Source organism: Carcharodon carcharias, chromosome 35, assembly GCF_017639515.1.
Source record: "Carcharodon carcharias isolate sCarCar2 chromosome 35, sCarCar2.pri, whole genome shotgun sequence".
Taxonomy (NCBI): domain Eukaryota; kingdom Metazoa; phylum Chordata; class Chondrichthyes; order Lamniformes; family Lamnidae; genus Carcharodon; species Carcharodon carcharias.
Genome location: NC_054501.1, coordinates 5,060,990 through 5,202,053, shown reverse-complemented (window position 1 = coordinate 5,202,053; position 141,064 = coordinate 5,060,990). Strand labels below are relative to the sequence as shown.

At 50.5% G+C, this 141,064-nt stretch overlaps 7 protein-coding genes and 2 pseudogenes across 7 annotated transcripts in view; 8 read left to right on the top strand and 1 right to left on the bottom strand.

The window, feature by feature from the left end:
* LOC121272778 overlaps positions 1-7,600 on the bottom strand; it is a 12,042-nt pseudogene extending 4,442 nt beyond the window's left edge.
* A 38,777-nt stretch (positions 7,601-46,377) lies between these two features.
* Positions 46,378-52,237, top strand: LOC121272776 (annotated as a pseudogene).
* A 624-nt stretch (positions 52,238-52,861) lies between these two features.
* LOC121272775 (serine/threonine-protein kinase pim-3-like) lies at positions 52,862-65,737 on the top strand. Its single transcript, XM_041179554.1, has 7 exons — positions 52,862-52,900; positions 59,443-59,536; positions 60,612-60,736; positions 61,500-61,550; positions 63,369-63,735; positions 64,465-64,641; positions 65,565-65,737. Exons 1-7 carry the CDS (start codon positions 52,862-52,864, stop codon positions 65,735-65,737), a joined length of 1,026 nt encoding a protein of 341 aa, XP_041035488.1.
* Positions 65,738-69,459: 3,722 nt separating this feature from the next.
* On the top strand, positions 69,460-77,229 carry LOC121272774 (serine/threonine-protein kinase pim-3-like). The gene is made up of 6 exons (XM_041179553.1): positions 69,460-69,546; positions 71,513-71,606; positions 72,869-72,993; positions 73,728-73,778; positions 75,971-76,337; positions 77,057-77,229. Exons 1-6 carry the CDS (start codon positions 69,460-69,462, stop codon positions 77,227-77,229), a joined length of 897 nt encoding a protein of 298 aa, XP_041035487.1.
* Positions 77,230-77,279: 50 nt separating this feature from the next.
* On the top strand, positions 77,280-92,683 carry LOC121272773 (serine/threonine-protein kinase pim-1-like). The gene is made up of 8 exons (XM_041179552.1): positions 77,280-77,439; positions 86,935-87,059; positions 87,806-87,851; positions 89,531-89,905; positions 90,599-90,775; positions 91,701-91,792; positions 92,069-92,083; positions 92,627-92,683. Exons 1-8 carry the CDS (start codon positions 77,280-77,282, stop codon positions 92,681-92,683), a joined length of 1,047 nt encoding a protein of 348 aa, XP_041035486.1.
* Positions 92,684-95,597: 2,914 nt separating this feature from the next.
* On the top strand, positions 95,598-103,997 carry LOC121272772 (serine/threonine-protein kinase pim-3-like). Its single transcript, XM_041179551.1, has 7 exons — positions 95,598-95,684; positions 97,640-97,733; positions 98,955-99,079; positions 99,804-99,854; positions 101,696-102,062; positions 102,723-102,899; positions 103,825-103,997. Exons 1-7 carry the CDS (start codon positions 95,598-95,600, stop codon positions 103,995-103,997), a joined length of 1,074 nt encoding a protein of 357 aa, XP_041035485.1.
* Positions 103,998-112,930: 8,933 nt separating this feature from the next.
* LOC121272771 (serine/threonine-protein kinase pim-3-like) lies at positions 112,931-122,568 on the top strand. The gene is made up of 7 exons (XM_041179550.1): positions 112,931-113,010; positions 116,978-117,069; positions 117,912-118,036; positions 119,159-119,209; positions 120,268-120,634; positions 121,297-121,473; positions 122,396-122,568. Exons 1-7 carry the CDS (start codon positions 112,931-112,933, stop codon positions 122,566-122,568), a joined length of 1,065 nt encoding a protein of 354 aa, XP_041035484.1.
* Positions 122,569-123,640: 1,072 nt separating this feature from the next.
* On the top strand, positions 123,641-131,294 carry LOC121272770 (serine/threonine-protein kinase pim-3-like). Its single transcript, XM_041179549.1, has 7 exons — positions 123,641-123,748; positions 125,168-125,261; positions 126,221-126,345; positions 127,422-127,472; positions 129,011-129,377; positions 130,039-130,215; positions 131,122-131,294. The coding sequence occupies exons 1-7, from the start codon at positions 123,641-123,643 to the stop codon at positions 131,292-131,294; spliced, it is 1,095 nt and encodes a 364-aa protein (XP_041035483.1).
* A 6,561-nt stretch (positions 131,295-137,855) lies between these two features.
* The window catches only part of LOC121272769 (serine/threonine-protein kinase pim-3-like), a 7,068-nt gene continuing 3,859 nt past the window's right edge, over positions 137,856-141,064 (top strand). The window contains exons 1-3 of the mRNA XM_041179548.1: positions 137,856-137,903; positions 139,264-139,357; positions 140,253-140,377. Coding sequence (XP_041035482.1) covers positions 137,856-137,903; positions 139,264-139,357; positions 140,253-140,377 — 267 coding nt within the window. The remainder of the gene's footprint in view (positions 137,904-139,263; positions 139,358-140,252; positions 140,378-141,064) is intronic.

The following is a 141,064-nucleotide window of genomic DNA, read 5'->3' as shown; positions in this document are numbered from 1 at the left end:
CAAGATAGTCTGTTAAAAATTGCATCGGGGGGAAGAAATGAATGTGAGAAAGAGAGAGAGAGAGACTGCAGAAGGTTATGGAGTAGAGGGATCTGGGTGTCCTGGTACATGAATCTCAACAAGTTGGTACGCAGATGCTATGAGTGATTAGGAAGCCAAATGGAAAGTTGTCCTTTATTGCGAGGGGGGGATGGAGTATAAAAGTGGGGAACTCTTGCTACAACTGGACAGGGCGTTGGTGAGGCCGCTCCTGGGGCACTGTGGACAGTTCTGGTCTCCTTACTTAAGGAGGGACAGACTCGCATTGGAAGCCGTACAGAGAAGGTTCACTCAGCTGATTCCTGGGATGAAGAGGGTTTGTCTGATGGGGAAAGGTTGAGCAGGTGGGGGCCTCTACCCATTGGAGTTTAGAAGAATGAGAGGTGATCTTATTGAAACATATCCGATTCTGAGGGAAGGGGTTTGACAGGGTGGATGCTGAGGGGATGTTTCCCCCCCTCAAGGGGGGGATTCTAGAATGAGGGGAGGGGGCACAGTTTCAGAATGAGGGGTCTCGTATTGAAGATGGACATGATAAGTAATTTTTTCTCTCAGAGGGTGGTCAGTCTGTGGAATTCTCTCCCCGCCCTCCCCCTGAGAGAAGTGGGGGTTGGGTCACGGAATATATTCAAGGCCTAGTGAAACAGATTTCTGATCGACGAGGGGAGTTGAGGGTTATGAGGGGGACGGACAGGGAAGTGGAGTTGTGGAGCAATCGGATCAGATGTAATCGTGTTGAATGGGGGAGGAGGATCGAGGGGCTGAATGGTCTCCTCCTGACGCTGTATCTTGAGATCTTAAAAAAGGAGACAGTGAAGGATGTTTTTTAAAAAATAAATCCCCTCTCTCCACCCCATCTGCCACTTACCCTTGGAGATGCTGCAGGGCAGCTGGATCTCTCCAGCCAGGATTTCCACATCTTGCTTGAAGGGGATATCACCACAGACCATGTCGCAGAGCAAGACCCCGAGGGACCAGGCGGTAGCGGAGAGGGCATGGTAGCGCCCTTCGCTGATGTACTCTGGTGGGTTGAACACTCTGGTGCCTGAGCATTTCCATCAGAAAGAGAAGGAAATAGAAAGAGAGAGAGGGACAAGATTAAAACCAGACAACATTCACTGTGAGACTATTTACCCCACCCAGCATTGCTTTGGCGTTTAATGCCCTGATGCCCCCAAATTACCCACGCCTGATGCTCGCCCCCTGCCTTATACCCCCAGCCCAGTGCTAGTACTGAGAAAGCACTGCACTGTCGGAGGGTCAGTACCGAGGGAGCACCGCACTGTCGGAGGGTCAGTACTGAGGGAGCACTGCACTGTCGAACGGTCAGTACTGAGGGAGCGCCGCACTGTCGGAGGGTCAGTGCTGAGGGAGCGCCGCACTGTCGGAGGGTCAGTGCTGAGGGAGAGTCACATTGACGGAGAGTCAGTTCTGAGCCGCACTGTGGGAGGAAATTGGTGCCCGCACAACAATCTGGGATCCCTTGTGGCAGAAAGAGAAAGGGGGAGCCGCTGTGCCCCCAGCTGCTTCCGGGATGTCCCCAGGGAGTGGCCGGGCTGAGATAGGGCACTCACCACTGACATCTGTGTAGGCGGTGTCACGCAGCAGGGCTGCCGAGCCGAAGTCGATGAGCTTGAGCTCGCCGGTGCGCAGGTCGACCAGAAGGTTCTCGCTTTTGACATCCCGGTGCGTGACCCCACAGGCATGGCAGTGCCGCAGTACCTCCACCGCCTGGCGGAAGAAGGAGCAGGAGCGCTCCTCGCACAGCCGGCCCTGCTCGGTGATGAGGTCGAAGAGTTCCTTGGCTCTGGGCGGGTGCTCCATCTCCAGCAGGAAGTCGTCCGGCCTGGAGAACCAGTCCAGCAGGCGAATCACACCTCGGTGCTTCGGCAAAGACACCTTCCTCATCAGGATGATCTCCAGGGGCACACGGCGGTCATTCTGCAAACAGAGGGCACAAGGATGGCAGAATTCAGAACATGGACAGCAGGCAACAAGTTCACAAAGAGTGGGTGACAAGGAGTTGGGTGTGGGAGGTGGCTGGTTTGGGGGAGATGGAGTTGGGTGTGTGTAGGGTGTGGGAAGAGGCTGATTTGGAGGGAACACAAGTTGAGAATGATGTTCTAGCTAAAAAAAAGTCCCTTGTGGGGCGACCCCCGGTGGTGAGTTCACCTTTAACAATTTTCTATTGCGATGTGTCAGTTTCCTGCGTATTTCCCTCTAAACTGATGTCACGGATGGAAAGCAAAGTAACCATTATCTCAAAGGCAATGAGATATAGGGTTGTAATAAATATATCACAGAATGAAGATTGAAATGAAAGCCTTCGTCATTTTTCACTGAATTGCAAACAAGAACCAGCTCCTCTGCACAAACACACTCACACTCACTCTCACACCCACCCGCCAATATACACACACTCAGACACACTCTCTCACACTCAGACACACACTTGCACACAGTAAGAAACACGCGCACAAACACTCACATTCAGGGTTATTTTTACAAACTCACACACTCGCACATTCAGAGTTACTTGTACACACTCAGACACACTTGCACACATACTCACATTCAGAGTTACTCGCACAGACACTCAGACACACTCGAACATTCAGACTTGCTCACACTCAGGTACACTCGCACACTCGCACATTCAGAGTTACTCCCACACACACTCAGACACACACACACACTCTCACATATGCTCACACTCAGACACACTCGCACACACTCTCACATATGCTCACACTCAGACACAATAGCACACACTCACATATTCTCACACTCAGACACTTGCACACATTCTCACACTTGCCCACACACACACTTGCACACTCACATGCACACTTTGCACACACTCAGATGCACACTCGCACACACTCAGACAGAGACACGTTCAGAAGTCTTATTTAATAAATTTGAAACTCACCAGACGACCCCAATCCGCCACTTTCTTCCTGGGCACGTGTTTAACAGCCACCTGTGACAGAAACAGGATCTCAATTCATTCAAACCAGCTGACTTTAAACACTACATCGATATTGATATATTTTAAGTAAAGCTTCATGCTGAGTTAACACACACCTTGTCTCCCTCCCCCCTATAGAAACATCAGCAACAACTGCAGGTGTAAACATTGATTCCTGGGGATTATTTTGGATCTTCATCCCCCCGCGACCCCCGGAATGTTGTAATGTGCTCGCGTTTTATAATTTATTGCACTAAAAACGGAAGCTTCTAGATGGCAGTGTGTCTCTGTGTATGCCTGTGTGTGTGTTTGTGTGTGTGCGTGTTTGGCTGTGCATGATTGTAAGGATCTCTGTGTGAGTGAGTGAATGTGTCCATGTGTCTGTTTGTGTGCATGTTTGTGTGAGTGAGTGTCTGTGTGAATGTTTTTGCCTGTGTGTGTCTCTGATTGTGTTTGCGTGTGTTTGTGTTTCTGAGTGTGTGTTTGTGTGTGTCTGTGTGTGTCTCTGTGTGTGTCTGGGTGTGTGTGTGTTTGTTTGTGTCTGAGTGTGTGTGTGTCTATATATCGATGTGCTTATTTCATTAATGCCCTCCCTTTCCCCTCCTCTCTCACCGGAGCTCCATCGGAGATCCTCACAGCCGAGTAAACAGTTCCGAAGCCGCCGCTGCCCAGTTTATTGCCCACACTGTACAGATGTTTGAAGCTTTCTCTCTACTTCCTCTTCTTTACTGCAGGACCTGAGGCAGAGAGAGAGAAAGAGAGAATTACACTCCATCCAATGATCCCAGCCTTAGTTTAACAAAATTATGACAATCAAACATCACATCAGACTGAAATGGTTCTTAGTGACAAATAATCCCGACCCTTCCCAGCCCATTAAACTCAAGCGAGAGTTAATGAGTTGGCCCACTGCCTCTCTCGCTCACTCACAGGTGTTTCTGTCACCCCTTCTCTCCGTCTCTTGCTAACATCTTTTTTGTGCGTGTCTGTGTCTCTCTTTCTGTTTCTCACTGCTGTCTTGCTCTCTCTCGTTCTGTTTCTCTAGCTCTCTCTCTCTGACTCTCTCTGTCTCTCTTTCTTTCTCTCTCTCTCTGTCTTTCTCACTCTCTGTCTCTCTTTTTCATTCTTTCTCTCGCTTTCCCTCTTTCTCTCCGACTTACTCTGCAATCGGCCGCCTCCAGTCCGTTCACCGGCGCATTGTGTGCACCCTTTTAAAGGGAATTTTTGGGTTGGGGAGGTGGTCGGGTCTCCCTCTTCAAGGGGGTGCCAATATGTTGGATTCCTCTTCCATCTCCCTGTCTGTTCCGTTAGAGGAATTGGTTCCCACTGAAACTTGCTCTTGTGTTGAAATGAATATGTTAGTACCAACGACCCACCGAACCGAACCTCCATCTCCCTCTGCATCCGTCTCTGCCCCCTCCGCCGCAGTCCAACTCTGCCTGTCTCTCTCTCTCTCTCTCTCTCTCTCAGTTTCTGTCTCTGCATCCCACTGGCTCTCAAGAACTCCTGCTCAATCCCCTTCTCCCCAAACACCAACTTCTGGGGAGCGGATTGGGGCGGGGGTTGGGGTGGGGTGGAGGGGGATGTTAAAGACCCTGCGCGGACACTCGGGGAACTCACGTTGTTATAAAAAACTTCATACCTGGGTGCGATTCCTCGGCCGGTGTCTGACTGCACACAGTCCCGGACTTGGTATACAGCATGGCTCTGCGGGGGACGCTGCTCTTAAGATTCCTCTGGGCAGAGAAAGATAGTCTCGTAATCGTTTACAAAATGTTTCTTTTTAAAGCAAGAATTTTGTCCTTCAAGGGGTTCACAGGCAGAGCAGAAGTTGAGTCTTTTGCCCCTTTCCCTGGTTGCTGTTGGTTACAAGGCGGTGTGTCAATTTCACCTCGAATGTATCAGTGTTCCAGAGAAGGCTGGAAATCCACAACCAAAACCCCCAAAAATACCTGGAACAACTCAGCAGGTCTGGCAGCATCTGCGGGGAGGGGCACAGTTCACCTTTCGAGTCCCTGTGACTCTTGACCAGAACTAAGGGAAAGCAGGAGAGGGGTGAAATATAAACTGGTTTAAGGGGCAGGGGGAGGGGACAATTAGAGCTGCATCGAGGGTCAGTGAAAGGTGGGGGGAGACAAAAGATGTCACAGACAAAAGGAGAAAGAGGTGTTGATGGTGGTGAAACTGGCGAAGAAATGTGCTAATGGGGACATTAAGGGTAGAAAGCAGATAGACCAATGGATGGAAACACATTTAAAAATAATTGGGATAGGTGGGAATAGAAAAATATTTATAAATTATTGGAAAAGAGGGGGTGGGGATGGAGGAGAGAGTTTGTGATCTAAAATTGTTGAACTCAGTATTCAGTCTGAAAGGCTGTAAAATACCTAGTCGGTAGATAAGGTGCTGTTCCTCCAGTTTGCGTTGAGAAATAAAACAATTGATGTTGCTCTCACTCTTTCTCTCTCGCTCTCTCTCTGACTCTCTGTCCTTCTATCTCTCTCTCTATTTCTGCATCTCTTTCTTTTTATCTCTCTTTTCCAGTGTCTCAGGTGGACATAAAAGATCTCCTGGCCCCTATTGGAAGGAAAGCGGGCTGGCGGGGGTTGGGGTGGGGGTTGGGGGGAAGAGTTCTCCCTGGTGTCCTGGGCCCGAAACTTATCCTTCAGCCAACACCACGAAAAGGCACAGATGACCTGCGTCATTGTGTGACATCAGCTGCTCGTGGGATCTTCCTCTGCACAAAATAGCGATCCCTTTCCCTACAAGAGTGACCCCACCTGCAATGGTGCTTCATTTTCTGCGAGGCTCTTGGAGGTTTCTGCTGGTCGGCAAAGGCGCTATATAAAGGCAAATCTTTCTTTCGCTACGGTCTGTATTCCCTTGTCTCTCTCTCTCTCTCTCTTCGATGAGGGCGGAATTGGATAAAAATTGTGCAGGGTTATGGGGGAGTGGAAGTGCTGGTGGGGTCGGTGGGTGAAGAGTGTTGGTCTAAATGGACAGCTCTTTCAAAGAGCCAGCACATGTATAATGGGCTGAATGGCCTCCTCTTGTGATGCGTCATTCTGTGATTGTACGAATGCCTCCGCCTTCAAAGGCTCCGCACCCCCCTCCTCCACCCCCGTTCAACCTGCTCACCCCCCTACATTAGTTTATGAAACTGAACCTGCCTGACTGCTGTTGAGCGTCTGTTAGGTCGTCGAGGTTTTGTTGACCAGCAGGTGGCAGCATTTGCCACAATTTCATATTGGGCCATCCACAGGAGGAGGCCATTCAGCCCTTCGAGGCTCAAGGGTTTGAAAAGGCCTCCTCTTGTTCCTGTTTAAAAGGCTTGAGACAGAGGCTGAATGGGCCTCCTCCTGTTCCTCTGGAACAGTCTCGGGAGATGGGGCTGAATGGCCTCCTGCTGTTCCTGTGTAACAGGCTTCAGAGAGTGGGCTGAATGGGCCTCATCCTGTTCCTGTGTAACAGTCTCGAGGGAGGGGCTGAATGGCCTCCTCCTGTTCCTGTTTGCAGAGACTTGTACACACTCACACACTCACACACACACAATATACCACTGATTGAGACGAAGTATAATTTTATTGAGTACACACAAAACATCATAAATACGCAGGTAGTTTCTATGGCATCAGCTCGATGGGCCGAATGGCCTGCTATGCTGTAACGATTGTCGGTTCGCTAACCGACACCATGATTTAAAGACAGTCTCGTGCCGCGATTCACAAGAGGGTTTCACGTTGAACCACAAACATGATATCAGCGGCACCCTCTACAGCCTGGACACAATACACGAGTATTTACAGACCAGGGTGGGCCCAGCTGCTTCCAGAATTTCCCCAGAAGCTCATCAAATCTCGGGCGTCCCCTGGTGCTCTCTCGAAGGCACTAGCATGGCCAACTCCTCTCCGGTGCCATCCCCAGCCCCATCAACACCCCCTCAGCTATTTGCCCACAGCGTGCTTCACAATGCGATTGAACTACTGCGTTGCTTTCCCCTTAAATCCACATTTCTTCCCTTATCAGTGTGCATGAGGATGTGGGGGGTGTGGGGGTGGGTGTGGGAGTGAGAGAGGAATCTCTCAATGCCCCAGGCAACAGCCCCTCCAGAAAAGTCCCTGGTCTGTAAAGCTCGCAAGTGACCTTAAGGGGAGAATGGAGAGAGATTGTGGCTGCACATTGAAATCAGTGTTGGAGGGACAGTACGGATGGAACGCTGCACTGTCGGAGGGTCAGTGCTGAGAGAGTAGGTTTGTAGTTTGGGAGGCCATTCAGCCCATCTCAAGCCTGTTAAACAGGAACAGGAGGATGCCATTCTGCCCCTCGAGCCTTCCTCGATTCAACTAGATTACAGCTGGTCTGCATCTTAACTCCATCTGCTGCCCTCGGTTCTGTAATCCTCAATCCCCCCCTTACCAGAACAATCTCCCAATCTCAGGTTGGAAATTTACAATTGCCCTCCCCCCCATCTCAGCCTCGACAGGCTTATCGGGGGGAGGGAGTTCTCCATTTCCACTCCACTTTGTGTCAAGTGCTTCCTGACATCACCCTTGACCGCCTGGCTCCAACTTTGATGGTCAGTCGCCTCATTCTGGGCTCTCCCACCCCCTCCAAACCCATCATCTTAAACCCCTCGATCAGAACACCCCTTAATCTTCGATACTCGAGGGAATACAAGCTCGGCCTGTGGGACCCGTCATCAGAACTTAACCCTCTCAGACCCAGGTCGTTCTGGTGATTCTGCGCTGCAATCCTGAAGTACTCTCTCTCTCTCTCACTCTGTCTCTTTCTCTCTCTGTCTCTCTCTTACTGTCTCTCTCTATCTCTCTCTGTTTCTGGCTCTCTGTGTCTCTCTCACTCTGCCTCTCTCTCTCGCTGTCTCTCTCTTACTTTCTCTCCACATCTCTATCTCTATCTCTTTCTCTCTCTATTTCACGCTGTCTCTCTCTGTCTCTCTTTTTGTTTCTCTCTCTGTTTCTCTCTCTGTATCTCTCTGTCTCTGGCTCTCTGCCTCTCTCTCTCTCTCTGTTTATCTCTTGCTCTCTCAGTGTCGATCTCTCTCTGTATTTCACTGTCTATCTCTCTCTATCTCTCTCTCACTATCTTCTCTCTTTTTCTCTGCCTCTCTCTCTCCCTATGTCTCTCACTCTCCCTCTTTCTCTCTCTTTCTGTCTCTCCCTTTATCTCTCTTACTGTTGCTCTCTCTGACTCTCTGACTTTCTCTCTTGCTCTGTCTCTCTCTGTGTCTCTCTGTCCTTCTATCTCTCTCTCTCTATATCTGGGTCTCTTTCTTCCTGTCTCTCTTTTCCTGTGACTCTTTCTCTTTGTCTTTCTCGGTCCCTCTCTCTATCTCTCTCTCTCACTTTCTGTATCTTTCTCTGTCTGACTCTCTCTTATTCTCTGTTTGCCTCACTCTCCCCTTTTCTCTCCCATGCTCTCTTTCACTCTGCCTGTCTCACTCTGTCTGTCTCACTTTCTGTCTCTGTCTCTCTGTCTCTCTATCTCTCTCTCTCCCTTTCCTCTGGCCTCCATTATACTCCCCACTCTATAAGTATTTGCGATGCCATGACATACAAGGGTATGGGCCTAGTGCTGGAAAATGGGATTAGAATAGTTCGGTACTTGTTTGACTGACACAGACTAGATGGGTCGAAGGGCCTTTTTCTGTGCTGTAGACCTCTATGACTCTATGACACATAATTTGCCTCTCCATCGCCCTCTCTCAACCCAACACCAAACTTTACCTCAACTCTCTCATCACATCCCTCTCTCTCTCTCTCTCTCTCTCTCCATCCTTCAGGATGAGACATTAAACCTGAGGCCTGCGTCCATCCCCTCAGGTGGACATAAAAGATCCCCCAGCCCCTATTGGAAGGAAAGTGGGCTGGTGGGGGTGGGTGGGGGTTGGGGGAAAGAGTTCTCCCCGGTGTCCTGGGCCCGAAACGTATCCTTCAGCCAACACCACGAAAAGGAACAGACGACCTGGGTCATCGAGTGACATCAGCTGCTCGTGGGATCTTCCTCTGCGCAAAATGGTGATCCCTTTCCCTACAAGAGTGACCCCACTTGCAAAGTTGCTTCATTGGCTGCGAGGCACATGGAGGTGTCTGCTGGTGGTGAAAGGTGCTATATAAACACACATCATTCTTTCGCTACGGTCAGTCTTTCCTTGTCTCTATCTCTCTCTCTTCATTAAGGGGGGGGGGGAATTGGATAAATACTGGAAGGGGAAAAAGTTGCAGGGTTATGGGGGATGAAAGAGCCGGTGGGATCATGGGGAAGAGTGTGGGGCTAATTGGACAGCTCTTCCAAAGAGCCAGCACATGCATGATGGGCAGAATGGCCTCCTCTTGAGCTGTGTCATTCTGTGATTGTACGAACGCCTCCGCCTTCAAAGGCTCCGCCTCCCCCTCCCCCACCCCCATGAGGTTTTGAAACCGAACCTGCCCGACTGCTGTTAAGCCTCTGTCAGGTCGTCGAGGTTTTGTTGACCAGCAGGTGGCAGCATTTGCCACAATTTCATATTGGGCCATCCACAGGAGGAGGCCATTCAGCCCTTCGAGGTCTCTCTCTCTCTCTCTCTATCTCTGTGTCTCTCTGTCCTTCTATCTCTCTCTGTCTCACTGTCTATGTGTCTCTCTCTTTTTTTCTCTCTTTTCCTGTGTCTCTATCTCTCTCTCTTTCTCGGTCCCTCTCTCTATCTCTCTCTCTCACTTTCTGTCTGTTTGTCTGTCTTACTCTCTCTCTGTCTCTCACTCTCTTTCTCTGTTTGCCTCACTCTCTCTTTCTCTCTATCTCACTCTCCCCAACCCCGTTCAACCTGCCCAGTCCCCAACATGAGCTTTTGAAACTGAACCTGCCTGACTGCTGTTTAGCCTCTTTCAGGTCGTCGAGGTTTTGTTGACCAGCAGGTGGCAGCGTTTGCCACAATTTCATAATGGGCCATCCACAGGAGGAGGCCATTCAGCCCTTCGAGGCTCAAGGGCCTGAATGAGCCTCCTCCTCTTCCTCTGTAACAGTCTCGAGAGGGGGGCTGATTGGCCTCCTCCTGTTTCTGTTTGCACATACACACACAATATACCACTGACTGAAACAATGTTTCATTTTATTGAGTAATCACAAAACAGCATAAATAGGCAGGGAGGTTCTCTGGCATCAGCCCAATGGGCCGAATGGCCTGTTATGCTGTAACGAATGTCGGTTTGCTAACCGACACCATGATTTAAAGACAGTCTCGTGCCACGATTCACAAGAGGGTTTCACGTTGAACCACGAACATGATATCAGCGGCACCCTCTACAGCCTGGACACAATACACGAGTATTTACAGACCAGGGTGGGCCCAGCTGCTTCCAGAATTTCCCCAGAACCTCACCCAACCTTGGGCCTCCCCTGGCGCTCTCCCGGAGGCACTGGCATGGCCAAAGCTTCTCCAGTGCCAATCGCCCCACCCCCAACCCCACCAACTCCCCCTCAACTATTTGCCCACAGCGTGCGTCACAATGCGATCGAACGACTGTCTGTTGCTTTCGTCTTAAATCCACGTTTCTTCCCTTATCAGTGTGCATGAGGATGTGGGGGGATGGGGGATGGGGGTGGGGATGGGATTGAGTGAGGAATCTCTCAATGCCCCACCCAACACCCCCTCCAGAAAAGTGCCAGGTCTGTAAAGCTTGCAACTGGCCTTAAGGGGAGAATGGAGAGAGATTGCGGCTGCTCATGGAAATCAATGTCGGATAGTCAGTACTGAGGGAGAACCTTTGTAGTCTCGGAGGCCATTCAACCCCTCTCAAGCAATTTAGACAGGAATGGGTGGAGGCCATTCTGCCCCTCGAGCCTTCCTCGATTCAACTAGATCACAGCTGATCTGCATCTTAACTCCATCTGCTGCCCTCGGTTCTGTAATCCTCAATCCCCCCCTTACCCAGAAAAATCTCCCAATCTCAGGTTGGAAATTTACAATTGCCCTCCCACCCATCTCAGCCTCGACAGGCTTATCGGGGGTAGGGAGTTCTCCATTTCCACTCCACTTTGTGTCAAGTGCTTCCTGACATCTCCCCTGACTGCCTGGCTCCAACTTTGATGTTCTGCCCCCTAATTCTTGGCTCTCCCACCCCCTCCAAACCCATCATCTTAAACCCCTCGATCAGAACACCCCTTAATCTTCGATACTCGAGGGAATACAAGCTCGGCCTGTGGGACCCGTCACCAGAATTTAATCCTCTCAGACCCAAGTCGTTCTGGGGTTTCTGCGGTGCAATCCTGAAGTACTCTCTCTCTCTGTCTCTCTCTCTCTGCCTATCTCTCCATCTTTCACTGTCTATCTCTCTCATCTCTATCTCGCTATCTCTATCTCTCCCTCTCTGTGTCTCTCTCGGTCCCTCTTTCTCTCTCTCTCTGTCTCTCTCTATAACAATCTCTCTGTTTCTCCCTCTATCTCTCTTTCTGTTGCTCTCTCTGACTCTCTGACTCTCTCTCTCTGTGTCTCTCTCTCTCTGTCTCTCTCTGTCCTTCTATCTCTCTCTCTATCTCTGTGTCTCTCTCTTTTTGTCTCTCTTTTCCTGTGTCTCTATCTCTCTCTCTTTCTCGGTCTCTCTCTCTGTCTCTGTGTCTCTCTGTCCTTCTATCTCTCTCTCTCTCACTATCTCTGTGTCTCTCTCTTTTTGTCTCTCTTTTCCTGTGTCTCTATCTCTCTCTCTTTCTCGGTCCCTCTCTCTATCTCTCTCTCTCACTTTCTTTCTGTTTGTCTGTCTTACTCTCTCTCTCTCTCACTCTCTTTCTCTGTTTGCCTCACTCTCTCTTTCTCTCTATCTCACTCTCCCCATCCCCGATCACCTGCCCACTCCCCAACATGAGCTTTTGAAACTGAACCTGCCTGACTGCTGTTGAGCCTCTGTCAGGTATCCGAGATTTTGGTGACCAGCAGGTGGCAGCGTTTGCCACAATTTCAGATTGGGCCATCCACAGGAGGAGGCCATTCAGCCTTTGGAGTGTCAAGGTCCTGACTGAGCCTCGTCTTGTCCCTGTGTAACAGTCTTGAGAGAGGGGCTGAATGGCCTCTTCCTTTTCCTGTTTGCAGAGACGTGTACACACCCACACACAATATACCACTGACTGAAACAATGTTTAATTTTATTGAGTACACACAAAACATCATAAATACGCAGGTAGTTTCTCTGGCTTAAGCTGGATGGGCTGAATGCCTTGTTATGCTGTAACGACTGTCGGTTCGCTAAGAGATACCGTGATTTGTAGATAGTCTCGTGTCGCGATTCACAAGAGGGTTTCACGTTGAACCACGAACATGATATCAGCGACACCCTCTACAGCCTGGACACAATACACGAGTATTTACAGACCAGGGTGGGCCCAGCTGCTTCCAGAATTTCCCCAGAACCTCACCCAACCTCAGGCCTCCCCTGGCGCTCTCCCGAAGCCACTGGCATGGTCAATGCCTCTCCGCTGCCAATCCCCCACCCCAAACCCCACCAACTCCCCCTCAGCTATTTGCCCACATCGTGCATTGTAAAGCGATCGAACGACTGTGGATTGCTTTCCCCTTAAATCCATTCTTCTTCCCTTATCAGTGTGCATGAGGATGTTTGGCGGGGGGGGAGCGGTGGTGGGGGTGGGATTCAGTGAGGAATCTCTCAATGCCCCGCCCAACACCCCCTCCAGAGAAGTGCCAGGTCTGTAAAGCTCACAAGTGACCTTAAGGGGAGAATGGAGAGAGATTGCGGCTGCTCATGGAAATCACTGTCGGAGGGTCAGTACTGAGGGAGAACCTTTGTAGTCTGGGAGGCCATTCAGCCCCTCTCAAGTCTGTTAGACAGGAACAGGAGGAGGCCATTCTGCCCCTCGACCCTGCCTCGATTCAACTAGATCACGGCTGATCTGAATCTTAACTTCATCTGCTGCCCTCAGTTCTGTGGTCCTCAATCACCCCCTTACCCAGAAAAATCTCCCAATCTCAGGTTGGAAATTTACAATTGCCTCCCCCCCATCTCAGCCTCGACAGGCTTATCGGGAGGAGGAAGTTCCCCATTTCCACTCCACTTTGTGTCAAGTGCTTCCTGTCATCACCCCTGACTGCCTGGCTCCAACTTTGATTTTCTGCCCCCTCATTCTGGGCTCTCCCACCCACTCCAAAGCCATCATCTTAAACCCCTCGATCAGAACACCCCTTAATCTTCGTTCATCGAAGGAATACAAGCTCGCCCTGTGGGACCCGTCATCGGAATTTAAACCTGTCAGACCCAGGTCGTTCTGGTGATTCTGCGCTGCAATCCAGAGGGGGTTTCTCTCACTGTCTCCCTCTCTCTCTGTCTCTCTGTAATTGTCTCTCACTCTCTCTGTCTCTCTCTCTCTGTCTCTCTCTCTCTGTCTATTTCTTTGTTGTTCTCTCTCTGTCTCTTGCTCTCTGACTCTCTCTCTCTCTCTCTGTCCCTCACTCTCTCTCTGTCTCGCTCTCTATCGCTCTCACTGTCTCTCCCTCTATGTCTCTTTCTGTTGCTCTCTCTGAATCTCTGACTCTCTCTCTCTGTGTCTCTCTGTCCTTCTATCTCTCTCTCTATCACCGCATCTCTCTCTTTATGTCTCTCTTTTCCTGTGTCGCTTTCTCTCTGTCTTTCTCGGTCCCTCTCTCTCTCTCTCTCACTTTCTGTCTCTTTGCCTGTCTCACTCTCTCTCTTTCTCTCATTCTCTTTCTCTGTTTGCCTAACTCTCCCTTTCTCTCTCTCTTGCTTTCTTTCTCTCACTCTGCCTGTCTCACTCTCTGTCTCTGCATCTCTCTCTCTCCCTTTCCTCTGGCCTCCATTATACTCCCCACTCTATAAGAATTTGCGATGCCATGACATACAATGGTATGGGCCTAGTGCTGGGAAATGGGATTAGAATAGTTCGGTACTTGTTTGTCCGACACAGACTGGATGGGCCGAAGGGCCTTTTTCTGTGCTGTAGACCTCTTTGACTCTATGACACATCACTTGCCTCTCCATCGCCCTCTCTCAACCCAACACAAACCTTTGCCTCAACTCTCTCATCACATCCCTCTCATTCTCTCTCTCTCTCCATCCTTCAGGATGAGGCATTAAACTTGAGGCCTGCGTCCACCCCCACAGGTGGACATAAAAGATCCACCAGCCCCTATTGGAAGGAAAGTGGGCTGGCGGGGGTGGGTGGGGGTTGTGGGGAAGAGTTCTCCCCGGTGTCCTGGGCCCGAAACGTATCCTTCAGCCAACACCACGAAAAGGTACAGATGACCTGGGTCATCGTGTGACATCAGCTGCTCGTGGGATCTTCCTCTGCGCAAAATGGCGATCTCTTTCCCTACAAGAGTGACCCCACCTGCAAAGGTGCTTCATTGTCTGCGAGGCACTTGGAGATGTCTGCTGGTGGTGAAAGGCGCTATATAAATGCACGTCTTTCTTTCGCTACGGTCAGTCTTTCTTTGCCTCTCTCTCTCTCTCTCTTCGATAAGGGGGGGATTTGGATAAATACTGGAAGGGGGAAAATGTGCAGGGTTATGGGGGGAGGGGAAGAGCCAGTGGGGTCGGGGGTGTAAGAGTGTGGGGCTAATTGGACAGCTCTTTCAAAGAGCCAGCACATGCATGATGGGCTGAATGGCCTCCTCTTGAGCTGTGCCATTCTATGATTGTATGAATGCCTCCGCATTCAAAGGCTCCAACACCCCAACCCCACCCCCGTTCAACCTGCCCACCCCCCAACATGAGCTTTTGAAACCGAACCTGCCTGACTGCTGTTGAGCCTCTGTCAGATTGTCGAGGCTTTGTGGACCAGCAGGTGGCAGCGTTTGACACAATTTCATATTGGGCCGTCCACAGGAGGAGGCCATTCAGCCCTTCGATGCTCAAGGGCTTGAATGAGCCTCCTCCTGTTCCTGTGTAACAGGCTCGAGATTGGGTGAACGGCCTCTTCCTGTTCCTGTGTAACCGATTCGAGGGGCTGAATGGCCTCCTCCTGTTCCTGTTTGCAGAGACGTGTACACACACACACACACAATATACCACTGACTGAAACAATGTTTAATTTTACTGAGTACACACAAAACAACTTAAATACGCAGGTAGTTTCTCTGGCATCAGCTCGATGGGCCGAATGGCCTGCTATGCTGTAACGACTGTCAGTTCGCTAACTGACACTGCGATTTAAAGACAGTCTCGTGCCGTGGTTCACAAGAGGGTTTAACGTTGAACCACGAACATGATATCAGCGGCACCCTCTACAGCCTGGACACAATACACGAGTATTTACAGACCAGGGTGGGCCCAGCTGCTTCCAGAATTTCCCCAGAACCTCACCCAACTTCGGGCGTCCCCTGGTGCGCTCCCGAAGGCACTGGCATGGTCAACGCCTCTCCGGGGCCATTCCCCACCCCCAACCCCACCAATCCCCCTCAGCTATTTGCCCACAGCGTGCATCACAATGCGATCGAACGACTGTGCGTTGCTTTCCCCTTAAATCCACACTTCTTCCCTTATCAGTGTGCATGAGGATGTGGGGGGCGTGGGGATCGGAGTGAGGGAGGAATCTCTCAATGCCCCACCCAACACCCCCTCCAGAAAAGTGCCAGGTCTGTAAAACTCGCAAGTGGCCTTAAGGGGAGAATGGAGAGAGATTGTGGCTGCTCATGGAAATCACTGTTGGAGGGTCAGTGCTGAGAGAGTGCAGCACTGTTACCGGATTCATACTGAGGGTTCGTCGAACTGTCGGAGGGTCAGTACTAAGGGAGAACCTTTGTAGTCTGGGAGGCCATTGAGCCCCTCTCAAGCCTGTTAGACGGGAACATGATGAGGCCAATCTGCCCCTCAAGCCTTCCTCGATTCAACCAGATCACGGCTGATCTGCATCTTAACTCCATCTGTTGCCCTCGGTTCTGTAATCCTCAATCCCCCCCTTACCCAGAAAAATCTCCCAAACTCAGGTTGGAAATTTACAATTGCCCTCCCCCCATCTCAGTCTCTCTGTCGGGGGGAGGGAGTTCACCATTTCCACTCCACTTTTGTCTAGTGCTTCCTGACATCACCCCTGACCACCTGGTTCCAACTTTGATGTTCTGCCCTATCATTCTGGGCTCTCCCGCCCCCTCCATACCCATCATCTTAAACCCCTCGATCAGAACACACCTTAATCTTCGATACTCGAGGGAATACAAGCTTGGCCTGTAGGACTCATCATCGGAATAAAACCCTCTCAGGCCCAGGTCGTTCTGGTGATTCTGCGCTGCAATCCTGAAGGGCTCTCTCTCTCTGTCTCTCTCTCACCGTCTCTCTCTATCTATCTCTCCTTCTTTCTGTTTGCCTCATTCTCCCTTTCACTCTCTTTTTCTCTATTTCTCTCACTCTCAATAAGTCTGTCTGTCTCACTCTCTGTCTCTGTATCTCTCTCTCTCCCTTTCCTCTGGCCTCCATTATACACCCCACTCTATAAGTATTAGCGATGCCATGACATACAAGGGTATGGGCCTAGTGCTGGAAAATGGGATTAGAATAGTTCGGTACTTGTTTGACCGACACAGACTGGATGGGTCGAAGGGCCTTTTTCTGTGCTGTAGACTTCTTTGACTCTGACACATCACTTGCTTCTCCATCGCCCTCTCTCAACCAAACACCAACCTTTGCCTCAACTCTCTCATCACATCCCTCTCTCTCTCTCTCTCTCTCTCCATCCTACAGGTGGACAGAAAAGATCCCCCAGCCCCTATTGGAAGGAAAGTGGGCTGGCGGGGGTTGGGGTGGGGGTTGGGGTGAAGAGTTCTCCCCGGTGTCCTGGGCCCGAAACGTATCCCTCAGCCAACACCACGAAAAGGAACAAATGACCTGGGTCATCGTGTGACATCGGCTGCTCGTGGGATCTTCCTCTGCGCAAAATTGCGATCCCTTTCCCTACAAGAGTGACCCCACCTGCAAAGGTGCTTCATTGGCTACGAGACACTTGGAGGTGTTTGCTGGTCGGGAAAGGCGCTATATAAAGGCAAGTCTTTCTTTCGCTACGGTCAGTCTTTCCTTGTCTCTCTCTCTCTCTCTCTCTTCGATAAGGGGGGAATTGGATAAATACTGGAAGAGCAAAAAGTTGCAGGGTTATGGGGGAGTGGAAGTGCCGGTGGGGTTGGTGGGGGAAGAGTGTGGGGCTAATTGGACAGCTCTTTCAAAGAGCCAGCACATGCATGATGGGCTGAATGGCCTCCTCTTGAGCTGTGTCATTCTGTGATTGTACGAACGCCTCTGCCTTCAAAGGCTCTGCCTCCCCCTCCCCCACCCCCGTTCAACCTGCTACCCCCCAACATGAGCGTTTGAATCCGAACCTGCCTGACTGCTGTTAAGCCTCTGTCAGGTCGTCGAGGTTTTGTTGAGCAGCAGGTGGCAGCGTTTGCCACAATTTCATATTGGGCCATCCACAGGAGGAGGCCATTCAGCCCTTCGAGGCTCAAGGGTCTGAATGACGCTTATCTTCTTACTCTATAACAGGCTTCAGAGGGGCTGAATGAGCCGCCTCTTCTTCCTGTGTTACTGACTCGAGAGGGGCTGAATGAGCCTCCTCCTGTTCCTGTGCAACAGTCTTGAGAGGGGGGCTGAATTGCCCTCCACCTGCTCCTTTGTAATAGGCTCGAGAGGGACTGAATGGGGCACCTCCTGTGCCTGTGTAACTGGCTCGACATGCTGTGAATGGCCTCCTCCTGTTCCTGTGTAATTGGCTTGAGAGAGGGGCTGAATGGCCTCCTCCAGTTCCTGTGTAACAGGTTCGAGGGGCTGAATGGCCTCCTCATGTACCTGTGTAACAGGCTTGAGAGAGGGGCTGAATGGCCTCCTCCTGTTCCTGTTTGCAGAGACGTGTACACACACACAATATACCACTGAATGAACCAATGTTTAATTTTATTGAGTACTCACAAAACATCATAAATAAGCAGGTAGTTTCTCTGGCATCTCTCGATGGGCTGAATGGCCTGCTATGCTGTAACGACTGTCAGTTCAATCACCGACACCACGATTTAAAGACAGTCTCATGCCGCGATTCACAAGAGGGTTTCACGTTGAAACCACGAACATGATATCAGCAGCACCCTCTACAGCCTGGGCACAATACACGAGTATTTACAGACCAGGGTGGGCCCAGCTGCTTCCAGAATTTCCCCAGAACCTCACCCAACCTTGGGCCTCCCCTGGTGCTCTCCGAAAGGCACTGGCATGGCCAACGCCTCTCAGGTGCCATCCCCCACCCCCAACCCCACCAACTCCCTCTCAGCTATTTGCCCACAGCGTGCGTCACAATGTTGTCTTGGAGGCCATTCAGCCCCTCTCAAGCCTGTTAGACAGGAACAGGAGGAGGCCATTCTGCCCCTCGAGCCTTCCTCGATTCAACCAGATCACGGCTGATCTGCTTCTTAACTCCATCTGCTGCCCTCGGTTCTGTAATCCTCAATCCCCCTCTTACCAAGAAAAATCTCCCAATCTCAGATTGGAAATTTACAATTGCCCTCCCCCCCACCTGAGCCTCAACAGTCTTATCGGGGGGAGGGGGTTCCCCATTTCCACTCCACTTTGTGTCAAGTGCTTCCTGACATCACCCCTGACCGCCTGGCTCCAACTTGGATGTTCTGCCCCCTCATTCTGGGCTTTCCCACCCCCTCCAAACCCATCATCTTAAACCCCTCGGTCAGAACACCCCTTAATCTACGATGTTCGAGGGAATACAAGCTCGGCCTGTGGGACCCGTCATCGGAATTTAACCCTCTCAGGCCCAGGTCGTTCTGGTGATTCTGCGCTGCAATCCTGAAGTGCTCTCTCTCTCTCTGTCTCTCTCTCTCTCTGTGCCTCTCTCTATCTCTCTCTCTCTCTGTGTCTACTTTTCTGTCGCTCTCTCTCTGTCTCTGTCTCTCTGACTCTCTCTCTTTCTCTCTCTCTGTCTATCTCTCTCTCTCTATCTTTCACTCTGTCTATATCTCTCTCTGTCTCTCCCTCTATCTCTCTTTCTATTGCTCTCTCTGACTCCCTCTATCTCTCAGTGTCTCTCTGTCTTTCTATCTCTCTCTATCTCTGCGTCTCTCTCTTTTTGTCTCTCTTTACCTGTATCTCTTTCTCTCTGTCTTTCTCGCTCCCTCTATCTATCTCTCTCTCTCCCTTTCCTCTGGCCTCCATTATACACCCCACTCTATAAGTATTTGCGATGCCATGACATACAAGGGTATGGGCCTAGTGCTGGAAAATGGGATTAGAATAGTTTGGTACTTGTCTGACCAGCACAGACTGGATGGGTCGAAGGGCCTTTTTTTGTGCTGTAGACCTCTATGACTCTGTGAAACATCACTTGCCTCTCCATCGCCATCTCTCAACCCAACACCAACCTTTGCCTCAACTCTCTCATCACATCCCTCTCTCTCTCTCTCTCTCCTTCAGGATGAGACATTAAACCTGAGGCTTAATCCCCTCGGGTGGACATAAAAGATCTCCTGGCCCCTATTGGAAGGAAAGCGGGTTGGTGGGGGTGGGCGGGGGTTGTGGGGAAGAGTTCTCCCCGGTGTCCTGGGCCCGAAACGTATCCCTCAGCCAACACCGCGAACAGGAACAGATGACCTGGGTCATCGTGTGATATCGGCTGCTCGTGGGATCTTCCTCTGCGCAAAATGGAAATCCCTTTCCCTATTAGAGTGACCCCACCTGCAAAGTTGCATCATTGGCTGCGAGGCACATGGAGGTGTCTGCTGGTGGTGAAAAGCGCTATATAAACAACGGTCGTTCTTTCGATACCGTCAATCTTTCCTTGTCTCTCACTCTCTCTCTCTCTCTTCGATAAGGGGGGAATTGGATAAATACTGGAAGGGGAAAAACGTGCAGGGTTATGTGGGGTGAAAGAGCCAGTGGGGTCTGGGGGAAGAGTGTGGGGCTAATTGGACAGCTCTTCCAAAGAGCCAGCACATGCATGACGGGCTGAATGGCCTCCTCTTGGGCTGTGTCATTCTGTGATTGTACGAACGCCTCCGCCTTCAAAGGCTCCACCTCCCGCTCCCCCACCTCTGTTCAACTTGCTCACCCCCCAACATGAGCTTTTGAAACCGACTGCTGTTGAGCCTCTGTCAGGTCGTCGAGGTTTTGTTGACCAGCAGGTGGCAGCATTTGCCACAATTTCAGATTGGGCCATCCACAGGAGGAGGCCATTCAGCCCTTCGAGGCTCAAAGGCCTGAATGAGCCTCCTCCTGTTCCTGTGTAACAGTCTCGAGAGAGGGGCTGAATGGCCTCCTCCTGTTCCTGTTTGCAGAGACGTGTACACACACACACACACACACACACACACACACACAATATACCACTGACTGAAACAATGTTTAATGTTATTGAGTATACACAAAAAAACATAAATATGCAGGTAGTTTCTCTGGCATCAGCTGGATGGGCCGAATGGCCAGCTATGCTGTAACGACTGTCGGTTCGCTAATCGACACCGTGATTTAAAGACAGTCTCGTGCCGCAATTCACAAGAGGGTTTCACATTGAACCACGAACATGATATCAGTGCCACCCTCTATGGCTTGGACACAATACACGAGTATTTACAGACCAGGTTGGGCCCAGCTGCTTCCAGAATTTCCCAAGAACCTCACCCAACCTCGGGCCTCCCCTGGCGCTCTCCCGAAGGCACTGGCATGGTCAACACCTCTCTGGTGTCATCCCCCCACCCCCAACCTCACCAACTCCCCCTCAGCTATTGGCCCACAGAGTGCATCACAATGAGATTGAACGACTGTGCGTTGCTTTCGCCTTAAATCCACCCATCTTCCCTTATCAGTGTGCATGAGGATGTGGGGGCATGGGGGTGGGAGTGAGGGAGGAATCTCTCAATGCCCCACCCAACACCCTCTCCAGAAAAGTGCCAGGTCTGTAAAGCTCGCAAGTGGCCTTAAGGGGAGAATGGAGAGAGATTGTGTCTGCTCATGGAAATCACTGTTGGAGGGTCAGTGCTGAGGGAGAACCTTTGTAATCTGGGAGGCCATTCAGCCCGTCTCAAGTCTGTTAGACAGGAGGAGGCAATTCTGCCCCTCGTGCCTTCCTCGATTCAACCAGATCACGGCTGATCTGCATCTTAACTCCATCTGCTGCCCTCGGTTCTGTAATCCTCAATTCCCCCCTTAACCAGAAAAATCTCCCAATCTCAGGTTGGAAATTTACAATTGCCCTCCCCCCCATCTCAGCCTCAACAGGCTTATCGAGGGGAGGGAGCTCCCCATTTCCACTCCACTTTGTGTCAAGTGCTTCCTGACATCTCCCCTGGCCGCCTGGCTCCAACTTTGATGATCTGCCCCCTCATTCTGGGCTCTACCGCCCCCTCCAAACCCATCATCTTAAACCCCTCGATCAGAACAGCCCTTAATCTTCGATACTCGAGGGAATACAAGCTCGGCCTGTGGGATCCGACATCGGAATTTAACCCTGTCAGACCCAGGTCATTCTGGTGATTCTGCGCTGCAATCCTGAAGTGCTCTCTCTCTGCCTCTCTCTCACGCTCTGTGTCTCTCTCTATCTCTCTCTTTCTCTCTCTCTGTATCTCTGTCTCTCTCTGTCTCTGTCTCTCTCTGTATCTCTGTCTCTCTCTGTCTCTGTCTCTCTCTGTATCTCTGTCTCTCTCTGTCTATCACTTTCTCTATCTATCTCTCTCTCTATCTGACGCTCTCTCTCTCTGTCTCTCTCCCTCTCTATCTCTCTCTGTGTCTCTCTCTATCTCTCTGCCTTTCCCTCTATTTCTCATTCTGTTGCTCTCTCTGACTCTGACTCTCTCTCTCTCTGTCTCTCTCTCTCTCTGACTCTCTGTCCTTCTATCTATCTCTCTATCTCTGCGTCTTTTTTTGTCTTTCTTTTCCTGTGTCTCTTTCTCTCTGTCTCTTTCTCAGTTCCTCTCTCTCTCTCTCATTCTGTTTCTCTTTGTCTGTCTCAGTCTCTCTCTCTCTCTCTCTCTGTGTCTCTCTCTGTCCCTCTTTCTCTCTCAGTCTCTCCCTCTATCTCTCTTTCTGTTGCTTTCTCTGACTCTGACTTTCTCTCTTGCTCTGTCTCTATCTCTGTGTCTCTCTGTCCTTCTATCTCTCTCTCTATATCTTGGTCTCTCTCTTTCTGTCTCTCTTTTCCTGTGACTCTCTCTCTTTTTCTTTCTCGGTCCCTCTATCTATCGCTCTCTCTCACTTTCTGTATCTTTCTCTGTCTGACTCTCTCTCATTCTCTGTTTGCCTCACTCTCCCTTTTTCTCTCTCTCACTTTCTTTCCCTCTGCCTGTCTCTGTCTCTGTCTCTCTGTCTCTCTATCTCTCTCTCTCCCTTTCCTCTGGCCTCCATTATACACCCCACTCTATAAGTATTTGCGATGCCATGACATTCAAGGGTATGGGCCTAGTGCTGGATAATGGGATTAGAATAGTTTGGTACTTGTTTGACCGACACAGACTGGATGGGCTGAAGGGCCTTTTTCTGAGCAGTAGACCTCTATGACTCTATGATACATCACTTGCTTCTCCATCACCCTATCTCAACCCAACACCAACCTTTGCCTCAACTCTCTCATCACATCCCTCTCTCTCTCTCTCTCTCTCCATCCTTCAGGATGAGACATTAAACCTGCGTCCACCCCCTCAGGTGGACATAAAATATCCCCCAGCCCCTATTGGAAGGAAAGCGGGCTGGTGGGGGTGGGTGGGGGTTGGGGGGAAGAGTTCTCCCCGGTGTCCTGGGCCCGAAACGTATCCCTCAGCCAACACCACGAAAAGGCATAGATGACCTGGGTCATCGTGTGACATCGGCTGCTCGTGGGATCTTCCTCTGCGCAAAATGGTGATCTCTTTCCCTACAAGAGTGACCCCACCTGCAAAGGTGCTTCATAGGCTGCAAGGCACTTGGAGGTTTCTGCTGGTGGTGAAAGACGCTATATAAACGTACGTCGTTCTTTTGCTACAGTCAGTGTTTCCTTGTCTCTCTCTCTCTCACTCTCTTTGATAAGGGGGGAATTGGATAAATACTGGAAGGGGAAAAACGTGCAGGGTTATGGGGGGTGGGGTGGGGAAGAGCCGGTGGTGTTGGAGTGAAGAGTGTGGAGCTAATTGGACAGCTCTTCCAAAGAGCCAGCACAAGCATGATGGGCTGAATGGCCTCCTCTTGAGCTGTGTCATTCTGTGATTGTACGAACACCTCCGCATTCAAAGGCTCCACCCCGCTCCCCCACCCACCCCCGTTCGACCTGCCCACCCCCCAACATGAGTTTATGAAACTGAACCTGCCCGACTGCTGTTGAGCCTCTGTCAGGTCGTCGAGGTTTTGTTGACCAGCAGGTGGCAGCGTTTGCCACAATTTCATATTGGGCCATCCACAGGAGGAGGCCATTCAGCCCTTCGAGGCTCAAGGGCCTGAATGAGCCTCCTGCTATTCCTATGCAACAGGCTCTCCCACCCCCTCCAAACCCATCATCTTAAACCCCTCGATCAGAACACCCCTTAATCTTCGATACTCGAGGGAATACAAGCTCGGCCTGTGCGACCCGTCATCACAATTTAACCCTCTCAGATCCAGGTCGTTCTGCTGATTCTGCACTGCAATCCTGAAGGGCTCTCTCTCCCTGTCTCCCTCTCTGTCTCTCTCTCTCTGTTTCACTCTCTCCATCTCTCTCTCACTCTCTGTTTCTCACTCTATCTCTCTCTCTCTGGATCTCTGTCTCTCTCTGTCTATCGCTCTGTCTCTGCCTTTCTCTGTATCTCTCTGTCTATCTCTTTCTCTCTCTCTCCATCTATCTCTCTCTCTCTCTATCTGTCGCTCTCTCTCTGTGCCTTTCTCTCTGTCTCTGTCTCTCTCCCTCCCTATCTTTCTCTCTCTGTCTCTCTCTCCCTAACTCTCTCTCACTCTCTCTGTCTCTCTCTCTCTCTGTATCTCTGTCTCTCTCTTTCTCTCTCTGTATCTCTGTCTCTCTCTGTCTATCACTTTCTCTCTCTATCTATCTCTCTCTCTCTCTCTATCTGACACTCTCTCTCTCTGTCTCTCTCCCTCTCTATCTCTCTCTCTGTCTCTCTCTATCTCTCTGTCTTTCCCTCTATCTCTCATTCTGTTGCTCTCTCTGACTCTGACTCTCTCTCTATCTGTCTCTCTCTCTCTGACTCTCCGTCCTTCTATCTCTCTTTCTATCTCGGCGTCTCTTTCTTTTTGTCTTTCTTTTCCTGTGTCTCTTTCTTTCTGTCTCTTTCTTGGTTCCTCTCTCTCTCTCTTTCTGTGTCTCTCTGTCTGTCTCAGTCTCTCTCTATCTCTCTCTGTGTCTCTCTCTGTCCCTCTTTCTCTCTCTGTCTCTCCCTCTATCTCTCTTTCTGTTGCTCTCTCTGACATTGACTTTCTCTCTTGCTCTGTCTCTCTCTCTGTGTCTCTCTGTCCTTCTATCTCTCTCACTATATCTGGGTCTCTCTCTTTCTGTCTCTCTTTTCCTGTGACTCTTTCTCTTTGTCTTTCTCGGTCCCTCTATCTATCGCTCTCTCTCACTTTCTGTATCTTTCTCTGTCTGACTCTCTCTCATTTGCTGTTTGTCTCACTCTCCCATTTTCTCTCTCTCGCTCAATTTCACTCTGCTGTCTCTGTCTCAGTCTCTCTGTCTCTCTCCCCCTTTCCTCTGGCCTCCATTATACACCCCACTCTATAAGTATTTGCGATGCTGGAAAATAGGATTAGAATAGTTCGGTACTTGTTTGACCTACACAGACTGGATGGGCAGAAGGGCCTTTTTCTGAGCAGTAGACCTCTATGACTCTATGACACATCACTTGCCTCTCCATCGCCCGCTCTCACCACTACACCAACCTTTACCTCAACTCTCTCATCAGATCTCTCACTCTCTTTCTCTCTCCATCCTTCAGGATGAGACATTAAACCTGAGTGTGGGGCTAACTGGACAGCTCTTCCAAAGAGCCAGCACATACATGATAGGCTGAATGGCCTCCACTTGAGCTGTGTCATTCTGTGATTGTACGAAGACCTCCGCATTCAAAGGCTCCGCCCCCCCCTCCCCCATTCAACCTGCCCACCTCCCAACATGAGCTTTTGAAACTGCACCTGCCAATCTGCTGTTGAGCCTCTGTCAGGTCGGCGAGGTTTTGTTGACCAGCAGGTGGCAGCGTTTGTCATAATTTCATATGGGGCCATCCACAGGAGGAGGCCATTCAGCCCTTCGAGGCTCAAGGGCCTGAATGGCCTCTTCCTGTTCCTGTTTGCAGAGACGTGTACACATACAAACACACAATATACCAATGACTGAAACAAAGTTTAATTTTATTGAGTACACACAAAACATCATAAATACGCAGGTAGTTTCTCTGGCATCAGCTCGATGGGCCGAATGGCCTGTTATGCCGTAACGACTGTCGGTTCGCTAACCGACACCACGATTTAAAGACAGTCTCGTGTCGCGATTCACAAGAGGGTTTCACGTTGAACCACGAACATGATATCAGCGGCACCTTCTACAGCCTGGACACAATACACAAGTATTTACAGACCAGGGTGGGCCCAGCTGCTTCCAGAATTTGCCCACAACCTCACCCAACCTCGGGCCTCCCCTGGTGCTCTCCCGAAGGCACTGGCATGGTCAACGCCTCTCCGCTGCTATCCCCCCACCCTCAACCTCACCAACTCCCCCTCAGCTATTTGCCCATAGCGTGCATCACAATGCGATCGAACGACTGTGCGTTGCTTTCCCCTTAAATCCACACTTCTTCCCTTATCAGTGTGCATGAGGATGTGGGGGGTGTGGGGGTGGGAATGATGGAGGAATCTCTCAATGCCCCACCCAACACCCCCTCCAGAAAAGTGCCAGGTCTGTAAAGCTCGCAAGTGGCCTTAAGGGGAGAATGGAGAGAGATTGCGGCTGCTCATGGAAATCACTGTCGGTGGGTCAGTACTGAGAGAGTGCAGCACTGTCGGTGGGTCAGCGCTGAGGGAGAACCTTTGTAGTTTGGGAGGCCATTCAGCCCCTCTCAAGCCTGTTAGACAGGAACAGGAGGAGGCCATTCTGCCCCTCGAGTCTTCCTCAATTCAACCAGATCACGGCTGATCTGCATCTTCTCTCCATCTGCTGCCCTCGGTTCTGTAATCCTCAATCCCACCCCCCCACTTACCCAAAAAATCTCCCAATCTCATGTTGGAAAAAATTTACAATTGCCCTCCCCCCATCTCAGCCTCGACAGGCTTATCGAGGGGAGGGAGTTCCCCATTTCCACTCCACTTTGTGTCAAGTGCTTCCTGACATCACCCTGACTACCTGGCCCCCACTTGATGTTCTGCCCCCTCAATGTGGGCTCTCCCGCCCCCTCCAAACCATCATCTTAAATCCTCGGTCAGAACACCCCTTAATCTTCGATACTCGAGGGAATACAAGCTCGGCCTGTGGGACCCGTCATCCGAATTTAACCCTCTCAGACCCAGGTCGTTCTGGTGATTCTGCGCTGCAATCCTGAAGTGCTCTCTCTCTCTGTCTCTCTCTATCTCTATCTCTATCTCTCTCTATCTCTGTCTCTCTATCCCTGTCTCTCTCTCTCTGTCTCTCTCTCTGTCGCTCTGTCTCTCTTTCTCTGGCTCTCTGCCTCTCTCTCTGTCTATCACTCTCTATCTTTCACTCTCTATCTCTCTCTATCTCTCTCTCACTATCTCTCTCTCTCTCTGTGTCTCTCTCTCTGTCTCACTCTCTCTCCGTTTGCCTCACTCTACCTTTTTCTCTCTCTAGCTCTCTTCCTCTCACTCTGCCTGTCTCTGTCTCTGTCTCTCTGTCTCTATCTCTCACTCTCCCTTTCCTCTGGCCTCCATTATACTCCCAACTCTATAAGTATTTGCAATGCCATGACATACAAGGGTATGGGCCTAGTGCTGGAAAATGGGATTAGAATAGTTCGGTACTTGTTTGACTGACACAGACTGGATGGGCCGAAGGGCCTTTTTCTGTGCTGTAGACCTCTATGACTCTATGATACATCACTTGCCTCTCCATCGCCCTCTCTGAACCCAACACAAACCTTTACCTCAACTCTCTCATCACATCCCTCTCTCTCTCTCTCTCTCTCTCCATCCTTCAGGATGAGACATTAAACCTGAGGCCTGCGTCCACCCCCTCAGGTGGACATAAAAGATCCCCCAGCCCCTATTGGAAGGAAAGTGGGCTGGCGGGGGTTGGGGTGGGGGTTGTGGGGAAGAGTTCTCCCCGGTGTCCTGGGCCCGAAACGTATCCCTCAGCCAACACCACGAAAAGGAACAGATGACCTGGGTCATCGTGTGACATCAGCTGCTCGTGGGATCTTCCTCTGCGCAAAATGGCGGTCTCTTTCCCTACAAGAGTGACCCCATGAAGAGTTCTTCATTGGCTGCAAGGCACCTGGAGGTGTCTGCTGGTCGGGAAAGGCGCTATATAAAAGCACATCTTTACTTCGCTATGGTCAGTCTTTCCTTGGCTCTTTCTCTCTCTCTCTCTCGCTCTCTTTCCAAATCACACTCTGTCCATCCACCCCCTCTGAGCCCCGTCTCTCTCTCTCTCTCTCTCCCTCCACCTCCTCCTCCACCCTGGCCCCTCGCCACCTTCCAACCGATGCTGACCCCCTCCTTCCCCCAATCGCCTGTGGGGGAGACGAGGGGAATTTAATTTTGTTTTGGACGTGGTGAGTTGTTATGATCTGGAAGTCGCTGCCCGAAAGGGCGGGGGAAGCAGATTCATGTTTGATATGGGGGCAATTGGATAAATACTGGAGGGGGAAAATGCGCAGTGTCCACACCCACGTCTCCAAACTGCTTCCATTACCACCTCCCCAACAAGTGTCCACGTAGAGCCACCCAATCAGCCTCCATTCCCACCATCCCAAACAGTGTCCAGAAAGAGCCAGTGGGGTCGGTGGGGGAAGAGTGTGGGGCTAATTGGACAGCTCTATCAAAGAGCCAGCACATGCATGATGGACTGAATGGCCTCCTCTTGAGCTGTGTCATTCTGTGATTCTACGAACGCCTCCGCATTCAAAGGCTCCACCCCCACCCCCACCCCCGTTCAACCTGCCCACGCCCCAACATGATCTTTTGAAACCGAACCCGCCCGAATGCTGTTGAGACTCTGTCAAGGTCTTCGAGGATTTGTTGACCAGCAGGTGGCAGCATTTGCCACAATTTCATATTGGGCCATCCACAGGAGGAGGCCATTCAGCCCTTCGAGGCCTAAGGGCTTGAATGAGCCTCCTCCTGTTCCTGTGCAACAGGCTCGAGGGGCTGAATGGCCTCCTCCTGTTCCTGTTTGCAGAGACGTGTGCACACACACACACAATGTACCCCTGACTGAAACAATGTTTAATTTTATTGAGTACACACAAAACATCATAAATACGCAGGTAGTTTCTCTGGCATCAGCTCGATGGGCTGAATGGTCTGCTATGCTGTAATGACTGTCGGTTCGCTAACCGAAACCGCGATTTAAAGACAGTCTCATGCCGCGATTCACAAGAGAGTTTCACGTTGAACAACGAACATGATATCAGTGGCACCCTCTACAGCCTGGACACAATACACGAGTATTTACAGATCAGGGTGGGCCCAGCTGCTTCCAGAATTTCCCCAGAACCTCACCCAAACTTGGGCCTCCCGAAGGCACTGGCATGGCCAACACCTCTCCGGTGCCATCCCCCACCCCCAACACTACCAATTCCCCCTCAGCTATTTGCCCACAGCGTGCGTCACAATGCGATCGAACGACAGTGCGTTGCTTTCCCCTTACATCCACCCTTCTTCCCTTATCAGTGTGCATGAGGATGTGGGGGTTTGGGGGTGGGAGTGGGTGAGGAATCTCTCAATGCCCCACCCAACACCCCCGCCAGAAAAGTGCCAGGTCTGTAAAGCTCGCAAGTGGCCTTAAGGGGAGAATGGAGAGAGATTGCGGCTGCTCATGGAAATCACTGTTGGAGGGTCAGTGCTGAGAGAGTGCAGCACTGTCGGAGGGTCAGTGCTGAGAGAGCGCTGCACTGTCGGATGCTCAATACTGAGGGAATGCCGCACTGTCAGATAGTCAGTTCTGAGGGAGAACATTTGTAGTCCGGGAGGCCATTCAGCCCCTCTCAACCCTGTTAGACAGGAACAGGAGGAGGCCATTCTGCACCTCGAGTTTCCCTCGATTCAACCAGATCACGGCTGATCTGCATCTTAAATCCATCTGCTGCCCTCGGTTCTGTAATCCTCATCCCCCCCTTACCCAGAAAAATCTCCCAATCTCAGGTTGGAAATTTACAATTGCCCTCCCCCCCATCTCAGCCTCGACAGGCTTATCGGGGGGAGGGAGTTCCCCATTTCCACTCCACTTTGTGTCAAGTGCTTCCTGACATACCCCTGACCGCCTGGCTCCAACTTTGATTTTCTGCCCCCTCATTCTGGGCTCTCCCGCCCCCTCCAAACCCATCATCTTAAACCCCTCGATCAGAACACCCCTTAATCTTCGATACTCAAGGGAATACAAGCTCGGCCTGTGGGACCCGATATCAGAATTCTGGTGATTCTGCGCTGCAATCCTGGAGTACTCTCTCTCTCTGTCTCTCTGCTGTCTCTCTCTCTCTCTCTGTCAGTCTCTCTGTCTCTCTCTTTCTCACAGTCTCTCTCTCGCTGTCTCTCTGTCTCTGTCTATCTCTCTCTCTATCTCTCTCTCTGTCTCTCTGTCTCTGTCTCTCTGTCTATCTCTCTCTCAGTCTCTCTCTCTATCTCTCTCTGTCTCTGTCTCTCTACCTCTCTTTCGCTCTCTCTGTCTCTCCGTCTCTCTCCCTCTCTATCTCTCGCTGTCTCTCTCTGTCCCTCTCTATCTCTCGCTGTCTCATCTGTCCCTCTCTCTCTCTCTTTGTCTCTCTCCCTCTCTATCTCTCTTTCTTTCTCTGTTGCTCTCTCTGTCTCTCTCTCTGTGTCTAACTCTCTCTGTCGCTCTCGCTGTCTCTGTCTCTCTCCCTCTCTATCTGTTGCTGTCTCTCTCTGTCCCTCTCTCTCTGTCTCTGTCTCTCTCCATCCCTATGTCTCTCTCTCTGTCTTTCTCTCCATCTCCCTCTCTGTCTCTCCCTCTATCTCTCATTCTGTTGCTCTCTCTGACTCCCTGACTCCCTCTGTCTCTCACTCTCTCTCTGTGTCTCTCTGTCCTTCTATCTCTCTCTCTATCTCTGAACCTCTTCCTTTTTGTCTCTCTTTTCCTGTGTCTCTTTCTTTTTGTCTCTTTCACGGTCCCTGTATCTCTCTCTTTCTGTCTCTCTGTCTGTTTCACTCTCTCTCTCTCTCTCTCTCTCCTTCTGGATGAGACATTAAACCTGAGGCCTCCGTCCACCCCCTCAGGTGGACATAAGAGATACCCTGGCCCCTATTGGAAGGAAAGTGGGCTGGCGGGGGTTGGGGTGGGGGTTGGGTGAAGAGTTCTCCCCGGTGTCCTGGGCCCAAAATGTATCCCTCAGCCAACACCACGAACGGGAACAGATGACCTGGGTTATCGTGTGAAATCGGCTGCTCGTGGGATCTTCCTCTGCTGCAAAATGGCGATCCCTTTCCCTACAAGAGTGACCCCACCTGCAAAGGTGCTTCATTGGCTGTGAGGCACTTGGAGGTGTCTGCTGGTCGGGAAAGACGCTATATAAACGCACGTCTTTCTTTCGCTACGGTCAGTCTTTCCTTGTCTCTCTCTCTGTCTCTATCTCTCGCTCTTTGATAAGGGGTGAATTGGATAAATACTGGAAGGGGAAGAATGTGCAGGGTTATGTGGTGGGGGGAATGAGCTGGTGGGGTCAGGGGGTAAGAGTGTGGGGCTAATTGGACAGCTCTTTCAATGAACCAGCACATGCATAATGGGCTGAATGGCCTCATCTTGAGCTGTGTCATTCTGTGATTGTACAAACGCCTCCGCCTTCAAAGGCTCCGTCTCACCCTCCCCCACACCCGTTCAACCTGCCCACCCCTCAACATGAGCTTTTGAATCCGAACCTACCTAATGCTGTTGAGACTCTGACAGGTCGTCGAGGTTTTGTTGACCAGCAGGTGGCAGCGTTTGCCACAATTTCATATTGGGCCATCCACAGGAGGACAAAACAAAAACAGAATTACCTGGAAAAACTCAGCAGGTCTGGCAGCATCGGCGGAGAAGAAAAGAGTTGATGTTTCAAGTCCTCATGACCCTTTGACAGAACTAAGTAGAAATAGGAAAGGAGTGAAAAACAAGATGGTTTAAGGTGTGTGTGTGTGTTTTGGGGGGGGGGGGCGGTGGTGGAGTTGGGTTGGCAAAGAGAAGTGGAGGGGGGTGGTGTGGTTGTAGGGACAAACAAGCAGTGATAGGAGCAGATCATCAAAAGATGTCCCAGACAACAGAACAAAAGAACACAGAGGTGTTGAAGTTGGTGATATTATCTAAACGAATGTGCTAATTAAGAATGGATGGTAGGGCACTCAAGGTATAGCTCTAGTGGGGATGGGGAGAGCATAAAAGATTTAAAAATATTTAAAAATAATGGAAATAGGTGGGAAAAAGAAAAACCTATATAATTTATTGGAAAAAAACAAAAGGAAGGGGGAAGAAACAGAAAGGGGGTGGGGATGGAGGAGGGGGGGAGTCAAGACCTAAAGTTGTTGAATTCAATATTCAGTCCGGAAGGCTGTAAAGTGCCTAGTCAGAAGATGAGGTGTTGTTCCTCCAGTTTGCGTTGGGCTTCACTGGAACAATGCAGCAAGCCAAGGACAGACATGTGGGCAAGAGAGCAGGGTGGAGTGTTACAATGGCAAGTGACAGGGAGGTTTGGGTCATTCTTGCGGACAGACCGCAGGTGTTCTGCAAAGCGGTCGCCCAGTTTACGTTTGGTCTCTCCAATGTAGAGGAGACCACATTGGGAGCAACGAATGCAGTAGATTAAGTTGGGGGAAATGCAAGTGAAATGTTGCTTCACTTGAAAGGAGTGTTTGGGCCCTTGGACGGTGAGGAGAGAGGAAGTGAAGGTGCAGGTGTTACATCTTTTGCATGGGCATGGGGTGGTGCCAAAGGAGGGGGTTGAGGAGTAGGGGGTGATGGAGGAGTGGACCAGGGTGTCCCAGAGGGAACGATCCCTACGGAATGCCAATAGGTGGGGTGAAGGGAAGATGTGTTTCGTGGTGGCATCATGCTGGAGTTGGCGGAAATGGCGGAGGAGATCCTTTGAATGCGGAGGCTGGTGGGGTGATAAGTGAGGACAAGGGGGACCCTATCATGTTTCTGGGAGGGAGGAGAAGGTGTGAGGGCGGATGCACAGGAGATGGGCCAGACACGGTTGAGGGCCCTGTCAACGACCATGGGTGGAAAACCTCGGTTAAGGAAGAAGGAGGACATGTCAGAGGAACTGTTTTTGAAGGTAGCATCATCAGAACAGATGCGACGGAGGCGAAGGAACTGAGAGAATGGGATGGAGTCCTTACAGGAAGCGGGGTGTGAGGAGCTGTAGTCAAGGTAGCTGTGGGAGTCGGTAGGCTTGTAATGGATATTGGTGGACAGTCTATCACCAGAGATTGAGACAGCAAGGTCAAGGAAGGGAAGGGAAGTGTCAGAGATGGACCACGTGAAAGTGATGGAGGGGTGGAGATTGGAAGCAAAATTAATAAATTTTTCCAAGTCCTGACGAGAGCATGAAGCAGCACTGAAGTAATCATCGATGTACCGGAGAAAGAGTTGTGGAAGGGGGCCGGAGTAGGACTGGAACAAGGAATGTTCCACATACCCCATAAAGAGACAGGCATAGCTGGGGCCCATGCGGGTACCCATAGCCACACCTTTTATTTGGAGGAAGTGAGAGGAGTTGAAGGAGAAATTGTTCAGTGTGAGAACAAGTTCAGCCAGACGGAGGAGAGTAGTGGTGGATGGGGATTGTTCGGGCCTCTGTTTGAGGAAGAAGCTAAGGGCCCTCAGACCATCCTGGTGGGGGATGGAGGTGTAGAGGGATTGGACGTCCATGGTGAAGAGGAAGCGGTTGGGGCCAGTGAACTGGAAATTGTTGATGTGACGTAAGGTGTCAGAGGAATCACGGATGTAGGTGGGAAGGGACTGGACAAGGGGAGAGAGAAGGGAGTCAAGATAACGAGAAATGAGTTCCGTGGGGCAGGAGCAAGCTGAGACGATCGGTCTACCAGGACAGTTCTGTTTGTGGATTTTGGGTAGGAGGTAGAAGCGGGCCGTCTGAGGTTGGGCGACTATCAGGTTGGAAGCTGTGGGAGGAAGATCCCCAGACGAGATGAGGTCAGTGACAGTCCTGGAAACAATGGCTTGATGTTCAGTGGTGGGGTCATGGTCCAGGGAGAGGTAGGAGGAAGTGTCTGTGAGTTGACGCTCAGCCTCCGCGAGGTAGAGGTCAGTGCGCCAGACAACAACAGCACCACCCTTGTCAGCAGGTTTGATGACCATGTCAGGGTTGGACCTGAGAGAACGGAGTGCAGTAAGTTCAGCGAGAGAGAGATTAGAATGGGTGAGAGGAGCAGAGAAATTGAGACGACTAATGTCGCGCCGACAGTTCTCAATGAAAAGATCAAGAGAAGGTAAGAATCCAGAGGGAGGGGTCCAGGTGGAGGGAGAATATTGGAGGTGGGTGAAAGGATCCGTTGAACTGGGAGAGGACTCCTGCCCAAAGAAGTGAGCCCGGAGACGAAGATGGCGGAAGAAGAGTTCAGCATCATGCTGAGCCCGAAATTCATTGAGAAGGGTATGAAACTAAGTCCTTTGCTGAGCACTGAACGTTCAGCATCAGAGAGGGGAAGGTCAGGGGGTATAGTGAATACACGGCTGGGGCTGGGATTGGAAGAAAGGGTGGGGACGGAGGGACAGGCAGGGGTGGAGGGTCCTAGATGGGTGTTGGTGTCGATGAGTTGTTGGAGCTGGCGTTCCTTAGCACTTGAGAGAAAGAGAAAAAGTTTCTTGTTGAGGCGTTGGATGAGCTGAAGAATAAAATGAAACTGGGGGCACGCGCAGCTTTGAAAAAGGGTACGGCGGTGCTGCTGGAGGGAGAGGTCGAGTGTGTTCATATGGCGGCGCATGGCACTGAGAGTGGATTTCAGAATGTGACGGGAACAGCAGTCCGAGAAACGTTTTATGTCCCAGAGATACCTGTAATCCTGGGTGGGTTCGAAACATGAGGGGTGGAATTTCAGTTGAAATCCATGTGGGGTAAGTCGGAGACGGAGACAGTCACTGAGAAAGGAGATATGGCTGTGAAAGCGGGTTTTAGTAAACACCTTGTCAAACACTAGGAGAGAAATGGAAAGCAATGAAGGTGAACAAGGCAACAGAGAAATCCGGAAATCTTGTCGCAGAGAGGAACAGAACTTCTTCAAGGAGGTAGGCATTTCTTGAAGAGCAGTGGCAGTCAATTAAACACAGAGAAAAAAACAAAAAAACTACGGATGCTGGAAATCCAAAACAAAAACAGAATTACCTGGAAAAACTCAGCAGGTCTGGCAGCATCGGCGGAGAAGAAAAGAGTTGACGTTTCGAGTCCTCATGACCCTTCGACAGAACTTGAGTTCGAGTCCAGGAAAGAGCTGAAATATAAGCTGGTTTAAGGTGTGTGTGTGGGGGGCGGAGAGATAGAGAGACAGAGAGGTGGAGGGGGTTGGTGTGGTTGTAGCGACAAACAAGCAGTGATAGAAGCAGATCATCAAAAGATGTCAACAACAATAGTACAATAGAACACATAGGTGTTAAAGTTAAAGTTGGTGATATTATCTAAACGAATGTGCTAATTAAGAATGGATGGTAGGGCACTCAAGGTATAGCTCTAGTGGGTTTTTTTTTATATCATGGAAATAGGTGGGAAAAGGAAAATCTTTATAATTTATTGGGAAAAAAAAAGAAGGGGGAAACAGAAAGGGGGTGGGGATGGGGGAGGGGACTCACGACCTAAAGTTGTTGAATTCAATATTCAGTCCGGAAGGCTGTAAAGTCCCTAGTCGGAAGATGAGGTGTTGTTCCTCCAGTTTGCGTTGGGCTTCACTGGAACAATGCAGCAAGCCAAGGACAGACATGTGGGCAAGAGAGCAGGGTGGAGTGTTAAAATGGCAAGCGACAGGGAGGTTTGGGTCATTCTTGCGGACAGACCGCAGGTGTTCTGCAAAGCGGTCGCCCAGTTTACGTTTGGTCTCTCCAATGTAGAGGAGACCACATTGGGAGCAACGAATGCAGTAGACTAAGTTGGGGGAAATGCAAGTGAAATGCTGCTTCACTTGAAAGGAGTGTTTGGGTCCTTGGACGGTGAGGAGAGAGGAAGTGAAGGGGCAGGTGTTGCATCTTTTGCGTGGGCAAGGGGTTGTGCCATAGGAGGGGGTTGAGGAGTAGGGGGTGATGGAGGAGTGGACCAGGGTGTCCCGGAGGGAGCGATCCCTACGGAATGCCGATAAGGGGGGTGAAGGGAAGATGTGTTTGGTAGTGGCATCATGCTGGAGTTGGCGGAAATGGCGGAGGATGATCCTTTGAATGCGGAGGCTGGTGGGGTGATAAGTGAGGACAAGGGGGACCCTATCATGTTTCTGGGAGGGAGGAGAAGGAGTGAGGGCGGATGCGCGGGAGATGGGCCGGACACGGTTGAGGGCCCTGTCAACGACCGAGTTCTATTGTACTATTGTTGTTGACATCTTTTGATGATCTGCTTCTATCACTGCTTGTTTGTCGCTACAACCACACCAACCCCCTCCACCTCTCTGTCTCTCTATCTCTCCGCCCCCCACACACACACCTTAAACCAGCTTATATTTCAGCTCTTTCCTGGACTCGAACTCAAGTTCTGTCGAAGGGTCATGAGGACTCGAAACGTCAACTCTTTTCTTCTCCGCCGATGCTGCCAGACCTGCTGAGTTTTTCCAGGTAATTCTGTTTTTGTTTTGGATTTCCAGCATCCGCAGTTTTTTTGTTTTTTTCTCTGTGTTTAATTGACTGCCACTGCTCTTCAAGAAATGCCTACCTCCTTGAAGAAGTTCTGTTCCTCTCTGCGACAAGATTTCCGGATTTCTCTGTTGCCTTGTTCACCTTCATTGCTTTCCATTTCTCTCGTAGTGTTTGACAAGGTGTTTACTAAAACCCGCTTTCACAGCCATATCTCCTTTCTCAGTGACTGTCTCCGTCTCCGACTTACCCCACATGGATTTCAACTGAAATTCCACCCCTCATGTTTCGAACCCACCCAGGATTACAGGTATCTCCGGGACATAAAACGTTTCTCGGACTGCTGTTCCCGTCACATTCTGAGATCCACACTCAGTGCCATGCGCCGCCATATGAACACACTCGACCTCTCCCTCCAGCAGCACCACCGTACCCTTTTTCAAAGCTGCGCGTGCCCCCAGTTTCATTTTATCCTTCGGCTCATCCGACGCCTCAACAAGAAACTTTTTCTCTTTCTCTCAAGTGCTAAGGAACGCCAGCTCCAACAACTCATCGACACCAACACCCATCTAGGACCCTCCACCCCTGCCTGTCCCTCCGTCCCCACCCCATCTTCCAATCCCAACCCCAGCCGTGTATTCACTATACCCCTGACCTTCCCCTCTCTGATGCTGAACGTTCAGTGCTCAGCAAAGGACTTAGTTTCATACCCTTACGCCCTCACCTCAATGAATTTCGGGCTCGGCATGATACTGAACTCTTCTTCCGCCGTCTTCGTCTCCGGGCTCACTTCTTTGGGCAGGAGTCCTCTCCCAGTTCAATGGATCCTTTTACCCATCTTCAATATTCTCCCTCCACCTGGACCCCTCCCTCTGGATTCTTACCTTCTCTCGATCTTTTCATTGAGAACTGTCGGCGCGACATTAGTCGTCTCAATTTCTCTGCTCCTCTCACCCATTCTAACCTGTCTCTCTCTGAACTTACTGCACTCCATTCTCTCAGGTCCAACCCTGACATTGTCATCAAACCCGCTGACAAGGGTGGTGCTGTTGTTGTCTGGCGCACTGACCTCTACCACGCGGAGGCTGAGCGTCAACTCGCAGACACTTCCTCCTACCTCTCCCTGGACCATGACCCCACCACTGAACATCAAGCCATTGTTTCCAGGACTGTCACTGACCTCATCTCCTCTGGGGATCTCCCTCCCACAGCTTCCAACCTGATAGTTGCCCAACCTCGGACGGCCCGCTTCTATCTCCTACCCAAAATCCACAAACAGAACTGCCCCGGTAGACCGATCGTCTCAGCCTGCTCCTGCCCCACAGAACTCATTTCTCGTTATCTTGACTCCCTTCTCTCTCCCCTTGTCCAGTCCCTTCCCACCTACATCCGTGATTCCTCTGACACCTTACGTCACATCAACAATTTCCAGTTCCCTGGCCCCTACCGCTTCCTCTTCACCATGGACGTCCAATCCCTCTACACCTCCATCCCCCACCAGGATGGTCTGAGGGCCCTTAGCTTCTTCCTCGAACAGAGGCCCGAACAATCCCCATCCACCACTACTCTCCTCCGTCTGGCTGAACTTGTTCTCACGCTGAACAATTTCTCCTTCAACTCCTCTCACTTCCTCCAAATAAAAGGTGTGGCTATGGGTACCCGCATGGGCCCCAGCTATGCCTGTCTCTTTATGGGGTATGTGGAACATTCCTTGTTGCAGTCCTACTCCGGCCCCCTTCCACAACTCTTTCTCCGGTACATCGATGATTATTTCGGTGCTGCTTCATGCTCTCGTCAGGACTTGGAAAAATTTATTAATTTTGCTTCCAATCTCCACCCCTCCATCATTTTCACGTGGTCCATCTCTGACACTTCCCTTCCCTTCCTTGACCTCTCTGTCTCAATCTCTGGTGATAGACTGTCCACCAATATCCATTACAAACCCACCGACACCCACAGCTATCTCGACTACAGCTCCTCACACCCCACTTCCTGTAAGGACTCCATCCCATTCTCTCAGTTCCTTCGCCTCCGTCGCATCTGTTCCGATGATGCTACATTCAAAAACAGTTCCTCTGACATGTCCTCCTTCTTCCTTAACCGAGGTTTTCCACCCACGGTCGTTGACAGGGCCCTCAACCGTGTCCGGCCCATCTCCCGCGCATCCGCCCTCACTCCTTCTCCTCCCTCCCAGAAACATGATAGGGTCCCCCTTGTCCTCACTTATCACCCCACCAGCCTCCGCATTCAAAGGATCATCCTCCGCCATTTCCGCCAACTCCAGCATGATGCCACTACCAAACACATCTTCCCTTCACCCCCCTTATCGGCATTCCGTAGGGATCGCTCCCTCCGGGACACCCTGGTCCACTCCTCCATCACCCCCTACTCCTCAACCCCCTCCTATGGCACAACCCCTTGCCCACGCAAAAGATGCAACACCTGCCCCTTCACTTCCTCTCTCCTCACCGTCCAAGGACCCAAACACTCCTTTCAAGTGAAGCAGCATTTCACTTGCATTTCCCCCAACTTAGTCTACTGCATTCGTTGCTCCCAATGTGGTCTCCTCTACATTGGAGAGACCAAACGTAAACTGGGCGACCGCTTTGCAGAACACCTGCGGTCTGTCCGCAAGAATGACCCAAACCTCCCTGTCGCTTGCCATTTTAACACTCCACCCTGCTCTCTTGCCCACATGTCTGTCCTTGGCTTGCTGCATTGTTCCAGTGAAGCCCAACGCAAACTGGAGGAACAACACCTCATCTTCCGACTAGGGACTTTACAGCCTTCCGGACTGAATATTGAATTCAACAACTTTAGGTCGTGAGTCCCCTCCCCCATCCCCACCCCCTTTCTGTTTCCCCCTTCTTTTTTTTTCCCAATAAATTATAAAGATTTTCCTTTTCCCACCTATTTCCATGATATAAAAAAAAACCCACTAGAGCTATACCTTGAGTGCCCTACCATCCATTCTTAATTAGCACATTCGTTTAGATAATATCACCAACTTTAACTTTAACACCTATGTGTTCTATTGTACTATTGTTGTTGACATCTTTTGATGATCTGCTTCTATCACTGCTTGTTTGTCGCTACAACCACACCAACCCCCTCCACCTCTCTGTCTCTCTATCTCTCCGCCCCCCACACACACACCTTAAACCAGCTTATATTTCAGCTCTTTCCTGGACTCGAACTCAAGTTCTGTCGAAGGTCATGAGGACTCGAAACGTCAACTCTTTTCTTCTCCGCCGATGCTGCCAGACCTGCTGAGTTTTTCCAGGTAATTCTGTTTTTGTTTTGGATTTCCAGCATCCGCAGTTTTTTTGTTTTTTTGTTTTTTTTTTAAACAGAAGCAGACAGTGTTAAACAGAGGCAAACAGAGTTAAACAGAGTTAAACAGAGGCAAACAGAGTTAAACAGAGTTAAACAGAGGCATACAGAGGCAAACAGTGTGAAACAGGTGAAAACAGAGTTAAACAGAGTTAAAATTTGGAAACAGAGTTAAACAGAGGCAAACAGAGTTAAACAGAGTTAAATAGATGCAAACAGTGTCATACAGAGTTAGATAGATGCAAACAGAATGAAACAGAGGCAAACAGTGGTAGACAGATTGAAACATATTTAAACAGAGGCAAATAGAGGGAAACAGTCTTAAACAGATTTAAAAATAGGCAAACAGTTAAACAGAGGCAAACAGAGGCAGAGTGAAACAGAGGAAAACAGAGTTAAACAGAGTTAAAAATAGGCAAACAGAGTTAAACAGAAGCAGACAGTGTTAAACAGAGGCAAACAGAGTTAAACAGAGGCAAACAGAGGCAAACAGAGTTAAACAGGGGAAAACAGAGTTAAACAGAGTTAAAAATACGGAAACAGAGTTAAACAGAGTTAACCAGAGGCAGACATTGTTAAACCGAGGCAAACAGAGTTAAACATAGTTAAACAGAGGCAAACAGATTTAAAGAGAGGCAAGCAGAGTTACACAGAGGCTAACAGAGTTAACCTGAGTTATTCATAGGGAAACAGAGTTGAACTCAGTTAAACAGAGGCAGACAGAGTGAAGCAGATTTAAACAAGGGCAAGCAGAGGCAAACAGAGTAAAACAGTTTTAAACAGAGTTAAACAGAGGCAAACAGAGTTAAACAGAGGCAAACAGGGGCAAACAGAGTTAAACAGAGATGAACATAGGCAAACAGAGTTAAAAAGAGCCAAACAGAGGTAAACAGAGGAAACCACAGTTAAACAGATTTAAAGAGAGGCAAACAGAGTTAAACCGAGTTAAACAAAGATAAACAGAGGCAAACAGAGGACAACAGATTAAACAGAGGCAAACAGAGTTAAAAAGAGCCAAACAGAGGTAAACAGAGGCAACCAGAGTTGAACAGATTTATACAGATTTAAAGAGAGGTGAACAAAGTTAAACAGAGTAAAACAGAGGCAATCAGATTTACACAGAGTTAAAGAGAGGCAAACAGAGTTAAAGAGAGGCAAACAGATGTATACGTAGGCAAAGAGATTTAAACAGAGGCAAACAGAGGCAAACAGAGTTAGACAGAGACAAACAGAGTTAAACAAAGGGAAACAAAGTTAGACAGAGGCAAACAGAATTAATCAGAGACAAACAGAGTTAAACAGTTTTAAACATAGGCAAACAGAGTTAAACAGAGCCAGACAGAGTTAAACAGAGTTAAATAGAGGCAAACAGATTGAAACAGAGGCAAACAGAGGCAAACAGAGGCAAACACTGGCAAACAGAGCTAGACAGAGTTAAACAGAGGGAAACAGAGTTAAAAAGACGATAACGGAGTTAGACAGAGGCAAACAGAGTTAAACAGAGGCAAACAGGGGCAAACAGAGTTAAACAGAGATGAACATAGGCAAAAAGAGTTAAACAGAGCCAGACAGAGTTAAACAGAGTTAAATAGAGGCAAACAGATTGAAACAGAGGCAAACAGAGGCAAACACTGGCAAACAGAGCTAGACAGAGTTAAACAGAGGGAAACAGAGTTAAAAAGATGATAACGGAGTTAAACAGAGGCAAAAAGAGTTAAACAGAGCCAAACAGAGTCAAACAGAGGCAAAAAGATTTAAACAGAGTTAGAGAGAGGCAAACAGAGTTAAACAGAGTTAAACAGAGGCAAACAGAGTAAAACAGAGTGAAACAGAGGCAAACAGACTTAACCAGAGGCAAACAGCATTAAACAGAATTAAACCAAGGCAAACAGAGTTAAACAGAGGCAAACAGAGTTAAACAGAGGCAAACAATGTTCAACAGTGTTAAACGGAGTTAAACAGAGTTAAACAGAGGCAAAGAGAGGCAATTAGAGTTAAACAGAGTTAAACAGAGGCAAACGGAGTTAATCAGAGGCAAACAGAGTTAAACAGAGGCAAATTGAGGGAAACAGAGTTAAAAAGATTTAAAAATAGGCAAACAGTTAAACAGAGGCAAACAGAGTGAAACAGAGGAAAACAGAGTTAAACAGAGTTAAAAATACGGAAACAGAGTAAACAGAGGCAAACAGAGTTAATCAGAGTTAAACAGACGCAAACAGAGGCCAACAGAGTTAAACAGATTTAAAAATAGACAAACAGTTAAACAGAGGCAAACAGAGTTAAACAGAGTTAAACAGAGGCAAACAGAGTTAAACCGAGTTAAACATAGGCAAACAAGTTAAACAGAGGCAGAGTTAAACAGTGACAAGAGAGTTTAACAGAGTTAAACATAGGGAGGCAGAGTTAAACAGATTTAAACAGAGGCAGACAGAGTTAAGCAGAGGCAAACAGAGTTAAACAGAGGCAAACAGAGTTAAACAAAGGCAAACAGATTTAAACAGAGGCAAACAGAGTTCAAAAGAGTTAAGCAGAGTTAAGCACAGTTAAACAGAGGCAAATAGAGGCAAACAGAGTTAAACAGTTTTAAAAATAGGCAAACAGTTAAACAGAGGCAAACAGAGTTAAACACTGGAAAACAGAGTTAAACAGAGTTAAACAGAGGGAAACAGTGTTAAACAGAGTTAAAAAGAGGCAAACAGAGTTAATCAGAGGCAACCAGAGTTAAACAGAGGCAAACAGAGTTAAACAGAGGCAAACAGAGTTAAACAGAGTTAAACAGAGGCAAACAGAGTTAAACAGAGTTAAACAGAGGGAAACAGTGTTAAACAGAGTTAATCAGAGGCAACCAGAGTTAAACAGAGACAAACAGAGTTAAACAGAGGCAAAAAGAGGCAAACAGACTTAAACAGAGGCAAACAGAGTTGAACAGAATTAAACAGAGGCAGACAGAGTTAAACAGAGTTAAACAGAGGCAGACAGAGTTAAACAGAGGCAAACAGAGTTAAACAGAGGCAAGTTGAGTTAAACAGTGGTAAATAGAGTTATACAGATTTAAACAGAGTTAAACAGAGGCAAACAGAGTTAAACAGAGTTAAGCAGAGGGTAACAGAGTGAAACAGAGTTAAACAGAGGCAAACAGCAGTAAACAGAGTTAAACAGGGTTAGGCAGAGGCAAACAGAGGCAAACAGAGTTAAACAGAGGCAAACAGAGTTAAACAGATTTAAACAGTGTTAAAAAGAGGCAAACAGAGTTCAAAAGAGTTAAGCAGAGTTAAGCACAGTTAAACAGAGGCAAATAGAGGCAAACAGAGTTAAACAGTTTTAAAAATAGGCAAACAGTTAAACAGAGGCAAACAGAGTTAAACACTGGAAAACAGAGTTAAACAGAGTTAAACAGAGGGAAACAGTGTTAAACAGAGTTAATCAGAGGCAACCAGAGTTAATCAGAGGCAACCAGAGTTAAACAGAGGCAAACAGAGTTAAACAGAGGCAAACAGAGTTAAACAGAGTTAAACAGAGGGAAACAGTGTTAAACAGAGTTAATCAGAGGCAACCAGAGTTAAACAGAGACAAACAGAGTTAAACAGAGGCAAAAAGAGGCAAACAGACTTAAACAGAGGCAAACAGAGTTGAACAGAGATAAACACAGGGAAACAGAGTTAAACAGAGTTAAACAGAGGCAGACAGAGTTAAACAGAGGCAAACAGAGTTAAACAGAGGCAAGTTGAGTTAAACAGTGGTAAATAGAGTTATACAGATTTAAACAGAGTTAAACAGAGGCAAACAGAGTTAAACAGAGTTAAGCAGAGGGTAACAGAGTGAAACAGAGTTAAACAGAGGCAAACAGCAGTAAACAGAGTTAAACAGGGTTAGGCAGAGGCAAACAGAGGCAAACAGAGTTAAACAGAGGCAAACAGAGTTAAACAGATTTAAACAGTGTTAAAAAGAGGCAAACAGAGGCAAAAAGAGTTAAACAGAGTTAAACAGAGGCAAACAGAGTTAAACAGAGGCAAAAAAAGTTAAACAGATGCTAACAGACTTAAACAGAGGCAAACAGAGTTAAACAGATTTAAAAATAGGCTAACAGAGATAAACAGAGGCAAACAGTGGCAAACAGATTTATACAGAGGCAGGCAGAGTTAAACAGAGGCAAACAGAGCCAAAAAGATTTAAACAGAGGCAATCAGAGGCAAACAGAGTTAAACAGAGGGAAACAGAGTTAAACAGAGTTAACCAGAGGCAGAGAGACTTCAACAGAGACAAAGAGTGCCAAACAGAATTAAACAGAGTTAAACAGAGGCAAACTGAGATAAACACAGCCAAACAGAGTTAAACAGAGTTAAATAGAAGCAAACAGAGGCAAACAGAGCCACACACACACACACAATATACCACTGACTGAAACAATACTTAATTTTATTGAGTACACACAAAACGTCATAAATTCGCAGGTAGTTTCCCTGGCATCAGCTGATGGGCCGAATGGCCTGTTACGCTGTAACAACTGTCGGTTCGCGAACCGACACTGCGATTTAAAGACAGTTTCATGCCGCGATTCACAAGAGGGTTTCACTTTGAACCACGAACATGATATCAGCGGCACTCTCTACTGCCTGTGCACAATACACGAGTACTTACAGACCAGGGTGGGGCCAGCTGCTTCCAGAATTTCCCCAGAACCTCACCCAACCTCGGGCCTCCCCTGGCGCTCTCCTGAAGTCACTGGCATGGCCAACGCCACTCTGGTGCCAACCCATACCCTCAACCCCACCAAATCCCCCTCAGCTATTTGCCCACAGCATGCGTCACAATGTGATCAAACTACGGTGCATTGCTTTCCCCTTAAATCCATGCTTCTTCCCTTATCAGTGTGCATGAGGTTGCGGGGTTGAGGGGGTGGGAGTGAGGGAGGAATCTCTCAATGCCCCACCCAACACCCCCTCCAGAAAAGTGCCAGGTCTGTAAAGCTCGCAAGTGGCCTTAAGGGGAGAACGGAGAGAGATTGCGGCTGCTCATGGAAATCACTGTTGGAGGGTCAGCACTGAGGGAGCGCCGCACTGTCGGAGGGTCAGTGATGAGCCGCACTCTCGGAGGGTCAGTGCTGAGCCGCACTGTCAGAGTGTCAGTGCTGAGGGAGCGCCGCACTGTCGGAGGGTAACTGCTGAGGGAGTGCTGCGCTTTTGGAGGGACAGTGCTGAGGGACCATCCCACTGTTGGAGGGTCAGTGCTGACGGAGCGCCATGCTGTCGGAGTGTCAGTTCTGAGGGAGCTCCGCACTGTCGGAGGGTCAGTGCTGAGGGAGTGCAGCACTGTCGGGGGGTCTGTGATGAGGAAGTGCAGCACTGGAGGATACTCAGTTCTGAGGGAGAACCTTTGTAGCCTGGGAGGCCATTCAGCCCATCTCAAGCCTGTTAGACAGGAACAGGAGGAGGCCATTCTGTCCCTCGAGCCTTCCTCGATTCAACCAGATCACGGCTGATCTGCATCTTAACTCCATCTGCTGCCCTCGGTTCTGTAATCCTCAATCCCCCACGTACACAGAAAAATCTCCCAATCTCAGGTTGGAAATTTACAATTGCCCTCCCCCCCATCTCAGCCTCAACAGGCTTATCGGGTGGAGGGAGTTCCCCATTTCGACTCCACTTTGTGTCAAGTGCTTCCTGACATTACCCCTGACCACCTGGCTCCAACATTGATGTTCTGCACCCTCATTCTAGGCTCTCCCGCAGCCTTCAAACCCATCATCTTAAACCCCTCAATCAGAACACCCCTTAATCTTCAATACTCGAGGGAATACAAGCTCGGCCTGTGGGACCTGTCATCGGAATTTAACCCTGTCAGACCCAGGTCGTTCTGGTGATTCTGCGCTGCAATCCTGAAGTGCTCTCTCCCTCTCTCTGTCTCTCTCTCTCTGTCTTTGTCTCTCTCTCTATCTCTCTCTATATATATCTGTCGCTCTCTGTCCTTTTTTCTCTGTCTCTGTCTCTCTCCCTCCCTAATTCTCTCTCTCTCTCTCTCTTTGTCTCTCCATCTCTCTGTCTTTCCCTCTATCTCTCATTCTGTTGCTCTCTCTTACTCTGACACTCTCTCGCACTCTCTCTCTGTCTCTCTCTCTGTGTCTCTCTGTCCTTCTATCTCTCTCTCTATATCTGCATCTCTTTCTTTTTATCTCTCTTTCCCTTTGTCTCCTTCTCTCTGTCTCTTTCTCGGTTCCTCTCTCTATCTCTTTCTCTCTCTTTCTGTCTCTCTCTGTCTGTCTCAGTCTCTCCATTTCTCTCTCTCTTTCTCTCAATCTCTTTCTCTGTTTGGCTCACTCTCCCTTTCTCTCTCTCTCACTCTCTTTCTCTCTCTCTGTCTCACTCTGTCTGTCTCTGTTTCTGTCTCTTTCTCTCTATCTCTCTCTCTTTCGCTTTCCTCTGGCCTCCATTATACACCCCACTCTATAAGTATTTGCGATGCCATGACATACAAGGGTATGGGCCTAGTGCTGGAAAATGGGATTAGAATAGTTCGGTACTTGTTTGACCGACACAGGCTGGATGGGCTGAAGGGCCTTTTTCTGTCCTGTAGACCTCTATGACTCTATGATACATCACTTGCCTTTCCATCACCCTCTCTCAACCCAACACCAACCTTTGCCTCAACTTTCTCATCACATCCCTCTCATTCTCTCTCTCTCTCCATCCTTCAGGATCAGACATTAAACCTGAGGCCTGCGTCCACCCCCTCAGGTGGACATAAAAGATCCCCCAGCCCCTATTGGAAGGAAAGCGGGCTGGCGGGGGTTGGGGTGGGGTTGCGGGGGCGGGGGGGGGGGGGTGTGGGGAAGAGTTCTCCCCGGTGTCCTGGGCCTGAAATGAGTCTGAAATGTATCCCTCGGCCAACACCACGACGCCACCTGCAAAGGTTCTTCATTGGTTGTGGATTTCCAGCCTTCGCTGGAACACTGATACATTCGAGGTGAAATTGACACACCGCCTTGTAACCAACAGCAACCAGGGAAAGGGGGAAAAGACTCAACTTCTGCTCTGCCTGTGAACCCCTTGAAGGACAAAATTCTTCCTTTAAAAAGAAACATTTTGTAAACGATTCTGAGACTATCTTTCTCTGCCCAGAGGAATCTTAAGAGCAGCGTCCCCCGCAGAGCCATGCTGTATACCAAGTCCAGGACTGTGTGCAGTCAGACACCGGCCGAGGAATCGCACCCAGGTATGAAGTTTTATTTAACAACGTGAGTTCCCCGAGTGTCCGCGCAGTGTCTTTACCCCACCTCCCCCCCCCCCCCGCTTCCCAGAAGTTGGTGTTTGGGGAGAAGGGGAGTGAGCAGGAATTCTCGAGAGCCAGTGGGATGCAGAGACAGAAACTCAGAGAGAGAGAGACAGGCACAGAGTTGGACTGGGGCGGAGGGGGCAGAGACGGATTCAGAGGGAGAGGGAGGTTCGGTTCGATGGGTCTTTGGTAATAACATATTCATTTCAACACAAGAGCAAGTTTCAGTGGGAAACCATTCGTCTAACAGAACAGACAGGGAGATGGAAGAGGAATCCAACATATTGGGATCCCCCCTTGAAGAGGGAGTCCCGACCACCTCCCCAACCCAAAAATTCCCTTAAAAAGGGTGCACACAATACGCCGGTGTACGGACTGGAGGCGACCGATTGCAGAGTAAATCGGAGAGGATGAGGGAAAGTGAGAAAAAGAATGAAAAAGAGAGACAGAGAGAGAAAGTGAGAGAGAGAGAGAGCCAGAGAAAGATAGAGACAGAGAGAAAGAAAGAGAGAGAGACAGAGAGAGCGAGAGCGACAGGGAGAGAGCTAGAGAAACAGAACGAGAGAAAGAGCAAGACAGCAGTGAGACACAGAAAGAGAGACACAGACACGCACAAAAAAGATGTTAGAGAGAGACGGGGAGAGAAGGTGTGACAGAAACACATGTGAGAGAGAGAGAGGCAATGGGCAAACTCATTCATTCTCGCTTGAGTTTAATGGGCTGGGAAGGGTCGGGATTATTTGTCACTAAGAACCATTTCAGTCTGATGTGATGTTTGATTGTCTGTCATAATTTTGTTAAACTAAGGCTGGGATCATTGGATGGAGTGTAATTCTCTCTCTTTCTCTCCCTGCCTCAGCTCCTGCAGTGAAAAAGAGGAAGAAGAGAGAAAGCTTCAAGGATCTGTACAGTGTGGGCAATAAACTGGGCAGCGGCGGCTTCGGAACTGTTTACTCGGCTGTGAGGATCTCCGATGGAGCTCCGGTGAGAGAGGAGGGGAAAGGGAGGGCATTAATGAAATAAGCACATCGATATATAGACACACACACACTCAGACACAAACACACACACACACACCCAGACACACACAGAGACACACTCAGATACACACAAACACACACTCAGACACACACAAGCACACACGCAGACAGACACACACCCCCAGACACACACAGAGACACACTCAGACACACACAAACACACACTCAGACACAAACACACACACACACACAGACACACACAGAGACACACTCAGACACACACAAACACACACTCAGGCACAAACACACACACACACCCAGACACACACAGAGACACACTCAGACACACACAAACACACACTCAGGCACAAACACACACACACACCCAGACACACACAGAGACACACTCAGACACACACAAACACACACTCAGACGCAAACACACACACACACACCCAGACACACATAGAGACACACTCAGACACACACAAACACACACTCAGACACAAACACACACACACACACCCAGACACACACAGAGACACACTCAGACACACACAAACACACACTCAGGCACAAACACACACACACTCCCAGACACACACAGAGACACAAACAGACACACAAAAACACACACTCAGACACAAACACATGCACACTCAGACACACACAAACACACACTCAGACACACACACACACACTCAGACACACACAAACACACACTCAGACACACACAAACACACACACACACACACCCAGACACACACAAACACACACTCAGACACACACAGAGACACACTCAGACACACACAAACACACACTCAGACACACAAACACACGCGCACACACTCAGAGACACACACAGGCAAAAACATTCACACAGACACTCACACAAACATGCACACAAACAGACACATAGACACATTCACTCACTCACACAGAGATCCTCACAGTCATGCACAGCCAAACACGCACACACACAAACACACTCAGACACACACACACTCACACACACAGAGACACACTGCTATCTAGGAGCTTCCCTTTTTAGTGCAATAAATTATAAAACGCGAGCACAACATTACAACATTCCGGGGGTCGCGGGGGGAGTGAAGATCCAAAATAATTCCCAGGAATCAATGTTTACACCTGCAGGTGTTGCTCATGTTTCTATAGGGGGGAGGGAGACAAGGTGTGTGTTAACTCAGCATGAAACTTTACTTAAAATATATCAATATCGATGTAGTGTTTAAAGTCAGCTGGTTTGAATGAATTGGGATCCTGTTTCTGTGACAGGTGGCGGTTAAACACGTGCCCAGGAAGAAAGTGGAGGATTGGGGTCATCTGGTGAGTTTCAAATTTATTAAATAAGACTTGTAAACCTGTCTCTGTCTGAGTGTGTGCGAGTGTGCATCTGAGTGTGTGCAAAGTGCGCAAGTGAGTGTGCAAGTGTGTGAGTGTGTGCAAGTGTGAGAATGTGTGCAAGTGTCTGAGTGTGAGCATATGTGAGAGTGTGAGCGAAGGTGTCTGAGTGTGAGCATATGTGAAAGTGTGTGTGTGTCGGAGTGTGTGTGCGAGTAACTCTGAATGTGAGAGTGTGCGAGTTTGCCTGAGAGTGTGCAAGTAACTTTGAATGTGCGAGTGTGTCTGAGTGTGTGTGCGAGTAACTCTGAATGTGACAGTGTGCGAGTGTACCTGAGTGTGAGCAAGTAACTCAAAATGTGTGAGTGTGTCTGAGTGTGTGTGCGAGTAACTCTGAATGTGCGAGTGTGTCTGAGTGTGTACAAATAATTCTGAATGTGAGTGTGTGTGCGAGTGTTTCTGAGTGTGTGCAAGTGTGTGTCTGAGCGTGAGAGAGTGTGTCTGAGTGTGTGTATATTGGAGGGTGGGAGTGAGAGTGAGTGTGAGTGTGTTTGTGCAGAGGAGCTGGTTCTTGTTTGCAATTCAGTGAAAAATGACGAAGGCTTTTTTTTCAATCTTCGTTCTGTGATATATTTATTACAACCCTAGATCTCTTTGCCTTTGAGATAATGTTTACTTTGCTTTCCCTCCGTGACATCAGTTTAGAGGGAAAAAACCAGGAAACTGACACGTCGCAACAGAAAATTGTTAAAGGTGAGCTCGCCACCAGGGGTCGCACCACAAGGGACTTTTTTTTAGATAGAACGTCATTCTCAACTTGTGTTCCCCCCAAATCAGCCTCTTCCCACACCCTACCCTCCCCCAACTCCATCTAGCCAAAACCAGCCTCTTCCCAACCCCTACCCACCCCCAACTCCATCTAGCCAAAACCAGCCTCTTCCCACCCCCTACCCATCCCCAACTTCAACTCCCCTAAACCAGCCTCTTCACACCCCCAACTCCATCTCCCCCAAACCAGCCACCTCCCACCCCCAACTCCTTGTCACCCACTCTTTGTGAACTTGTTGCCTGCTGTCCATGTTCTGAATTCTGCCATCCTTGTGCCCTCTGTTTGCAGAATGACCGCCGCGTGCCACTGGAGATCATCCTGATGTGGAAGGTGTCTTTGCCGGAGCACCGAGGTGTGATTCGCCTGCTGGACTGGTTCTTCAGGCCGGACGACTTCCTGCTGGTGATAGAGCGCCCGCCCAGAGCCAAGGACCTCTTCGACCTCATCACCGAGCAGGGCCGGCTTTGCGAGGAGCGCTCCTGCTGCTTCTTCCGCCAGGTGGTGGAGACACTGCGGCACTGCCATGCCTGTGGTGTCGCGCACCGGGACGTCAAGAGCGAGAACCTTCTGGTCGACCTGCGCACCGGCGAGCTCAAGCTCATCGACTTCGGCTCGGCAGCCCTGCTGCGCGACACCGCCTACACCGATGTCAGTGGTGAGTGCCCTATCTCAGCCCGGCCACTCACTGGGGGCATCCTGGAAGCAGCTGGGGGCACAGCGGCTCCCCATTTCTCTTTCTGCCACCAGGGATCCCAGATTGTTGTGCGGGCATCAATTCCCTCCCACAGTGCGGCTCAGAACTGACCCTCCAACAGTGCGGGGCTCCCTCAGTACTGACCCTCCGACAGTGCGACTCTCCCTCAGCACTGACCCTCCAACAGTGCGGCGCTCCCTCAGTACTGACTGTTCGACAGTGCGCCGCTCCCTCAGCACTGTCCCTCCAACAGTGCTCCGCTCCCTCAGCACTGACCGTTCGACTGTGCGGCGCTCCCTCAGTACTGAGCCTCCGACAATGCGGCGACCCCTCGGCACTGACCCTCCGACAGTGCGGCACTCCCTCAGCACTGACCCTCCGACAGTGCGGCACTCCCTCAGTACTGACCATCCGACAGTGCAGTGCTCCCTCGGTACTAGCACTGGGCTGGGGGTATAAGGCAGGGGCCAAGCATCAGGTGTGGGTAATTTGGGGGCATCGGGGCGTTAAACCCCAAAGCAATGCTGGGTGGGGTAAATAGTCTCACAGTGAATGTTGTCTGGTTTTAATCTTGTCCCTCTCTCTCTCTCTATTTCCCTCTCTTTCTGATGGAAATGCTCAGGCACCAGAGTGTTCAACCGACCAGAGTACATCAGCGAAGGGCGCTACCATGCCCTCTCCGCTACAGCCTGGTCCCTCGGGGTCTTGCTCTACATCATGGTCTGTGGTGATATCCCCTTCGAGTGAGACGTGGAAATCCTGGCTGGCGAGATCCAGCTACCCTGCAGCATCTCCAAGGGTAAGTGGCAGATGGGGTGGAGAGAGGGGATTTATTTTTGGAAAAACATCCTTCACTGTCTCCTTTCCTAAGATCTCAAGACACAGGGGCAGGAGGAGGCCATTCAGCCCCCCAATCCTGCTCCCCATTCAATACGATCGCGTCTGATCCGATTGCTCCACAACTCCACTTCCCTGTCCGTCCCCCTCATAACCCTCGACTCCCCTCGACGATCAGAAATCTGTCTCACTCGGCCTTGAATATATTCAGTGACCCGGCCCCCACTGCTCTCAGGGGGAGAGGGGGAGAGAATTCCACAGACTGACCACCCTCTGAGACAAGAAATTCCTCCTCATCTCCGTCTTCAATACAAGAGCCCTCATTCTGAAACTGTGCCCCCTCCCATCATTCTAGATTCCCCCCCTTGAGGAGGGGAAACATCCGCTCAGCATCCACCCTGTCAAACCACCTCCCCTCAGAATCTGATATGTTTCAATAAGATCACCTCTCATTCTTCTAAACTCCAAAGGGTAGAGGCCCCAACCTGCTCAACCTTTCCCCATCAGACAAACCCCCTTCGTCCCAGGAATCAGCCGAGTGAACCTTCTCTGACCAGCTTCCAATGTGAGTCTGTCCCTCCTTAAGTAAGGAGACCAGAACTGTCCACAGAGCCCCAGGAGCAGCCTCAGCAATGCACTGTCCAGTTGTAGCAAGACATCCCCACTTTTATACTCCATCCCACCCCCCCTCGCAATAAAGGACAACTTTCAATTTGGCTTCCTAATCACTCGCTGCATCTGCGTACCAACTTTTTGAGATTCATGTACCAGGACACCCAGATCCCTCTGCTCCACCGCCTTCTGCAGTCTCTCTCTCTCTTTCTCACATTCATTTCTTCCCTGCGATGCAATTTTTAACGGACTATCTTGTGCTTCCCCCTGCAGAGTGCGAGGAGCTGATACGATGGTGCCTCTCCATGCAACCCTCCGAACGGCCCACCCTCGACCAGATACTGTGCCACCCGTGGGTGCAGTGGAGACATCACCAGACTGAAAGCCGTGGGCCTCTGGAGCCCGGGGGGAGACTCCGAGTATAGCACCAGCCAGGAGAGACAGTAGGGAGCAGACAGACCGGACATGAACACACTCTGTTACTCGTCACCGTGTGGATGGAGGAGGAACTTTCAGGACTGATGGGGACCTCGTCTGATCGCTCTGTCAGCAGTGGCTGGCTGGTCAGTGAACATTGGCCCCAGGGCCGGAGTGAACTCGAACTGCACACCCCTTGTTCGTCTCCCTTGTTCAACCTGAAAGACGGCGCCTCTGACAGTGCAGCACTCCCTCAGCACTGACCCTCCAACAGTGCGGTTCTCCCTCAGCACTGACCCTCCAACAGTGTGGTTCTCCCTCAGCACAGACCCTCTGACAGTACGGCTCAGCCAAAATCTCTCTCCATTCTCACCTTAAAGCCACCTGCGAGCTTTACAGACCTGGCACTTTTCTAGAGGGGGTGTTGGGTGGGGCATTGAGAGATTCCTCCCTCACTCCCCTCCCAACCCCCACCCCACATTCTCATGCACACTGATAAGGGAAGAAGCGTGGATTTAAGGGGAAAGTAATGCACCGTCGTTTGATTGCTTTGTGATGCATGATGTGGGCGAATAGCTGAGGGGTAGTTGGTGGGGTTGGGAGTGGGGGATGGCACCTGAGAGGTGTTGACCATGCCAGTGCCTTCGGGAGAGTACCAGGGGAGGCCCAAGGTTGGGTGAGGTACTGGGGAAATTCTGGAAGAAGCTGGGCCCACCCTGGTCTGTAAATACTTGTGTGTTGTGTCCAGGCTGTAGAGGGTGCCGCTGATATCATGTTCGTGGTTCAACGTGAAACCCTTTTGTGAATCACGGCATGAGACTGTCTTTAAATCGCGGTGTCGCTTAGCGAACCAACAGTCGTTACAGCATAGCAGGCCATTCGGCCCATCGAGCTGATGCCAGAGAAATTACCTGCGTATTTATGATATTTTGTGTGTACTCAATAAAATTAAACATTGTTTCAGTCAGTGGTATATTGTGTGTGTGTGTGTGTGTGTGTGTGTGTGTGTACACGTCTCTGCAAACAGGAACAGGAGGAGGCCATTCAGCCCCTCTCTCAATACTGTTACACAGGAACAAGAGGCTCATTCAGGCCCTTGAGCCTCGAAGGGCTGAATGGCCTCCTCCTGTAGATGTCCCAATCTGAAATTGTGGCATACGCTGCCACCTGCTGGTCAACAAAACCTCGACGACCTAACAGAGGCTCAACAGCAGTCAGCCAGGTTCAGTTTTATAAACTCATGTTGGGGGGTGAGCAGGTTGAACGGGGGTGGAGGAGGGGGTGCGGATCCTTTGAAGGCGGAGGCATTCGTACAATCACAGAATGACGCATCTCAAGAGGAGGCCATTCAGCCAATTATACATGTGCTGGCTCTTTGAAAGAGCTGTCCAGTTAGCCCACACTCTTCACTCACCGACCCCACCAGCACTTCCACTCCCCCATAACCCTGCATGTTTTTGGCCTTCCAGTATTTATCCAATTCCCCCCTTATCGAAGAGAGCGAGAGAGAGAGAGAGAGAAGGGAATACAGACCGTAGTGAAAGAAAGACGTGCCTTTATATAGCGCCTTTCCCGACCAGCAGACACCTCCATCAGCCTCGCAGCAAATGAAGCACCTTTGCAGGTGGGGTTACTCTTACACGGAAAGGTATCGCTATTTTGCGCAGAGGAAGATCCCACGAGCAGCTGATGTCACACAGTGACCCAGGTCATCTGTTCCTTTTCATGGTGTTGGCTGAGGGATACGTTTCAGGCCCAGGACACCGGGGACAAATCTTCCCCCCAACCCCCATCCACCCCCACCAGTCCGCTTTCCTTCCAGTAGGGGCCAGGGGATCTTTTATGTCCACCTGAAGGATGGAGAGAGAGAGAGAGAGAGAGGGATGTGATGGAAGAGTTGAGGCAAAGGTTGGTGTTGGGTTGAGAGATGGCGATGGAGAGGCAAGTGATGTGTCATCGAGTCATAGAGGTCTACAGCACAGGAAAAGGCCCTTCGGCCCATCCAGTCTGTGTTGGTCAAACAAGTACCGAACTATTCTAATCCCATTTTCCAGCACTAGGCCCATACCCTTGTATGTCATGGCATCGCAAATACTTATAGAGTGGGGTGTATAATGGAGGCCAGAGGAAAGGGAAAGAGAGATAGAGACAGAGAGTGAGACAGACAGACTTATTGAGACTGAGAGAAAGAGAGAAAAAGAGAGACAAAGGGAGAATGAGGCAAACAGAAAGAGAGAGAGAGAGAGAGATAGAGAGAGACAGAGAGAGAGAGACAGAGAGAGAGAGCCCTTCAGGATTGCAGCGCAGAATCACCAGAACGACCTGGATCTGAGAGGGTTAAATTCCGATGATGGGTCCCACAGGCCGAGCTTGTATTCCCTCGAGTATCAAAGATTAAGGGGTGTTCTGATCGAGGGGTTTAAGATGATGGGTTTGGAGGGGGCGGGAGAGCCCAGAATGAGGGGGCAGAACATCAAAGTTGGAACCAGGCGGTCAGGGGAGATGTCAGGAAGCACTTGACACAAAGTGGAGTGGAAATGGGGAACTCCCTCCCCCTGATAAGCCTGTCGAGGCTGAGATGGGGGTGAGGGCAATTGTAAATTTCCAACCTGAGATTGGGAGATTTTTCTGGGTAAGGTGGGGATTGAGGATTACGGAACCGAGGGCAGCAGATGGAGTTAGGATGCAGATCAGCCGTGACCTAGTTGAATCGAGGAAGGCTCGAGGGGCAGAATGGCCTCCTCCTGTTTTTGTCTAACAGGCTTGAGAGGGGCTGAATGGCCTCCCAGTCTACAAAGGTTCTCCCTCAGTACTGACCCTCTGACAGTGATTTCAATGAGCAGCCACAATCTATTTCCATTCTCCCCTTAAGGCCAGTTGCAAGCTTTACAAACCTGGCACTTTTCTGGAGGGGGTGTTGGGTGGGGCATTGAGAGATTCCTCCCTCAATCCCATCCCCACCCACATCCCCCATCCCCCCACATCCTCATGCACACTGATAAGGGAAGAAACGTGGATTTAATACGAAAGCGACAGACAGTCGTTCGATCACATAGTGACGCACGCTGTGGGCAAATAGTTGAGGAGGAGTTGGTGGGGCGATTGGCACTGGAGAAGCTTTGGCCATGCCAGTGCCTTTGGGAGAGTGCCAGGGGAGGCCCGAGGTTGGGTGAGGTTGTGGGGAAATTCTGGAAGCAGCTGGGCCCACCCTGGTCTGTAAATACTCGTGTATTGTGTCCATGCCGTAGAGGGTGCTGCTGATATCATGTTCGTGGTACAACGTGAAACCCTCTTGTGAATCGCGGCACGAGACTGTCTTTAAATCGCGGTGTCGGTTAGCGAACCGACAGTCGTTAGAGAATAACAGGCCATTCGGCCCATCGAGCTGATGCCAGAGAAGCTACCTGCGTATTTGTGATATTTTGTGTGTATTCAATAAAATTAAACGTTGTTTCAGTCAGGGGTATATTGTGTGTGTGTGTGTGTGTGTACACGTCTCTGCGAACAGGAACAGGAAGAGTACATTCAGCCCCTCTCTCAAGACTGTTACACAGGAACAGGAGGAGGCTCATTCAGGCCCTTGACACTCGAAGGGATGAATGGCCTCCTCCTGTGGATGGCCCAATCTGAAATTGTGGCAAACACTGCCACCTGCTGGTCAACAAAACCTCGACGACCTGAAAGAGGCTGAACAGGAATCAGTCAGGTTCAGTTTCAAAAGCTCATGTTGGGGATTTGGCAGGTTGAACATGGGTGGGGAGTGTGAGATAGAGAGAAAGGGAGAGTGAGGGAAACAGAGAAAGAAAGTGAGAGAAAGAGAGAGAGTAAGACAGACAAACAGAAAGAAAGTGAGAGAGAGATAGAGAGAGGGACCGAAAAAGAGAGAGAGATAGAGACACAGGAAAAGAGAGACAAAAAGAGAGAGGCACAGAGATAGAGAGAGAGATAGAGGAATAGAGAGACACAGAGAGAGAGACACAGAGAGAGAGAGAGTCAGAGAGTGAGAGAGAGCAATAGAAAGAGAGATAGAGGGAAAGGCAGAGAGATTGCTATAGAGAGAGACAGAGAGAGAGAGAAAGAGGGACCGAGAGAGACACAGAGAGGGAGAGATAAAAAGAGAGCGATAGTGAGAGAGAGATAGAGAGAGATAGACTGTGAAAGATAGAGAGAGAGACAGAGAGAGAGAGACAGAGAGAGAGAACCCTTCAGGATTGCACCGCAGAAACACCAGAACGAACTGGTCTGAGAGGGTTAAATTCCGATGACGGGTCCCACAGGCCGAGCTTGTATTCCCTCGAGTATCGAAGATTAAGGGGTGTTCTGATCGAGGGGGTTTAAGATGATGGGTTTGGAGGGGGCGGAAGAGCCGAGAATGAGGGGGCAGAACTCCAAAGTTGGAGGCAGGCGGTCAAGGGAGATTTCAGGAAGCACTTGACACAAAGTTGGGTGGAAATGGGGAACTCCCTCCCCCCGATAAGCCTGTTGAGGCTGAGATGGGGGGGAGGGCAAATGTAAATTTCCAACCTGAGATTGGGAGGTTTTTCTGGTTAAGGGGGGGATTGAGGATTACAGAACCAAGGGCAGCAGATGGAGTTAAGATGCAAATCAGCCGTGATCTAGTTGAATCGAGGAAGGCTCGAGGGGCAGAATGGCCTCCACCCGTTCCTGTCTAACAGGCTTGAGAAGGGCTGAATGGCCTCCGAGACTACAAAGGTTCTCCCTCAGTACTGACCCTCCAACAGTGATTTCCATGAGCAGCCGCAATCTCTCTCCATTCTCCCCTTAAGGCCAGTTGCGAGCTTTACAGACCTGGCACTTTACTGGAGCGGGTGTTGGGTGGGGCATTGAGAGATTCCTCCCTCAATCCCATCCCCACCCCCATCCCCCATCCCCCCACATCCTCATGCACACTGATAAGGGAAGAAACGTGGATTTAAGACGAAAGCAACAGACAGTCGTTCGATCGCATTGTGACGCACGCTGTGGGCAAATAGCTGAGGGGGAGTTGGTTTGGGTTGGGGGCGGGGCGATCGGCACTGGAGAAGCTTTGGCCATGCCAGTGCCTTTGGGAGAGCGCCAGGGGAGGCCCGAGGTTGGGTGAGGTTGAGGGGAAATTCTGGAAGCAGCTGGGCCCACCCTGGTCTGTAAATACTCGTGTAATGTGTCCAGGCTGTAGAGGGTGCCGCTGATATCATGTTCGTGGTTCAACGTGAAACCCTCTTATGAATCGCGGCACGAGACTGTCTTTAAATCGTGGTGTTGGTTAGCGAAACGACAGTCGTTACAGCATAGCAGGCCATTCGGCCCATCGAGCTGATGCCAGAGAAACTACCTGCATATTTATGATGTTTTGTGTGTACTCAATTAAACTTTGTTTCAATCAGTGGTATATTGTGTGTGTGTGTGTGTGTGTGTGTACATATCTCTACAAACAGGAACAGGAGGAGGCCATTCAGCCCCTCTCTCGAGACTGTTACACAGGAACAGGATGAGGCCCATTCAGCCCACTCTCTCAAGCCTGTTACACAGGAACAGCAGGAGGTCATTCAGCCCCATCTCCCGAGATGTTCCACAGGAAAAGGAGGAGGCCCATTCAGCCTCTGTCTCAAGCCTTTTAAACAGGAACAAGAGGAGGCCTTTTCAGCCCTTGAGCCTCGAAGGGCTGAATGGCCTCCTCCTGTGGATGGCCCAATATGAAATTGTGGCAAATGCTGCCACCTGCTGGTCAACAAAACCTCGACGACCGAACAGAGGCTCAACAGCAGTCAGGCACGTTCAGTTTTATAATCTCATGTTGGGGGGTGGGCAGGTTGAACGGGGGTGGAGGAAGGGGGTGCTGAGCCTTTGAAGGCAGAGGGATTCGTACAATCACAGAATGACGCATCTCAAGAGGAGGCCATTCAGCCCATTATACATGTGCTGGCTCCTTGAAAGAGCTGTCCATTTAGCCCCACATTCTTCACCCACCGACCCCACCAGCACTTCCACTCCCCCATCACCCTGCACGCTTTTGCCCTTCCAGTATTTATCCAATTCCCTCCTTATCGAAGAGAACGAGAGAGAGAGAGAGAGAAGGGAATACAGACCGTAGCGAAAGAAAGACTTGCCTTTATATAGCGCCTTTCCAGACCAGCAGAAAACTCCAAGAGCCTCGCAGAAAATGAAGCACCATTGCAGATGGGGTCCCTCTTGTAGGGAAAGGGATCGCTAATTTGTGCAGAGGAAGATCCCACGAGCAGCTGATGTCACACAATGACCCAGGTCATCTGTGCCTTTTCATGGTGTTGGCTGAAGGATAAGTTTCGGGCCCAGGACACCGGGGAGAACTCTTGCCCCCAACCCCAACCCCAACCCCCGCCAGCCCGCTTTCCTTCCAATAGGGGCCAGGAGATCTTTTATGTCCACCTGAGACACTGGAAAAGAGAGATAAAAAGAAAGAGATGCAGAAATAGAGAAAGAGATAGAAGGACAGAGAATCAGATAGAGAGAAAGAGTGAGAGCAACATCAATTGTTTTATTTCTCAACGCAAACTGGAGGAACAGCACCTTATCTACAGACTATGTATTTTACAGCCTTTCAGACTGAATATTGAGTTCAACAATTTTAGATCACAAACTCTCTTCTCCATCCCCACCCCCTCTTTTCTAATAATTTATAAATATCTTTCTATTCCCACCTATTCCAATTATTTTTAAATGTGTTTCCATCCATTGGTCTATCTGCTTTCTACCCTTAATGTCCCCATTAGCACATTTCTTCGCCAATTTCACCACCATCAACACCTCTTTCTCCTTTTGCCTGTGACATCTTTTGTCTCCCCCCACCTTTCACTGACCCTCGATCCAGCTCTAATTGTCCCCTCCCTCCTGTCCCTTAAACCAGTTTATATTTCACCCCACTTCTGCTTTCCCTTAGTTCTGGTCAAGAGTCACAGGGACTCGAAAGGTGAACTGTGCCCCTCCCAGCAGATGCTGCCAGACCTGCTGAGTTTTCCAGGTATTTTTTGGGGGTTTTGGTTGTGGATTTCCAGCCTTCGCTGGAACACTGATACATTCGAGGTGAAATTGACACACCGCCTTGTAACCAACAGCAACCAGGGAAAGGGGGAAAAGACTCAACTTCTGCTCTGCCTGTGAACCGCTTGAAGGACAAAATTCTTCCTTTAAAAAAAACATATTGTAAACGATTACGAGACTGTCTTTCTCTGCCCAGAAGAATCTTAAGAGCAGCGTCCCCCGCAGAGCCATGCTGTATACCAAGGCCGGGACTGTGTGCAGTCAGACACGGGCCGAGGAATCGCACCCAGGTATGAAGTTTTTTTTAGGAACGTGAGTTCCCCGAGTGTCCGCGCAGTGTCTTTACCCCACCTCCCACCGCCCCCGCCTCCCCCCACCACCCCCCCACCCACCCCCCCCCCACCTCCCCCGCTCCCCAGAAGTTGGTATTTGGGGAGAAGGGGAGTGAGCAGGAATTCTCGAGAGCCAGTGGGATGCAGGGACAGAAACTGAGAGAGAGTGAGAGACAGGCACAGAGATGGACTGGGGCGGAGGGGGCAGAGACGGAAACAGAGGGAGTGGGAGGTTCGGTTCGATGGGTCTTTGGTACTAACATATTCATTTCAACACAAGAGCAAGTTTCAGTGGGAACCAATTCGTCTAACGGAACAGACAGGGAGATGGAAGAGGAATCCAACATATTGGGATCCCCCCTTGAAGAGGGAGCCCCGACCACGTCCCCAACCCAAAAATTCCCTTTAAAAGGGTGCACACAATGCGCCGGTGAACGGACTGGAGGCGACCGATGGCAGAATAAGTCGAAGAGGGAGAGGAAAGGGAGAGAAAGAATGAAAAGAGAGGCAGAGAGAGAGAGAGAGAAAGAGAGACAGAGAGACAGAGAGAGAGAGACACAGAGAGAGAGACGCACAGAAAGAAAAAAAGAGAGACTGATAGAGAAATTGAGAGAGACAGAGAGACAGAGAGAGAGCTAGAGAAACAGAACGAGAGAGCGGGACAGCAGTGAGACACAGAAAGAGAGACACAGACACACACAAAAAAGATGTTAGAGAGAGACGGAGAGAGAATGGGTGACAGAAACACGTGAGTGAAAGAGAGAGGCAATGGGCAAACTCATTAATTTTCGCTTGAGTTTAGTGGGCTGGGAAGGGTCGGGAGTATTTGTCACTAAGAGCCATTTCAGTCTGATGTGATGTTTGTGTGTCTGTGTCTCTCTTTCTGTGTCTCACTGCTGTCTCGCTCTCTCGTTCTGTTTCTCTAGCTCTCTCTCTGTCTCTCTCTGTCTTTCTTTCTCTCTATCTATCTCTCTTTCTTTCTCTCTGTCTCTCTCTCTTTCTTTCTCTCTCTCTTTCTCTCTCTCTGCCTCAGGTCCTGCAGTGAAGAAGAGGAAGAAGAGAGAAAGCTTCAAGGATCTGTACAGTGTGGGCAATAAACTGGGCAGCGGCGGCTTCGGAACTGTTTACTCGGCTGTGAGGATCTCCGATGGAGCTCCGGTGAGAGAGGGGAAAGGGAGGGCATTAATGAAATAAGCACATCGATATATAGACACACACACACTCAGACACAAACACACACACACACACACTCAGACACACACAAACACACACTCAAACACACACAAACACACACACACACACTCAGAGACACACACACAAACACAGACACACGCACCCAGACACACACAGAGACACACTCTGACACACACAAACACACACGCAGACACACAAACACACGCACACACACACAAACACACACTCAGACACACACAAACACACACTCAGACACACAAACACATGCATACACACTCAGAGACACACACACACAAAAACATTCACACAGATACTCAATCACACAAACATGCACACAAACAGACACATACACACTCACTCAATCACACAGAGATCCTCACAGTCATGCACAGCCAAACACGCACACACACAAACACACACTCAGACACACACACACAGGCATACACAGAGACACACTGCCATCTAGAAGCTTCCGTTTTTAGTGCAATAAATTATAAAATGCGAGCACAACATTACAACATTCCGGGGGTCACGGGGGGAATGAAGATCCAAAATAATTCCCAGGAATCAATGTTTACACCTGCAGGTGTTGCTGATGTTTCTATAGGGGGGAGGGAGACAAGGTGTGTGTTAACTCAGTATGAAACTTTACTTAAAATATATCAATATCGCTATAGTGTTTAAAGTCAGCTGGTTTGAATGAATTGGGATCCTGTTTCTGTCACAGGTGGCGGTTAAACACGTGCCCAGGAAGAAAGTGGTGAATTGGGGTCATCTGGTGAGTTTAAAATTTATTAAATAAGACTTGTGAACGTGTCTCTGTCTGACTGTGTGCGATTGCGCATCTTAAGTGTGCAAAGTGTGCGGGTGAGTGTACGAGTGTGTGAAAGTGTGAGAATGTGTGCAAGTGTGTCTGAGTGTGAGAATATGTGAGTGTGTGTCTGAGTGTGTGTGCGAGTAACTCTAACTGTGACAGTGTGCAAGTGTTTCTGAGTGTGTGCAAGTAACTCTGAATGTGCGAATGTGTCTGAGTATGTGTGAATAACTCTGAATGTGAGAGTGTGTCTGATTGTGTGTGCGAGTGTGTCTGAGTGTGTACAAGAAACTCTGTGTGAGTTCTTAGTGTGTGCGAACAAATCTGAATGTGAGTGTGTGTACGAGTGCTTCTGAGTGTGTGTGAGTAAGTATGAATGTGAGAGTGTGCAAGTGTGTCTGAATGTGTGCAAGTGACTCTGAATGTGCGAGTCTGTCTGAGTGTGTGTGAATAACTCTGAATGTGAGATTGTGTACCAGTGCGTCTGAGTGTGTGTGTAAGTCTGAATGTGAGAGTGTGCGAGTGTACCTGAGTGTGAGGAAGTAACTCTGAATGTGCGAGTGTGTCTGAGTGTATGTGCGAGTAACTCTGAATGTGAGTGTGTGTACGAGTGCGTCTGAGTGTGTACAAGTAACTCTGAATGTGCAAGTGTGTCAGAGTGTGTTTGCAAGTTACTCTGAATGGGAGAGTGTGTACGAGTGTGTCTGAGTGTATGTGTGAGTAAGTCAAAATGTGAGAGTGTGCGTGTGTACCTGAGTGTGAGCAAGTAACTCTGAATGTGCGAGTGGGACTGATTGTGTGCATGTAACTCTGAATGTGCGAGTGTGTCTGAGTGTGTACAAATAACTCTGAATGTGCGAGTGTGTGTGCGAGTGTGTCTGAGTGAGTGCAAGTGTGTGTCTGAGTGTGAGAGAGTGTGTCTGAGTGTGTGTATATTGGAGGGCGGGAGTGAGAGTGAGTGTGAGTGTGTTTGTGTAGAGGAGCTGGTTCTTGTTTGCAATTCAGTGAAAAATGACAAAGGCTTTCTTTTCAATCTTCATTCTGTGATATATTTATTACAACCCTAGATCTCATTGCCTTTGAGATAATGGTTACTTCGCTGTCCCTCCGTGACATCAGTTTAGAGGGAAAAACCCAGGAATCTGACACATCGCAACAGAAAATTGTTAAAGGTGAGCTCGCCACCAGGGGTCGCCCCACAAGGGAGTTTGTTTTAGATAGAACATCATTCTCAACTTGTGTTCCCCCCAAACCAGCCTCTTCCCACCCCCTGCCCACCCCCAACTCCATCTCCCCCCAAACCAGCCTCTTCCCACCCCCTACCCACCCCCAACTCCATCTCCCCCCCCACCCCCAACTCCATCTCCCCCAAACCAGCCTCTTCCCAGACCGTACACACCCACAACTCCATCTCCCCCAAACCAGCCTCTTCACACCCCCAACTCCATCTTCCACAAACCAGCCTCTTCCCACCCCCAACTCCATCTCCCCCAAACCAGCCTCTTCTCACACCCAACTCCATCTTCAACAAACCAGCCTCTTCCCACCCCCAACTCCATCTCCCCCAAACCAGCCTCTTCTCACCCCCATCTCCATCTTCCACAAAGCAGCCTCTGCCCACACCCAACTCCATCTCCCCCAAACCAGCCTCTTCACACCCCCAACTCCATCTCCCCAAACCAGCCACCTCCCACCCCCAACTCCTTGTCACCCACTCTTTGTGAACTTGTTGCCTGCTGTCCATGTTCTGAATTCTGCCATCCTTGTGCCCTCTGTTTGCAGAATGACCGCCATGTGCCCCTGGAGATCATCCTGATGAGGAAGGTGTCTTTGCCGGAGCACCGAGGTGTGATTCGCCTGCTGGACTGCTTCTCCAGGCCGGACGACTTCCTGCTGGTGATGGAGCGCCCGCCCAGAGCCAAGGACCTCTTCGACCTCATCACCGAGCAGGGCCCGCTGTGCGAGGAGCGCTTCTGCTCCTTCTTCCGCCAGGTGGTGGAGGCACTGCGGATCTGCCATGCCTGTGGGGTCGCGCACCGGGACGTCAAGAGCGAGAACCTTCTGGTCGACCTGCGCACCGGCGAGCTCAAGCTCATCGACTTCGGCTCGGCAGCCCTGCTGCGCGACACCGCCTACACCGATGTCAGTGGTGAGTGCCCTATCTCAGCCCGGCCACTCCCTGGGGGCATCCCGGAAGCAGCTGGGGGCACAGTGGCTCCCCCTTTCTCTTTCTGCCACCAGGGATCCCAGATTGTTGCGCGGGCACCAATTCCCTCCAACAGTGCGGCTCAGAACTGACTCTCCGGCAGTGTGACTCTCCCTCAGCACTGTCCCTCCAACAGTGCGGAGCTCCCTCAGCATTGAACGATGAAAAGTGCGGCGCTCCCTCAATTCTGACCCTCCAAAAGTGCGGCGCTCCCTCAGCACTGACCCTCCGACAGTGCGGCGCTCCCACAATACAGACCCTCCGACAGTGCGGCGCTCCCTCGGCACTGACCATCCAACAATGCGGACCTCCCTCAGCACTGACGCTCCGACAGTGCGGCGCTCCCTCAGCACTGACCGTTCGACAGTGCGGCGCTCCCTCAGTACTGACCCTCCAAATGTGCGGTGCTCCCTCAGTGCTGACCCACCGACAGTGCGGCACTCCCTCGGCACTGACCCTCCGACAGTGCAGTGCTCCCTCGGTACTAGCACTGGGCTGGGGGTATAAGGCAGGGGGCGAGCATCAGGTGTGGGTAATTTGGGGGCATCGGGGCATTAAACCCCAAAGCAACGCTGGGTGGGGTAAATAGTCTCACAGTGAATGTTGTCTGGTTTTAATCTTGTCCCTCTCTCTCTCTCTCTATTTCCCTCTCTTTCTGATGGAAATGCTCAGGCACCAGAGTGTTCAACCCACCAGAGTACATCAGCGAAGGGCGCTACCATGCCCTCTCCGCTACCGCCTCGTCCCTCGGGGTCTTGCTCTGCAACATGGTCTGTGGTGATATCCCCTTCAAGGAAGATGTGGAAATCCTGGCTGGCGAGATCCAGCTGCCCTGCAGCATCTCCAAGGGTAAGTGGCAGATGGGGTGGAGAGAGGGAATTTATTTTTTAAAAAACATCCTTCACTGTCTCCTTTCCTAAGATCTCAAGAAACAGCGGCAGGAGGAGGCCATTCAGACCCTCGATCCTGCTCCCCCATTCAATACAATGGCATCTGATCCGATTGCTCCACAACTCCACTTCCCTGTCCGTCCCCCTCATAACCCTCGACTCCCCTCATCGATCAGAAATCTGTCTCACTTGGCCTTGAATATTTTCAGTGACCCGGCCCCCACTGCTCTCAGGGGGAGTTGGCGGAGAGAATTTCACAGACTGACCACCCTCTGAGACAAGAAATTCCTCCTCATCTCCGTCTTCAATGGGAGAGCCCTCATTCTGAAACTGTGCCCCCTCCCCTCATTCTAGATTCCCCCCCTTGAGGGGGGGAAACAACCCCTCAGCATCCACCCTGTCAAACCGCCTCCCCTCAGAATCGGACATGTTTCAATAAGATCACCTCTCATTCTTCTAAACTCCAATGGGTAGAGGCCCCAACCTGCTCAACCTTTCCCCATCAGACAAACCCCCTTCTTCCCAGGAATCAGCCGAGTGAACCTTCTCTGAACGGCATCCAATGCGAGGCTGTCCCTCCTTAAGTAAGGAGACCAGAAGTGACCACAGTGCCCCAGGAGAGGCCTCACCAACGCCCTGTCCGGTTGTAGCAAGACTTCCCCACTTTTATACTCCATCCCACCCCCTCGCAATAAAGGACAACTTTCCATTTGGCTTCCTAATCACTCGCTGCATCTGCGTACCAACTTTTTGAGATTCATGTACCAGGACACCCAGATCCCTCTGCTCCACCGCCTTCTGCAGTCTCTCTCTCTCTTTCTCACATTCATTTCTTCCCTGCGATGCAATTTTTAACGGACTATCTTGTCCTTCCCCCTGCAGAGTGCGAGGAGCTGATACGATGGTGCCTCTCCATGCAACTCTCCGAAAGGCCCACCCTCGACCAGATACTGTGCCACCCGTGGGTGCAGCGGGACATCACCAGACCGAAAGCCATGGGCCTCTGGAGCCCGGAGGAAGACTCCGAGTGTAGCACCAGCCAGGAGAGACAGTAGGAAGCAAACAGACCGGACATGAACACACTCTGTTACTCGTCACCGTATGCAAGGAGGAGGAACTTTAAGGACTGATGGGGACCTCGCCTGATCGCTCTGTCAGCAGTGGCTGGCTGGTCAGTGAATATTGGCCCCAGGGCCGGAGCGAACTCGAACTGCACATCCTGTGTTCGTCTCCCTTTTTCATCGTTAAAGACGCCGCCTCCGACAGTGCGGCTCTCCCTCAGCACTGACCCTCCTACAGTGTGGTGCTCCCTCAGCACAGACCCTCATACAGCGCGGCTCAGCCCTGACCCTCCGACAATGCAGAGCTCCTTCAGGATTGACCCTCCAACAGTGATTTCCATGAGCAGCCACATTCTCTCTCCATTCTTGCCTTAAAGCCACCTGCGAGCTTTACAGACCTGGCACTTTTCTAGAGGGGGTGTTGGGATGGGGCATGGAGAGATTCCTCCCTCACTCCCCTCCCAACCCTCACCCCACATCCTCATGCACACTGATAACGGAAGAAGCGTGGATTTAAGGGGAAAGTAATGCACAGTCGTTCGATTGCTTTGTGATGCACGATGTGGGCCAATAGCTGAGGGGTAGTTGGTGGGGTTGGGTGTGGGGGGGTTGGCACCTGAGAGGCGTTGACCATGCCAGTGCCTTTGGGAGAGCGCCAGGGGAGGCCCGAGTTTCAGTGAGGTTCTGGGGAAATTCTGGAAGCAGCTGGGCCCACCCTGGTCTGTAAATACTCGTGTATTGTGCTCAGGCTGTAGAGGGTGCCGCTGATATCATGCTCGTGGTTCAACGTGAAACTCTCTTGTGAATCGCGGCACGAGACTGTCCTTAAATCGTGGTGTTAAAACTAGCTGCTTATTTGTGATGTTTTGTGTGAACTCAATAAAATTAAACATTGTTTCAGTCAGTGGTATATTCTGTGTGTACATGTCTCTGCAAGCAGGTACAGCAAGAGGCCATTCAGAACCTCCCTCGAGCCTGTTACACAGGAACAGGAGGAGGCCATTCAGTCCCTCTCGAAAATGTTACACAGGAACAAGAGGAGGCCATTCATCCCCTCTCTCAAACTTACACAGGAACAGGAGTAGGCCATTCAGCCCCTCTTGAGTCAGTAACACAGGAAGAAGAGGAAGCTCATTCAGCCACTCTGAAGCCTGTTACAGAGGAACAGGAGGAGGCCTTTTGAGGCCCTTGACCCTCAAAGGAGCTGAATGGCCTCCTGTGGATGGCCCAGTATGAAATTATGGCAAACGCCGCTCCCTGCTGGTCAACAAAACAGTGACGACCTGATAGAGACTCAACAGCAATCGGGCAGGTTCGGTTTCAAAAGCCCATGTTGTGGAGGTGGGCAGGTTGAACGGGGGTGGGGGAGGGAGAAGTGGAGGCGTTCGTACACAGAACCAAACAGTTTAAGAGGAGGCCATTCAGCCGTTCATGCATGTGCAGGCTTTTAGAAAGAGCTGTCCAATTAACCCCACACTCTTTCCCCCCGACCCCACCGGCTCTTTCTCTCCCCCATAACCCTACACAATTTTCCCCTTCCAGTATTTATCCAATTCCCCCCATTATTGAAGGGAGAGAGAGAGAGAGAGAGACAAGGAAAGACTGACCGTAGCGAAAGAAAGACGTGCGTTTATATAGCGCCTTTCACCACCAGCAGACACCTCCAAGTGCCTCGCAGCCAATGAAGCACCTTTGCAGGTGGGGTCACTCTCGTAGGGAAAGAGACTGCCATTTTGCGCAGAGGAAGATCCCACGAGCAGCCGATGTCACACGATGACCCAGGTCATCTGTTCCTTTTCGTGGCGTTGGCTGAGGGATACATTTCGGGCCCAGGACACCAGGGAGAACTCTTCCCCCCAACCCCCACCCAACCCCACCAGCCCACTTTTCTTCCAATAGGGGCTGGGGGATCTTTTATGTCCACCTGTCGGGCTGGACGCAGGACTCAGGTTTAATGTCTCATCCTGAAGGATGGAGAGAGAGAGAGAGAGAGAGGGATGTGATGAGAGAGTTGAGGCAAAGGTTTGTGATGGGTTCAGAGAGTGCGATGGAGAGGCAAGTGATGTGTCATAGAGTCATAGAGATCCACAGCACAGAAAAAGGCCCTTCGGCCCATCCAGTCTGTGTCAGTCAAACAAGTACCGAACTATTCTAATCCCATTTTCCAGCACTAGGCCCATACCCTTGTATGTCATGGCATCGCAAGTACTTATAGAGTGGGGTGTATAATGGAGGCCAGAGGAAAGTGGGAGAGAGAGATAGAGAGACAGAGAGACAGAGACAGAGACAGGCAGAGTGAGAGGAAGAGAGTGAGAGAGATAGAAAGGTAGAGTGAGGCAAACAGAGAAAGAGAGTGAGAGAAAGAGAGAGAGTGAGACAGACAAAGGGACAGAAAGTGAGAGAGAAAGATAGAGAGAGGGACCGAGAAAGTCAAAGAGCAGAGACACAGGAAAAGAGAGACAAAGAGAGAGAGATGCAGAGATAGAGAGAGGGATAGAAGGACAGAGAGACACAGAGAGAGAGGCAGAGAGAGAGAGAGTCAGAGAGAGCAACAGAAAGAGAGATAGAGGGAGAGACAGATATATATATATATATAGAGAGAGAGAGAGAGAGACACACAGAGAGAGACACAGAGAGAGAGAGAGAGAGATAGTGAGAGAGAGAGATAGAGAATGAAAGATAGAGGGAGATAAACAGAGAGAGATAGAGATACACAGAGAGACCGAGAGGGAGAGACTCAGAGAGACAGAGATGGAGAGAGAGCGACAGAGAAATAGACAGGGAGAGAGATAGAAATAGACAGAGAGAGAGAGACAGAGAGAGAGAGAAAGAGAGAGAGAGCACTTCAGGATTGCAGCGCAGAATCACCAGAACGACCTGGGTCTGAGAGGGTTAAATTCCGATGACGGGTCCCATAGTCCGAGCTTGTATTCCCTCGAGTATTGAAGATTAAGGGGTGCTCTGATCGAGGCGTTTAAGATGATGGCTTTGGAGGGGGTGGGAGAGCCCAGAATGAGGGGGCAGAACATCAAAGTTGGAGCCAGGCGGCCAGGGGGGATGTCAGGAAGCACTTGACACAAAGTAGAGTGGAAATGGGGAACTCCATCCCCACAATAAGCCTGTCGAGGTTGAGATGGGGGGGGGGGAGTGAAATTGTAAATTTCCAACCTGAGATTGGGAGATTTTTCTGGTTAAGTGGGGGATTGAGGATTACAGAACTGAGGGCAGCAGATGGAGTTAAGATGCAGATCAGCTGTGATCTAGTTGAATCGAGGAAGGCTCGAGGGGCAGAATGGCCTCCTCCTGTTCCTGTCTGACAGGCATGAGAGGGGCTGAATGGCCTCCCAGGTTACAAAGGCATTCCCTCATAACTGACTATCCGACAGTGCTGCACTCCCTCAGTACTGACCCTCCAACAGTGAGTTCCATGAGCAGCCCCAATCTCTCTCCATTCTCCCCTTAAGGCCACTTGCGAGCTTTACATACCAGGAACTTTTCTGGCGGGGGTGTTGGGTGGGGCATTAAGAGATTCCTCCCTCACTCCCACCCCAAAGCCCCCCACATCCTCATGCACACTGATAAGGGAAGAAGCGTGGATTTAAGGTGAAAGCAACGCACAGTCGTTCGATCGCATTGTGATGCACGCTGTGGGCAAATAGCTGAGGGGGAGTTGGTGGGGTAGGGTGTGGGGGGATGGCACTGGAGAAGCTTTGGCCATGCCAGTGCCTTCAGGAGAGCACCAGGAGAGGCCCGAGGTGGGGATACGTTCTGGGGAAATTCTGGAAGCAGCTGGGCCCACCCTGGTCTGTAAATACTCGTGTATTGTGTCCAGGCTGTAGAGGTCGCCGCTGATATTATGTTCGTGGTTCAACGTGAAACCCTCTTGTGAATCGCGGCACGAAAATGTCTTTAAATCGCGGTGTCGGTTAGCGAACCAACAGTCGTTAGAGAATAACAGGCCATTCGGCCCATCGAGCAGATGCCAGAGAAACTACCTGCTTATTTATGATGTTTTGTGCGTACTCAATAAAATTAAACATTGTTTCAGTCAGGGGTATATTGTGTGTGTGTGTGTGTTTACATGTATCTGCAATCAAGAACAGGAGGAGGCCATTCAGCCCCTCTCTCGAGACTGTTACACAGGAACAGGATGAGGCCCATTCAGCCTCTGTCTCGAGCCTTTTAAACAGGAACAAGAGGAGGCTTATGCAAGCCCTTGAGCCTCGAAGGGCTGAATGGCCTTCTCCTGTGGATGACCCAGTATGAAATTGTGGCAAATGCTGCCACCTGCTGGTCAACAAAACCTCGACGACCTGACAGAGGCTCAACAGCAGTCAGGCAGGTTCAGTTTCATAAACTCATGTTGGGGGGTGGGCAGGTTGAACGGGGGTGGAGGAGGGGGTGCGGGGCCTTTGAAGGCGGAGGCATTCGTACAATCACAGAATGACGCATCACAAGAGGAGGCCATTCAGCCCATTATACATGTGCTGGCTCTTTGAAAGATCTGTCCATTTAGCCCCACACTCTTCATCCACCGACCCCACCAGCACTTCCACTCCCCCATAACCCTGCACGGTTTTGCCCTTCCGGTATTTATCCAATTCCCCACTTATCGAAGAGAACGAGAGAGAGAGAGACAAGGGAATACAGACCGTAGCGAAAGAAAGACGTGCCTTTATATAGCGCCTTTCCCGAACAGCAGAAACCTCCAAGAGCCTCGCAGAAAATGAAACACCTTTGCAGGTGGGGTCACTCTTACAGGGAAAGGGATCGCCATTTTGTGCAGAGGAAGATCCCACGAGCAGCTGATGTCACACAATGACCCAGGTCATCTGTGCCTTTTCGTGGTGTTGCCTGAGGGATACGGTTCGGGCCCCGGGACACCAGGGAGAACTCTTCCCCCCAACCCCCACCCCAACCTCCGCCAGCCCGCTTTCCTTCCATTAGGGGCCAGGAGATCTTTTATGTCCACCTGAGACACTGAAAAGGAGAGATAAGATAAAAAGAAAGAGATGCAGAAATAGAGAGATAGAAGGACAGACAGTCAGAGAGAGAGAGAGAAAGAGTGAGAGCAACATCAATTGTTTTATTTCTCAACGCAAACTGGAGGAACAGCACCTTATCTACCGACTAGGTATTTTACAGCCTTTCAGACTGAATATTGAGTTCAACAATTTTAGATCACAAACTCTCTCCTCCATCCCCACCCCCTCTTTTCCAATAATTTATAAATATTTTTCTATTCCTACCTATTCCCAGTATTTTTAAATGTGTTTCCATCCACTGGTCTATCTGCTTTCTACCCTTAATGTCCCCATTAGCACATTTCTTCGCCAATTTCACCACCATCAACACCTCTTTCTCCTTTTGTCTCCCCCCACCTATCACTGACCCTCGATCCAGCTCTAATTGTCCCCTCCGCCTGCCCCTTAAGCCAGTTTATATTTCACCCCTCTTCTGCTTTCCCTTAGTTCTGTTCAAGAGTCACAGGGACTCGAAAGGTGAACTGTGCCCCTCCCCGCAGATGCTGCCAGACCTGCTGAGTTTTTCCAGGTATTTTTTGGGGTTTTGGTTGTGGATTTCCAGCCTTCGCTGGAACACTGAGACATACGAGGTGAAATTGACACACCGCCTTGTAACCAACAGCAACCAGGGAAAGGGGGAAAAGACTCAACTTCTGCTCTGCCTGTGAACCCCTTGAAGGACAAAATTCTTCCTTCAAAAAGAAACATTTTGTAAACGATTACGAGACTATCTTTCTCTGCCCAGAGGAATCTTAAGAGCAGCGTCCCCCGCAGAGCCATGCTGTATACCAAGTCCGGGACTGTGTGCAGTCAGACACCGGCCGAGGAATCGCACCCAGGTATGAAGTTTTATTTAACAACGTGAGTTCCCCGAGTGTCCGCGCAGTGTCTTTACCCCACCTCCCACTCCCCCACCTCCCCACCCGCCCCCACCACCCCCCACCCCCGCCCCCACCCAACCCCCACCCCCGCTTCCCAGAAGTTGGTGTTTGGGGAAGAGGGGAGTGAGCAGGAATTCTCGAGAGCAAGTGGGATGCAGAGACAGAAACTGAGAGAGAGAGAGAGAGAGAGAGAGAGACAGGCACAGAGATGGACTGGGGCGGAGGGAGCAGAGACGGATACAGAGGGAGAGGGAGGTTCGGTTCGATGGGTCTTTGGTACTAACATATTCATTTCAACACAAGAGCAAGTTTCAGTGGGAACCAATTCGTCTAACGGAACAGACAGGGAGATGGAAGAGGAATCCAACATATTGGCATTCCCCTTGAAGGGGGAGCCACGACCACCTCCCCACCCCAAAAATTCCCTTTAAAAGGGTGCACACAATGCGCCGGTGAACAGACTGGAGGCGACCGATTGCAGATTAAGTCGAAGAGGGAGAGGAAAGGGAGAGAAAGAATGAAAAGAGAGGCAGAGAGAGAGAGAGAGAGAGAGAAAGAGAGAGAGAGAGACAGAGAGACACAGAGTGAGAGAGACACAGAGAGAAAAAAAGAGAGACTGAGAGATAGAGAGAGACTGAGAGACAGAGAGAGAGACAGAGAGAGAAATTGAGAGAGATAGAAAGAAAGAGAGACAGAGAGAGAGCTAGAGAAACAGTACGAGAGAGAGAGCAAGACAGCAGTGAGACACAGAAAGAGAGACACAGACACGCACAAAAAAGATGTTAGAGAGACGGAGAGAGAATGGGTGACAGAAACACATATGAGTGAGAGAGAAGCAATGGGCAAACTCATTAATTTTAGTTTGAGTTTAGTGGGCTGGAAAGGGTCGGGAGTAATTGTCACTAAGAGCCATTTCAGTCTGATGTGATGTTTGTGTGTCTGTGTCTCTCTTTCTGTGTCTCACTGCTGTCTCGCTCTCTCGTTCTGTTTCTCTAGCTCTCTCTCTGTCTCTCTCTGTCTCTCTGTCTTTCTCTCTGTCTTTCTCTCAGTCTCTCTCTCTCTTTGTTTCTCTCTGTATCTCTCTGTCTCTCTCTCTGTCTCTCTCTCTTTCTCCCTCTCTCTTTCTCTCTGTCTGTCATAATTTTGTTAAACTAAGGCTGATATCATTGGATGGAGTGTAATTCTCTCTCTCTCTCTCTCTCTTTCTCTCTCTGCCTCAGGTCCTGCAGTGAAAAAGAGGAAGAAGAGAGAAAACTTCAAGGATCTGTACAGTGTGGGCAATAAACTGGGCAGCGGCAGCTTCGGAACTGTTTACTCGGCTGTGAGGATCTCCGATGGAGCTCCGGTGAGAGAGGAGGGGAAAGGGAGGGCACTAATGAAATAAGCACATCGATATATAGACACACACACACTCAGACACAAACACACACACACACACACTCAGACAAACACAAACACACACTCAGACACACACAAACACACACACACACACCCAGACACACACAGAGACAAATTCTGACACACACAAACACACACGCAGACACACAAACACACGCACACACACACAAACACACACTCAGACACACACAAACACACACTCAGACACACAAACACATGCACACACACTCAGAGACACACGCACACAAAAACATTCACACAGATACTCAATCACACAAACATGCACACAAACAGACACATAGACACACTCACTCACTCACACAGAGATCCTCACAGTCATGCACAGCCAAACACGCACACACACAAACACACACTCAGACACACACACACAGGCATACACAGAGACACAATGCCATCTAGAAGCTTCCGTTTTTAGTGCAATAAATTATGAAATGCGAGCACAACATTACAACATTCCGGGGGTCACGGGGGGAGTGAAGATCCAAAATAATTCCCAGGAATCAATGTTTACACCTGCAGGTGTTGCTGATGTTTCTATAGGGGGGAGGGAGACAAGGTGTGTGTTAACTCAGCATGAAACTTTACTTAAAATATATCAATATCGCTGTAGTGTTTAAAGTCAGCTGGTTTGAATGAATTGGGATCCTGTTTCTGTCACAGGTGGCGGTTAAACACGTGCCCAGGAAGAAAGTGGTGAATTGGGGTCATCTGGTGAGTTTAAAATTTATTAAATAAGACTTGTGAATGTGTCTCTATCTGACTGTGTGCGAGTGTGCATCTGAGAGTGTGCAAAGTGTGCGGGTGAGTGTGCGAGTGTGTGAAAGTGTGAGAATGTGTGCAAGTGTGTCTGAGTGTGAGAATATGTGAGTGTGTGCAAGTGTGTCTGAGTGTGAGAATATGTGAGAGTGTGTCTGAGTGTGTGTGCGACTAACTCTAACTGTGACAGTGTGCAAGTGTTTCCGAGTGTGTACAAGTAACTCTGAATGTGCGAGTGTGTCTGAGTATGTGTGAATAACTCTGAATGTGAGAGTGTGTCTGATTGTGTGTGCGAGTGTGTCTGAGTGTGTACAAGAAACTCTGTGTGAGTTTTTCTGAGTGTGTGCGAACAAATCTGAATGTGAGTGTGTGTACGAGTGCTTCTGAGTGTGTGTGAGTAAGTATGAATGTGAGAGTGTGCAAGTGTGTCTGAATGTGTGCAAGTGACTCTGAATGTGCGAGTCTGTCTGAGTGTGTGTGAATAACTCTGAATGTGAGATTGTGTACCAGTGCGTCTGAGTGTGTGTGTAAGTCTGAATGTGAGAGTGTGCGAGTGTACCTGAGTGTGAGGAAGTAACTCTGAATGTGCGAGTGTGTCTGAGAGTATGTGCGAGTAACTCTGAATGTGAGTGTGTGTACGAGTGCGTCTGAGTGTGTACAAGTAACTCTGAATGTGCAAGTGTGTCAGAGTGTGTTTGCAAGTTACTCTGAATGGGAGAGTGTGTACGAGTGTGTCTGAGTGTATGTGTGAGTAAGTCAAAATGTGAGAGTGTGCGTGTGTACCTGAGTGTGAGCAAGTAACTCTGAATGTGCGAGTGGGACTGATTGTGTGCATGTAACTCTGAATGTGCGAGTGTGTCTGAGTGTGTGCCCGAGAATCTCGGAATGTGTTTGTCAGTGCAAGTGTGTCTGAGTGTGTACAAATAACTCTGAATGTATGAGTGTGTGTGCGAGTGTGTCTGAGTGCATGCAAGTGTGTGTCTGAGTGTGAGAGAGTGTGTCTGAGTGTGTGTATATTGGAGGGCGGGAGTGAGAGTGAGTGTGAGTGTGTTTGTGCAGAGGAGCTGGTTCTTGTTTGCAATTCAGTGAAAAATGACGAAGGCTTTCTTTTCAATCTTCATTCTGTGATATATTTATTACAACCCTAGATCTCATTGCCTTTGAGATAATGGTTACTTTGCTGTCCCTCCGTGACATCAGATAGAGGTAAAAACCCAGGAAACTGACACATCGCAACAGAAAATTGTTAAAGGTGAGCTTGCCACCAGGGGTCGCCCCACAAGGGAGTTTGTTTTAGATAGAACATCATTCTCAACTTGTGTTCCCCCCAAACCAGCCTCTTCCCACCCCCTGCCCACCCCCAACTCCATCTCCCCCCAAACCAGCCTCTTCCCACCCCCTACCCACCCCCAACTCCATCTCCCCCCACACCCCCAACTCCATCTCCCCAAAACCAGCCTCTTCCCAGACCGTACACACCCACAACTCCATCTCCCCCAAACCAGCCTCTTCACACCCCCAACTCCATCTTCCACAAACCAGCCTCTTCCCACCCCCAACTCCATCTCCCCCGAACCAGCCTCTTCTCACCCCCAACTCAATCTTCCACAAACCAGCCTCTTCCCACCCCCAACTCCATCTCCCCTAAACCAGCCTCTTCCCACCCCCAACTCCATCTCCCCCCAAACCAGCGTCTTCCCACACCCAACTCCATATCCCCCAAACCAGCATCTTCTCCCCCCCAACTCCATCTCCCCCAAACCAGCCTCTTCCCACCCCCTAACCTCCCCCAACTCCATCTCCCCTAAACCAGCCTCTTCCCACCCCCAACTCCATCTCCCCCCAAACCAGCGTCTTCCCACACCCAACTCCATATCCCCCAAACCAGCATCTTCTCCGCCCCAACTCCATCTCCCCCAAACCAGCCTCTTCCCACCCCCTAACCTCCCCCAACTCCATCTCCCCCCAAACCAGCCTCTTCCCACCCCCAACTCTATCTCCCCCCAAACCAGCCTCTTCACACCCCCAACTCCATCTCCCCAAACCAGCCACCTCCCACCCCCAACTCCTTGTCACCCACTCTTTGTGAAATGGTTGCCTGCTGTCCATGTTCTGAATTCTGCCATCCTTGTGCCCTTTGTTTGCAGAATGACCGCCGCGTGCACCTGGAGATCATCCTGATGAGGAAGGTGTCTTTGCCGGAGCACCGAGGTGTGATTCGCCTGCTGGACTGCTTCTCCAGGCCGGACGACTTCCTGCTGGTGATGGAGCGCCCGCCCATAGCCAAGGATCTCTTCGACCTCATCGGCGAGCAGGGCCCGCTGGGCGAGGAGCGCTCCTGCTCCTTCTTCCGCCAGGCGGTGGAGGCACTGCGGCACTGCCATGCCTGTGGGGTCGCGCACCGGGGCGTCAAGAGCGAGAACCTTCTGGTCGACCTGCGCACTGGCGAGCTCAAGCTCATCGACTTCGGCTCGGCAGCCCTGCTGCGTGACACCGCCTACACCGAAGTCAGTGGTGAGTGGCCTCTCTCAGCCCGGCCAATCCCTGGGGGCATCCCGGAAGCAGCTGGGGGCACAGCCTCTCCCCCTTTCTCTTTCTGCCACCAGGGATCCCAGATTGATGCGCGGGCACCAATTCCCTCCCACAGTGCGGCTCAGAACTGACTCTCCGGCAGTGTGACTCTCCCTCAGCACTGTCCCTCCAACAGTGAGGAGCTCCCTCAGCATTGACCGATGAAAAGTGCGGCGCTCCCTCAATTCTGACACTCCAAAAGTGCGACGCTCCCTCAGCACTGACCCTCCGACAGTGCGGCGCTCCCGCAATACTGACCATCCGACAGTGCGGCGCTCCCTCGGCACTGACCATCCGACAATGCGGAGCTCCCTCAGCACTGACCGTTCGACAGTGCGGCGCTATGCGAGTCTGTCCCTCCTTAAGTAAGGAGACCAGAACTGTCCACAGTGCCCAGGAGAGGCCTCACCAACGCCCTGTCCAGTTGTAGCAAGACTTCCCCACTTTTATACTCCATCCACCCCCCTCGCAATAAAGGACAACTTTCCATTTGGCTTCCTAATCACTCGCTTCATCTGCGTACCAACTTTTTGAGATTCATGTACCAGGACACCCAGATCCCTCTGCTCCACCGCCTTCTGCAGTCTCTCTCTCTCTTTCTCACATTCATTTCTTCCCTGCGATGCAATTTTTAACGGACTATCTTGTGCTTCCCCCTGCAGAGTGCGAGGAGCTGATGCGATGGTGCCTCTCCATGCAACCCTCCAAATGGCCCACCCTCGACCAGATACTGTGCCACCCGTGGGTGCAGTGGGACATCACCAGACCGAAAGCCGTGGGACTCTGGAGCCCGGAGGAAGACTCCGAGTGTAGCACCAGCCAGGAGAGACAGTAGGGAGCAAACAGACCGGGCATGAACACACTCTGTTACTCGTCACCGTGAGAATGGAGGAGGAACTTTCAGGACTGATGGGGACCTCGTCTGATCGCTCTGTCAGCAGTGGCTGGCTGGTCAGTGAACATTGGCCCCTGGGCCGGAGAGAACTCAAACTGCACAATCTGTGTTCATCGCCCTTGTTCATCCTGAAAGACGGCGCCTCCGACAGTATGGCTCACCCTCTGCACTGACCCACCGACCGTGTGGCTCTCCCTCAGCACTGACCGTCCTACAGTGTGGTGCTCCCTCAGCACTGACCCTCCAACAGTCTGGTTCTCCCTCAGCACAGATCCTCCGACAGTGCGGCTCTCCCTCAGCACTGACCCTCCAACAGTGATTTCCATGAGCAGCCACGATATCTCTCCATTCTCGCCTTAAAGACACCTGCGAGCTTTACAGATCTGGCACTTTTCTAGAGGGGGTGTGGGATGGGGTATTGAGAGATTCCTCCCTCACTCCCCTCCCAACCCCCACCCCACATTCTCATGCACACTGAGAAGGGAAGAAGCATGGATTTAAGGGGAAAGTAACGCACAGTCGTTCGATTGCTTTGTGATGCATGATGTGGGCGAATAGCTGAGGGGTAGTTGGTGGGGTTGAGTGTGGGGGATGGCACCTGAGAGGCGTTGGCCATGCTAGTGCCTTTGGGAGAGCGCCAGGGGAGGCCTGATGTTGGGTGAGGTTCTGATGAAATTCTGGAAGCAGCTGGGCCCACCCTGGTCTGTAAATACTCGTGTATTGTGCCCAGGCTGTAGAGGGTGCAGCTGATATCATGTTCGTGGTTCAACGTGAAACCCTCTTGTAAATCGCGGCACGAGACTGCCTTTAAATCGCGCTGTCGAAACTAGCTGCGTATTTATGATGTTTTGTGTGTATTCAATAAAATTAAACATTGTTTCAGTCAGTGGTATATTGTGTGTGTACATGTCTCTGCAAACAGGAACAGGAAGAGGCCATTCAGACCCTCCCTCGAGCCTGTTACACAGGAACAGGAGGAGGCCATTCAGTCCCTCTCGAGTATGTTACACAGGAACAAGAGGAGGCAATTCATCCCCTCTCTCGAACTTACACAGGAACAGGAGAAGGCCATTCTTCCAATCTCGAGTCAGTAACACAGGACGAAGAGGAGGCTCATTCAGCCCCTCTGAAGCCTGTTACAGAGGAACTGGAGGAGGCCTTTTCAGGCCGTTGACCCTCGAAGGGGCTGAATGGCCTCCTGTGGATGGCCCAATATGAAATTATGGCAAACGCTGCTCCCTGCTGGTCAACAAAACAGCAACGACCTGACAGAGGCTCAACAGCAGTCAGGCAGGTTCGTTTTCAAAAGCTCATGTTGGGGAGGTGGGCAGGTTGAACGCGGGTGGGGGAGGGAGAGGTGGAGGCGTTCGTACACAGAACCACACTGCATAAGAGGAGGCCATTCAGCCGTTCATGCATGTGCTGGCTTTTTGAAAGAGCTGTCCAATGAGCCCCACACTCTTCCCCCTCGACCCCACTGGCTCTTTCTCTCCCCCATAACCCTGCACGTTTTTCCCCTTCCAGTATTTATCCAATTCCCCCCTTATCGAAGGGAGAGAGAGATAGAGACAAGGAAAGACTGACCGTAGCGAAAGAAAGACGTGCGTTTATATAGCGCCTTTCACCACCAGCAGACACCTCCAAGTGCCTCGCAGCCAATGAAGCACCTTTGCAGGTGGGGTCACTCTTGTAGGGAAAGAGATGGCCATTTTGCGCAGAGGAAGATCCCACGAGCAGCCGATGTCACACGATGACCCAGGTCATCTGTTCCTTTTCGTGCTGTTGGCTGAGGGATACGTTTCGGGCCCAGGACACCGGGGAGAACTCTTCCCCCCAACCCCCACCCACCCCCACCAACCCGCTTTCCTTCCAATAGGGGCTGGGGGATATTTTATGTCCAACTGAGGGGATGGACGCAGGTTTAATGTCTCATCCTGAAGGATGGAGAGAGGGAGAGAGAGAGAGGGATGTGATGAGAGAGTTGAGGCAAAGGTTTGTGTTGGGTTGAGAGAGGGGTTATGGAGAGGCAATTGATGTGTCACAGAGTCATAGAGGTCTACAGCACAGAAAAAGGCCCTTCGGCCCATCCAGTCTGTGTCGGTCAAACAAGTACCGAACTATTCTAATCCCATTTTCCAGCACTAGGCCCATACCCTTGTATGTCATGGCATCGCAAATACTTATAGAGTGGGGTGTATAATGGAGGCCAGAGGAAAGGGAGAGAGAGAGATAGAGAGACAGAGACAGAGAGTGAGACAGATAGTGTGAGACAGGGTGAGAGAAATAGAGCAAGAGAGAGAGAAATGTAAAGTGAGCCAAACAGAGAAAGCGAGATGAGAGAGACAGAGAGAGAAAGAAAGAGACTGAGACAGACAGATAGAGACAGAAAGGGAGAGAGAGATAGAGAGAGGAATCGAGAAAGAGACAGAGAGAAAGAGTCACAGGAAATGAAAGTCAAAAAGAAAGAGACGCAGAGATAGAGAGAGAGATAGAAGGACAGAGAGACAGAGAGAGAGAGTGCGAGAGAGAGAGGGAGAGTCAGAGTCAGAGAGAGCAACAGAATGAGAGATAGAGGGAAAGACAGAGAGAGAGAGAGAGAAAGGGACAGAGAGAGAGCGACAGATAGAGAGAGAGAGAAAGAGATAGACAGAGAGAGACAGAGATACAGAGAAAGAGACAGAGAGACACAGAGAGTGAGAGAGAGATAGAGCGAGAGAGACAGAGAGAGAGAGCCCTTCAGGATTGCAGCGCAGAATCACCAGAATGACCTGGGTCTGAGAGGGTTAAATTCCGATGACGGGTCCCACAGGCTGAGCTTGTATTCCCTCGAGTATCGAAGATTAAGGGGTGTTCTGATTGAGGGGTTTAAAATGATGGGTTTGGAAGTGGTGGGAGAGCCCAGAATGAGGGGGCAGAAAATCGAAGTTGGAGCCAGGCGGTCAGGGGTGATGTCAGGAAGCACTTGACACAAAGTGGAGTGGAAATGGAGAACTCCCTCCCCCCGCTAAGCATGTCGAGGCTGAGATGGGGGTGAGGGCGATTTTAAATTTCCAACCTGAGATTGGGAGATTTTTCTGGGTAAGGGGGGGATTGAGCATTACAGAACCGAGGGCAGCAGATGGAGTTAAGATGCAGATCAGCCGTGATCTGGTTGAATCGAGGAAGGCTCGAGGGGCAGAATGGCCTCCTCCTGTTCCTGTCTAACAGGCTTGAGATGGGCTGAATGGCCTCCCAGATTACAAAGGTTCACCCTCAGCACTGACTCTCCGACAGTGCTGCACTCCCTCAGTACTGACCCTCCGACAGTGATTACCATGAGCAGCCGCAATCTCTCTCCATTCTCCCCTTAAGGCCACTTGTGAGCTTTACAGACCTGGCACTTTTCTGGAGGGGGTGTTGGGTGGGGCAATGAGAGATTCCTCCCCCACTCCCACCCACACGTCCCCCACATCCTCATACATACTGGTAGGGCAAGAAGCGTGGATTTATGGTGAAAGCAACGCACAGTCGTTCAATCGCACTGTGATTCACGCTGTGGGCAAATAGCTGAGGGGGAGTTGGTGAGGTTGAGGATGGAGAGATGGCACCGGGGAGGCATTAAACATGCCAGTGCCTTCCGAAGTGCGACAGGGGAGGCCCGAGGTTGGGTGAGGTTCTGGGGAAATTCTGGAAGCAGCTGGTCCCACCCTGGTCTGTAAATACTCGTGTATTGTGTCCAGGCTGTAGAGGGTGCCGCTGATATCATGTTCGTGGTTCAACGTGAAACCCTCTTGTGAATCGCGGCACGAGACTGTCATTAAATCGCGGTGTTGGTTAGCGAACCGACAGTCGTCACAGCATAGCAGGCCATTCGGCCCATCGAGCTGATGCCAGAGAAACTACCTGTGTATTTATGATGTTTTGTGCGTACTCAATAAAATTAAACATTGGTTCAGTAAGTGATATATTGTGTGTGTGTGTGTGTGTATACATGTCTCTGCAAACATGAATGGGAGGTGGCATTTCAGCCCCTTGAGCCTATTGCCCAGGAATAGGAGGCTCATTCAGGCCCTTGAGCCTCGAACGGCTGAATGGCCTCCTCCTGTTGATGGCCCAATATGAAATTGTGGCAAACGTTGCCACCTGCTGGTCAACAAAATCTCGACGTCCTGACAGAGGCTCAACAGCAGTCAGGCAGGTTCGGTTTCAAAAGCTCATGTTGGGGGGTGGGCAGGTTGAACGGGGGTGGGGGAGGGGAAGGCGGAGCCTTTGAAGGTGGAGGCGTTCGTACAATCACAGAATGACACAGCTCAAGAGGAGGCCATTCAGCCCATCATGCATGTGCTGGCTCTTTGAAAGAGCTGTCCAATTAGCACCATACTCTCCAACCCCGACTCCATCGTCTCTTCCCCGCTCCCCGCACCACCCCCCCCCCCATAACGCTGCACGCTTTTCCCCTTCCAGTATTTATCCAATTCCCCCTTACCGAAGAGAGAGAGAGAGAGAGAGAGGGATGTGATGAGAGAGTTGAGGCAAAGGCTGGTGTTGGGTTGAGAGAGGGCAATGTATAGGCAAGTGTTGTATCATAGAGTCATAGAGGTCCACAGCACAGAAAAAGGCCCTTTGGCCCATCCAGTCTGTGTTGGTCAAACACGTACCGAACGATTCCAATTCCATTTTCCAGCACTAGGCCCATACCCTTGTATGTCATGGCATCGCAAATACTTATAGAGTGGGGTGTATAATGGAGGCCAGAGCAAAGGGAGAGATAGAGAGATAGAGAGTGAGACAGACAGAGTGAGACAAAGTGAGAGAAAGAGAGCGAGAGGGAGATAAAGGGAGAGTGAGGCAAAAAGAGAACGAGAATGAGAGAGACAGAGGGACAGGAAGAGAGAGAAAGAAGGACCGTGAAAGAGACAAAATGAAAGAGACACAGGAAAAGAGAGACAAAAAGAAAGAGATGCAGAGATAGAGAGATAGAAGGACAGAGAGACACAGAGAGAGAGTGAAAGAGAGAGGGAGTCAGGGAGTCAGAGACAGCAACAGAATGAGAGATTGGGGGAGAGACAGAGAGAGAGAAAGATAGAGAGAAAGAAAGAGAGAGAGAGACATAGGGAGGGAGAGAGACAGAGACAGAGCGAGAGTGACAGAGAGAGACAGCGAGAGATAGAGAGGGAGAGAGATAGAGAGAGACAGAGAGAGTTAGACAGAGAGAGATAGAGAGAGAGATAGAGAGAGAGACAGAGAGAGAGAGAGAGACAAGAGAGAGATGACATCGAGAGAGACAGAGAGAGAGAGAGACAGTGAAAGATAGAGAGATAGACAGAGAGAGAGAGAGAGAGAGTGAGAGCACTTCAGGATTGCAGCGCAGAATCACAAGAACGACCTGGGTGTGAGAGGGTTAAATTCCGATGACGGGTCCCACAGGCCAAGCTTGTATTCCCTCGAGTATCAAAGATTAAGGGGTGTTCTGATCGAGGGGTTTAAGATGATGGGTTTGGAGGGGGTGGGAGAGCCCAGAATGTGGTGGCAGAACATCAATTTTGGAGCCAGGCGGTCAGGGGTGATGTCAGGAAGCACTTGAAACAAACTGGAGTGGAAATGGAGAACTCCCTCCCCTCGATAAGCCTGTCGAGGCTGAGATGGGGGTGAGGGCAAATGTCAATTTCCAACCTGATATTGGGAGATTTTTCTGGGTAAAGAGGGGATTGAGGATTACAGAACCGAGGGCAGCAGAAGGAGTTAAGATGCAGACCGGCTGTGATCTAGTTGAATCGAGGAAGGCTCGGGGGCAAAATGGCCTCCTCCTGTTCCTGTCCAACAGGCTTGATATGTGCTGAATGGCCTCCCAGACTACAACCCTTCTCTCTCAGCACTGACCCTCCGACAGTGCAGCGCTCCTTCAGTACTGACCCTCCAACAGTGATTTCCATGAGCAGCCACAATCTCTCTACATTCTCTCCTTAAGGCCACTTGTGAGCTTTACAGACCAGGCACTTTTCTGGAGGGTCTGTTGGCTGGGGCATTGAGAGATTCCTCTCTCACTCCCACACCCACACCCACACCTTCCACATCCTCATGCACACTGATAAGGGAAGAAACATAGCTTTAAGGAGAAAGCAACGCACAGTCGTTCAATCGCATTGTGACGCATGCTGTGGGCAAATACCTGAGGGGGCTTTGATGGGGTTGGGGGTTTGGGATGGCACCGGAGAGGCGTTGGCCATGCCAGTGCCTTCGGGAGAGCGCCAGGGGAGGCCCGAGATTTGGTGAGGCTCTGGGGAAATGCTGGAAGAAGCTGGGCCCACCCTGGTCTGCAAATACTCGTGTATTGTGCCCAGGCTGTAGAGGGTGCCGCTGATATCATGTTCGTGGTTCAACGTGAAACCCTCTTGTGAATCGCGGCATGAGACTGTCTTTAAATCACAGTGTCGGTTAGCGAACCGACAGTCATTAGAGCATAACAGGCCTTTCGGCCCATCGAGCTATGCCAGAGAAACCACCTGCATATTTATGATGTTTTGTGTGTACTCAATAAAATTAAACTTTGTTTCAATCAGTGGTATATTGTGTGTGTGTGTACATGTCTCTGCAAACAGGAACAGGAGGAGGCCATTCAGCCCCTCTCTCGAGACTGTTACACAGGAACAGGATGAGGCCCATTCAGCCCACTCTCTCAAGCCTGTTACACAGGAACAGCAGGAGGCCATTCAGCCCCATCTCCCGAGACCTCCACAGGAACAGGAGGAGGCCCATTCAGCCTCTGTCTCGAGCCTTTTAAACAGGAACAAGAGGAGGCCTTTTCAAGCCCTTGAGCCTCGAAGGGCTGAATGGCCTTCTCCTGTGGATGGCCCAATATATAATTGTGGCAACAGCTGCCACCTGCTGGTCAACAAAACCTCGACGACCTGACAGTGGCTCAACAGCAGTCAGGCAGGTTCAGCTACATAAACTCATGTTGGGGGGTGGGCAGGTTGAACGGGGGTGGAGGAGGGGGGTGCGGAGCCTTTGACGGCGGAGGCATTCGAACAATCACAGAATGACGCATCTCAAGAGGAGGCCATTCAGCCCATTGAACATGTGCTGGTTCTTTGAAAGAGCTTTCCAGTTAGCCCCACACTCTTCACTCACCGACCCCACCGGCACTTCCACTCCCCCATAACCCTGCACGTTTTTGCCCTTCCAGTATTTATCCAATTCCCCCCTTATCGAAGAGAACGAGAGAGAGAGAGAGAGAGAGAGACAAGGGAATACAGACCGTAGTGAAAGAAAGACTTGCCTTTATATAGCGCCTTTGCCGACCAGCAGGAACCTCCAAGAACCTCGCAGCAAATGAAGCACCTTTGCAGGTGGGGTCACTCTTGTAGGGAAAGGGATCGCCATTGTGCGCAGAGGAAGATCCCACGATCAGCTGATGTCACTCGATGACCCAGGTCATCTGTTCCTTTTCGTGGTGTTGTCTGAGGGATAAGTTTTGGGCCCAGGACACCAGGGAGAACTCTTCACCCAACCCCCACCCCAACCCCCGCCAGCCCGCTTTACTTCCAATAGGGGCCAGGAGATCTTTTATGTCCACCTGAGACACTGGAAAAGAGAGATAAAAAGAAAGAGACGCAGAGATAGAGAGAGAGATAGAAGGACAGAGAGTCAGAGAGAAGAAAGAGTGAGAGCAACATCAATTGTTTTATTTCTCAACGCAAACTGGAGGAACAGCACCTTATCTACCGTATAGGTATTTTACAGCCTTTCAGACTGAATATTGAGTTCAACAATTTTAGATCACAAACTCTCTCCTCCTCTTTTCCAATAATTTATAAATATTTTTCTATTCCCACCTATTCCCAATATTTTTAAATGTGTTTCCATCCATTGGTCTACCTGTCCATTCTACGTGTTGCTTTCTACCCTTAATGTCCCCATTAGCACATTTCTTCGCCAATTTCACCACCATCAACACCTCTTTCTCCTTTTGTCTGTGACATCTTTTGTCTCCCCCCACCTATCACTGACCATCGATCCAGCTCTAACTGTCCCCTCCCCCTGCCCCTTAAACCAGTTTATATTGCAACCCTCTTCTGCTTTCCCTTAGTCACAGGGACTCGAAAGGTGAACCGTCCCCTTCCCCGCAGATGCTGCCAGACCTGCTGAGTTTTTCCAGGTATTTTTGGGGGTTTTGGTTGTGGATTTCCAGCCTTCGCTGGAACACTGATACATTCGAGGTGAAATTGACACACCGCCTTGTAACCAACAGCAACCAGGGAAAGGGGCAAAAGACTCAACTTCTGCTCTGCCTGTGAACCCCTTGAAGGACAAAATTCTTCCTTTAAAAAGAAACATTTTGTAAACGATTACGAGACTATCTTTCTCTGCCCAGAGGAATCTTAAGAGCAGCGTCCCCCGCAGAGCCATGCTGTATACCAAGTCCGGGACTGTGTGCAGTCACACACCGGCCGAGGAATCGCACCCAGGTATGAAGTTTTATTTAACAACGTGAGTTCCCCGAGTGTCCGCGCAATGTCTTTACCCCACCTCCCAACCCCCCGCTCCCCAGAAGTTGGTGTTTGGGGAGAAGGGGAGTGAGCAGGAGTTCTCGAGAGCCAGTGGGATGCAGAGACAGAAACTGAGAGAGAGAGACAGGCACAGAGTTGGACTGGGGCGGAGGGGGCAGAGACGGATGCAGAGGGAGAGGGAGCTTCGGTTCGATGGTTCTTTGGTAATAACATATTCATTTCAACACAAGAGCAAGTTTCAGTGGGAACCAATTCGTCTAACGGAACAGACAGGGAGATGGAAGAGGAATCCAACATACTGGGCTCCCCCCTTGAAGAGGGAGCCCCGACCACCTCCCCAACCCGAAAATTCCTTTAAAAGGGGTGCACACAATGCGCCGGTGAACGGACTGGAGGCGGCCGATTGCAGGTTAAGTCGAAGAGGGAGAGGGAAAGGGAGAGAAAGAATGAAAAGAGAGACAGAGAGAGAGAGAAAGGGAGAGAGGGAGAAAGAGAGAGAGAGAGACACGGAGAGAGAGAGACACAGAGAGAAAGAAAGAGAGAGAGAGAGAGAGAGACAGAGAGAAGGAAAGAGAGACACAGAGAGAGCTAGAGAAACAGAACGAGAGAGCGAGAAAGCAGTGAGACACAGAAAGAGAGACACAGACACACACAAAAATATGTTAGACAGAGACGGAGAGAGAATGGGTGACAGAAACACATGTGAGTGAGAGACAGAGGCAATGGGCAAACTCATTAATTCTCGCTTGAGTTTAGTGGGCTGGGAAAGGTCGGGAGTATTTGTCACTAAGAACCATTTCAGCCTGATGTGATGTTTGTGTGTCTGTGTCTCTCATTCCGTGTCTCACTGCTGTCTCGCTCTCTCACTCGTCCTGTTTCTAAAGCTCTCTCTCTGTCTCTCTCTGTCTCTCTTTCTTTCTCTCTGTCTCTCTTTCTTTCTCTCTGTCTCTCTCTTTCTTTCTCTCTGTCTTTCTCTCAGTCTCTCTCTCTCTTTCTTTCTCTCTGTCTCTCTGTCTCTCTCTGTCTCTCTTTCTCTGTCTCACTCTCTCTCTCTTTCTCTCTCTCTCTCATTCTCTCTGTCTGTCATAATTTTGTTAAACTAAGGCTAGGATCATTGGATGGAGTGTAATTCTCTCTCTTTCTCTCTCTGCCTCAGGTCCTGCAGTGAAAAAGAGGAAGAAGAGAGAAAACTTCAAGGATCTGTACAGTGTGGGCAATAAACTGGGCAGCGGCAGCTTCGGAACTGTTTACTCGGCTGTGAGGATCTCCGATGGAGCTCCGGTGAGAGAGGAGGGAAAAGGGAGGGCATTAATGAAATAAGCACATCGATATATAGACACACACACACTCAGACACAAACACACACACACACACACACACGCACACACACACAGAGACACACTCAGACACACACAAACACACTCAGAGACACATAAACACACACACACATTCAGACACAAACAAACACGCACACACACCCAGACACATACAGAGACACACACAGACACACACAAACACACACTCGGACACACACAAACACAAACACACACTCAGACAAACAAACACATGCACACACACTCAGAGACACACACACAGAAATACAATCACACAGACACTCACAAAAACATGCACACAAACAGACACATAGACACATTCACTCACTCACACAGAGATCCTCACAGTCATGAACAGCCAAACACGCACACACACAAACACACACTCAGACACACACACACAGGCATACACAGCGACACACTGCTATCTAGAAGCTTCCATTTTTAGTGCAATAAATTATAAAACGCGAGCACAACATTACAACATTCCGGGGGTCGCGGGGGGAGTGAAGATCCAAAATAATTCCCAGGAATCAATGTTTACACCTGCAGGTGTTGCTGATGTTTCTATAGGGGGGAGGGAGACAAGGTGTGTGTTAACTCAGTACGAAACTTTACTTAAAATATATCAATATCGTTGTAGTGTTTAAAGTCAGCTGGTTTGAATGAATTGGGATCCTGTTTCTGTCACAGGTGGCGGTAAAACACGTGCCCAGGAAGAAAGTGGCGGATTGGGGTCGTCTGGTGAGCTTAAAATTTATTAAATAAGACTTGTGAATGTGTTTCTGTCTGAGTGCGTGCGAGTGCGCATCTGAGAGTGTGCAAAGTGTGCGTGTGAGTGTGCGAGTGTGTGGAAGTGTGAGAATGTGTGCAAGTGTGTCTGAGTGTGAGAATATGTGAGAGTGTGTGTGAGTGTGTGTGTGAGTAACTCTGAATGTGACAGTGTGCGAGTGTGTCTGAGTGTGTGTGAATAACTCTGAGTGTGTGTGCGAGTGTGTCTGAGTGTGTACAAGAAACTCTGAATGTGCGAGTTTTTCTGAGTGTGTACGAACAACTCTGAATGTGAGAGTGTGTACGAGTGCTTCTGAGTGTGTGTGAGTAAGTATGAATGTGAGAGTGTGCAAGTGTGTCTGAGTGTGTGCAAGTGACTCTGAATGTGCGAGTGTGTCTGAGTGTGTGTATGGGTAACTCCTCTGAATGTGAGTGTGTGTGCGAGTGTGTCTGAGAGTGTGTGTAAGTCTGAATGTGAGAGTGTGCGAGTGTACCTGAGTGTGAGCAAGTTTCTCTGAATGTGCGAATGTGTCTGAGTGGGTGCGAGTTAACTCTGAATGTGAGTGTGTGTGCGAGTGTGTCTGAGAGTGTTTGTAAGTCTGAATGTGAGTGCGTGTGCGAGTGTGTCTGAGTGTGTACAAGTATCTCTGAATGTGCGAATGTGTCAGGGTGTCTTTGCGAGTTACTCTGAATGGGAGAGTGTGTCAGAGTCTGTCTGAGTGTGTGTGTGAATAAGTCTGAAAGTGAGAGTGTGCGTGCGTACCTGAGTGTGAGCAAGTAACTCTGAATGTCCGAGTGTGTGTAAGTGTGTGTCTGAGCGTGAGAGAGTGTGTCTGAGTGTGTGTATATTGGAGGGTGGGTGTGAGAGTGAGTGTGAGTGTGTTTGTGCAGAGGAGCTGGTTCTTGTTTGCAATTCAATGAAAAATGACGAAGGCTTTCTTTTCAATCTTCATTCTGTGATATATTTATTACAACCCTAGATCTCATTGCCTTTGAGATAATGGTTATTTTGCTGTCCCTCCGTGACATCAGTTTAGAGGGAAAAACCCAGGAAACTGACACATCGCAACAGAAAATTGTTAAGGTGAGCTCGCCACCAGGGGTCGCCCCACAAGTGAGTTTTTTTTTTAGATAGAACTTCATTCTCAACTTGTGTTCCCCCCAAATCAGTCTCTTCCAAACCCCTACACTCCCCCAATTCCATCTCCCCCAAACCAGCCTCTTCCCAGACCCTATACACCCCCAATTCCATCTCCCCCAAACCAGCCTCTTCCCACCCCCTACCCATCCCCAACTCCATCTCTCCGAACCAGCCTCTTCCCTCCCCCAACTCCATCTCCCCCAAACCAGCCTCTTCCCTCTCCCAACTCCATCTCCTCTAAACCAGCCTCTTCACACCCCCAACTCGAGCTCCCCCAAACCAGCCTCTTCCCAGCCCCTACCAACCCCCAACTCCATCTCCCCAAACCAGCATCTTCCCACCCCCTACCCACCCCCAACTCCATCTCCCCGCAAACCAGCCTCTTCCCACCCCCAACTCCATCTCCCCAAACCAGCCACCTCCCACCCCCAACTCCTTGTCACCCACTCTTTGTGAACTTGTTGCCTGCTGTCCATGTTCTGAATTCTGCCATCCTTGTGCCCTCTGTTTGCAAAATGACCGCCGTGTGCCCCTGGAGATCATCCTGATGAGGAAGGTGTCTTTGCCGGAGCACCGAGATGTGATTCGCCTGCTGGACTGGTTCTCCAGGCCGGACAACTTCCTGCTGGTGATGGAGCGCCCGCCCAGAGCCAAGGATCTCTTCGACCTCATCGTCGAGCAGAGCTGGCTGTGCGAGGAGAGCTCCTGCTTCTTCTTCCGCCAGGCGGTGGAGGCACTGCGGCACTGCCATGCCTGTGGGGTCGCGCACCGGGACGTCAAGAGCGAGAACCTTCTGGTTGACCTGCGCACCGGCGAGCTCAAGCTCATCGACTTCGGCTCGGCAGCCCTGCTGCGTGACACCGCCTACACCGATGTCAGTGGTGAGTGCACTCTCTCAGCCCGGCCACTCCCTGCGGGCATCCCGGAAGCAGCTCGGGGCACAGCAGCACCCCATTTCTCTTTCTGCCACCAGGGATCCCAGATTGTTGCGCGGGCACCAATTGCCTCCGACAGTGCGGCTCAGAACTGACCATCCGACAGTGCGAATCTCCATCAGCACTGACCATCCAACAGTGTGACTCTCCCTCAGCATGACCGTTTGACTGTGCGGCGCTCCCGCGGCACTGACCCTCCAACAGTGCGACGCTCCCTCAGTACTGACCGTTCGACTGTGCGGCGCTCCCTCAGTACTGACCATTCGCCTGTGCAGAGCTCCCTCAGTACTGACCGTTCGACTGTGCGGCGCTCCGTCAGTACTGACTCTCCAACAGTGCGACACTCCCTCAGTACTGACCGTTCGACAGTGCAGCACTCCTTCTGCACTGTCCATCCAACAGTGCAGTGCTCCCTCGGCACTGACCCTCCGACAGTGCAGTGCTCTCTCAGTACTAGCACTGGGCTGGGGGTATAAATCAGAGGGCGAGCATGAGTCGTGGGTAATTTGGGGGCATCAGGGCGTTAAACCCCAAAGCAATGCTGGGTTGGTTAAATATTGTTACATTGAATGTTGTCTGGTTTTAATCTTGTCCCTCTCTCTCTCTCTATTTCCTTCTTTTTCTGATGGAAATGCTCAGGCACCAGATTGTTCAACCCACCAGAGTTCTTCAGCGAAGGGCGCTACCATGCCCTCTCCGCTACCGCCTGGTCCCTCGGTGTCTTGCTCTACGTCATGGTCTGTGGTGATATCCCCTTCAAGGAAGATGTGGAAATCCTGGCTGGAGAGATCCAGCTGCGCTGCAGCATCTCCAAGGGTAAGTGGCAGACGGGGTGGAGAGAGGGGATTTATTTTTTAAAAAACATCCTTCACTGTCTCCTTTCCTAAGATCTCAAGAAACAGCAGCAGGAGGAGACCATTCAGCCCCTCGATCCTGCTCCCCCATTCAATAAAATGGCATCTGATCCGATTGCTCCACAACTCCACTTCCCTGTCCGTCCCCCTCAGAACCCTCGACTCCCCTCGACGATCAGAAATCTGTCTCACGCGGCCTTGAATATATTCACTGACCCGGCCCCCACTGCTCTCAGGGGGAGGTGGGGGAGAGTATTCCACAGACTGACCACCCTCTGAGACAAGAAATTCCTCCTCATCTCCGTCTTCAATGCCTGACCCCTCATTCTGAAACTGTGCCCCCTCCCCTGATTCTAGATTGCCCCCCTTGAGAGGGTGAAACATCCCATCAGCTTCCACCCTGTCAAACCCCCTCCCCTCAGAATCTGACATGTTTTAATAAGATCACCTCTCATTCTTCTAAACTTCAATGGGTAGAGGCCCCAACCTGCTCAACCTTTCCCCATCAGACAAACCCCCTTCGTCCCAGGAATCAGCCTAGTGAACCTTCTCTGTACGGCTTCCAATGCGAGTCTGTCCCTCCTTAACTGAGGAGACCAGAACTGTCCACAGAGCCCCAGGAGCGGCCTCACCAATGCTCTGTCCAGTTGTAACAAGACTTCCCCACTTTTATACTCCATTCCACCCCCCCTCGAAATAAAGGACAACTTTCCATTTGGCTTCCTAATCACTCGCTGCATCTGCGTACCAACTTGTTGAGATTCATGTACCAGGACACCCAGATCCCTCTGCTCCACCGCCTTCTGCAGTCTCTCTCTCTCTTTCTCAAATTCAATTCTTCCCCGCGATGCAATTTTTAACAGACTATCTTGCACATCCCCCTGCAGAGTGCGAGGAGCTGATACAATGGTGCCTCTCCATGCAACCCTCCGAACGGCCCACCCTCGACCAGATACTGTGCCACCCGTGGGTGCAGAATGTTATCACCAGACCGAAAGCCGTGGGCCTCTGGAGCCCGGAGGAAGACTCCGAGTGTAGCACCAGCCAAGAGAGGCAGTAGGGAGCAGACAGACCGGACATGAACACACTCTGTTGCTTGTCACCGTATGGAAGGAGGAGGAACTTTAAGGACTGATGGGGACCTCGCCTGATCGCTCTGTCAGCAGTGGCTGGCTGGTCAGTGAACATTGGCCCCAGGGCCGGAGCGAACTCGAAATGCACATCCTGTGTTCGTCTCCCTTTTTCATCATTAAAGACGGCGCCTCCGACAGTGCGGCTTTCCCTCAGCACTGACCCTCCTACAGTGTGGTGCTCCCTCAGTACAGACCCTCATACAGCGCGGCTCAGCCCTGACCCTCCGACAATGCAGAGCTCCTTCAGTTTCGACCCTCCAACAGTGATTTCCATGAGCAGCCACATTCTCTCTCCATTCTTGCCTTAAAGCCACCTGCGAGCTTTACAGACCTGGCACTTTTCAAGAGGGGGTGTGGGATGGGGCATTGAGAGATTCCTCCCTCACTCCCCTCCCAACCCTCACCCCACATCCTCACGCACACTGATAAGGGAAGAAGCGTGGATTTAAGGGGAAAGTAATGCACAGTCGTTCGATTGCTTTGTGATGCACGATGTGGGCCAATAGCTGAGGGGTAGTTGGTGGGGTTGGGTGTGGGGGGGTTGGCACCTGAGAGGCGTTGACCATGCCAGTGCCTTTGGGAGAGCGCCAGGGGAGGCCCGAGTTTCAGTGAGGTTCTGGGGAAATTCTGGAAGCAGCTGGGCCCACCCTGGTCTGTAAATACTCGTGTATTGTGTCCAGGCTGTAGAGGGTGCCGCTGATATCATGTTCGTGGTTCAACGTGAAACTCTCTTGTGAATCGCGGCACGAGACTGTCCTTAAATCGTGGTGTCGAAACTAGCTGCTTATTTGTGATGTTTTGTGTGAACTCAATAAAATTAAACATTGTTTCAGTCAGTGTTATATTCTGTGTGTACATGTCTCTGCAAGCAGGTACAGCAAGAGGCCATTCAGAACCTCCCTCGAGCCTGTTACACAGGAACAGGAGGAGGCCATTCAGTCCCTCTCGAAAATGTTACACAGGAACAAGAGGAGGCCATTCATCCCATCTCTCAAACTTACACAGGAACAGGAGTAGGCCATTCAGCCCCTCTCGAGTCAGTAACACAGGAAGAAGAGGAAGCTCATTCAGCCACTCTGAAGCCTGTTACAGAGGAACAGGAGGAGGCCTTTTCAGGCCCTTGACCCTTGAAGGAGCTGAATGGCCTCCTGTGGTTGGCGCAATATGAAATTATGGCAAACGCCGCTCCCTGCTGGTCAACAAAACAGTGACGACCTGATAGAGTCTCAACAGCAGTCGGGCAGGTTCGGTTTCAAAAGCCCATGTTGTGGAGGTGGGCAGGTTGAACGGGGGTGCGGAAGGGAGAGGTGGAGGCGTTCATACACAGAACCACACAGCTTAAGAGGAGGCCATTCAGCCGTTCATGCATGTGCTGGCTTTTAGAAAGAGCTGTCCAATTAACCCCACTCTTTCCCCCCGACCCCACTGGCTCTTTCTCTCCCCCATAACCCTACACAATTTTCCCCTTCCAGTATTTATCCAATTCCCCCCGTTATTGAAGGGAGAGAGAGAGAGAGAGAGACTAGGAAAGACTGACCGTAGCGAAAGAAAGACGTGCCTTTATATAGCGCCTTTCACCACCAGCAGACACCTCCAAGTGCCTCGCAGCCAATGAAGCACCTTTGCAAGTGGGGTCACTCTTGTAGGGAAAGAGACTGCCATTTTGCGCAGAGGAAGATCCCACGAGCAGCCGATGTCACACGATGACCCAGGTCATCTGTTCCTTTTCGTGGTGTTGGCTGAGGGATACGTTTCGGGCCCAGGACACTGGGGAGAACTCTTTCCCCCAAACCCCACCCACCCCCACCAGCCCACTTTCCTTCCAATAGGGGCTGGGGGATCTTTTATGTCCACCTGTCGGGCTGGACGCAGGACTCAGGTTTAATGTCTCATCCTGAAGGATGGAGAGAGAGAGAGAGAGAGAGAGGGATGTGATGAGAGAGTTGAGGCAAAGGTTTGTGATGGGTTCAGAGAGGGCGATGGAGAGGCAAGTGATGTATCATAGAGTCATAGAGATCCACAGCACAGAAAAAGGCCCTTCAGCCCATCCAGTCTGTGTCAGTCAAACAAGTACCGAACTATTCTAATCCCATTTTCCAGCACTAGGCCCATACCCTTGTGTGTCATGGCATCGCAAGTACTTATAGAGTGGGGTGTATAATGGAGGCCAGAGGAAAGGGGGAGAGAGAGATAGAGAGACAGAGAGACAGAGACAGAGACAGGCAGAGTGAGAGGAAGAGAGTGAGAGAGATAGAAAGGTAGAGTGAGGCAAACAGAGAAAGAGAGTGAGAGAAAGAGAGAGAGTGAGACAGACAAAGGGACAGAAAGTGAGAGAGAGAGATAGAGAGAGGGACCGAGAAAGTCAAAGAGCAGAGACACAGGAAAAGAGAGACAAAGAGATAGAGACGCAGAGATAGAGAGAGGGATAGAAGGACAGAGAGACACAGAGAGAGAGGCAGAGAGAGAGAGAGTCAGAGAGAGCAACAGAAAGAGAGATAGAGGGAGAGACAGATATATATATTTATATATATGTAGAGAGAGAGAGAGAGAGAGACACACAGAGAGAGACACAGAGAGAGAGAGAGAGATAGTGAGAGAGAGAGATAGAGAGTGAAAGATAGAGGGAGATAAACAGAGAGAGATAGAGATACACAGAGAGACCGAGAGGGAGAGACTCAGAGAGACAGAGATGGAGAGAGAGCGACAGAGAAATAGATGGGGAGAGAGATAGAAATAGACAGAGAGAGAGAGACAGAGAGAGAGAGAAAGAGAGAGAGAGCACTTCAGGATTGCAGCGCAGAATCACCAGAACGACCTGGGTCTGAGAGGGTTAAATTCCGATGACGGGTCCCATAGTCCGAGCTTGTATTCCCTCGAGTATCGAAGATTAAGGAGTGTTCTGATCGAGGCGTTTAAGATGATGGCTTTGGAGGGGGTGGGAGAGCCCAGAATGAGGGGGCAGAACATCAAAGTTGGAGCCAGGCGGCCAGGGGGGATGTCAGGAAGCACTTGACACAAAGTAGAGTGGAAATGGAGAACTCCATCCCCACAATAAGCCTGTCGAGGTTGAGATGGGGGGGGGAGTGAAATTGTAAATTTCCAACCTGAGATTGGGAGATTTTTCTGGTTAAGTGGGGGATTGAGGATTACAGAACTGAGGGCAGCAGATGGAGTTAAGATGCAGATCAGCTGTGATCTAGTTGAATCGAGGAAGGCTCGAGGGGCAGAATGGCCTCCTCCTGTTCCTGTCTGACAGGCATGAGAGGGGCTGAATGGCCTCCCAGGTTACAAAGGCATTCCCTCATAACTGACTATCCGACAGTGCTGCACTCCCTCAGTACTGACCCTCCAACAGTGAGTTCCATGAGCAGCCCCAATCTCTCTCCATTCTCCCCTTAAGGCCACTTGCGAGCTTTACATACCAGGAACTTTTCTGGCGGGGGTGTTGGGTGGGGCATTAAGAGATTCCTCCCTCACTCCCACCCCAAAGCCCCCCACATCCTCATGCACACTGATAAGGGAAGAAGCGTGGATTTAAGGTAAAGCAACGCACAGTCGTTCGATCGCATTGTGATGCACGCTGTGGGCAAATAGCTGAGGGGGAGTTGGTGGGGTTGGGTGTGGGGGGATGGCACTGGAGAAGCTTTGGCCATGCCAGTGCCTTCAGGAGAGCCCCAGGAGAGGCCCGAGGTGGGGATACGTTCTGGGGAAATTCTGGAAGCAGCTGGGCCCACCCTGGTCTGTAAATACTCGTGTATTGTGCCCAGGCTGTAGAGGGTACTGCTGATATCATGTTCGTGGTTCAACGTGAAACCCTCTTGTGAATCGCGGCACGAAAATGTCTTTAAATCGCGGTGTCGGTTAGCGAACCAACAGTCGTTAGAGAATAACAGGCCCTTCGGCACATCGAGCAGATGCCAGAGAAACTACCTGCTTATTTATGATGTTTTGTGTGTACTCAATAAAATTAAACATTGTTTCAGTCAGGGGTATATTGTGTGTGTGTGTGTTTACATGTATCTGCAATCAAGAACAGGAGGAGGCCATTCAGCCCCTCTCTCGAGACTGTTACACAGGAACAGGATGAGGCCCATTCAGCCTCTGTCTCGAGCCTTTTAAACAGAAACAAGAGGTTTATGCAAGCCCTTGAGCCTCGAAGGGCTGAATGGCATCCTCCTGTGGATGGCCCAGTATGAAATTGTGGCAAATGCTGCCACCTGCTGGTCAACAAAACCTCGACGACCTGACAGAGGCTCAACAGCAGTCAGACAGGTTCAGTTTCATAAACTCATGTTGGGGGGTGGGCAGGTTGAACGGGGGTGGAGGAGGGGGTGCAGGGCCTTTGAAGGCGGAGGCATTCGTACAATCACAGAATGACGCATCTCAAGTGGAGGCCATTCAGCCCATTATACATGTGCTGGCTCTTTGAAAGATCTGTCCATTTAGCCGCACAGTCTTCATCCACCGACCCCACCAGCACTTCCACTCCCCCATAACCCTGCACGGTTTTGCCCTTCCGGTATTTATTCAATTCCACCCTTATCGAAGAGAACGAGAGAGAGAGAGACAAGGGAATACAGACCGTAGCGAAAGAAAGACGTGCCTTTATATAGCGCCTTTCCCGACCAGCAGAAACCTCCAAGAGCCTCGCAGAAAATGAAACACCTTTGCAGGTGGGGTCACTCTTGTAGGGAAAGGGATCGCCATTTTGTGCAGAGGAAGATCCCACGAGCAGCTGATGTCACACAATGACCCAGGTCATCTGTGCCTTTTCGTGGTGTTGACTGGGGGATACGTTTCGGGCCCAGGACACCAGGGATAACTCTTCCCCCCAACCCCCACCCCAACCTCCGCCAGCCCGCTTTCCTTCCATTAGGGGCCAGGAGATCTTTTATGTCCACCTGAGACACTGGAAAAGAGAGATAAAAAGAAAGAGATGCAGAAATAGAGAGAGAGATAGAAGGACAGAGAGTCAGAGAGAGAGAAAGAGTGAGAGCAACATCAATTGTTTTATTTCTCAACGCAAACTGGAGGAACAGCACCTTATCTACAGACTAGGTATTTTACATCCTTTCAGACTGAATATTGAGCTCAACAATTTTAGATCACAAACTCTCTCCTCCATCCCCACCCCCTCTTTTCCAATAATTTATAAATATTTTTCTATTCCCACCTATTCCCATTATTTTTAAATGTGTTTCCATCCATTGGTCTATCTGCTTTCTACCCTTAATGTTCCCATTAGCACATTTCTTCGCCAATTTCACCACCATCAACACCTCTTTCTCCTTTTGTCTCCCCCCACCTATCACTGACCCTCGATGCAGCTCTAATTGTCCCCTCCGCCTGCCCCTTAAGCCAGTTTATATTTCACCCCTCTTCTGCTTTCCCTTAGTTCTGGTCAAGAGTCACAGGGACTCGAAAGGTGAACTGTGCCCCTCCCCGCAGATGCTGCCAGACCTGCTGAGTTTTTCCAGTTATTTTTTGGGGTTTTGGTTGTGGATTTCCAGCCTTCGCTGGAACACTGATACATTCGAGGTGAAATTGACACACCGCCTTGTAACCAACAGCAACCAGGGAAAGGGGGAAAAGACTCAACTTCTGCTCTGCCTGTGAACCCCTTGAAGGACAAAATTCTTCCTTCAAAAAGAAACATTTTGTAAACGATTACGAGACTATCTTTCTCTGCCCAGAGGAATCTTAAGAGCAGCGTCCCCCGCAGAGCCATGCTGTATACCAAGTCCAGGACTGTGCGCAGTCAGACACCGGCCGAGGAATCGCACCCAGGTATGAAGTTGTTTTTAACAACGTGAGTTCCCCGAGTGTCCGCGCAGGTTATTTAGCCCACATCCCACCCCCCCCACCCCCGCACTCCCCAGTAGTTGGTGTTTGGGGAGAAGGGGAGTGAGCAGGAATTCTCGAGAGCCAGTGGGATGCAGAGACAGAAACTGAGAGAGAGAGAGAGACAGGCACAGAGATGGACTGGGGCGGAGGGGGCAGAGACGGATTCAGAGGGAGAGGGAGCTTCGGTTCGATGGGTCTTTGGTACTAACATATTCATTTCAACACAAGAGCAAGTTTCAGTGGGAACCAATTCGTCTAACGGAACAGACAGGGAGATGGAAGAGGAATCCAACATATTGGGATCCCCCCTTGAAGAGGGAGTCCCGACCACCTCCCCAACCCGAAAATTCCCTTAAAAAGGGTGCACACAATGCGCCGGTGAACGGACTGGAGGCGGCCGATTGCAGGTTAAGTCGAAGAGGGAGAGGGAAAGGGAGAGAAAGAATGAAAAGAGAGACAGAGAGAGAGAGAAAGAGAGAGGGAGAAAGAGAGAGAGAGAAACACGGAGAGAGAGAGAGACAGAGAGAAAGAAAGAGAGAGACTGAGAGAAAGAGATAGAGAAAGAGAGAGACAGAGAGAAGGAAAGAGAGACACAGAGAGAGCTAGAGAAACAACGAGAGAGCGAGACAGCAGTGAGACACAGAAAGAGAGACACAGACACACACAAAAATATGTTAGACAGAGACGGAGAGAGAATGGGTGACAGAAACACATGTGAGTGAGAGACAGAAGCAATGGGCAAACTCATTAATTCTCGCCTGAGTTTAGTGGGCTGGGAAGGATCAGGAGTATTTGTCACTATGAACCATTTCAGTCTGATGTGATGTTTGTGTGTCTGTGTCTCTCTTTCTGTGTCTCACTGCTGTCTCGCTCTCTCACTCGTTCTGTTTCTCTAGCTCTCTCTCTGTCTCTCTCTGTCTCTCTTTCTTTCTCTCTGTCTCTCTTTCTTTCTCTCTGTCTCTCTTTCTTTCTCTCTGTCTTTCTCTCAGTCTCTCTTTCTCTTTCTTTCTCTCTGTCTCTCTGTCTCTCTCTGTCTCTCTTTCTCTCTGTCTCTCTCTCTCTCTCTCTTTCTCTCTCATTCTCTCTGTCTGTCATAATTTTGTTAAACTAAGGCTAGGATCATTGGATGGAGTGTAATTCTCTCTCTTTCTCTCTCTGCCTCAGGTTCTGCAGTGAAAAAGAGGAAGAAGAGAGAAAGCTTCAAGGATCTGTACAGTGTGGGCAATAAACTGGGCAGCGGCGGCTTCGGAACTGTTTACTCGGCTGTGAGGATCTCCGATGGAGCTCCAGTGAGAGAGGAGGGAAAAGGGAGGGCATTAATGAAATAAGCACATCGATATATAGACACACACACACTCAGACACAAACACACACACACACACACACACATACAGAGAGACACACTCAGACACACACAAACACACTCAGAGACACATAAACACACACACACATTCAGACACAAACAAACACGCACACACACCCAGACACATACAGAGACACACTCAGACACGCAGAAACACACACTCGGACACACACTCAGACAAACAAACACACGCACACACACTCAGAGACAAACACACACAAATACATTCACACAGACACTCACAAAAACATGCACACAAACAGACACATAGACACATTCACTCACTCACACAGAGATCCTCACAGTCATGCACAGCCAAACACGCACACACACAAACACACACTCAGACACACACACACAGGCATACACAGAGACACACTGCTATCTAGAAGCTTCCGTTTTTAGTGCAATAAATTATAAAACGCGAGCACAACATTACAACATTCCGGGGGTCACGGGGGGAGTGAAGATCCAAAATAATTCCCAGGAATCAATGTTTACACCTGCAGGTGTTGCTGATGTTTCTATAGGGGGGAGGGAGACAAGGTGTGTGTTAACTCAGTATGAAACTTTACTTAAAATATATCAATATCGTTGTAGTGTTTAAAGTCAGCTGGTTTGAATGAATTGGGATCCTGTTTCTGTCACAGGTGGCAGTAAAACACGTGCCCAGGAAGAAAGTGGCGGATTGGGGTCATCTGGTGAGTTTAAAATTTATTAAATAAGACTTGTGAATGTGTTTCTGCCTGAGTGTGTGCGAGTGCGCATCTGAGAGTGTGCAAAGTGTGCGTGTGAGTGTGCGAGTGTGTGGAAGTGTGAGAATGTGTGCAAGTGTGTCTGAGTGTTAGAATATGTGAGAGTGTGTGTGAGTGTGTGTGTGAGTAACTCTGAATGTGACAGTGAGCGAGTGTGTCTGAGTGTGTGTGAATAACTCTGTGTGTGTGCGAGTGTGTGTGAGTGTGTACAAGAAACTCTGAATTTGCGAGTGTGTCTGAGTGTGTGTGAATAACTCTGAGTGTGTGAGTGTGTACAAGAAACTCTGAATGTGCGAGTTTTTCTGAGTGTGTGCGAACAACTCTGAATGTGAGAGTGTCTACGAGTGCTTCTGAGTGTGGGTGAGTAAGTATGAATGTGAGAGTGTGCAAGTGTGTCTGAGTGTGTGCAAGTGACTCTGAATGTGCGAGTGTGTCTGAGTGTGTGTATGAGTAACTCCTCTGAATGTGAGTGTGTGTGCGAGTGTGTCTGAGAGTGTGTGTAAGTCTGAATGTGAGAGTGTGCGAGTGTACCTGAGTGTGAGCAAGTTTCTCTGAATGTGCGAATGTGTCTGAGTGTGTGCGAGTTAACTCTGAATGTGAGTGCGTGTGCGAGTGTGTCTGAGTGTGTACAAGTATCTCTGAATGTGCGAGTGTGTCAGAGTGTCTTTGCGAGTTACTCTGAATGGGACAGTGTGTAAGAGTCTGTCTGAGTGTGTGTGTGAATAAGCTTGAAAGTGAGAGTGTGCGTCTGTACCTGAGTGTGAGCAAGTAACTCTGAATGTGCGAGTGTGTCTGAGTGTGTGTAAGTGTGTGTCTGAGCGTGAGAGAATGTGTCTGAGTGTGTGTATATTGGAGGGTGGGTGTGAGAGTGAGTGTGAGTGTGTTTGTGCAGAGGAGCTGGTTCTTGTTTGCAATTCAATGAAAAATGACGAAGGCTTTCTTTTCAATCTTCATTCTGTGATATATTTATTACAACCCTAGATCTCATTGCCTTTGAGATAATGGTTATTTTGCTGTCCCTCCGTGACATCAGTTTAGAGGGAAAAACCCAGGAAACTGACACATCGCAACAGAAAATTGTTAAGGTGAGCTCGCCACCAGGGGTCGCCCCACAAGTGCGTTTTTTTTTAGATAGAATTTCATTCTCAACTTGTGTTCGCCCCAAACCAGCCTCTTCCAAACCCCTACACTCCCCCAATTCCATCTCCCTCAAACCAGCCTCTTCCCAAACCCTACCCACCCCCAATTCCATCTCCCCCATACCAGCCTCTTCCAACCGCCCACCCACCCCCAACTCCATCTCCCCCAAACCAGCCTCTTCCCAGACCCTTTACACCCCCAATTCCATCTCCCTCAAACCAGCCTCTTCCCACCCCCTCCCCATCCCCAACTCCATCTCTCCAAACCAGCCTCTTCCCACCCCCAACTCTATCTCCACCAAACCAGCCTCTTCCCACCCCCAACTCCATCTCCCCTAAACCAGCCTATTCCAAACCCCAACTCCATCTCCCCCAAACCAGCCTCTTCACACCCCAACTCCAGCTCCCCCAAACCAGCCTCTTCCCAGCCCCTACCAACCCCCAACTCCATCTCCCCAAACCAGCATCTTCCCACCCCCTACCCACCCCCAACTCCATCTCCCCCCAAACCAGCCTCTACCCACCCCCAAGTCCATCTCCCCAAACCAGCCACCTCCCACCCCCAACTCCTTGTCACCCACTCTTTGTGAACTTGTTGCCTGCTGTCCATGTTCTGAATTCTGCCATCCTTGTGCCCTCTGTTTGCAGAATCACCGCCCCGTGCCCCTGGAGATCATCCTGATGAGGAAGGTGTCTTTGCCGGAGCACCGAGGTGTGATTCGCCTGCTGGACTGGTTCTCCAGGCCGGACGACTTCCTGCTGGTGATGGAGCGCCCGCCCAGAGCCAAGGATCTCTTCGACCTCATCGCCGAGCAGGGCTGGCTGTGCGAGGAGTGCCCCTGCTCCTTCTACCGGCAGGCGGTGGAGGCACTGTGGCACTGCCATGCCTGTGGGGTCACGCACCGGGACGTCAAGAGCGAGAACCTTCTGGTCGACCTGCGCACCGGCGAGCTCAAGCTCATCGACTTCGGCTCGGCAGCCCTGCTGCGTGACACCGCCTACACCGATGTCAGTGGTGAGTGCCCTATCTCAGCCCGGCCACTCCCTGGGGGCATCCCGGAAGCAGCTGGGGGCACAGCGGCACCCCATTTCTCTTTCTGCCACCAGGGATCGCAGATTGTTGCGCGGGCGCCAATTCCCTCCGACAGTGCGGCTCAGAACTGACCATCCGACAGTGCGAATCTCCATCAGCACTGACCATCCGACTGTGTGACTCTCCATCAGCACTGACCCTCCGACAGTGCGAATCTCCATCAGCACTGACCATCCGACAGTGTGACTCTCCCTCAGCATGACCGTTCGACTGTGCGGCGCTCCCTCGGCACTGACCCTCCAACAGTGCGACGCTCCCTCAGTACTGACCGTTCGACTGTGCGGCGCTCCCTCAGTACTGACCGTTCGACTGTGCGGCGCTCCCTCAGGACTGTCCATCCAACAGTGCAGTGCTCCCTCGGCACTGACCTTCTGACAGTGCAGTGCTCTCTCTGTACTAGCACTGGGCTGGGGGTATAAAGCAGGGGGCGAGCATCAGGCGTGGGTAATTTGGGGGCATCGGGGCATTAAACTCCAAAGCAATGCTGGGTGGGGTAAATAGTCTCACAGTGAATGTTGTCTGGTTTTAATCTTGTCCCTCTCTCTCTCTCTATTTCCCTCTCTTTCTGATGGAAATGCTTAGGCACCAGATTGTTCAACCCACCAGAGTTCTTCAGACAAGGGCGCTACCATGCGCTCTCCGCTACCGCCTGGTCCCTCGGGATCTTGCTCTATGTCATGGTCTGTGGTGATAACCCCTTCAAGGAAGATGTGGAAATCCTGGCTGGCGAGATCCAGCTGTCCTGCTGCATCTCCAAGGGTAAGTGGCAGACGGGGTGGAGAGAGGGGATTTATTTTTTAAAAAACATCCTTCACTGTCTCCTTTCCTAAGATCTCAAGAAACAGCAGCAGGAGGAGACCATTCAGCCCCTCGATCCTGCTCCCCCATTCAATAAAATGGCATCTGATCCGATTGCTCCACAACTCCACTTCCCTGTCCGTCCCCCTCATAACCCTCGACTCCCCTCGACGATCAGAAATCTGTCTCACTCGGCCTTGAATATATTCACTGACCCGGCCCCCACTTCTCTCAGGGGGAGGTGGGGGGGAGAGAATTCCACAGACTGACCACCCTCTGAGACAAGAAATTCCTCCTCATCTCCGTCTGCAATGGCTGACCCCTCATTCTGAAACTGTGCCCCCTCCCCTCATTCTAGATTGCCCCCCTTGAGAGGGTGAAACATCCCCTCAGCATCCACCCTGTCAAACCCCCTCCCCTCAGAACCTGACATGTTTCAATAAGATCACCTCTCATTCTTCTAAACTTCAATGGGTAGAGGCCCCAACCTGCTCAACCTTTCGCCATCAGACAAACCCCCTTCGTCCCAGGAATCAGCCTAGTGAACCTTCTCTGTACGGCTTCCAATGCGAGTCTGTCCCTCCTTAACTAAGGAGACCAGAACTGTCCACAGAACCTCAGGAGCGGCCTCACCAATGCCCTGTCCAGTTGTAACAAGACTTGCCCACTTTTATACTCCATCCTCCCTCCTCGAAATAAAGGACAACTTTCCATTTGGCTTCCTAATCACTCGCTGCATCTGCGTACCAACTTGTTGAGATTCATGTACCAGGACACCCAGATCCCTCTGCTCCACCGCCTTCTGCAGTCTCTCTCTCTCTTTCTCACATTCAATTCTTCCCCGCGATGCAATGTTTAACGGACTATCTTGCGCTTCCCCCTGCAGAGTGCGAGGAGCTGATACGATGGTGCCTCTCCATGCAACCCTCCGAACGGCCCACCCTCGACCAGATACTGTGCCACCCGTGGGTACAGAATGTCATCACCAGACCGAAAGCCGTGGGCCTCTGGAGCCCGGAGGAAGACTCCGAGTGTAGCACTAGCCAGGAGAGACAGTAGGGAGCAGACAGACAGGACATGAACACACTCTGTTGCTTGTCACCGTATGGAAGGAGGAGGAACTTTAAGGACTGATGGGGACCTCGTCTGATCGCTCTGTCAGCAGTGGCTGGCTGGTCAGTGAACATTGGCCCCTGGGACGGAGCGAACTCGAACTGCACATCCTGTGTTCGTCTCCCTTTTTCATCGTTAAAGCCGGCGCCTCCGACAGTGCGGCTCTCCCTCAGCACTGACCGTCCTACAGTGTGGTGCTCCCTCAGCACAGACCCTCATACAGCGCGGCTCAGCCCTGACCCTCCGACAATGCAGAGCTCCTTCAGTATTGACCCTCCAACAGTGACTTCCATGAGCAGCCGCAATCTCTCTCCATTCTTGCCTTAAAGCTACCTGCGAGCTTTACAGACCTGGCACTTTTCAAGAGGGGGTGTGGGATGGGGCATGGAGAGATTCTTCCCTCACTCCCCTCCCAACCCTCACCCCACATTCTCATGCACACTGATAAGGGAAGAAACGTGGATTTAAGGGGAAAGTAATGCACAGTCGTTTGATTGCTTTGTGATGCACGATGTGGGCCAATAGCTGAGGGGTAGTTGGTGGGGTTGGGTGTGGGGGTGTTGGCACCTGAGAGGCGTTGACCATGCCAGTGCCTTTGGGAGAACGCCAGGAGAGGCCCGAGTTTCAGTGAGGTTCTGGGGAAATTCTGGAAGCAGCTGGGCCCAGCCCTGGTCTGTAAATACTCGTGCATTGTGTCCAGGCTGTAGAGGGTGCCGCTGATATCATGTTCGTGGTTCAACGTGAAACTCTCTTGTGAATCGCGGCACGAGACTGTCCTTAAATCGTGCTGTCGAAACTAGCTGTGTATTTGTGATGTTTTGTGTGTACTCAATAAAATTAAACATTGTTTCAGTCAGTGGTATATTGTGTGTTTACATGTCTCTGCAATCAGGTACAACAAGAGGCCATTTAGAACCTCCCTCGAGCCTGTTACACAGGAACAGGAGGAGGCCATTCAGTCCCTCTCGAAAATGTTACACAGGAACAAGAGGAGGCCATTCATCCCATCTCTCAAACTTACACAGGAACAGGAGTAGGCCATTCAGCCCCTCTCGAGTCAGTAACACAGGAAGAAGAGGAAGCTCATTCAGCCACTCTGAAGCCTGTTACAGAGGAACAGGAGGAGGCCTTTTCAGGCCCTTGACCCTCGAAGGAGCTGAATGGCCTCCTGTGGATGGCCCAATATGAAATTATGGCAAACGCCGCTCCCTGCTGGTCAACAAAACAGTGACGACCTGATAGAGTCTCAACAGCAGTCGGGCAGGTTCGGTTTCAAAAGCCCATGTTGTGGAGGTGGGCAGGTTGAATGGGGGTGGGAGATGGAAGGGGTGGAGGCGTTCATACACAGAACCACACAGCTTAAGAGGAGGCCATTCAGCCGTTCATGCATATGCTGGCTTTTAGAAAGAGCTGTCCAATTAACCCCACACTCTTTCCCCCCGACCCCACCAGCTCTTTCTCTCCCCCATAACCCTACACAATTTTCCCCTTCCAGTATTTATCCAATTCCCCCCGTTATTGAAGTGAGAGAGAGAGAGAGAGACTAGGAAAGACTGACCGTAGCGAAAGAAAGACGTGCGTTTATATAGCGCCTTTCACCACCAGCAGACACCTCCAAGTGCCTCGCAGCCAATGAAGCACCTTTGCAGGTGGGGTCACTCTTGTAGGGAAAGAGACCGCCATTTTGCGCAGAGGAAGATCCCACGAGCAGCCGATGTCACACGATGACCCAGGTCATCTGTTCCTTTTCGTGGTGTTGGCTGAGGGATACGTTTCGGGCCCAGGACACTGGGGAGAACTCTTTCCCCCAACCCCCACCCACCCCCACCAGTCCGCTTTCCTTCCAATAGGGGCCAGGGGATCTTTTATGTCCACCTGAGGGGGTGGACGCAGGACTCAGGTTTAATGTCTCATCCTGAAGGATGGAGACAGAGAGAGAGAGAGGGATGTGATGAGAGAGGTGAGGCAAAGGTTTGTGTTGGGTTGAGAGAGGACGATGGAGAGGCAAGTGATGTTTCACAGAGTCATAGAGGTCCACAACACAGAAAAAGGCCCTTCGGCCCATCCAGTCTGTGTCAGTCAAACAAGTACCGAACTATTCTAATCCCATTTTCCTGCACTAGGCCCATACCCTTGTGTGTCATGGCATCGCAAATACTTATAGAGTGGGGTGTATAATGGAGGCCAGAGGAAAGGGAGAGAGAGAGATAGAGAGACAGAGAGACAGAGAGAGAGTGAGACAGGCAGAGTGAGAGAAAGAGAGAGAGAGAAGGGAGAGTGAGAAAAACAGCGAAAGAGAGTGAGAGAAACAGAGAGTGAGACAAACAAAGAGACAGAAAGTGAGAGAGAGAGATAGATAGAGGGACCGAGAAAGACAGAGAGAAAGAGATACAGGAAAAGAAAGACAAAAAGAGAGAGACGCAGAGATAGAGAGAGGGATAGAAGGACAGAGAGAGACAGAGAGAGAGGCAGAGAGACAGGGAGAGTCAGAGACAGCAACAGAAACGGAGATAGAGGGAGAGACAGAGAGATAGAGAGAGAGACAGAGAGAGAGAGAGGGACAGAGAGAGACAGAGAGAGAGGTAGATAGAGAGAGAGAGATAGTGGGAGAGAGATAGGGAGAGAAAGACGGTGAAAGATAGAGAGGGATAGACAGAGAGAGAGAGAGATAGACAGAGCGAGAGAGATAGATATCGGGAGACAAACAGAGAGAATCAGAGAGACAGAGTCAGAGAGAGCGAAAGAGAGAGAGACAGAGAGAGACACAGAGAGAGATACAGAGAGAGAGACAGAGAGAGAAACACAGATGAGAGAGAGAGAAAGTGAGACACAGAGAGAGAGGTAGAGAAAGAGAGAGAGAGAGATAGAGAAAAAGAGGGAGAGACAGAGAGAGAGAGACAGACACACAGAGAGAGAGAGAAAGAGAGAGAGAGACAGAGAGAGAGCACTTCAGGATTGCAGCGCAGAATCACCTGAACGACCTGGATCTGAGAGGGTTAAATTCCGATGTCGGATCCCACAGGCCGAGCTTGTATTCCCTCGAGTATCGAAGATTAAGGGGTGTTCTGATTGAGGGGTTTAAGATGATGGGTTTGGAGGGGGTGGGAGATTAAAGAATGAGGGGGCAGAACATCAAGTGGGGGCCAGGCAGTCAGGGGGGATGTCAGGAAGCACTTGACACAAAGTGGAGTGGAAATGGGGAACTCCCTCCCCTCGATAAGCCTGTCGAGGCTGAGATGGGGGGGAGGGCAATTGTAAATTTCCAACCTGAGATTGGGAGATTTTTCTGGCTAAAGGGGGATTGAGGATTACAGAACCGAGGGCAGCAGATGGAGTTAAGATGCAGATCAGCTGTGAACTGGTTGAATCGAGGAAGGCTCGAGGGACAGAATGGCCTCCTCATGTCTCAGTCTAACAGGGTTGAGAGGGGCTGAATGGCCTCCCAGACTACAAAGGCTCTCTCTCAGTACTGACCCTCTGACAGTGCAGCGCTCCCTCAGTACTGACCCTCCGACAGTGATTTCCATGAGCAGCCGCAATCTCTCTCCATTCTCCCCTTAAGGCCACTTGCGAGCTTTACAGACCTGGCACTTTTCTGGAGGGGTTGTTGGGTGGGTTATTGAGAGATTCCTCCCTCACTCCCACACCCCCACCCCAGATCCTCATGCACACTGATAAGGGCAGAAGCGTGGATTTAAGGCAAAAGCAATGCACAGTCGTTCAATCGCATTGTGATGCACAGTGTGGGCAAATAGCTGAGGGGGAGTTGGTGGGGTTGGGTGTGGGGGATGGCACCGGAGATGCATTGACCATGCCAGTGCCTTCAGGAGAGTGCCAGGGGAGGCCCGAGGTTGGCTGAGGGTGTGGGGAAATTCTGGAAGCAGCTGCGCCCACCCTGGTCTGTAAATACTCGTGTATTGTGTCCAGGCTGTAGAGGGTGCCGCTGATATCATGTTCGTGGTTCAACGTGAAACCCTCTTGTGAATTGCGGCACGAGACTGTCTTTAAATCGCGGTGTTGGTTAGCGAACCGACAGTCATTACAGCATAGCTGGTCATTCGGCCCGTCGAGCTGATGCCAGAGAAACTGCCTGCGTATTTATGATGTTTTGTGTGTACTCAATAAAATTAAACATTGTTTCAGTCGTGTGTGTACACGAAACTGCAAACAGGAACAGGAAGAGGCCATTCAGCCCCTCGAGCCTGTTGCACAGGAATAGGAGGAGGCTCATTCAGGCCCTTGAGCACCGAGGGGCTGAATGGCCCCTCCTGTTGATGGCCCAATATGAAATTGTGGCAAACGCTGCCACCTGCTGGTCAACAAAACCTCGACGACCTGACAGAGGCTCAACAGCAGTCGGGCAGGTGCACTTTCAAAACCTCATGCAGGGGGGTGGGCAGGTTGAACAGGGGTGGGGGAGGGGGTGGCGGAGCCTTTGAATGCGGAGGCACTCGTCCAATCACAGAATGACACGGCTCACGAGGAGGCCATTCAGCCGATCATGCATTTGCTGGCTCTTTGAAAGAGCTGTCCAATTAGCCCCAAACTCTTAACCCCCCATAACCCCATCTAGTCTGTATCGGTCAAACAAGCAGGGAACTATTCTAATCCCATGTTCCAGCACTAGGCCCATACCTTTGTATGTCATGGCATCGCAAATACTTATAGAGTGGGGTGTATAATGGAGGCCAGAGGAAAGGGAGAAAGAGAGATGCAGAGACAGAGAGTGAGACAGGCAGAGTGAGAGAAAGAAAGCGAGAGAGAGAGAACGGGAGAGTTAGGCAAACACAGAAAGAGAATGAGAGAAAGAGAGAGAGTGAGACAGACAAAGAGACAGAAAGTGAGAGAGAGATAAAGAGAGGGACCGAGAAAGACAGAGAGAAAGCGACACAGGAAAAGAGAGACATAAAGAGAGAGATGCAGCGATAGAGAGAGAGATAAAAGGACAGAGAGACACAGAGAGACAGAGTCTGGGATTCAGAGAGAGCAACAGAAAGAGACATAGAGGGAGAGACAGTGAGAGCGATAGCGAGCGAGACAGAGAGAGAGTGAGGGACAGAGAGAGATAGAGAGAGTCAGAGAGCAAGAGACAGAAAGAGAGCAACAAAGAAATAGACAGAGAGACAGAGACAGAGAGAGTGAGAGACAATTACAGAGAGATAGAGACAGAGGGAGACAGAGAGAGAAACCCCTTCTGGATTGCAGTGCAGAATCACCAGAACGACCTGGGTCTGAGAGGGTTAAATTCTGATGACGCGTCCCACAGGCTGAGCTTGTATTCCCTCGAGTATCGAAGATTAAGGGGTGTTCTGATTGAGAGGTTTAAGATGATGGGTTTGGAGGAGGGGGTAGAGCCATGAATGAGGGGCAGAACATCAAAGTTGGAGCCAGGCGGCCAGGGGAGATGTCAGGAAGCACTTGACACAAAGTGGAGTGGAAATGGAGAACTCCCTCCCCTCGATAAGCCTGTCGAGGCTGAGATGGGGGGGAGGGCAATTGTAAATTTCCAACCTGAGATTGGGAGATTTTTCTGGGTAAGGGGGGGATTGAGAATTACAGAACCAAGGGCAGCAGATGGAGTTAAGATGCAGATCAGCTGTGATCTAGTTGAATCGAGGAAGGCTCGAGGGGCAGAATGGCCTCCTCCTGTTCCAGTCTAACAGGCTTGAGAGGGGCTAAATGGCCTCCCAGGCTACAAAGGTTCTCCCTCAGTACTGACCCTCCGACAGTGCAGCTCAGTACTGACCCTCCGACAGTGCGGAGCTCCCTCAGTACTGACCCTCCAACAGTGATTTCCATGAGCAGCCACAATCTCTCTTCATTCTCCCCTTAAGGCCACTTGCGAGTTTTACAGACCTGGCACTTTTCTGGAGGGGGTGTTGGGTGGGGCACTGACAGATTCCTGCTCACTCCCACCCTCACCCACTCCCCCACATCCTCATGCACACTGATAAGAGAGGAAGTGTGGATTTAAGGGGAAAGCAATTCACAGTCGGTCGATCGCTTTGTGATGCATGCTATGGGCAAAGAGCTGAGGGGGAGATGGTGGGGTTGGGGGTGGGGGGATGGCAGCGGAGAGGTGTTGGCCATGCCAGTGCCTTCGGGAGAGTGCCGGGGAGTTCAGAGGTTGGGTGAGGTTGTGGGCAAAGTCTGGAAGCAGCTGGGCCCACCCTGGTCTGTAAATACTCGTGTATTGTGTCCAGGCTGTAGAGGGTGCCGCTGATATCATGTTCGTGGTTCAACGTGAAACCCTCTTGTAAATCGAGGCACGAGACTGTCTTTAAATAGCGGTGTCGGTTAGCGAACCGACAGTCGTTACAGCATAGCTGGCCATTCGGACCATCGAGCTGATGCCAGAGAAACTACCTGCGTATTTGTGATATTTTGTGTGTACTCAATAAAATTAAACGTTGTTTCAGTCAGTGGTATATTGTGTGTGTATACACGTCTCTGCAAACAGGAAGAGGAAGAGTACATTCAGCCTCCTCTCCCGGGACTGTTACACAGGAGCAGGAGGAGGCCATCCAGCCCCTCCCTCTCGAGCCTGTTGCACAGGAAAAGGTCATTCAGCCCCACTCAAGCCTGTTACACAAGAAGAGGAGGTGGCTCATTCAGGCCCTTGAGCATCGAAGGGCTGAATGGCCTCCTCCTATGGATGGCCCAATCTGAAATTGTGGCAAACGCTGCCACCTGCTGGTCAACAAAACCTCGACGACCTGACAGAGGCTCAACAGCAGTCGGGCAGGTGCACTTTCAAAACCTCATGTTGGGGGGTGGGCAGGTCGAACGGGGGTGGGGGAGGAGATGGCGGAGCCTTTGATTGCGGAGGCATTCGTACAATCACAGAATGACACAGCTCACGAGGAGGCCATTCAGCCGATCATGCATTTGCTGGCTCTTTGAAAGAGCTGTCAATTAGCCCCACACTCTTACCCCCGACCCCACCGGCTCTTCCCCCCCCATAACCCCAGCCAGTCTGTGTCGGTCTAACAAGTACCGAACTATTCTAATCCCATTTTCCAGCACTAGGCCCATACTCTTGTATGTCATGGCATCGCAAATACTTATAGAGTGGGGTGTATAATGGAGGCCAGAGGAAAGGGAGAGAGCGAGATGCAGAGACAGAGAGTGAAACAGGCAGAGTGAGAGAAAGAAAGCGAGAGAGAGAGAGAAAGGGAGAGTTAGGCAAACAGAGGAAGAGAATGAGAGAAAGAGAGAGAGTGAGATAGACAAACGCTGCCACCTGCTGGTCAACAAAATCTCAGATACAGAGGCTCAACAGCAGTCAGGCAGGTTCAGTTTCAAAAGCTCATGTTGGGGAGTGGGAAGGTTGAACGGGGTTGGGGAGAGTCAGATAGAGAGAAAGAGAGAGTGAGGCAAACAGAGAAAGAGAGTGAGAGAAAGACAGACAAACAGACAGAAAGTGAGAGAGGGAGATAGAGAGAAGGACCGAGAAAGACAGAGAGAAAGCGACACAGGAAAAGAGAGACATAAAGAGAGAGATGCAGCGATAGAGAGAGAGATAGAAGGACAGAGAGACACAGAGAGAGAGAGTCAGAGATTCAGAGAGAGCAACAGAAAGAGACATAGAGGGAGAGACAGAGAGAGCGATAGAGAGCGAGACAGAGAGAGAGTGAGGGACAGAGAGAGAGAGAGAGAGAGAGAGTCAGAGAGCAAGAGACAGAGAGAGAGCAACAAAGAAATAGACAGAGAGAGAGAGACAGAGAGTGAGAGACAATTAGAGAGAGACAGAGACAGAGGGAGACAGAGAGAGAAACCCTATCTGGATTGCAGTGCAGAATCACCAGAACGACCTGGGTCTGACAGGTTAAAATTCCGATGCCGCGTCCCACAGGCCGAGCTTGTATTCCCTTGAGTATCGAAGATTAAGGGGTGTTCTGATTGAGAGGTTTAAGATGATAAGTTTGGAGGAGGCGGTAGAGCCAAGAATGAGGGGGCAGAACATCAAAGTTGGAGCCAGGCGGCCAGGGGAGATGTCAGGAAGCACTTGACACAAAGTGGAGTGGAAATGGAGAACTCCCTCCCCTCAATAAGCCTGTCGAAGCTGAGATGGCGGGGTGGGCAATTGTAAATTTCCAACCTGAGATTGGGAGATTTTTCTAGGTAAGGGGGGATTGAGAATTACAGAACCGAGGACAGCAGATGGAGTTAAGATGCAGATCAACTGAGATCTAGTTGAATCGAGGAAGGCTCGAGGGGCAACATGGCTTCCACCTGTTCCAGTCTAACAGGCTAGAGAGGGGCTGAATGGCCTCCCAGGCAACAAAGGTTCTCCCTCAGTACTGACCCTCCGACAGTGCGGCTCGGTACTGACCCTCCAACAGTGCGGAGCTCCCTCAGTACTGACCCTCCAACAGTGATTTCCATGAGCAGCCACTATCTCTCTCCATTCTCCCCTTAAGGCCACTTGCGAGTTTTACAGACCTGGCACTTTTCTGGAGGGGGTGTTGGGTGGGGCATTGAGAGATTCCTGCTCACTCCCACCCTCACCCACTCCTCCACATTCTCATGCACACTGATAAGAGAGGAAGTGTGGATTTAAGGGGAAAGCAACGCACAGTCGTTCGATCACATTGTGATGCACGCTGTGGGCAAATAGCTGAGGGGGAGTTGGTGGGGTTGGGGGTGGGGGATGGCACCGGAGAGGCGTTGGCCATGCCAGTGCCTTCGGGAGAACGCCAGGGGAGGCCCGAGGTTGGGTGAGGTTGTGGGCAAATTCTGGAAGCAGCTGGGCCCACCCTGGTCTGTAAATACTCGTGTATTGTGTCCAGGCTGTAGACGGTGCAGCTGATATCATGTTCGTGGTTCAACGTGAAACCCTCTTGTGAATCGCGGCACGAGACTGTCTTTAAATCGCGATGTCGGTTAGCGAACCGACAGTCGTGACAGCAAAGCAGGCCATTCGGACCATCGAGCTGATACCAGAGAAACTACCTGCGTATTTGTGATGTTTTGTGTGTACTCAATAAAATTAAACGTTGTTTCAATCAGTGGTATATTGTGTGTGTGTGTGTGTGTGTGTACACGTCTCTGCAAACAGGAACAGGAAGAGGCCATTCAGCCCCTCTCTCAAGACTTTTACACAGGGACAAGACGAGGTTCAGTCAGGCCCTTGAACATTGAAGGCATGAGTGGCCTCCTCCTGTCGATGGCCCAATCTGAAATTTTGGCAAACGCTGCCACCTGCTGGTCAACAAAATCTCGACGACCTGACAGAGGCTCAACAGCATTCAGGCAGGTTCAGTTTCAAAAGTTCATGTTGGGGAGTGGGCAGGTTGAACGGGGTTGGGGAGAGTGAGATAGAGAGAAAGAGAGAGTGAGGCAAACAGAGAAAGAGAGTGAGAGACAGAGAGAGAGTAAGACAGACAAACAGACAGAAAGTGAGAGAGAGAGATAGAGACAGGGACGGAGAAAGAGAGAGAGATAGAGACATAGGAAAAGAGAGACAAAAAGAGAGAGACACATAGATAGTGAGACAGAGACAGATAGAAGGACATGAGACACAGAGAGAGAGGGAGAGAGACCGAGAAAGAGAGAGAGATAGAGACACAGGAAAAGAGAGACAAAAAGAGAGAGACACAGAGATAGAGAGCGAGACAGAAGGACAGAGAGACACAGAGAGAGAGAATCAGAGAGTCAGAGAGAGCAACAGAAAAAGAGATAGAGGGAAAAACAGAGAGATTGTTATAGAGAGAGACAGAGAGAGAGAGAGAGAGGGACCGAGAAAGACACAGAGAGGGAGAGATAAAGAGAGAGAGATAGTGAGAGAGACATAGAGAGAGATAGACAGTGAAAGATAGAGAGATAGACAGAGAGAGAGAGAGACAGAGAGAGAGAGCCCTTCAGGATTGCAGCGCAGAATCACCAGAATGACTTGGGTGTGAGAGGGTTAAATTCCAATGACGGGTCCCACAGGCTGAGCTTGTATTCCCTCGAGTATCGAAGATTAAGGGGTGTTCTGATCGAGGGGTTTAAGATGATGGGTTTGGTAGGGGCGGGAGAGCCAAGAATGAGGTGGCAGAACATCAAAGTTGGAGCCAGGTGGTCAGGGGTGATGTCAGGAAGCACTTGACACAAAGTGGAGTACAACTGGGGACCTCTCTCCCCCCAATAAGCCTGTTGAGGCTGAAATGGGGGAAGGGCAATTGTAATTTCCAACCTGAGATTGGGAGATTTTTCTGGGTAAGGGGGTGATTGAGGACCACAGAACTGAGGGCAGCAGATGAAGTTAAGATGCAGATCAGCCGTGATCAAGTTGAATCGAGGAACGGTCGAGGGGCAGAATGGCATCCTCCTGTTCCTGTCTAACAGACTTGAGAGGGGCTGAATGGCCTCCCAGACTACAAAGATTCTCTCTCAGTACTGACCCTCCGACAGTGCGGCTTAGTACTGACCCTCCGACAGTGCAGCACTCCCTCAGTACTGACCCTCCAACAGTGATTTCCATGAGCAGCCGCAATTTCTCTCCATTCTTCCCTTAAGGCCAGTTGCAAGCTTTACAGACCTGGCACTTTTCTGGCGGGGCTTTTGGGTGGGGCATTGAGAGATTCCTCCCTCAATCCCATCCCCACCCCCACATCCCCCACATCCTCATGCACACTGATAAGGTAAGAAACGTGGATTTAAGGGGAAAGCAACGCACAGTCGTTCAATCGCATTGTGACGCACGCTGTTGGCAAATAGCTGTGGGGGTTTTGATGCGGTTGGGGGCTGGGGATGGTACCAGAGAGGCGTTGGCCATGCCAGTGCCTTTGGGAGAGCACCAGGGGAGGCCTGAGATTTGATGAGCTTCTGGGGAAATTCTGGAAGCAGCTGGGCCCACCCTGGTCTGTAAATACTCGTGTATTGCGTTCAGGCTGTAGAGGGTGCTGCTGATATCATGTTCGTGGTTCAACGTGAAACCCTCTTGTGAATCGCGGCACAAGACTGTCTTTAAATCGTGGTGTCGGTTAACGAACTGACAGTCGTTACAGCATAGCAGGCCATTCGGCCCATCGAGCTGATGCCAGAGAAACTACCTGCTTATTTATGATGTTTTGTGTGTACTCAATAAAATTAAACTTTGTTTCAATCAGTGGTATATTGTGTGTGTGTGTGTACATGTCTCTGCAAACAGGAATAGGAAGAGGCCATTCAGCCCCTCTCTCGAGACTGTTACACAGGAACAGGATGAGGCCCATTCAGCCCACTCTCTGAAGCCTGTTACACAGGAACAGCAGGAGGTCATTATGCCCCATGTCCCGAGATGTTCCACAGGAACAGGAGGAGGCCCATTCAGCCTTTCGCTCGAGCCTTTTAAATAGGAACAAGAGGAGGCCTTTTCAGGCCCTTGAGCCTTGAAGGGCTGAATGGCCTCCTCCTGTGGATGGCCCAATATGAAATTGTGGCAAATGCTGCCACCTTCTGGTCAACAAAACCTCGACGACCGAACAGAGGCTCAACAGCAGTCAGGCAGGTTCAGTTTTATAAAATCAAGTTGGGGGGTGAGCAGGTTGAACGGGGGTGGAGGAGGGGGGTGCGGAGCCTTTTAAGGTGGAGGCATTCGTAAAATCACAGAATGACACAGCTCACGAGGAGCCCATTCAGCCGATCATGCATGTGCTGGCTCTTTAAAAGAGCTGTCCATTTAGACACACACTCTTCACCCACCGACCCCACCAGCTCTTCCACTCCCCCATAACCCTGCACGTTTTTGCCCTTCCAGTTTTTATCCAATTCCCCCCTTATCAAAGAGAGCGAGAGAGAGAGAGAGAGAGACAAGGGAATACAGACCGTAGCGAAATAAAGACTTGCCTTTATATAGCGCCTTTCCCGACCAGCAGAAACCTCCAAGAGCCTCGCAGAAAATGAAGCACCATTGCAGGTGGGGTCACTCTTGTAGGGAAAGGGATTGCTATTTTGTGCAGAGGAAGATCCCACGAGCAGCTGATGTCACACAACGACCTAGGTCATCTGTGCCTTTTCGTGGTTTTGGCTGAAGGATAAGTTTCGGGCCCAGGACACCGGGGAGAACTCTTCCCCACAACACCCACCCCAACCTCCGCCAGCCCACTTTCCTTCCAATAGGGGCCAGGAGATCTTTTATGTCCACCTGAGACACTGGAAAAGAGAGATAAAAAGAAAGAGATGCAGAAATAGAGAGAGAGATAGAAGGACAGAGAGTCAGAGAGAGAGAGAGAAAGAGTGAGAGCAACATCAATTGTTTTATTTCTCAACGCAAACTGGAGGAACAGCACCTTATCTACCGACTATGTATTTTACAGCCTTTCAGACTGAATATTGAGTTCAACAATTTTAGATCACAAACTCTCTCCTCCATCCCCAACCCCTCTTCTCCAATAATTTATAAATATTTTACTTTTCCCACCTATTCCCATTATTCTTAAATGTCTTTCCATCCATTGGTCTATCTGCTTTCTACCCTTAATGTCTCCATTAGCAAATTTCTTCGCCAATTTCACCACCATCAACAACTCTTTCTCCTTCTGCCTGTGACATCTTTTGGCTCCCCCCACCTTTCACTGACCCTCGATCCAGCTCTAATTGTCCCCTCCCCCTGCCCCTTAAACCAGTTTATATTTCACCCCTCTTCTGCTTTCCCTTAGTTCTGGTCAAGAGTCACAAGGACTCGAAAGGTGAACTGTGCCCCTCCCCGCAGATGCTGCCAGACCTGCTGAGTTTTTCCACGTATTTTTGGGGGTTTTGGTTGTGGATTTCCAGCCTTCTCTGGAACACTGATACATTCGAGGTGAAATTGACACACCGCCTTGTAACCAACAGCAACCAGGGAAAGGGGGAAAAGACTCAACTTCTGCTCTGCCTGTGAACCCCTTGAAGGACAAAATTCTTCCTTTAAAAAGAAACATTTTGTAAACGATTACGAGACTATCTTTCTCTGCCCAGAGGAATCTTAAGAGCAGCGTCCCCCGCAGAGCCATGCTGTATACCAAGTCCGGGACTGTGTGCAGTCACACACCGGCCGAGGAATCGCACCCAGGTATGAAGATTTTTTTTAACAACGTGAGTTCCCCGAGTGTCCGCGCAGGGTCTTTACCCCACCACCCACCCCCCCGCTCCCCAGAAGTTTGTGTTTGGGGAGAAGGGGAGTGAGCAGGAGTTCTCGAGAGCCAGTGGGATGCAGAGACAGAAACTGAGAGAGATAGAGAGAGAGAGACAGGCACAGAGATGGACTGGGGCGGAGGGGGCAGAGCCGGATGCAGAGGGAGATGGAGGTTCAGTTCGATGGGTCTTTGGTACTAACATATTCATTTCAACACAAGAGCATTTTTCAGTGGGAACCAATTCGTCTAACGGAACAGACAGGGAGATGGAAGAGGAATCCAACATATTGGCATCCCCCCTTGAAGAGGGAGACCCGACCACCTCCCCAACCCAAAAATTCCCTTTAAAAGGGTGCACACAATGCGCCGGTGAACGGACTGGAGGCGGCCGATTGCAGAGTAAGTCGGAGAGGGAGAGGGAAAGCGGGAGAAAGAATGAAAAAGAGAGACAGAGAGAGACAGAGGGAGAGCTAGAGAAACAGAACGAGAGAGAGCAAGACAGCAGTGAGACACAGAAAGAGAGACACAGACACACAAAAAAGATGTTAGCGAGAGACGGAGAGAGAAGGGGTGACAGAAACACATGTGAGTGAGTGAGAGAGGCATTGGGCAAACTCATTAATTCTCGCTTGAGTTTAGTGGGCTGGGAAGGGTCGGGAGTACTTGTCACTAAGAACCATTTCAGTCTGTTGTGATGTTTGATTGTCATAATTTTGTTAAACTAAGGCTGGGATCATTGCATGGAGTGTAATTCTATCTCTCTCTCTCTCTGCCTCAGGTCCTGCAGTAAAGAAGAGGAAGAAGAGAGAAAGCTTCAAGCAACTGTACAGTGTGGGCAATAAACTGGGCAGCGGCAGCTTTGGAACTGTTTACTTGTCAGTGAGGATCTCTGATGGTGCTCCGGTGAGAGAGGAGGGGAAAGGGAGGGCATTAATGAAATAAGCACATCAATATATAGACACACACACACTCAGACACAAACACACACACACACACACACACACACACCCAGACACACACAGAGACACACTCAGACAAACAGAAACACACACTCAGACACACACAGAGACACACTCAGACACACACACAGCCCCAGACACACACCGAGACACACTCAGACACACACAAACACACACTCAGACACAAACACACACACACACACACAACCAGACACACACAGAGACACACTCAGGCACACACAAACACTTACTCAGACACACACAAACACACACTCAGACACACGCACACCCCCAGACACACACAGAGACACACTCAGACACAAACACACACACACACACACACACACACACACACTCCCAGACACACACAGAGACACACACAGACACACAAAAACACACACTCAGACACAAACACAAGCACACTCAGACACACGCAAACACACACTCAGACACATACAAACACACACACACACACACACCCAGACACACACAAACACACACTCAGACACACACAGAGACACACACAGACACACACAAAGACACACTCAGACACACACAGAGACACACTCAGACACACACAAAGACACACTCAGACACACAAACACATGCACGCACACTCAGAGACACACACAGGCAAAAACATTCACACAGACACTCACACAAACATGCACACAAACAGACACATAGACACATTCACTCACTCACACAGAGATCCTCACAGTCATGCACAGCCAAGCATGCACACACACAAACACACACTCAGACACACACAAACAGGCATACACAGAGACACACTGCCATCTAGAAGCTTCCCTTTTTAGTGCAATAAATTATAAAACGCGAGCACACCATTACAACATTCCGAGGGTTGCGGGGAGAATGAAGATCCAAAATAATTCCCAGAAATCAATGTTTACACCTGCAGGTGTTGCTGATGTTTCTATAGGGGGGAGGGAGACAAGGTGTGTGTTAACTCAGCATGAAACTTTACTTAAAATAAATCACTATCGATGTAGTGTTTAAAGTCAGCTAGTTTCAATGAATTGAGATTCTGTTTCCGTGACAGGTGGCGGTTAAACTCGTGCCCAGGAAGAAAGTGGTGGATTGGGGTCGTCTGGTGAGTTTCAAATTTATTAAATAAGACTTGTAAACCTGTCTCTGTCTGAGAGTGTGCGAGTGTGCATCTGAGTGTGTGCAAAGTGTGCATGTGAGTGTGCAAGTGTCTGAGTGTGAGCATATGTGAGAGTGTGTGCGAATGTGTCTGAGTGTGAGCATATGTGAGAGTGTGTGTGTGTGTCTGAGTGTGTGTGCGAGTAACTCTGAAAGTGAGAGTGTGCGAGTTTGCCTGAGAGTGTGCAAGTAACTCTGAATGTGCGAGTGTGTCTGAGTGTGTGCGAGTAACTCTGAATGTGTGAGTGTGTCTGAGTGTGTGTGCGAATAACTCTGAATGTGAGAGTGTGTACGAATGTGTCTCAGTGTGTGTGTGAGTAAGTCTGAATGTGAGAGTGTGTGTGAGTGTGTCTGAGTGTGAGCAAGTAACTCAAAATGTGTGAGTGTGTCTGAGTGTGTGTGCGAGTAACTCTGAATGTGAGTGTGTGTGCGAGTGTTTCTGAGTGTGTGCAAGTGTGTGTCTGAGCGTGAGAAGTGTGTCTGAGTGTGTGTATATTGGAGGGCGGGTGCGAGAGTGAGTGTGTTTGTGCAGAGGAGCTGGTTCTTGTTTGCAATTCAGTGAAAAGTGACGAAGGCTTTTTTCTCAAACTTCATTCTGTGATATATTTATTACATCCTTAGATCTCATTGCCTTTGAGATAATATTTAATTTGCTGTCCCTCCGTGACATCAGTTTAGAGGGAAAAACGTAGGAAACTGACACATCGCAACAGAAAATTGTTAAAGGTGAACTCGCCACCAGGGGTCGCCCCACAAGGGACTTTTTTTAAGCTAGAACATCATTCTCAACTTGTGTTCCCCCCAAATCAGCCTCTTCCCACACCCTACGCAACCCCAACACCATCTCCCCCAAACCAGCCTCTTCCCACCCCCTACCCACCCCCAACTTCATCTCCCCCAAACCAGCCACCTCCCACGCCCAACTCCTTGTCACCCACTCTTTGTGAACTTGTTGCCTGCTGTCCATGTTCTGAATTCTGCCATCCTTGTGCCCTCTGTTTGCAGAATGACCGCCGTGTGCCCCTGGAGATCATCCTGATGTGGAAGGGTTCTTTGCCGGAGCACCGAGGTGTGATTCGCCTGCTGGACTGGTTCTCCAGGCCGGTCGACTTCCTGCTGGTGATGGAGCGCCTGCCCAGAGCCAAGGACCTCTTTGACCTCATCACCGAGCAGGGCCCGCTGTGCGAGGAGTGCTCCTGCTCCTTCTTCCGCCAGGTGGTGGAGGCACTGCGGCACTGCCATGCCTGTGGGGTCGCGCACCGGGACATCAAGAGCGAGAACCTTCTGGACGACCTGCGCACCGGGGAGCTCAAGCTCATCAACTTCGGCTCGGCAGCCCTGCTGCGCGACACCACCTACACCGATGTCAGTGGTGAGTGCCCTATCTCAGCCCGGCCACTCCCTGGGGGCATCCCGGAAGCAGCTGGGGGCACAGCGGCTCCCCCTTTCTCTTTCTGCCACCAGGGATCCCAGATTGTTGCACGGCACCAATTCCCTCCCACAGTGCGGCTCAGAACTGACGCTTCCCCAATGCGGAGTTCCCTCAGCACTGCCCATCCAACTGTGCACCGCTCCCTCAGCACTGACCCTCCAACAGTGCGGCGCTCCCTCAGTACTGACTGTTCGACAGTGCGGCGCTCCCTCAGTACTGACTGTTCGACACTGCGGCGCTCCCTCAGCACTGTCCCTCCAACAGTGCTCCGCTCCCTCAGCACTGACCGTTCGACTGTGCGGCACTCCCTCAGTACTGACCCTCCGACAGTGTGGCGCACCCTCAGCAATGACCCTCCGACAGTGCGGCGATCCCACGGCACTGACCCTCCGACAGTGCAGTGCTCCCTCGGTACTAGCACTGGGCTGGGGGTATGAGGCAGGGGCTGAGCATCAGGCGTGGGTAATTTGGGGGCATCGGGGCGTTAAACCCCAAAGCAATGCTGGGTTGGTTAAATATTGTCACAGTGAATGTTGTCTGGTTTTAATCTTGTCCCTCTCTCTCTCTCTCTATTTCCCTCTCTTTCTGATGGAAATGCTCAGGCACCAGAGTGTTCAACCCACCAGAGTACATCAGCGAAGGGCGCTACCATGCCCTCTCCGCTACCGCCTGGTCCCTCGGGGTCTTGCTCTACGTCATGGTCTGTGGTGATATCCCCTTCAAGGAAGATGTGGAAATCCTGGCTGGCGAGATCCAGCTGCCCTGCAGCATCTCCAAGGGTAAGTGGCAGACGGGGTGGAGAGAGGGGATTTATTTTTGAAAAAACATCCTTCACTGTCTCCTTTCCTAAGATCTCAAGACACAGGGGCAGGAGGAGGCCATTCAGCCCCTCGATCCTGCTACCCCATTCAATACGATCGCGTCTGATCCGATTGCTCCACAACTCCACTTCCCTGTCCGTCACCCTCATAACCCATGAATCCCCTCGTCGATCAGAAATCTGTCTCATTCGGCCTTGAATATATTCAGTGACACGGCCCCCACTGCTCTCAGGGGGAGGGGGGGGAGAGAATTCCACAGACTGACCACCCTCTGAGACAAGAAATTCCTCCTCATCTCCGTCTTCAATGGGAGACACCTCATTCTGAAACTGTGCCCCCCCTCCCCTCATTCTAGATTACCCCCCTTGAGGTGGGGAAACATCCCCTCAGCATCCACCTTGTCAAACCCCCTCCCTTAAGAATCTGATATGTTTCAATAAGATCACCTCTCATTCTTCTAAAATCCAATGGGTAGAGGCCCCAACCTGCTCAACCTTTCCCCATCAGACAAACCCCCTTCATCCCAGGAATCAGCCAAGTGAACCTTCTCTGAACGGCTTCCAACGCGAGTCTGTATCTCCTTAAGTGAGGAGACCAGAACTGTCCACAGTTCCCCAGGAGCGGCCTCACCAATGCCCTGTCCAGTTGTAGCAAGACTTCCCCACTTTTATATTCCATCCCCTCTCGCAATAAAGGACAACTTTCCATTTGGCTTCCTAATCACTCACTGCATCTGCGTACCAACTTGTTGAGATTCATGTACCAGGACACCCAGATCCCTCTGCTCCACCGCCTTCTGCAGTCTCTCACTCTCTTTCTCACATTCATTTCTTCCCTGTGATGCAATTTTTAAGGGACTATCTTGTGCTTCCCCCTGCAGAGTGCGAGGAGCTGATACGATGGTGCCTCTCCATGCAACCCTCCGAACAGCCCACCCTCGACCAGATACTGTGCCACCAGTGGATGCAGCCGGACATCACCAGACCAAAAGCCGTGGGCCTCTGGAGCCCAGGGGAAGACTCCGAGTGTAGCACCAGCCAGGAGAGACAGTAGGGAGCAGACAGACTGGGTATGAACACACTCTGTTGCTTGTCACCGTGTGGATGGAGGAGGAACTTTAAGGACTGATGGGGACCTCGTCTGATCGCTCTGTCAGCAGTGGCTGGCTGATCAGTGAATATTGGCCCCAGGGCCGGAGTGAACTCGAACTGCACACCCCTTGTTCGTCTCCCTTGTTCAACCTGAAAGGTGGTGCCTCCGACAGTGAGGCACTCCCTCAGCACTGACCCTCCAACAGTGTGGTTCTCCCTCAGCACAGACCCTCCGACAGCACGGCTCAGCCACAATCTCTCTCCATTCTCGCCTTAAAGCCACCTGCAAGCTTTACCGACCTGGCACTTTTCTAGAGGGGGTGTTGGGTGGGGCATTGAGAGATTCCTTCCTCACTCCCCTCCCAACACCCACCCAACATTCTCATGCACACTGATAAGGGAAGAAGCGTGGATTTAAGGGGAAAGTATCGCACCGTCATTCGATTGCTTTGTGATGCATGATGTGGGCGAATAGCTGAGGGGTAGTTGATGGGGTTGGGAGTGGGGGGATGGCACCGGAGAGGTGTTGACCATGCCAGTACCTTCAGGAGTGTGCCAGGGGAGGCCCAAGGTTGGGTGAGGTTCTGGGGAAATTCTGGAAGCAGCTGGGCACACCCTGGTCTGTTAATACTCGTGTATTGTGTCCAGGCCATAGAGGGTGCCACTGATATCATGTTCGTGGTTCAACATGAAACCCTCTGTGAATCACGGCATGAGACTGTCTTTAAATCGCGGTGTCGCTTAGCGAACCGTCAGTCGTTACAGCATAGCAGGCCATTCGGACCATCGAGCTGATGCCAGGGAAATTACCTGCGTATTTATGATGTTTTGTGTGTACTCAATAAAAATAAACATTGTTTCAGTCAGTGGTATATTGTGTGTGTGTGTGTGTGTGTGTACACGTCTCTGTAAACAGGAACAGGAGGAGGCCATTCAGCCCCTCTCTCAGTACTGTTACACAGGAACAAGAGGAGGCTCATTCAGGCCCTTGAGCCTCGAAGGGCTGAATGGCCTCCTCCTGTAGATGGCCCAATATGAAATTGTGGCAAACGCAGCCACCTGCTGGTCAACAAAACCTCGATGACCTGACAGAGGCTCAACAGCAGTCAGGCAGGTTCAGTTTTATAAACTCATGTTGGGGGGTGAGCAGGTTGAACGGGGGTGGAGGAGGGGCTGGCGGAGCCTTTGAAGGAGGAGGCATTCGTACAATCACAGAATGACGCATCTCAAGAGGAGGACATTCAGCCCATTATACATGTGCTGGCTCTTTGAAAGAGCTGTCCATTTAGCCCCACATTCTTCACCCACCGACCCCACCAGCACTTCCACTCCCCCATAACCCTGCACGTTTTTGCCCTTCCAGTATTTATCCAATTCCCCCTTATCGAAGAGAGTGAGAGAGAGAGAGAGAGACAAGGGAATACAGACCGTAGCGAAAGAAAGACTTGCCTTTATATAGCGCCTTTCCCGAACAGCAGAAACCTACAAGAGCCTCGCAGAAAATGAAGCAACATTGCAGGTGGGTTCACTCTTGTAGGGAAAGGGATCGCTATTTTGTACAGAGGAAGATCCCAAGAGCAGCTGATGTCACACAATGACACAGGTCATCTGTGCCTTTTCGTGGTTTTGGCTGAAGGGTAAGTTTCGGGCCCTGGACACCGGGGATAACTCTTCCTCCAACCCCCACCCCAACCTCCGCCAGCTCGCTTTCCTTCCAATAGGGGCCAGGAGATCTTTTATGTCCACCTGAGACACTGGAAAAGAGAGATAAAAAGAAAGAGATGCAGAAATAGAGAGAGAGATAGAAGGACAGAGAGTCAGAGAGAGAGAGAGAGAACCAGTGAGAGCAACATCAATTGTTTTATTTCTCAACGCAAACTGGAGGAACAGCACCTTATCTACCGACTATGTATTTTACAGCCTTTCAGACTGAATATTGAGTTGAACAATTTTAGATCACAAACTCTCTCCTCCATCCCCACCCCCTCTTTTCCAATAATTTATAAATATTTTTCTATTCCCACCTATTCCAATTATTATTAAATGTGTTTCCATCCATTGGTCTATCTGCTTTCTACCCTTAATGTCCCCATTAGCACATTTCTTCGCCAATTTCACCACCATCAACACCTCTTTCTCCTTTTGTCTGTGACATCTTTTGTCTCCCCCCACCTTTCACTGACCCTCGATCCAGCTCTAATTGTCTCCTCCCCCCTGCCCCTTAAACCAGTTTATATTTCACCCCTCTTCTGCTTTCCCTTAGTTCTGTTCAAGAGTCACAGGGACTCGAAAGGTGAACTGTGACCCTCCCCGCAGATGCTGCCAGACCTGCTGAGTTTTTCCAGGTATTTTTGGGGGTTTTGGTTGTGGATTTCCAGCCTTCTCTGGAACACTGATACATTCGAGGTGAAATTGACACACCGCCTTGTAACCAACAGCAACCAGGGAAAGGGGCAAAAGACTCAACTTCTGCTCTGCCTGTGAACCCCTTGAAGGACAAAATTCTTCCTTTAAAAAGAAACATTTTGTAAACGATTACGAGACTATCTTTCTCTGCCCAGAGGAATCTTAAGAGCAGCGTCCCCCGCAGAGCCATGCTGTATACCAAGTCCGGGACTGTGTGCAGTCAGACACCGGCCGAGGAATCGCACCCAGGTATGAAGTTTTTTTTAACAACGTGAGTTCCCCGAGTGTCCGCGCAGTGTCTTTACCCCACCTCCCACTCCCCCCACCTCCCCCACCCGCCCCCACCACCCCCCCACCCCCGCCCCCCAACCCCAACCCCCACCCCCGCTCCCCAGAAGTTGGTGTTTGGGGAGAAGGGGAGTGAGCAGGAGATCTCGAGAGCCAGTGGGATGCAGAGACAGAAACTGAGAGAGATAGAGAGAGAGAGACAGGCACAGAAATGGACTGGGGCGGAGGGGGCAGAGACGGATTCAGAGGGAGAGGGAGGTTCGTTTCGATGGGTCTTTGGTACTAACATATTCATTTCAACACAAGAGAAAGTTTCAGTGGGAAACAATTCGTCTAACGGAACAGACAGGGAGGTGAAAGAGGAATCCAACATATTGGGATCCCCCCTTGAAGAGGGAGCCCCGACCACCTCCCCAACCCAAAAATTCCTTTAAAAAGGGTGCACACAATGCGCCGGTGTACGGACTGGAGGCGGCCGATTGCAGAGTAAGTCGGAGAGGGAGAGGGAAAGGGAGAGCAAGAATGAAAAAGAGAGACAGAGACAGAGAAAGAGAGACAGAGAGAAAGAAAGAGAGAGAGAGAAAAAGAGAGACAGAGAGACAGATAGAGCTAGAGAAACAGAACGAGAGAGAGCAAGACAGCAGTGAGACACATTAAGAGAGACACAGACACACAAAAAGATGCTAGCGAGAGACGGAGAGAGAAGGGGTGACAGAAATACATGTGAGTGAGAGACAGAGGCAGTGGGCAAACTCATTAATTCTCGTTTGAGTTTAGTGGGCTGGGAAGGGTCGGGATTATTTTTCACTAAGAACCATTTTAGTCTGATGTGATGTTTGATTGTCTGTCATAATTTTGTTAAACTAAGGCTGGGATCATTGGATGGAGTGTAATTCTTTCTTTCTCTCTCTCTGCATCAGCTCCTGCAGTGAAGCAGAGGAAGAAGAGAGAAAGCTTCAAGGATCTGTACAGTGTGGGCAATAAACTGGGCAGCGGCGGCTTCGGAACTGTTTACTCGGCTTTGAGGATCTCTGATGGAGCTCCAGTGAGAGAGGAGGGGAAAGGGAGGGCATTAATAAAATAAGCACATCGATATATAGGCACACACACACTCAGACACACACACACACACTCAGACACACACAGAGACACACTCAGACACACACAAACACACACTCAGACACACGCAGAGACAGACACAGACAAACACACACCCCCAGACACACACCGAGACACACTCAGACACACACAAACACACACTCAGACACACACAAACACACACTCAGACACACGCACACCCCCAGACACACTCAATGACAGACTCAGACACAAACACACACACATACACACACTCCCAGACACACACACAGACACAAACAGACACAAAAACACACACTCAGACACAAACACACGCACACTCAGACACACACAAACACACACTCAGACACACACACACACCCAGACACACACAGAGTCACACTCAGACACATGCAAGCACACACTCAGACACAAACACACACACACCCCAAGACACACACACACACACACACTCAGACACACACGCACACACACTCAGTCACACACAAACACACACGCACACACCCAGACACACACAAACACACACTCAGACACACTCAGACACACACAAAAACACACACACACACACACACACTCAGAGACACACACAGGCAAAAACATTCACACAGACACTCACACAAACATGCACACAAACAGACACATAGACACATTCACTCACTCACACAGAGATCCTCACAGTCATGCACAGCCAAACACGCACACACACAAACACACACTCAGACACACACACACAGGCATACACAGAGACACACTGCTATCGAGAAGCTTCCCTTTTTAGTGCAATAAATTATAAAACGCGAGCACAACATTACAACATTCCAGGGGTCATGGGGGGAGTGAAGATCCAAAATAATTCCCAGGAATCAATGTTTACACCTGCAGGTGTTGCTGATGTTTCTATAGGGGGGAGGGAGACAAGGTGTGTGTTAACTTAGCATGAAACTTTACTTAAAATATATCAATATCGATGTAGTGTTTAAAGTCAGCTGGTTTGAATGAATTGAGATCCTGTTTCCATGACAGGTGGCGGTTAAACTCGTGCCCAGGAAGAAATTGGGGGATTGGGGTCGTCTGGTGAGTTTCAAATTTATTAAATAAGACTTCTAAACGTGTCTCTGTCTGAGTGTGTGCGAGTGTGCATCTGAGTGTGTGCAAAGTGTGCATGTGAATGTGCAAGTGTGTGAGTGTGTGCAAGTGTGAGAATGTGTGCAAGTGTCTGAGTGTGAGCATATGTGAGAGTGTGTGCGAATGCGTCTGAGTGTGAGCACATGTGAGAGTGTGTGTGAGTGTGTCTGAGTCTGTGTGCGAGTAACTCTGAATGTGAGAGTGTGCAAATTTGCCTGAGAGTGTGCAAGTAACTCTGAATGAGCGAGGGTGTCTGAGTGTGTGTGCGAGTAACTCTGAATGTGCAAGTGTGCGAGTGTGTCTGAGTGTGTGTGTAAGTCTGAATGTGAGAGTGTGTGAGTGTGAGGAAGTAACTCTGAATGTGCGAGTGTGTCTGAGTGTGTGCGAGTAACTCTGAATGTGCAAGTGTGTCTGAGTGTGTCTGAGTGTGTGTGTAAGTCTGAATGTGAGAGTGTGTGAGTGTGAGGAAGTAACTCTGAATGTGCGAGTGTGTCTGAGTGTGTGCGAGTAACTCTGAATGTGTGAGTGTGTCTGAGTGTGTGTGCGAATAACTCTGAATGTGAGAGTGTCTGATTGTGTGTGCGAATAACTCTGAATGTGAGAGTGTGTACGAGTGTGTCTCAGTGTGTGTGTGAGTAAGTCTGAATGTGAGAGTGTGTGTGAGTGTGGCTGAGAGTAAGCAAGTAACTCAAAATGTGTGAGTGTGTCTGAGTGTGTGTGCGAGTAACTCTGAATGTGAGTGTTTGTGCGAGTGTGTCTGAGTGTGTACAAATAATTCTGAATGTGTGTGTGTGTGAGTGTTTCTGAGTGTGTGTCTGAGCATGAGAGAGTGTGTCTGAGTGTGTGTATATTGGAGGGCGGGTGCGAGAGTGAGTGTGAGTGTGTTTGTGCAGAGGAGCTGGTTCTTGTTTGCAATTCAGTGAAAAATGACGAAGGCTTTCTTTTCAATCTTCATTCTGTGATATATTTTTTACAACCCTAGATCTCATTGCCTTTGAGATAATGTTTACTTTGCTTTCCCTCCGTGACATCAGTTTAGAGGGAAAAAAACAGGAAACTGACACATCGCAAAAGAAAATTGTTAAAGGTGAACTCGCCCCAAGGGGTCGCCCAACAAGGGAATTTTTTTTAGCTAGAACATCATTCTCAGCTTGTGTTCCCCCCAAATCAGCCTCTTCCCACACCCTACCCACCCCCAACTCCATCTCCCCAAAACCAGCCTCTTCCCACCCCCTACCCACCCCAAACTTCATCTCCCCTAAACCAGCCTCTTCCCACACCCTACCCACCCCCAACTCCATCTCCCCCAAACCAGCCTCTTCACACCCCCAACTCCATCTCCCCCAAACCAGCCTCTTCACACCCGCAACTCCATCTCCCCAAACCAGCCACCTCCCACACCCAACTCCTTGTCACCCACTCTTTGTGAACTTGTTGCCTGCTGTCCATGTACTGAATTCTATCATCCTTGTGCCCTCTGTTTGCAGAATGACCGCCGTGTGCCCCTGGAGATCATCCTGATGAGGAAGGTGTCTTTGCCGGAGCACCGAGGTGTGATTCGCCTGCTGGAATGGTTCTCCAGGCCGGACAACTTCCTGCTGGTGATGGAGCGCCCACCCAGAGCCAAGGACCTCTTCGACCTCATCACCGAGCAGGGCTGGCTGTGCGAGGAGCGCTCCTGCTCCTTCTTCCGCCAGGCGGTGGAGGCACTGCGGCACTGCCATGCCTGTGGGGTCGCGCACCGGGACGTCAAGAGCGAGAACCTTCTGGTCGACCTGCACACCGGCGAGCTCAAGCTCATCGAGTTCGGCTCGGCAGCCCTGCTGCGCGACACCACCTACACCGATGTCAGTGGTGAGTGCCCTATCTCAGCCCGGCCACTCCCTGGGGACATCCCGGACGCAGCTGGGGGCACAGCGGCTCCCCCTTTCTCTTTCTGCCACCAGGGCTCCCAGATTGTTGCGCGGGCACCAATTCCCTCCCACAGTGCGGCTCAGAACTGACTCTCCGACAGTGCGACTCTCCCTCAGCACTGACCATCCGACTGTGTACCGCTCCCTCAGCACTGACCCTCCAACAGTGCGACTCTCCCTCAGCACTGACCCTCCAACAGTGCAACTCTCCCTCAGCACTTAACCTCCAACAGTGCGGCGCTCCCTCAGTACTGATAGTTCGACAGTGCGCCGCTCCCTCAGCACTGTCCCTCCAACAGTGCTCCACTCCCTCAGCACTGACCGTTAGAGTGTGCGGCTCTCCCTCAGTACTGTCCCTCCGACAGTGCGGCAATCCCACGACACTGACCCACCTACAGTGCAGTGCTCTCTCAGTACTACCACTGGGCTGGGGGTATAAGGCAGGGGCCGAGCATCAGACGTGGGTAATTTGGGGGCATCGGGGCGTTAAACCCCAAAGCAATGCTGGGTTGGTTAAATATTGTCACAGTGAATGTTGTCTGGTTTTAATCTTGTCCCTCTCTCTCTCTCTATTTCCCTCTCTTTCTGATGGAAATGCTCAGGCACCAGAGTGTTCAACCCACCAGAGTACATCAGCGAAGGGCGCTACCATGCCCTCTCCGCTACCGCCTGGTCCCTCGGGGTCTTGCTCTACGTCATGGTCTGTGGTGATATCCCCTTCAAGCAAGATGTGGAAATCCTGGCTGGCGAGATCCAGCTGCCCTGCAGCATCTCCAAGGGTAAGTGCAGACGGGGTGGAGAGAGGGGATTTATTATTGAAAAAACATCCTTCACTGACTCCTTTCCTAAGATCTCAATACACAGGGGCAGGAGGAGGCCATTCAGCCCCCCAATACTGCTCCACATTCAATACGATCGCGTCTGATCCGATTGTTCCACAACTCCACTTCCCTGTCCGTCCCCCTCATAAACCTCGACTCCCCTCATCGATCAGAAATCTGTCTCACTCGGCCTTGAATATATTCAGTGACCTGGCCCCCACTGCTCTCAGGTGGAGGGGGGGAGAGAATTCCACAGACTGACCACCCTCTGAGACAAGAAATTCCTCCTCATCTCTGTCTTCAACATGAGACCCCTCATTCTGAAACTGTGCCCCCTCCCCTCATTCTAGTTTCCCCCCCTTGAGTTTGGGAAACATCCCCTCAGCATCCACCCCTCCCCTCAGAATCTGATATGTTACAGTAAGATCACCTCTCATTCTTCTAAACTCCAATGGGTAGAGCCCCAACCTGCTCAACCTTTTCCCATCAGACAAACCCCCTTCGTCCCAGGAATCAGCTGAGTGCAGCTTCTCTGAACGGCTTCCAATGCGAGTCTGTCCCTCCTTAAGTAAGGAGACCAGAACTGTCCACAGAGCCCCAGGAGCAGCCTCACCAATGCCCTGTCCAGTTGTAGCAAGACTTCCCCACTTTTATATTCCATCCCTCCCTCGCAATAAAGGACAACTTTCCATTTGGCTTCCTAATCACTCGCTGCATCTGCGTACCAACTTGTTGAGATTCATGTACCAGGACACACAGATCCCTCTGCTCCACCGCCTTCTGCAGTCTCTCTCTGTCTTTCTCACATTCATTTCTTCCCCGCGATGCAATTTTTAATGGACTATCTTGTGCTTCCCTCTGCAGAGTGCGAGGAGCTGATACGATGGTGCCTCTCCATGCAACCCTCCGATCGGCCCACGCTCGACCAGATACTGTGCCACCCGTGGGTGCATGGAGACATCACCAGACTGAAAGCCGTGGGCCTCTGGAGCCCGGGGGGAGACTCCAAGTGTAGCACCAGCCAAGAGAGACAGTAGGGAGCAGACAGACCAGACATGAACACAATCTGTTGCTTGTCACCGTGTGGATGGAAGAGGAACTTTAAGGACTGATGGGGACCTCGTCTGATCGCTCTGTCAGCAGTGGCTGGCTGATCAGTGAATATTGGCCCCAGGGCCGGAGTGAACTCGAACTGCACACCCCTTGTTCATCTCCCTTGTTCACCTGAAAGACGGCGCCTCTGACAGTGAGGCACTCCCTCAGCACTGACCCTCCAACAGTGTGGTTCTCCCTCAGCACAGACCCTCCGACAGTGCGGCTCAGCCACAATCTCTCTCCATTCTCGCCTTAAAGCCACCTGCAAGCTTTACAAACCTGTCACTTTTCTAGAGGGGTTGTTGGGTTGGGGCATTGAGAGATTCCTCCCTCACTCCCCTCCCAACACCCACCGCACATTCTCATGCACACTGATAAGGGAAGAAGCGTGGATTTAAGGGGAAAGTAACGCACCGTCGTTAAATTGCTATGTGACGCATGATGTGGGCGAATAGCTGAGGGGTAGTTGGTGGGGTTGGGAGTGGGGGGATGGCACCGGAGAGGCGTTGACCATGCCAGTACCTTCGGGAGAGCGCCAGGGGAGGCCCAAGGTTGGGTGAGGTTCTGGGGAAATTCTGGAAGCAGCTGGGCCCACCCTGGTCTGTAAATACTCGTGTATTGTGTCCAGGCCGTAGAGGGTGCCGCTGATATCATTTTCGTAGTTCAAAGTGAAACCCTCTTGTGAATCGCTGCACGAGACTGTCTTTAAATCGCGGTGTCGCTTAGCGAACCAGCAGTCGTTACAGCATAGCAGGCCATTCGGCCCATCGACCTGATGCCAGAGAAATTACCTGCGTATTTATGATGTTTTGTGTGTACTCAATAAAATTAAACATTGTTTCAGTCAGTGGTATATTGTGTGTGTGTGTGTGTACACGTCTCTGCAAACAGGAACAGGAGGAGGCCATTTAGCCCCTCTCTATATTGTTACCCAGGAACAAGAGGTGGCTCATTCAGCTCCTTGAGCCTCGAACGGCTGAATGGCCCCCTCCTGTAGATGGCCCAATCTGAAATTGTTGGCAAACGCTGCCACCTGCTGGTCAACAGAATCTCGACCACCTGACAGAGGCTCAACAGCATTCAGGCAGGTTCTGTTTTATAAACTCATGTTGGGGGGTGAGCAGGTTGAACGGGGGTGGAGGAGGGGGGTGCAGAGCCTTTGGAGCCATTCAGCCCATTATACATGTGCTGGCTCTTTGAAAGAGCTGTCCAGTTAGCCCCACACTCTTCACCCACCGACCCCACCGGCACTTCCACTCCCCCATAACCATCCATGTTTTTGCCCTTCCAGTATTTATCCAATTCCCCCCTTATCGAAGAGAACGACAGAGAGAGAGAGAGAGACATGGGAATAGAGACCGTAGCAAAAGAAAGACGTGCCTTTATATAGCGCCTTTCCCGACCTCCATCAGCCTCGCAGCAAATGAAGCAGCTTTGCAGGTGGGGTTACTCTTACAGGGAAAGGGATCGCTATTTTGCGCAGAGAAAGATTCCACGAGCAGCTGATGTCACATGATGACCCAGGTCATCTGTTCCTTTTCATGGTGCACGCTGTGGGCAAATAGCTGAGGGGTAGTTGCTGAGGTTGGGGGTTGGGCATGGCCCCGGAGAGGCATTGGCCATGCCAGTGCCTTTCGGAGAGCGCCAAGGGAGGCCCGAGGTTGGGTGAGGTTCTGGAGAAATTCTGGAAGCAGCTGGGCTCACCCTGGTCTGTAAATACTCGTGTATTGTGTCCAGGCTGTAGAGGGTGCTGCTGATATCATGTTCGTGGTTCAACGTGAAACCCTCTTGTGAATCGTGGCACGAGACTGTCTTTAAATCGCGGTGTCGGTCAGCGAACTGACAGTCGTTACAGCATAGCAGGCTATTCGGTCCATCGAGCTGATGCCAGAGAAACTACCTGCGTATTTAAGTTGTTTTGTGTGTACTCAGTAAAATTAAACATTGTTTCAGTCAGTGGTATATTGTGTGTGTGTGTGTATACGAATCTGCAAACAGGAACAGGAGGAGGCCATTCAGTCCCTCAAGCCTGTTGCACAGGAATAGGAGGAGGCTCATTCAGGCCCTTGAGCATCAAGGGGCTGAATGGCCCCCTCCTGTTGATGGCCCAATATGAAATTGTGGCAAACGCTGCCACCTGCTGGTCAACAAAACCTCGACGACCTGACAGAGGCTCAACAGGAGTCGGGCAGTTGCACTTTCAAAACATCATGTTGGGGGGTGGGCAGGTTGAACGGGGATGGGGGAGGGGGATGCGGAGGCTTTGAATGCGGAGGCGCTCGTCCAATCACAGAGTGACACAGCTCACGAGGAGGCCATTCAGCCGATCATGCATGTGCAGGCTCTTTGAAAGAGCTGTCCAATTAGCCTCACACTCTTCCCCCCGACCCCACCGGCTCTTCCCCCCCCCCATAACCCCATCCAGTCTGTGTCGGTCTAACAAGTACCGAACTATTCTAACCCCATTTTCCAGCACTAGGCCCATACCCTTGTATGTCATGGCATCGCAAATACTTATAGAGTGGGGTGTATAATGGAGGCCAGAGGAAAGGGAGAGAGAGAGATGCAGAGACAGAGAGTGAGACAGGCAGAGTGAGAGAAAGAAAGCGAGAGAGAGAGAAAGGGAGAGTTAAGCAAACAGAGAAAGAGAATGAGAGAAAGAGAGAGAGTGAGACAGGCAAAGAAACAGAAAGTGAGAGAGACAGATAGAGAGAGGGACCGAGAAAGACAGAGAGAAAGTGACACAGGAAAAGAGAGACATAAAGAGAGAGATGCGGTGATAGAGAGAGAGATAGAAGGACAGAGAGACACAGAGAGAGAGAGTCAGAGATTCAGAGAGAGCAACAGAAAGAGACATAGAGGGAGAGACAGTGAGAGCGATAGAGAGTGAGACAGAGAGAGAGTGAGGGACAGAGAGAGAGAGAGAGAGAGTCAGAGAGCAAGAGACAGAGAGAGAACAACAAAGAAATAGACAGAGAGAGAGAGACAGAGAGAGTGAGAGGCAATTACAGAGAGACAGAGAGAGAGGGAGACAGTGAGAGAAACCCCTTCTGGATTGCAGCGCAGAATCACCAGAACGACCTGGGTCTGACAGGTTTAAATTCCGATGACGCGTCCCACAGGCTGAGCTTGTATTCCCTTGAGTATCGAAGATTAAGGGGTGTTCTGATCCAGGGGTTTAAGATGATGGGTTTGGAGGAGGCGGTAGAGCCAAGAATGAGGGGGCAGAACATCAAAGTTGGAGCCAGGCGGTCAGGGGAGATGTCTAGAAGCACTTGACACAAAGTGGAGTGGAAATGGAGAACTCCCTCCCCTCGATAAGCCTGTCGAGGCTGAGAAGGGGGGATGGCAATTGTAAATTTCCAACCTGAGATTGGGAGATTTTTCTGGGTAAGGGGGGATTGAGAATTACAGAACCGAGGGCAGCAGATGGAGTTAAGATGCAGATCAACCGTGATCTAGTTGAATTGAGGAAGGCTCGAGGGGCAGAATGGCCTCCTCCTGTTCCAGTCTAACAGGCTTGAGAGGGGCTGAATGGCCTCCCAGGCTACAAAGGTTCTCCCTCAGTACTGACCCTCCGACAGAGTGGCTCAGTACTGACCCTCCGACAGTGCGGAGCTCCCTCAGTACTGACCCTCCAACAGTGATTTCCATGAGCAGCCACAATCACTCTCCATTCTCCCCTTAAGGCCACTTGCGAGCTTTACAGACCTGGCACTTTTCTGGAGGGGGTGTTGGGTGGGGCATTGAGAGATTCCTGCTCTCTCCCACCCTCACCCATTCCCACACATCCTCATGCACACTGATAAGAGAGGAAGTGTGGATTTAAGGGGAAAGCAACGCACAGTCGTTCTATCGCTTTGTGATGCACGCTGTGGGCAAATAGCTGAGGGGGAGATGGTGGGGTTGGGGGTGCGGGATGGCACTGGAGAGGCGTTGGCCATGCCAGTGCCTTCGGGAAAGTGCCAGGGGAGGTCCGAGGTTGGGTGAGGTTGTGGGCAAATTCTGGAAGAAGCTGGGCCCACCCTGGTCTGTAAATACTCGTGTATTGTGTCCAGGCCGTAGAGGGTGCTGCTGATATCATGTTCGTGGTTCAACGTGAAACCCTCTTTTGAATCGCGGCACGAGACTATCTTTAAATCGCGGTGTCGGTTAGCGAACCGACAGTCGTTACAGCATAGCTGGCCATTCAGCTCATCCAGCTGATGCCAGAGAAACTACCTGCATATTTATGATGTTTTGTGTGTACTCAATAAAATTAAACATTGTTTCAGTCAGTGGTATATTGTTTGTGTGTGTGTGTGTGTACCCGTCGCTACAAACAGGAACAGGAAGAGGCCATTCAGCCCCTCTCTCAAGACTGTTACACAGGGACAAGACGAGGCTCAGTCAGGCCCTTGAACCTCGAAGGGCTGAATGGCCTCCTCCTGTGGATGGCCCAATCTGGAATTCTGGCAAACGTTGCCACCTGCTGGTCAAAAAAATCTCGACGACCTGACAGAGGCTCAACAGCAGTCAGGCAGGTTCAGTTTCAAAAGCTCATGTTGGGGAGTGGGCAGGTTGAACGGGGTTGGGGAGAGTGAGATAGAGAAAAAGAGAGAGTGAGGCAAACAGAGAAAGAGAGTGAGAGACAGAGAGAGAGTAAGACAGACAAACAGACAGAAAGTGAGAGAGAGAGATAGAGAGAGGGACCGAGAAAGAGAGAGAGATAGAGACACAAGAAAAGAGAGACAAAAAGAGAGAGACACATAGATAGTGAGACAGAGAGAGATAGAAGGACAGAGAGACACAGAGAGAGAGAGAGAGACCGAGAAAGAGAGAGAGATAGAGACACAAGAAAAGAGAGAAAAAAAGAGAGACACAGAGATAGAGAGCGAGACAGAAGGAGAGAGAGACACAGAGAGAGAGAGTCATAGAGTCAGAGAGAGCAACAGAAAGAGAGATAGAGGGAGAAACAGAGAGATTGCTATAGAGAGAGACAGAGAGAGAGAGAAAGAGGGACCAAGAGAGACACAGAGAGGGAGAGATAAAGAGAGAGAGATAGTGAGAGAGAGATGGAGAGAGATAGACAGTGAAAGATCGACAGAGAGACAGAGAGTGAGACAGACAGAGACAGAGAGCCCTTCAGGATTGCAGCGCAGATTCACCAGAACGACTTGCGTCTGAGAGGGTTAACTTCCGATGACGGGTCCCACAGGCCGAGCTTGTATTCCCTCGATGATCGAAGATTAAGGGGTGTTCTGATAGAGGTGTTTAAGATGATGGCTTTGGAGTGGGTGGGAGAGCCCAGAATGAGGGGGCAGAACATCAAAGTTGGAGCCAGGCGGTCAGGGGTGATGTCAGGAAGCACTTGACACAAAGTGGAGTGGAAATGGGGAACTCCCTCCCCCCGATAAGCCTGTTGAGGCTGAGATGGGGGGGGAGGGCAATTGTAAATTTCCAACCTGAGATTGGGAGATTTTTCTGGGTAAGGGGGTGATTGAGGACCACAGAACTGAGGGCAGCAGATGGAGTTAAGATGCAGATCTGCCGTGATCTAATTGATTCGAGGAAGGGTCGAGGGGCAGAATGGCATCCTCCTGTTCCTGTCTAACAGACTTGAGAGGGGCTGAATGGCCTCCCAGACTACAAAGGTTCTCCCTCAGTACTGACCCTCCGACAGTGATTACCACGAGCAGCCGCAATCTCTCTCCATTCTCCCCTTAAGGTCACTTGTGAGCTTTACAGACCTGGCACTTTTCTGGAGGGGTGTTGGGTGGGGCATTGAGAGATTCCTCACTGAATCCCACCCCCACCACCTCTCACCCCCCGCCAAACATCCTCATGCACACTGATAAGGGAAGAAGAATGGATTTAAGGGGAAAGCAATCCACAGTCGTTCGATCGCTTTGCAATGCACAAAGAGGGCAAATAGCTGAGGGGGAGTTGGTGGGGTTTGGGGTGGGGGATTGGCAGCGGAGAGGCTTTGACCATGCCAGTGGCTTCGGGAGAGCGCCAGGGGAGGCCTGAGGTTGGGTGAGGTTCTGGGGAAATTCTGGAAGCAGCTGGGCCCACCCTGGTCTGTAAATACTTGTGTATTGTGTCCAGGCTGTAGAGGGTGACGCTGATATCATGTTCGTGGTTCAACGTGAAACCCTATTGTGAATCGCAACACGAGACTATCTACAAATCATGGTGTCTCTTAGCGAACCGACAGTCGTTACAGCATAACAGGCCATTCAGCCCATCCAGCTTAAGCCAGAGAAACTACCTGCGCATTTATGATGTTTTGTGTGTACTCAATAAAATTAAAAATTGTTTCAGTCAGTGGCATGTTGTGTGTGTGTGTGTGTGTGTGTGTGTGTACACGTCTCTGCAAACAGGAACAGGAGGAGGCCATTCAGCCCCTCTCTCAATACTGTTACACAGGAACAAGAGGAGGCTCATTCAGGCCCTTGAGACTCGAAGGGCTGAATGGCCTCCTCCTGTAGATGGCCCAATATGTAATTGTGGCAAACGCCACAATGGGGGTGGAGGAGGGGGTGGCGGAGCCTTTGAAGGAGGAGGCATTCGTATAATCACAGAAGGACGCATCTCAAGAGGAGGCCATTCAGCCCATTATACATGTGCTGGCTCCTTGAAAGAGCTGTCCATTTAGCCCCACACTCTTCACCCACCGACCCCACCAGCACTTCCACTCCCTCATAACCCGGCACGTTTTTGCCCTTCCAGTCTTTATCCAATTCCCCCTTATCGAAGAGAGCGAGAGACAGAGAGAGAGAGAGAGACAAGGGAATACAGACCATAGCGAAAGAAAGACTTGCCTTTATATAGCGCCTTTCCCGACCAGCAGAAACCTCCAAGAGCTCGCAGAAAATGAAGCACCATTGCAGGTGGGGTCACTCTTGTAGGGAAAGGGATCGCTATTTTGTACAGAGGAAGATCCCAAGAGCAGCTGATGTCACACAATGACCCAGGTCATCTGTGCCTTTTCGTGGTGTTGGCTGAAGGATAAGTTTCGGGCCCTGGACACCAGGGAGAACTCTTCCCCCCAACCCCCACCCACCCCCGCCAGCTCGCTTTACTTCCAATAGGGGCTGGGGGATATTTTATGTCCACCTGAGACACTGGAAAAGAGAGATAAAAAGAAAGAGATGCAGAAATAGAGACAGAGATAGAAGGACAGAGAGTCAGAGAGAGAGAGAGAAAGAGTGAGAGCAACATCAATTGTTTTATTTCTCAACGCACTCTGGAGGAACAGCACCTTATCTACCGACTATGTATTTTACAGCCTTTCAGACTGAATATTGAGTTGAACAATTTTAGATCACAAACTCTCTCCTCCATCCCCACCCCCTCTTTTCCAATAATTTATAAATATTTTTCTATTCCCACCTATTCCAATTATTTTTAAATGTGTTTCCATCCATTGGTCTACCTGCTTTCTACCCTTAATGTCCCCATTAGCACATTTCTTCGCCAATTTCACCACCATCAACACCTCTTTCTCCTTTTGTCTGTGACATCTTTTGTCTCCCCCCACCTTTCACTGACCCTCGATCCAGCTCTGATTGTCTCCTCCCCTCTGCCCCTTAAACCAGTTTATATTTCACCCCTCTTCTGCTTTCCCTTAGTTCTGTTCAAGAGCCACAGGGACTCGAAAGGTGAACTGTGACCCTCCCCGCAGATGCTGCCAGAGCTGCTGAGTTTTTCCAGGTATTTTTGGAGGTTTTGGTTGTGGATTTCCAGCCTTCTCTGGAACACTGATACATTCGAGGTGAAATTGACACACCGCCTTGTAACCAACAGCAACCAGGGAAAGGGGCAAAAGACTCAACTTCTGCTCTGCCTGTGAACCCCTTGAAGGACAAAATTCTTCCTTTAAAAAGAAACATTTTGTAAACGATTACGAGACTATCTTTCTCTGCCCAGAGGAATCTTAAGAGCAGCGTCCCCCGCAGAGCCATGCTGTATACCAAGTCCGGGACTGTGTGCAGTCAGACAACGGCCGAGGAATCGCACCCAGGTATGAAGTTTTATTTAACAACGTGAGTTCCCCGAGTGTCCGCGCAGTGTCTTTACCCCACCTCCCACCACCCCGCTCCCCAGAAGTTGGTGTTTGGGGAGAAGGGGAGTGAGCAGGAGTTCTCGAGAGCCAGTGGGATGCAGAGACAGAAACTGAGAGAGAGAGAGAGACAGGCACAGAGTTGGACTGTCGCGGAGGGGGCAGAGACGCATGGAGAGAGAGAGGGAGGTTCGGTTCGGTGGGTCTTTGGTACTAACATATTCATTTCAACACAAGAGAAAGTTTCAGTGGGAACCAATTCGTATAACGGAACAGACAGGGAGGTGAAAAAGGAATCCAACATATTGGCATCCCCCCTTGAAGAGGGAGCCCCGACCACCTCCCCAACCCAAAAATTCCTTTAAAAAGGGTGCACACAATGCGCCGGTGTACGGACTGGAGGCGGCCGATTGCAGAGTAAGTCGGAGAGGGACAGGGAAAGCGAGAGAAAGAATGAAAAATAGAGACAGAGACAGAGAAAGAGAGACAGAGAGAAAGAAAGAGAGAGAGAGAAAGAGAGACAGAGAGAGACAGATAGAGCTAGAGAAACAGAACGAGAGAGAGCAAGACAGCAGTGAGACACAGAAAGAGAGACACACACACACACAAAAGATGCTAGCGAGAGACGGAGAGAGAAGGGGTGACAGAAATACATGTGAGTGAGCGAGAGAGGCAGTGGGCAAACTCATTAATTCTCGCTTGAGTTTAGTGGGCTGGGAAGGGTCGGGATTATTTTTCACTAAGAACCATTTCAGTCTGATGTGATGTTTGATTGTCTGTCATGATTTTGTTAAATTAAGGCTGTGATCATTGGATGGAGTGTAATTCTCTCTCTCTCTCTCTCTCTCTGCCTCAGGTCCTGCAGTAAAGAAGAGGAAGAAGAGAGAAAGCTTCAAGGATCTGTACAGTGTGGGCAATAAACTGGGCAGCGGCGGCTTCGGAACTGTTTACTCGGCTGTGAGGATCTCCGATGGAGCTCCGGTGAGAGAGGAGGGGAAAGGGAGGGCATTAATGAAATAAGCACATCGATATATAGACACACACACACTCAGACACAAACACACACACACACACAGACCCAGACACACACAGAGACACACTCAGACACACACACACCCCCAGACACACACTGAGACACACTCAGACACACACAAACACACACTCAGACACAAACACACACACACATACCCAGACACATACAGAGACACACTCAGACACACACAAACACACACTCAGACACACAAACACACACTCAGACACACGCACACCCCCAGACTCACACAATGACAGACTCAGACACAAACACACACACATACACACACTCCCAGACACACACACAGACACACAAAAACACACACTCAGACACAAACACACGCACACTCAGACACACACAAACACACAATCAGACACACACACACACACAGAGTCACACTCAGACACACGCAAGCACACACTCAGACACAAACACACACACACCCCAAGACACACACACACACACACTCAGACACACATGCACACACACTCAGACACACACACACCCACACACACACAAACACACACTCAGACACACACAAACACACACTCAGACTTACACAAAAACACACACACACACACTCAGAGACACACACAGGCAAAAACATTCACACAGACACTCACACAAACATGCAC

Coding starts and splice junctions, on each gene's coding strand:
- LOC121272773 (XM_041179552.1), top strand. CDS start 77,280: ATGGAGGAGGAACTTTCAGGACTGATGGGGACCTCGTCTGATCGCTCT. Junction 87,060..87,805: donor GGATCTCCGATGGAGCTCCG/GTGAGAGAGGAG, acceptor TTTCTGTCACAG/GTGGCGGTAAAACACGTGCC. Junction 89,906..90,598: donor CGCCTACACCGATGTCAGTG/GTGAGTGCACTC, acceptor GGAAATGCTCAG/GCACCAGATTGTTCAACCCA.
- LOC121272770 (XM_041179549.1), top strand. CDS start 123,641: ATGAAATTGTGGCAAACGCAGCCACCTGCTGGTCAACAAAACCTCGAT. Junction 123,749..125,167: donor TTATAAACTCATGTTGGGGG/GTGAGCAGGTTG, acceptor TTCTCTGCCCAG/AGGAATCTTAAGAGCAGCGT. Junction 130,216..131,121: donor GCCCTGCAGCATCTCCAAGG/GTAAGTGCAGAC, acceptor TTCCCTCTGCAG/AGTGCGAGGAGCTGATACGA.
- LOC121272775 (XM_041179554.1), top strand. CDS start 52,862: ATGCCAGTGCCTTCGGGAGAGTACCAGGGGAGGCCCAAG. Junction 59,537..60,611: donor GGCCGAGGAATCGCACCCAG/GTATGAAGTTTT, acceptor TCTCTGCCTCAG/GTCCTGCAGTGAAGAAGAGG. Junction 60,737..61,499: donor GGATCTCCGATGGAGCTCCG/GTGAGAGAGGGG, acceptor TTTCTGTCACAG/GTGGCGGTTAAACACGTGCC.
- LOC121272772 (XM_041179551.1), top strand. CDS start 95,598: ATGCCAGTGCCTTCAGGAGAGCCCCAGGAGAGGCCCGAGGTGGGGATA. Junction 99,080..99,803: donor GGATCTCCGATGGAGCTCCA/GTGAGAGAGGAG, acceptor TTTCTGTCACAG/GTGGCAGTAAAACACGTGCC. Junction 102,063..102,722: donor CGCCTACACCGATGTCAGTG/GTGAGTGCCCTA, acceptor GGAAATGCTTAG/GCACCAGATTGTTCAACCCA.
- LOC121272771 (XM_041179550.1), top strand. CDS start 112,931: ATGTCGGTTAGCGAACCGACAGTCGTGACAGCAAAGCAGGCCATTCGG. Junction 118,037..119,158: donor GGATCTCTGATGGTGCTCCG/GTGAGAGAGGAG, acceptor TTTCCGTGACAG/GTGGCGGTTAAACTCGTGCC. Junction 119,210..120,267: donor TGGTGGATTGGGGTCGTCTG/GTGAGTTTCAAA, acceptor CTCTGTTTGCAG/AATGACCGCCGTGTGCCCCT.
- LOC121272774 (XM_041179553.1), top strand. CDS start 69,460: ATGCCAGTGCCTTCAGGAGAGCACCAGGAGAGGCCCGAGGTGGGGATA. Junction 72,994..73,727: donor GGATCTCCGATGGAGCTCCG/GTGAGAGAGGAG, acceptor TTTCTGTCACAG/GTGGCGGTTAAACACGTGCC. Junction 76,338..77,056: donor CGCCTACACCGAAGTCAGTG/GTGAGTGGCCTC, acceptor TTCCCCCTGCAG/AGTGCGAGGAGCTGATGCGA.